We start from the raw sequence: 144,179 nt of genomic DNA, 5'->3' as shown, positions 1-144,179 counted from the left end.
CTAATGCACAAGGTCAAGCTCATCTCCAAAATCGATCCCCTCAAATGTCTTCTCAGCAAAACAACATTAACAAGCAGATTGACCAAATGGGTGATGATCCTAAGTGAGTTTGACATTGAGTGTGTTGATAGGAAAGCAATCAAAGGATAGGCCATTGTTGATCAATTGGTAGATGCACCTATAAAGAGTTCAAATCCTATCCTAGTTGATTTCCCATATATGCACATTCTTCAGACAGAGCCAGTAACGTGGAAATTCTACTTTGATGGTTCCTATACACACCACAGATCAAGCATCAATATTTTATTCATTACGCCACTAGGTGTTACCATCCCTAAGTCTTACAAACTACTTTTCCCCTACACCAACAACATGGTAGAATATGAAGCTTTGGTCTTGGGTCTAAAACTAGCTTTAGAAAGGAAACTAGCAACACTAGAGGTTTATGGAGACTCTTAGTTGATCATCAATCAAGTCACTGACATTTATCAAACCAAAGATGAAAATTTATTGCCTTACAAACATATGGTTGACACACTCAAGACATGTTTTGTTCATATTTACTTTTGAACAAATTCTTAGAGACAAGAACAAAGTAGCATATGCTATGGCCACCTTGCCCTCCTTGCTTTAGTTACTAGAGCAACATGAGCGGTATGAGTTCTTAGTAGAAGAGGTGGTTCAACCCATATTTACTTAACCTGATTCCATTATCATTTTCTACTTAGACACTCTTGATTCCCTCTGGTATAACCCGTCATCACTTACCTCTGTGATAACACCATTACTTCTGACCTCTCACGCAACCAAAAATGTAATTTGATTCGAAAAACCTAACGCTACACTTTGGTGGTTGATACACTATATAGGAAGGGTCTCGATGGTACTTTGTTTAGATGTCTTGAAAAGGACGAGTCTAGAGTCACTCTGCAAGAAGTCCATGCAAGTATTTGTGGGTCACACTCTAGTGGTTTTACACTAGCAAAGAAGATTCTTAGAATGGGTTATTTTTGGCCAACCATGGAAAATGATTCTATTGACTATGTTAAAACTTGCAAAAAATGCCAAATCCATGGTAACCTTGTTCATGCACCAGCCCAAGAGCTCAACCCTTTGGCCACACCATGGCCTTTTTATCAGTAGAGCTTCGATTTAATTGGAGCCATCCATCCACCTTCCTCTAGTGGACATAAATAGATTATCACTGCCACAGAATACTTCACCAAGTGGGTCAAAGCGGTGCCACTTGTCAATTCTATGGGAAAACAAATCTCTTCCTTCATTCCAAACCATATCATTTTTCAGTTTAGCATACCCCATGCCATTCTCACGGACAATGCTCTATACTTTAAAAATCAAATAATTGATGAATTATGTGAAATTTTTTACATTATACATCGCTCCTCGTCAATTTATAATCCCCAAGGCAATGGCCAAGTAGAGGCCACAAACAAAACCATTATCGACATCCTCAAAAGAATTGTCAATGATGTTGTTAGAGATTGACATTTACAATTGATCCCCACCCTCTAGGCCTACACGATGAGTGTTAGGACACCTACAAGCATGACACCCTTTTCCTTGGTTTATGGCTGTGAAGCTATTCTTCCTTTGGAGGTTGAGGTCCCATCCTTGAGAGTTACTATTTAGGATTTCCTATTAGATGAGGATTACAAAGTGACCTATCTAGAGCAGCTAGAGTTGTTAGAAGAACATCAACATTTAGCACATGAACACCTCAAAGTGTATCAGAATAGGTTATCGAGACATTACAACAAAAAGGTCAAACCCTATGTCTTTCAAATTGGTAACTTAGTGCTCTGAGAAAACCCTAAGAACCAAGTGGCTAGGGAAAAGAAAGGGAAGTGGGAGGCTAATTAGATTGGTCCTTAGATTATCACAGAGTACGTTGGGACTGGCACTTACAGGCTTTCAGATTGTGATGGTTCAAACCTAGCAGAACCCATCAATAGCATCCATCTTAAACAGTTTTATGTCTAGAGCTTTGAGAAACACATCAAAAATACCAAAAATAAAAATAAAATTGGTACAATGCCACCTTTGATTTGAAAAGGAGTGAGAGACAACACCTTTGGACTTCCCTAAACAACACAAGTCCTTCAATGCTAAAAAATAGTTAAGACAGCACTCAAGTAGCTTCCTTTGTGATAAATTTTGCTTGTTTGAGGCCTATCTAGCATAGTCAAGTTAATTTCACACATACCCAATTGAGAGACACTTGTGGCTTATATTTTTTTGGTTCTTTCGCATCAGATGTAGTTCACAACAACAGAGATAGTTAATATGACAGTAATAAAGGGAAGAACAACAAATTGGGAGAAACAGGGAGTCAGATTATGTATTAAGATACCACAGACATGAATTACAGGAAAATAAATGCACATCTCAGCTATCCACCTTGACCAACGATCATGGATGTTTATTTTAACCCTCATTCGATCCATTTGATGTCCCAAACTCCTTTCATTACCCTTGGAGACCCATATATAGCTATCCATGCCCACTTTTTGCCTTCTTGCCCGCTCTTGGTCTCCTTGCTTCTTTAGGTGCCTCACATGGTCCTGGTTACCCTTGTATTCCAACAAATCTCAATCACATCCTCATTCCACTCCCCAAAAAAATCAAAAAATCCAAAAAATTATCAAAAAAAAATTCAAAAATATCTAAAATTATCAAAAAAAAAAAAGAAAAAAAAGCCAACAATCATTAAAACAATTCCAAAATTGTCAAAAAATTGCCAAAAACATTCAAAAGGGGGTAATAATTACCCAACATAGCTGCAAAAGCTCAAAAAATTAACAACACCTCAAAATTCCTATCAAACATGGCTCACTTTGGCTCAAATAGGCCATATAATAGGTCATCAAGTATTTGAATACGAAGTGCCTCAATGGTATTAAGAAGCAGCATAGTTATGTCGTGAAACATCTCACTGGGCTTTGAAAAATCTAGCACAATGCGAATAGCGCAAGAGGCATTGACAGAGTCCCGTCCTTTCTCCTCATGTCAAGAACAATAATTCATGATGGATCATTAGTCTTATTTATGTACAATGGCCACAATTGGTCTGGCCCCCTTCAACAAATATATCAATGTTATCCTGAAAGCCTAGATATCCGTCGGACTCTTTCGTCCTCACCTAATCGGGGGCATAGAACAAGTAAGCATAAGTGTGAGAGCTTGGCCCCTCCTATAATGCCTTTTCAGGCCCAAACACCTTTTTTAGGTCCCTCAAGCACCTTTTTAGGCCCAAACACCATTTTGAAGACCCAGTTCTGCCTTTTTCAAGGCCCAGTCCCTTTTGGGCCCCCAAAATGCCTTTTTGGGTCAAAGCGCCTTTTCAAGGCCCATTTCACCTTTTTCAAGGCCCAAGTGTCCTTTTTTGGGCCCCCAAATGCTTTTTTCGGCCAAAGCACCTTTTTCAAGGCCCAAGTGTCCCTTTTGGGCCCCCAAACGCCTTTTCATAAGCCTCAAGAGTATTCGTCTCGACACACACCTAGTGAAACATCCCAACATTGGCCTTATAATTATCTGTAAAGGCTATTAATATACATAGAATTATGCCTTACACATTACGGCTCCCCATATATTACATAAATCCGTACTCATCTTTCACTAAGAGCCCACACAGACATGCTCACATACCAATAAAGGTAACCTTTACTCTATGGATCATATTGTTCCCACTTTTATAGAGATTAAAATCTTTCCAACATTTGTGACAAAAAACAAAAACATTCAAATATCTATCAATAATCCCAAACACATTCACATATTCCTCAAAATGCTAAAAACATCCAAATATATTCCACAAAATACCAAAAACAAACATGACAATGCATTACAATCAACATCAGGTGTCCCTTTGATTGCCACACAACATAAACTTTTATTCTATTATGAGGGCAATGACAACATTACATTTGAATGATGTCTGGCTGATTATTGATTTTAGCCTTCCTGGGAGAGGTGGCAGGACAGAGTGTCCAACCAATGGTGTTTCCTCTGACCCAGCTCTAGAAGAGGAAGCCCCTAGTGTCATTCCTTTATGTACCCACACCGCATCCATGCAAATTAGAAACCTCCCACCACATAATTGCACATTCAAAAATGATGCAAATTCCCTATCCATAAACTACATCTCTCGTTGGTCCTCATTCGAGAATGCCTGATAATAATGTCCCATTTAATAAGCAACTTCTTAGTGTACCTTTGCTATCTGATGCATTTCCACAAACACATTTTCCACTAACTTGTTTACTCCTAGTGCAGTGATCGCTCGTTGGGCCACATCCCACTCTTATTGCATTTGATCAATCGCCATTCGCTAGCGCTCCATGTCGACTTTTGCCTCACCCAAATTTTGTTGCAATTGTCTCACCTTCCCCTCACTTAACACTAATTGCTCTTGCAACTTCAATGACAAGGAGTTTGCTATTGCAATCACATCCCTAAATGACTCAAATTGTGACTGCAATAACACCAACTTGTGCCATCTTTAGAGATTCCTACAACCTCTTAGTCTACAACTGCTCCGCCTGCATTCCTGCGTCATTTCCCTCTGCCCATGATTGCTCCACGCGTAGTTCCACTTCTAGTGATTACACCTGTGCCCTCTCTGTATCCACCACTACTTGTAGTCATCTTGCCTCCATTTGCGCTCCATCTTCTTGTGCCTTTTCCATTAATCCCAACAAAAATGTGACTTTTTGTTCTACATTCTTTGCTCGAACTCTCTCTATAGCAAACATTCTCCATAATTCCTCCATGTCCCTTGATGATTGATCTCTGCCTCCTGCCTCTAGCCATGGCTCCTCCACATTTACACTGCTCACTCCCCCTTTTGTTGACCCCTGTCCCAATATCCCAAGGCTAATCAAATGATGTGTTCCAATCATTACCTCACCCCCACTAATGCCTCCCACATTCTTTAGAGCTTCTCCCATGGACTTTTCAGGATATTTTATCTCCCTCGTCTCCTCCACTCTTGGCGTACTCTTTGTCATCGCAGATGGACTATTCTCCACCTGCATCATTAGCTCATCATCCAATATCACCTACAATGATTATTGTGCCATAGTCCCTAACAATATCATTAACGTTGACAAGGGTGTTTCTTTTGCCTTGATACCCACCTCTTTAGGTTGTGCTAACCCTTGTCTTGCATGACTTGCTTCACCTGGCTTCAGAATTAACACTTGTAGTTCTGACTGATCCACTAGCTCCTCAAAGGTTCACTAAATGCGCTTCGCTCTTCGCCCTTGCCTCATCCACCTTCCCTGGCTAGCATCACCCTCCAGCTATGATTAATCTGGTGAGCCTGACATACTTTCACTTGCATGCTTCCTGCAAATTCTCAATTATATCCAATAGCCATGTTCTACTCTTCACCTTGTGTTGTTTCATTCCCATGCTATCTACTTAATTATAGCCATCACTCACTTGAGATTTTTTCTTTACTAGTCTTACCACATATCCGCTCTCTACATCTCGTTGCACTGGTACTTGGTACACTTGACCCTTGGCTCTAACACTTAGACATCCTAGTTCCCATCGATGCACATCGCCTGACTGAATCTACTGTTAAATCACCACTGACACATCCCATGCTTTCTTATCCACCTAGTACAATAGTTGCTTCCTGGTAGAATTGAACAAACTTGACGCTATTACACACAACTGGCAGCATGTCTGGTCTGCAAATAATGGTTTTCTTCACTATTATGTACTTCTAGTGCCTCGATGATGTGCTTGACTAGAGGTATCAGGATGAAGTCATGATATTTTATTGGTTTTTCACTGTTTAACTCTAGTGATCCTTTGATTTCACGCATTATTGGTGTCCACTTGTAATTGCCTACTCTTGTTTGGAAAGCCATGTGTACTTTGACCAATTTTCTACGCTATCTTAGGTGAGGTCTTTTATCTGTCATGCGATTGTTTGCGTGCCTATTTTTATTCTTCTATAGTTATATCTTCTATTTTCCAATAGTTGTCATATTATCATGTACATTGTTCATCTTTGTTGGTACTTTTCAGTGTGACATAGTATATTCATATTACTATAGTTGAGGTAGTGGTGGTTGTACTTAGTCACTTTCTATCACACACTCTATGATGAAAATTAATTTGCATCTCTTTACAAAGCAACAGTCAGTTGCATTCATTTGGTTTGCATTTTCATCTTAGGTTCTATGAAAACAAATGATTGGCACATAAATTAGGATTACACTAGATGACCTTCACAACATCGTTCAGCAAATTCACAACTGGTTATCAAATAACAGACATCGACATCAACATCAACATCAAGGTGAGCTTATAGCACTCAATTATCATGGATTTTATCTCCTCACAACCTTGCCACCATGCATCACACTTCATTTTTTTCATATTTTCATTCCACTCATTGCATTATGTATCTTTCAAATCTCAGACAATTCTAGTCACTATCAACTTTTGTCACCTCATCTACTGCACTTTGTGGCTTTCAGATCTCAAAATCTCATTTCATCACATTTTCATTTCATCCCTTTTTCTTTCTTTCATCCTAATTCACTACGTTACCTTTTATCACACCTAATCTCACTTCATTCCACCACATCATCTACTACATCACATGGCTTTCGAATCTAAGACAATTTCATCTCCTCTCCATTTTCATTTCCTCACGAACTCATTTTCTCACTTTTCATTGCCTCTCATTTCATTTCCTCACATATCCCAGTTTGTTTCATTTTATTATATTCTACTTTCCCTATTTCACTCCATTCGTGAATTGCATTCCATCTTTCTTCATCACATTAATTTGTTTCATGCATGTCATATATTCATTTTGTGGCTTTCGAATCTCAAAAGTTGACATCCCATTGCATAGCTTTCGAATCTTAGACAATTTCATTTCCTTCCATTTTTCACTTTCATTCACATTTCATTTGTCACATTACATTTTATCATATTTTCATTTATCATTTCATATCATTACATCCCATCTTCACATTTTTATTTTTATTCTCATTTTATCATGTTCCATTCCATGACACTTTGTCACACATTCATTCATTTACATTTACACATTCATTTCATTTCACATCACATCACTTACATATCACACTTCATTACATTACATTACGTTGCATTACATTAAATTTCATTCCATTACATTCAATTATATTTCATCATACCACATCACATTATATTATTTCCTATCACATTTTCTTTCCATTTCATCACATTTCATTTCTTTCCAAATTTTATCAAATTTCCATTACATTACATTACATTAACACAAAATTTATTCCATTATGATTCATTTATCACAATCCATTTTTCACAAGTGGTTTCATCACATTACATTAAAATTCATTTTACTAAATCACATTGCATCTCATGACATCATGTTACATTATCTATATGTAATCTCTCTCTCTCTCTCTCTCTCTCTCTCTCTCTCTCTCTCTCTCTCTCTCTCTCTCTCTCTCTCTCTCTCTCTCTCTCTCTCTCTCTCTCCCCTAAGATATCCATCAAATCCATCACATGCATACATTAGTCCATGATATAACAAGTGCACATGTTTAAACATCAATAAGCTCAAATATCTCATAAAGATAAAGATCAAACCATACATCCAAAGGCTAAAATCCACATGAACATAAGATAGATTACATCAATGAGAACATCCAAATGAACAAATAACATGAACGTCAATAAATCACAACATCTATCCGCATAAACATCCAAAGATCACCAAGTACATCAACATGAATATCACATGAACATCAAAAGAATAATCATACATAATGATGAGTAAGGCCATAAAACATAATGTATACTCATCCATGCATAGGCGCCTAACTTGAAGGTCCCTACTCGCTAGGGGCACTCGTATCATCTCCGGGCGCTTACTCTATCGCATCTATCATCGATGCAACATACCCAACCATGATTGTTTGACTAGTCAATGCCCCATCTATCCTCAGTGGTGGTGGTGGCCTTGGTATCATCACAACTATAAATGCCTATAATGTACTCATCAACTCACCCACCCGAGCCTCCACAACACTCATTCGAGCCTCCAAATCAGTAGATCCCCTTGGCCTCTCTGGTGGTGGCTATGCATATGGTGGCACCTACTGTTATACCTGTGGGTGTACATCTGGTGGCCCCTACTATTGTCCTTGTGGCTGTGCATCTGGCTAATCTCTAATTAAAGCTTGTACCCATGGCCTTGGTTGCTAGACAAACTGAACATCCTCAGGCAACTTGGCCCTCACTTACTTTGCCCTACCCTGCTCCACACTTTTGTCCCTTTGACCAACTCCCACACCACCAACCATCCCTACTCTCACCCTCATTCCACCATGACCTTAGATCCCTCCAACCCTCCTTGCACCTACTGGTATCTGCACTAAACCTCGAGCCACACCCCTCTGCGATAATACCACGACTACTCAAATTAGCCTCTCTCGTGCTCTAACTACACCTCTTGCCCTAAATCTGGCCTATCATCTCCCTCTACCTATCCCCGAACCACCCTCATCATCCTCATCCTCCCCCCCACTCGATGGCTCATCGATCCCATGAATAGGCTTTGTCAGATCCGTATATCTCAGAAAGGGATGCTCCTAAAATCATCGTGCATAGTTCACCTCCATCCCTGCATCTGCCACTCCATCCCACAATGACCATGCTTTTAGTGTATCTATCATTTGCAAAAAGGCCTTTATGCAAGCCTCATACTCCAAAGTCAGCCCCTACATTGCTCTCTTTGACTGTAGCCAAGCATAATGTGCTGACCCTTGTGGCATGCCCTGCCACCAACCAAACTATCTCACCATCTGCCTAAAACAAAACCTCTCTATCACTATAAGTACCTGACAAATAAAATACCTCAAATCAAAGAAATATTCCATCTCATCATCATCCTCAGCCTATGGTTTTGTAAACCTATAAGATCTCTACACAACCTCATCAATGTCGTCCAATATACATTGCCAGTACTTTGTCTTGCCCAAATGGGGTTGCATGATCACCCCAAAATAAGTATGCATATAAGGCATACCATGCAGCCGCTGTCATGCTCACATTGAATGAGTAATGGTCAAATGCTCCCATTTCCATAGCTGTAACAAAATCACCCCTGTTGATGGTGACATGGCTCCATAATATACAACCTGATGTAAGTCATGATATAAGTGGGCCAAAATTCAATTGCCCCATGCAGATCTCATGACCGATCAATCATATCCTGTATCAATCGGCCCCATCCAACTGGACATCCTTGCCCTCGTTAGTCTAACAATAAAAATCCTCCTATCAATCCAACCAAAACTGCTAGCACTACCTCATATTGCAACATCTAAAACCATAATACGTTGTCATCCCCCCAAAAAACTTGGAAAGTAGTGTCATCAGTGGTCTGATCATAGTACACCAAATCCCTTATTATCAGGATCTGAAATATTTGATATATATCATCGGGAGTCACTATCATCTCCCCCATCGGTAAATGAAAGGTGTTGTGGTCCGAGTGCCATCGCTCGGCCACAGTTGTCAATAGCCCCTTGTTCACTCAAAATTGGGGTATTTGTAGCAAATAAGGAAACCCACATTTGTCAATCACCTATTGCTCCTCAACCTAAAATTTGCCTACTACCTCTGGGGGCCATGGATATAACCCTTGTACCATGAGCTTTTTCCCGCGTACCTATTTTTCATTAAACAAACAAACAACAATGTCAACCTTCGTCACAAATGATCATCACACATCAGTCTACTATTTATATCTTGCTACTCAGCTACTGGTTCTATCTTGGACTTGTTACTCAACCTTCTCTATCCTAAGTTAGACCTATTTGTTTTCCCTACTTTGTATCTTAAGTCGAGACATCATTCTTTACCTACCTATCATCAGACTAATCCTAGAACATCACTTCATGATTGCTTGACTACTATTGTCTACTCATTATGATGGATCCTTGACCAACAAACCTAGAATCTAGCCTGTTGCATTATCTTTTGCTCAATTCAGGCTTTATAATCTATTTTCACCCTTCAAAGTTCATTTGCGCTATTTCCTAGGACACATGTGCTATAAAAACATTCAAATGTGCTAAAACAAACCTATGCGCTATGATAACATTCAAACATGTTGTTCCATACCTCGAATGCACAATAACATGGCTAAGCGGTATTAAAATGCTCATATGCGCTATTTAGCATTGCAAAAGTGCTTTTAAAAAATAGAAGCATTAAAACACTATACATGTACGCTGTAAAAACAATTGTATGCGCTAAAGTGTGCACATACACTACTAAAGCAACTATATGTGCTACATTTTCACTATATGCACTAATTTGCCTAAAACCTAGGTTTTTGTTTGTGTTGTTTCGTCCTACGTATGTGCTAAAAGAAAAGCTAAATGTGCTAAAACACCTAAAAAGCCAATTTACCACAAAAATTCATGTGAAATTCACCAAAGTCCAGGTACAAATGCAAAAATCTTAAAATGGAGGATCTCAATGACTTACCGGGGCACCATAGTCTGCTGGACGCTTGTACCAGTGACCCCTTTCGAATTTGTACTCTCGTAAAGGGACCACCATCCTTGCTACCTCAGAGCTCCAAAATGCCAAATGTCAAATGAGAGAGTGAAAATAACAAGGGTAAAAGGCCTTTTGACCTATTTAACCCTCCTTAGGGGCATTTATATCACTTTTCACCCTATTTACCCAACATTGGAATCTTTTGCTCACTTTTGCAAATTGGGTGTTGCACTAAATCAACTTGACCATCTTTATCTGTCAATTATCCAACATTTCAAAAATAAAATTGGAACCTTTTTAATTTTCAAACATTCATTTTTTTCCAATTTCATTTTTGAGGGGGCAGTATATCCATATCAAACTAGGGCATCAAAATTTGCATCCAAAACTAGGGCATCAAATTTCGTGAAAATCAAAAACATTCTACCCCAGCCAAAATTTCAAACATCAAATCAACCAAAACTAGGGTATCCAACTAAAAACATCGCAACATCAATTACCAAAATCAACGACAATCAAGACATAAAATCATCAATGATCAGACATCAAGCCATCAACAACTAGACATGACGACAACTGCAAAATGTCAAGGCATCATTCAATCATTAGAATTCGACCTAAAATTAGAAAGTCAAGATAGTCTTTGAACTAATATGCTTTGCATATTAGCTCAAACAGGGTCATTTGTAGACACCCAAAAATTGGCAAAGACCTGAATTACATAATTTTGATCAATCAATGCAAATTAGGGAGGAAATCAGAAGAACATAATAGACTTTCAAATCAAAAATCACATCAGGTCATTAATCATCTGTCAAATCTGCAAGACCCAAATCAACTTTAAAAGAGGAGAAAAACAATTCAAATTCATAAAATGAAATTCAAAAAGGGAGGAAGAAAAAGATAAAGTGTTGAAAATAAATAAGACATTTATTAAATCAATAAAGTCATTTATCCTCACAAAAGTGAAAATCTCCCTTTTTCATTTAAAAGAATTAAAAATATCCTCATTTATCCTCAAAACCAAGTATGTTGGATTCTTCCACCTAGTCTCTTATGAGATATTTTTCAGTTTCACTTTCATCCACCAGTCAAAAGTGAAAATCCTAATTCTTACCCTAACCCCTTCCAAAATCCTATAAATAGGAGGTAAATCCAAGAGCCAAAGAACCCAAGTTTTAGGCATCTGCACTATAGGCACATTTTGAGTCATCATTTTAGCATTATATTTCTACAAGTTCATATCATTTTAGCATTGTTTTTATGTTATTTAGCATCATTTATTACTTATTTAGCTCATTGCATGTCCATTTTGATAGCAAACTAAGAGTTGTTTTCTACATATAATCTGCATTTTAGTCATAGATCTTGCATACATTCTTGTAGATCTGCATTTTAAACATATTCCCATTCTGTAACTGTCACTGAGATGTTGGTTTAAGAGATTTCTTAGTAGTTTTAATTAGGGAAACATGAGATTCTAGTAGAGTTTACATTTTGACAATGATATCTTGGGTTTAGTTTAGTTCGTTGCCAGTCTATCTACATTCTACATTAAAGTTTCATGAATACGTGATTATAGATCAACATCAACATCAATGTGAGCTTTTAGCACTCAACTATCATGGACTTTGTCTCTTCACAACATCACCACCAACATCACACTTCATTGTTTCATATTTTCATTCCACTTATTGCATTATGTGGCTTTTGAATCTCAAACAATTCTAGTCATTGTCAAATTTCACCACATCATCTGTTGCATTGTGTGGCTTTCAAATCTCAAACGATCTCATTTCATCACATTTTCATTTCATCCCTTTTTCTTTCTTCCATCCTAATTCACCACATCACCTTTTATCACACCCGCATCATTTCATTCCACCACATCATCTACTGTATCACATGGCTTTCGAATCTCAAACAATTTCATCTCCTCCATTTTCATTTTTCACGAACTCATTTCCTCACTTTTCATTACCTCCCATTTCATTTCCTCACATATCCTATTTCGTTTCATTTTATTATATTCTACCTTCCCTGTTTCACTCCATTTGTGACTTGCATTCCATCTTTCTTCATCACATTAATTTCTTTCATGCATGTCATCTATTCATTTTGTGGCTTTTGAATCTCAAAAATTGACATCCCATTGCATAGCTTTCAAATCTCAAACAATTTCATTTCCTTCCATTTTTCAATTTCTTTCATATTTCATTTGTCACATTACATTTTATCACATTTTCATTTATCATTTCATATCATTTCATCTCATCTTCACATTTTAATTTTTATTCTTGTTTTATCAGGTTCCATTCCATGATACTTTGTCACACATTCATTCATTTACATTTTTATTTTTATTTACACATCCATTTCATTTTCACATCACATCACTTATCACACTTCATTGCATTACATTATGTTGCATTACATTAAATTTCATTCAATTACATTCAATTCTATCTCATCATACCACATCACATTATATTATTTCCTATCACATTTTCTTTCCATTTCATCACATTTCTAATTCACTTACAAATTTCATTTCATTTCATTACATGACATCTTATAACATCACAAAATTTCATTTCATTACCTCACATATCATTTCATCACATTTTATTCTTTCCATGACATTTTATCTATTTTCATTCCATTCTATAACGTTATTACAAAGTTCATGCCATTATGATTCATTTATTACAATCCATCTTTCACGGTTCATTACATTATAATTTATTTTACTACATCATATTGCATCTCATCTCATTACATCATGTTACATTCTATTTCATTATAGTTATTACAATCCATCACATTTACTCTCATTACATAAAATTTCATTTTACCATATTTCATTACATTTATATTATCACATCACCTTTTCATTACATCATTATTGCCATGTCATTTATTTTAATCATTATCCATATGTCATGCTACATTAATCACACACACACACACACACACACACAACAATATCTACTCCTACCATATCCATCAAATCAAACCATCACATCCATACATGAGTCCATGATATAACCACGCGTTTGAACATCAATAAGCTTAGATGTCTCAAAGCAAAAAATCAGACAATACATCCAAAGGCCAAAATTCACATGAATATAAGATAGACTGCAATGATAAGAACATCCAATAGATCAAATAACATGAACATTAATAAATCAAAATGTCTATTCACATGAACATCTAAAGATCTACCAAGTACATCGACATGAATATCAAATGAACATCAAAAGAATAATCATACATAATGAGGAGTAAGGCCACAACACATAATGTACACTCATCCATGCGTAGGTGCCTGACCCAAAGGTCCTTGCTCACTGGGGGCACTCGTATCCTCTTGAGGCACCTGCTTTGTCACATCTATCATCAATGCAACATGTCCAACCACAACTGTCTGGCTAGTCGACACCCCATCTGTCCTCGGCGATGGTGGTAGTGGTGATGGCCCTGGTGTCATCACAACTATAAATGCCTATAGGTTACTCGTCAACTCACCCACCCGAGCCTCCACAACACTCATATGGGCCTCCAAATCAGTATTCCCCTTGGCCTCTTTAGTGGTGGCTATGCATCTGGTGGCCCCTACTACTATCCCTATGACTATGCATCTAGTAGATCTTTGATCGGAGCCTCTACCCATGGCCTCTATCGCTGGACAAACTGAACATCCTCAAGCAACCTGGCCCTCACCTACTCTACCCTAACTTGCTCAACACCTCTGTCCAACTGCCTAACTCCCACACCACCAACCATCCCTCCTCTCACCCTCACACCACCACGACCTCAGATCCCTCCAACCCTCCCTACAACTATTGGTCTCTGCACTAGACCTCATGCCACACCCCTCTGCGGTAGTACCATAGCTACTTGGCCTTGCCTCCCCCATGCTCTAACCACACCTCTTGCCCCAACTCTAGCCTATCGCCTCCCTCTACCTCTCCCCAGACCACCCTCATCATCCTTATCCTCTCCCTCGCTTGATGGCTCATCGATCCCAAGAATCGGCTCTGTCAGATCCATATATCTTGGAAAAGGGATGCTTCTGAAACCATCGTGTATAGTCCCCCTCCATCGCTGCATTTGCCACTCCATCTCGCAATGCCCATGGCTATGGTGTGTCTATTATCTACAAAAAGGCCTCTAGGCAAACCTCATACTCCAAAGTTGGCCCCCGCACTGCTCTCTCTGATTACACCCAAGCATAATGTGCTAACCCCTGTGGCATGCCCTAAGGCCGACCAAACTGTCTCACCACCCACCTGAAACAAAACCTCTCTATCATTGCAGGTACCCGACCAAGAAAATACCTCAAACCAAAGAAATATACCATCTCATCATCGTCCTCAGTCCATGGCTCTATAAACCTATAAGGTCTTCACACAACCTCATCAATGTCATCCAATATATGCCACCAATACTTTGTCTTGCCCTAATGGGGGCTGCATGATCACACCAAAATAAGTATACATGTAAGGCATACCTTGCGGCCACTATCACACACACATTATATGAGTAATGGGAAAATGCTCCCATGTCCATAGCTGTAACAAAATCACCCTTATTGATAGTGACAAGGCTAAAAAATATACAACTTGATGTAAGTCATGATATAAATGGGCCAAAATGCAACTGTCCCATGCAAATCTCTGTGGTTGATCAATCAAATCCTGCATCAATCGGCCCCATCCAACCAGACATCTATGCCCTCGTTGGTCTGGCAATAAAAATCCTATCAAATTAGCCAAAATTGTCGGCAATGCCTCATATTGAAGCATCTAAAACCATGATACACTGTCATCCCCAGTGCTGTCATCGCCAAACAAATCTCAAAAAGTAGTACCATTGACAGTCTAATCATAGTATACCAAATCCTCTACTATCAAGATTCGAAATATCTGATATACATCCTCGGGCATCACTATCATCTCCCCCATTGGTAAATGAAAGGTGTTGTGGTCCGAGTGCCACTGCTCAGCCACAACTATCAATAATGCCTTGTTCACTCAGAACTAGGGCATCTATAGAAAATAAGTAAACCCGCATCTATCAATCACCTACCACTCCTCAACAGGCAATCTGCTTGCTGCCTCTAGGGGCCATGGATCTAACCCTTGTACCATTAGCTTTCGCCCATGTACCTATTTTTCATAAAATAAACAACAACTCCAACTTTCATCCCAAGTGATCATCATACTTCAGTCTATGATCTATATCTAACTACTCAGCTACTGGTTCTATCTTAGACCTGTTACTTGTCCTTCTTTATCTTGAGTTAGACTTGTTTGTTTTCCCTACTTTATATCCTGAGCTAGGGCATCATTCTTTACGTACTTATCATCAGACTGATCCTAGACCATCACTTCATGATTTCCTGACTACTATTGTTTATTCATTATGATGAATCCCTGACCCATAGACCTAGAATCTAGCCTCTTGCATTATCTTACGCTCAATTCAGGCTTTATAATCAGTTTTCTCCCTTTAAAGTTCATTTGTGCTATTCCCTAGGACATGTGCTATAAGATCAATTAAATGCGCTAAAACATATCTATGCGCTATTATAAATTTCAAAAGTGCTATTTCATACCTCGAATGCACTATAACATGGCTAAGTGCTATCAAAATGATCATCGTGCTATTTAGCATTGCAAAAGCGCTATTAAAAATAGAAGCGTTAAAACACTATACATATGTGCTATAAAAATAATTGTATGCGCTAAAGTGTGCAAATGCGCTGCTAAAGCAACTATATGCACTACATTTTCACTATATGTGCTAATTTGCCTAAAACTTAGGTTTTTGTATGCGTTGTTTCGTCCTATATATGTGCTAAAAGATTACGTGTATGCGCTAAAAGAAATCAAAAGTGCTAAAAGAAAAGCTAAATGCGTTAAAACATCTAAAAAGCCAATTTACCACAAAAAATCGTGCGAAATTCCCCAAAATCCAGGTACAAATGCAAAAATCTTAAAATGGAGGATCTTGATGACTTACCGGGGCACTGTAGTAAACTGGACGCTCGTACCTATGACCCCTCTCAAATCTATGCTCTCATAAAGGGACCACCATCCTTGCTAGCTCAAAGCTCCAAAATGCTAAATGTCAAATGAGAGAGTGAAAATGATAAGGGTAAAAGGCCTTTTGACCTATTTAACCCTCCTTAGGGGCATTTATAACACTTTTTCACCCTATTTACCCAACATTGGAATCTTTTGCTCACTTTTGTGAATTAGGTATTGTATTAAATCAACTTGACCATCTTTATCCGTCAATTATCCAACATTTTAGAAATAAAGTTGGAACCTCCTTAATTTTCGCACATTCATTTTTTCCAATTTCATTTTTGAGGGGGCAATATATCCATATCAAACGAGGGCATCCAAATTGGGGTATCAAATTTTTTTGAAAAATAAAAAACGTTCTACCCTAGCCAAAATTTCAAACATCAAATTAACCAAAACCAAGGTATCAAAGTAAAAATATCGCAACATCAATTAGTAAAATTAATGACAATCAAGACATAAAATCATTAAAGATCAGACATCAAGCCATCAACAACCATACATGATGACAACTGCAAAATGTCAAGGCATCATTCAATCATCATAATTCGAGCTAAAATCAAAAAATTAAGATAGTCTTTGAACTAATATGCTTCACATATTAGCTCAAAGAGGGGCATTTGTAGACACCCAAAACTTAGCAAAGACCTGAATTACGCAATTTTGATCAATCAATGCAAATTAGGGAGGAAATCAGAAGAACACAATAGAGTTTCAAATAAAAAATAACATCAGGTCATTTATTATTTGTCAAATCAACAAGACCTAAATCAATTTTAAAAGAGGAGAAAAACAATTCAAATTCATAAAATGAGATTCAAAAAGGGAGGAAGAAAAAGACAAAGTGTTGAAAATAAATATGACATTTATTAAATCAATAAAGTCATTTATCCTCACAAAAGTGAAAATCTCCCTTTTTCATTTAAAAGAATTAGAAATATCCTCGTTTATCCTCAACCAAGTCTGTTGGACTCTTCCTCCTAGTCTCTTATGAGATATTTTAGTTTCACTTCATCCACCAGTCAAAGGTGAAAATCCTTATTCTTACCCCAACCCCTTTCAAAATCCTATGAATAGGAGGAAAATCCAAGAGCCAAAGGACCTAAGTTTTAGGCATTTGCACTATAGGCACATTCTGAGTCATCATTTTAGCATTATCATTCTAGAAAGTTCATAGCATTTTAGCATTGTTTTTATGTTATCTAGCATCATTTATTACTTGTTTAGCTCATTGCATGTACATTTTGATAGCATTCTAAGAGTTGTTTTCTATATATAATCTACATTTTGGTCATGTTGATATCTGATTGATAAGATCATTTGATTAGAAAGGTTGTTGAAGAAGATTGTGTGTTTCAACCATTGTTTTGTCAACGATGTCAAACCTGCTATATGTTGGTAAGACAATTGCTTATATGTTTCAAGTACTATCTCTTAGTTGATTGATGAGGAGGATTTGATCAACAAGATGTAAAAAAAGTACCTAGAGAAAAGGTTGAGTTATGATTATGTAATAGAGTACAAGAATCAATTAAGATAGTGATAACATAATGTATTGATGATCTACTTGAGGTTACAAAATGACTGGCTACACTTAGAAAGTTTAGAACAATAAAGTTAAACAAAGTTCATTTGCCAAGCTTGACCAAGTGTCACATTTAATAGCGTGTATTGTAACCTTTAATAGGGTTGGCCTTTAACAAGGAATCACTTCAGAAGAGTGAAAAAGGAGTAGCATGTTACTAGTGGTTTTTCCCAAATTGGGTTTCCACATTAAATCATTGTGTCAAATGTGCTGATGGATGTGTTGTTTTTCATGCTTTACATTTCTGCAAGTTGATTCGATAGTAACATATAAGCTTTAATTGATACACAATGAATGCATGCATAGGTATGAATGTTTCATAGGTTCACTGAATTGTGAACAATTTTATTTGTACATCTGGACCTTGAATAACTGATTGACCCGCTCCCCCCTCTCAGTTATTCTAAAAGAATTCCAATAAGTCATAGATCTTGCATGCATTCTTGTAGATATGCATTTGAAGCATACTCCCATTCTAGAACTATCACTGAGATGCTGGTTTGAGAGCTTTCATAGCATTTTTAGTTAGGGAAACATGAGACGCTTATAAAGATTACATTTTGACAATGATATCTTGGGTTTAGTCTAGTTCATTATCGATCTATTTGTATTCTACATCAAAGTTTATGAATATGCGATTACATCGTGTACAAGCTATATGTTTCTCATTCTTGGCTCTTTTATCTTCGCATGATCATTCATTGATTATACATGCTAATTTCTTGATTCCTTGGATGATGTGACTTCCCTCTGTTTTTATAACCTACAGTTTATTTGGGAATCCATCCATCAAATTATTGAAATATTTGATTCAATAAGACTCACAAAATTCCAAAGATGTGTTACCCTCTATGGGTTACCTAATTTCTTTGGTTATACTAATGATTTTGTGACCTTGTAGCATGAAGTTAAGTTGGGGGGGAATCCCTCTAATTTTGTTGTTCTTGGATGATTTCCAATCAAGCTTGAATGATTATTTTGTTGGTCTTTTTAGTAAACCTCGACATGTGACACCTTAATGATTCAAGGTATGTATTCTTATATTGATTGACATTGGTATAATTCATTATAATCACATTCTTTCATTTTTATCAAGTATTTATAATATTATTAACTGTACCTATCATTTGTAAAATGATGTTACTCACTTAATGATAGGGTTATTAATAGGATAAAATTGCTTTAATATACTTGATATGCTTGGTTTTGAGAATATGGTTACAGGTCTCTTGTTGTGGTGAGATGATCTTAGAAATAATACCAGTTGATGATTCTTCTCTACACAAGCATTACATAACACACTATGTTGACATTGTGTGGGCTTGCTAGCTATCTGCTGCATATTTGATTCACTTGTGCTTCACTATTCAAGATCACATGTAGATTTTGGCATAGGTGTTCATTACCTTGAAACAAGATTTCCTTTCTTTGGTGATTTATCACATGGAGGAAAATATGCAACTTGGTCTATGAGATTCATGATCATTTTGAGCTACACACCAAGAAAAACTTTGAAGACAGTGCAAATCATCACACTCCTTCCTTGAGTTATGTCTCCTCCTCTTTGAAGTTCTATGAACACATTGGAGACTATCATTGGTATTTCACTGTATGACCTTGTCCTTGATAATAAAGATGTGTTTATGGATCGATCTCATTCTTTACAAGGATTGGACATGAAGCACAACTTCATGCCAGGTGATCCAATTTTATCATTATCAGAGCACTATGTCATATAAGTACCATCATCCTTGTGAGTACTTCTTTCATCCAAGTGTGCTAGTGTGTTCTAAAAGTTCTCCAAGAATCTTTTCAAATTCAGCGGAATGAGATACACAGATCAAGGTTAATTTGTGCAATGTTTTAATATTCCAAAATTTGTGGAGATTATTCGTAGGCATCATTCTACAGTCATTTTGCAATCAAGTTTTAATTGTGCCTTCTATGAGGTCATGGACAAAACTCAAGTTTTGGATGGCATTATTTTTCATCATCCATGTTAGGATTTCATTTCTTTGGTCATTATATGTAGTTATTGAAAAATTTATAATTAAAAAAAAGGAAAGAAAGCAATAAAAAATCTAACAATGAAAACCTTCGGGCGTTGTTGGCCAGTTAATGTTTGAAAACTGGTTTCCAACAGATGTTAACTGCAAAATAAATTCTTAGCGGTGAAAACTGTTTTTACAATGCCATTAAGTGGTGAGTGATTGAAAACTGGCTTGCCAATGATTACTTGTCATTATCAAAATTTAATTAAAAAAAGCTGAAAAAAAAGAAAAAAGAAAAGAAAAGAAAAAAGAAAAAAATACAATAATTAGTGTTCTTGGTTTTTGTGCTAATCATTCTATTTAGGAACACCTAATCAATTACACGATTATTTTATTCTTGGAACTTCCTGTCACTCACTTTTGCAGTTCTGCTCCTCTTCAATGTGAGTTATTTGCAACTTTGATCACCCATAGTGTGTGTTGCCTGTTTAGTTGAGGTGTTTTCATTGAAGGGTGCTACCTACTATATGCTCTAGAATGATTCAATTTCTTATGGTGGTCCCTCAACTTGCCCTCTTTGTCCCTGTTTTGTGGTTCCTTCCAGTGGTCTTCTCTTCGATGCTTTTAGTCAGATGGTGGTATTTTGTGGGGTTGCAGTTCTAGATGCCCCTCTTCGTTCCTTTTTGTCGATTCATCCATTTTGGCGGCGATAGTTGCTGCGTATCTTTATGTTCCACCATTGGTCTTCCTACACATGCATGTTGGTAAAACAATCAATTTTTTCCTTATTTTATCTATTAACTTTATTTATATTGTTTATTATGTTGATCACTATGCAATACTCCTCCCTATCCTCTCCTTGTTTCCTGTGGATAGTCAACCTTTAAGTTTGGGGGGGGGGGGGGGGGGGGAATGTCACCCTATTATCTTCCAGCCATTGCCTTTAATAATTCCATCATACTATCCATTATATCCATCATACAATAACCTTTGTTTTGTCTCATCTCTCCTATTTTGCCCATTTAAACTCCTCTTATGTAATTGAGATAAATTTCTCCTATATGCAACCTTTTGAACCATGATACTATAAAAAATGAAAAGCAAAGAAAAAAATAAAAAATAAAAGAGAACCAACTCATGAAAAGTTGAAAGAGATATACCTACTGAAGAAAAAATAATAAAGCTTGTCATGTGAAGCAAAGGAAGGGATTTGTGTTTCTATATGAGTTATCATGGTTTGAGGAGATGACAAAATCTAAAGCCATAAATCCAAGTGCTTTTAATTCAAACCAAAGACCCCATGATCATAATAATTGCACGAGGATGTGGAATAAGCTAAGTTGGGTGGTTTGAGGAAATATATGCCAATTAGGGGATTCACTTTTCTTTTAGGATCACTTTCTCTTTCTGGTATTTTACCTTTATGGAAATTTTCATATAAATAAGAATGTGTATGACAATAAAAGAATTCAATTATATTCAATGAATGTTGTCAAGTTAGTAATAATGATAGTCATGTCTTCAATCCCATTTCATGATAGGACCATTAGGTCCTCTCTCTATGTGTAGGTTGTAATTTCCAATACAATAAAGAGGATGCTGTTGATTGATTCTTTAGACATAGGAAATTAGTTATTAAGTTAAGAGGGGACTAGCTTTTTTGAATTGGCAACAAGTACAAATATTAGTAACAACTCCCAATAGAGGCTAGTACGATTCAATTCAACATTTTGTTCATTTAGGCTTGATTGTGTCATAAATAGAGCCAACTAAATGTGATTTGATATTAAAACATTATTATAATAATATAAATAAAAAAATGTTTACTTAAATCTCACTTATGTCAAAACATGTGTTAAAAAAGGTGGAAATATGAGATTGAAAACAATGAAAACTCTTTTTGGTTTGTTGGTCATGTAGTTGTCTTCTATGGCTGTGAAGTTTGAGGAATAACACATCAAATTGTAATTAGAGATATACAAAAAAAATTCAAAAGCATCTAATCATAAGTAATCTCAAATCAAAACCATATTCTCTTATGAAATTCTTTTGATTAAAGCAATAACATTTTGTTGGAGGCATCAACAATAGCTTGACTTGTAAGTTATGCAAAAGTGTTTAAAAACATGGATAACTATTGATGGTCCCAAAAAAGATAGAGAGGACGAGGTCATATAATAAAAAATCAGCTGATGAAGCTTGAAAATAGCTGGTTGAGTAAGTGAGATATCAATTTCCATGAATGTCCTAAAATCAATGAATAAATAAGGCAAACATGTGGTTGAAAAATTTAAGACAATCATGTTAACAAAGTAAATTGGAGGAAAAAAATAGAAGCCTAGATTTCAAATCTGAACTCAACTTAGAATCGTAGTGAAAGGATATATTTAAAGATAGTTTTTGAAAGAAAATAAAGTTGCTAGTTGTACAATTGATAACTAAATTACACAATATTTAGAATTTCTATAATTTCATAAGAAAAGAAAGTAAAGATAAAATAATTTTTTATAATAATAAGATAGTGATGAAAATAAAATATAATTTCATATAGAATGTGTCTTAATTTAAAAATAATTCAAAGTTTACAATGTACACTATGTATTCAAAGAAACTATAGTTAAACAAATTGTTTGTTTAAGAGTTTGAAGATACTTGAAGACCATAAATTTTTGTTGACCTAACACGAGCCTTACATCATGTTCCTATGCTTATTGTTTATTAGTGTTTTTGCTTAAAATTAAGTAGTTACATGTTCTCATGTGACATTAAAATTGTTCAAAAAAGAATAACAAAGAATCTTCTCTTAGTTTTTTTTTAGCGAATGAAATAAGCTAGAGTAAAATTGACGCGTGTCTCCATAAAATTATTGCCCTCACTTTTAAACCATCAAAATTATTAGATTAAAATTTTATATTTTAAAAAATCAATAAAAATTCCTAAGCACTAAAATGAACATTGAATGAGACCACCATTAGCCAAAATAAGCTAAAATAAGCTTAATAGTGGCATGAGAACATGCGCTTATAAAGCACATTTAAAAGCGGGAGAACCTCGCAAGGATTTTAAAACACATATATTTTCTCCACCGTAAAATCAACAACAATTTGATGAAATGATATAATTTCCCAATTGTGTTTCGTCCGGCTATAAGTCTGTTACTGTTCTCTATGTTTTCACGAAAAGGGCAACCCATCTTCTCGGTTCTGTAACATACTACTCGAGCGCTGCGCAGCATTTTTCTGTTGGAAGCACATAACACTTCAATTTTCTCCAAAATGGCAAAGGCGCTCAAGCTAGTTGATCACTTTTGCAAGCTTGCAGTTGATTCTTCATCATCGTCCAGGTAAACATTCCCAATTGATGAACTCCATAACCTATTTGCATGTAATGGTATATGTATTACCCAGGTATATTAATGGGTTTCCATTGTCAGCGTTTCAGAGCATATTTTACCCTCTTGTAATAGGTGCGTGGACTAAATTAAATTTAAAAAAAAGAAAAAGAAGGTAACATGCTTTTCCACTTTTGCAAAATTTAGACCTAATGATGCTAACGTCAAAAAAAATATTACTATGGTAGTAGTTCGTTTGTTTGGCCTATAAATAATATATGTTTTGCTCATTAGTAGTTGATCAAAATTGCTCTCTTCCTTCTACAAATTTATTATGTCCGAACTGTACGCTGGGCGAAATTCTCAATAACTTCGTTCTAACATGTTGAATCAGTACATTGAGGACATTTAGCGAGATCTCCAACAAATTTGCTCTAAAACATTGCATTAGCTTTGTTGGGGCACATGGGATCATTTAAAAGACGGTTGCGCTTGAAACAAAAACGACTTGAATAATAATGAGCACACACGAAGAGGAGAAGACCAAACACGATGCCAACTCGACCCAACATGGCTCACGATGGTGTACAGATAAATACGAATGAAAGGCTGCCAACAAGGATTATGAATTGTGACATGGCTTGAGTCAGCAACAATTTAGATGCCAAAGAAGAAACAAGTTTGAAGAAGAATGGTCACACGACAATAAAGGTGGAGAAGGTACTTCAACAACAAAAAACGACGATATACAAACATAGGAGAGCAGATGCAACTTGAGCAATTATCAGAAACTAATAGCTGAAAACAACTGAACTAGGTATAACCAAAAAATAAAATGTCTCTCTCTCCACAGAAACAGAGCAAGAATCACAGATGATACAATGATTGAAAAGACCTTCTTCTTAAGGGAAATGTTAGCTAAAAGAGATGAATCAGTTGACACAACTCAAGAAATTTTCAGTCCCTTCACTACTATCACCGTCAAGCTATACTCAGCTTCATTTTTGTGCACAGAAATGGGTCTGGATTAAATATCATTGCACACCACATTTCAAGATCTTCCGAAAACTAGATACTTACCAGACTCATCAATTCAGATATAGCCATCAAAGATTATAATTCTTCAAACAATGCAAATGCGAATGCTACAACTCAAAAGATATCGACAGCTCTATTGACAAGCACAGAAGGTCTTTGGAACATCTACGAGAGTCATATTCGTGCACAGAAATAGGTATGGATTAAATATCATTGCACACCACATTTCAAGATCTTCCGAAAACTAGATACTTACCAGACTCATCAATTCAGACTTAGCCATCAAAGTTTATAACTCTTCAAACAATGCAAATGCTGAATGCTACAACTCAAAAGATATCGACAGCTCTATTGACAAGCACAGAAAGGCTTTGGAACATCTACGAGAGTCAACCCCAAACTACAATGCATGCACACTTTGTATGGCTTTCCCTAAATGATTCTGAAATACGTTTTCCTCAAGAATTGATTCTCATTCACACATAGAAATATCAGCGAGTCGGCAGGTACAAATCCAGATTCATCAATTCTAACCAGCAACTTCTTTACCTTTTTTTCGTGAAACATGACAGCTCTGCCTCAATTTCTGACACTACGTCGTTATTGGGTATCATCACCAATGACAGTCATCATTCATACTTTTGCAAACCTTTAGAAAACATATAAGTTAAAACCAATGATCATACTGCAACACCACGACAACATAGAATAATATCTCTGCTCAACTTCACGGCAACACATGATGTCATACTCGGCATTTGAAAATAGGAACCAGCAATATTCTATCACATTGTCTCAGACATAGAAAGATAAGTACAAAATATCTGTTGAAGCTATTATCTCACATTGTAGAGACAACAAGAACCACTTGTCTTCACTCGAAAGACTCTTCATTGTTCCACACAAAAGCTTCCACTTCTTTCAAACAGAAGACTCTTTAGATTCCAAGTTCGTGTCTCTTCAGCTCTCCAACCTAGAGTTACTTCATATATCAACCAAAATCTTTTCTTATTTAGGAGGGAAAGAAATTCCCAACACTAATACATCAACAAACAGGAGAGCAATCATCTACAAGCTCAAAACAGTACCATAAGAGGAAAGGAAATTTAAAGGAGGTATGCAAAATTCTACATGAAGCATTTGATAAACATGCAAATTTGGTTCTTGAGGACAAAGGGAAACTTTGAGGAGTGACTTACATGAGGCTTCATCGTCGCAGCGAGAAGATTCACTAGAGCATTTTAAAAGGGAAATAAATATGACTTCTCTTGATGTAAAGCATGAGATTGATATAGATTCTTTGGGATATCACATCGTCTGGTGTGTTTGTTGACTTCATAATGACACAATTTGTGCACACAAAAAAATGCGAGAGATGGCATTCAAGGATACTAGGAAAACCAAGAACAATTTTTTTTTGGTACAGTAAGATTAGTAAGATCATTTGGTGGTGATTGATGATTCCATAAAAGCAAAGATGTCAAAATTCTGATTTGGGACGACAATAATTTACTTTCTCACTCTCATGAGTTTGCAGTGCTTAGAAATGAAATAACTAATGTAGAGGAGTCTGCAAGTGTTAAGTTTTCAATTAGAAAGTGCTTGTAAAAGTTGAAGACATGACATCAATGCATGATGACAGTGCTGATTGTTATAACAGCAGTGATATATCTCTTCATCCTTAAGATAATGTAGCACATAATTATATAAAAGACAATGCTATGAGGTTACCTAATGTTGGCATTTGAGTTTCGGAAGATGGCCATGAGCCCATGTGTCATGGTGCAACTATTAAGGGAAGATTTTGTGCATCATAGAATAGAAGATGTAACGAGGATTTAAGCATTTGTGATGAGTTGCTTCACAACTTTGGGTATATTGTTGTTGTTATCAGAGTAGCGCAATGGACTGGTGGATCAGTGTTCCTAAAGTTGATATGGGACCCAGACATTTGGTTTCAACATGCAGATGCGGATTGCCTTAGGGCAAACAATCTCTGGGAATGGAGGACTCTAATGGCCCCTTTTTGCCCTGTATGTTAATAGATAAATAAGAATTAATGCTAGCCTATTATTTATTATCCCCATAGGCTAAAGCAAGTTAATCTAGTAGGTTAAGTGTATAATCAAATAAAAGGAGGAACATGCTATAGTTATTGCTAATATGAATTTAATTTTTTATAGTAAAAATTATAAAAAAAGGGCCAGCTTAGATTATGTCTAAAGTCTTTTCGAGGGCATGGGGATGAATTATTAAATGTGAAGCAAATATTAATTTTTTGCCTAAGTTGCTATATAAAAGAATTAGAAGGAAATCAATAGCTTTTTGGCCGAGGATTTGTATAAAAGGTTTGATTGGGGTTTGGAGTCTCATTCTTTTATGATATATTGATTTGATTCTTGATAGTTTCTTCATTGTTGCTGGTTTGACAATAGTAGCCATATGCGAGGATGAAAACCCTTGGATATTCATAGGTTGGACAAAAGTCCAACACTACTTGAGAGGTAAGCTCGATCAAGGTTTATCATAGAGCATACTTGCATAATTTTAAACAGGTTTTAGAAGGGAATTTATGCATGTTTTAGCATTGTAACAATAGTATATATTTGATGTAAGCCATGTATATTTTATATCAGAATCATTAGAAGTAGTTTTTGTTTGTAATTGCTTATTTCCTTTGAAATATATATAGTTTCCTTTACATGTTATTTTGCAATGAAATGTAACAAAAAATGGCAAAAATTGAAAACCCAGATTAGGTTTGAAACAATATCCTAGTTTGGAATATTTCAGGTAAGATAACACAATGACCCCTAACCTTCCACCAAGTAGGGGCTGACCCGCACAACATGAAACCCTTGGCATAGAAAGTCCCAATATGCAGGCATAATTTCTTTTTGGATTTTCTCGTTGTTTTATTGGAGAACAAGGAATATGATGCCTTCCTTTGAAGGGGCTTGCTGATCATCGCCAAGGTAAACCATAACTGGAGGAAAAATATACTCTCCATCGAGAGTGATGGAAGGAAATAAGTCATAGACCTACAAAACCAAGTTGTCAGCCAAGAGTTGGCATTTGACTTGGAGTCAGAGGGTGGTGACTTTGGGATGTAGGAAGGAAAAGTAATGAAACCCAACTATGAAGGGCTGTTAGAATTCGAAGGTTGCTCAAAGGATGAGACAAGTTCTTTGAATAGGTTGTTCAATTAGTAGATAGAGGACCAAAAGTTCCTCCACCTTGAGTTCAATATGTTACAAATTGGGGAAATTGAAGATATTGGTTTGGAAAGTGCAACCTTCCCTTGGGAATATGAAGAGTATGAGGGAGTGACAAGGGTAGACAGTACACTTACCAATGTTCGTAAGGGACAAAATGATAAAAGTATGAGGAACCAAATAGAAAGAAGGTCAACTTGGGGAAGAAGACAACTGGGAGGTGATATTGCCTAGGCAAGACTTGAACTTGTACTCAAGGCAGTAGCATTCAAAATTCTTATGGTGTAAAGGAAACCTTTGCTTGGATGTACAAGGATCTAAAAGGTATACCTCCTGGGCTGTGCATACACAAGATCTCTCTCGTACTAGGCGCACAACCCGCACATAAGAGACCGTACTGAATGCACAAGAACTAGTTGCCAAGGTGTACGAGGAGATTGAGAAAATGGTGGAAATAAACCTCATTTTCAAAGTAGAAATGAGTGACTGTGTCTCATCAATTGTTATATCCCTGAAAAAGTAATCAAATCATATTTGGGTCTTTGTCGATTTTAGATGTCTTAACAGAGTCACAATCAAAGATCCCTTTTCAATTCCTTTTATTGATAATATATTGGATGAAGTGGTAGGTTTCAAGATGTACTCATTCATGGGTGACTTTTAGGATATAACAAGATCAAAATTGTAGAGGAAGATAAACTCAAGACCATGTTTGTAGTGGAGGATGGGGTGTATAGAACAAAATGCCATTAGGTTTGTGTTATGTCCTAACTACTTTCCAACAAATGATATTGAACACATTGGACAAGATGTCCATAGGGAATCTCAAGGCTTTTTTGGCTAATTGGTACATTTATAGTGGACCAGAAACCCACCTCATTGTATAAAAGGAATGTGTAGAGGCATTGTATGGAACGATTGGCTCTAAATTCTAAGAATTGTTAGTTTATGGTGATGTAGGCTGAAATGCCGGGAAACATTGTGTGCGAGGAAGGATTGAAGACAAACGATGACAAGGTAAAGTTCATTATTTAAATGGAGGCTTCAGAGAATGTCAGAGGGGTAAAGTCATTTCTTACACACATAGGTTATTACCAATTATTTGTCAACAACTTCCTTACAAATTTCATACCCATCAGGAAAATTGACTTGGAAGGGTGAATTGTTAGTATGGGAAAAAGAACAAGAGGCATTCAAGGAACTCAAGTTCAGATTGGTGAGTGTACCTATCCTCATATATTTGGATTGGGACGAGGAATTCCGCATACACGCAAATGCTTCCAACAATGCATTTGGGGCGTGCAAGGATTGGACCATCCTATTTCCTTTGCAAGCCGCCTATCCTCCAAGGTTGAATAGAACTATAGTACGATAGAAAGTTAGGCATTGGGCATGCCATACTTGACACAAAAGTTCAAGTACAATCTACTTGCAATACCCTTCACCTTTCATGTGGACCACCAAGTGCTGATGTATCTAGTAAAGAAGTTGTTTATCGAAGGGAGGGTGAGTAGGTGGTTACTCTTGCTACATGAGTTCATCTTCATCGTCATTGTACAACTTGGGAAGGGCCACCTCATCGCAGTTCGACTCTCAAGGATAAAGTCCAAAGAGCCTCTGAAGGGGGTGATTTAAGATTTCCCAGAGGACCACCTCTTCTAGATTGTTGCATTTCCACCTTGGTATGAGAACATTGAAGAGTATTTGTGCACCAGTACATTTTTGAGGGATATATGCCAAGTGAATGGAGGAAGCTAGCCCCAAAGAGAAAAATGTTTCAACTTATCATGATGGGGTCAGACTAGGTCCTATAAAGATGTGTAATGCTAAGAGAAATCCTTAGGGTATTGAAGGAATCGCACAAAGGGTTAGCTAACAGCACATGGGACCAAATTCCACCCCACAAAAATTACTATTGGTAGTGTTTTCGTGGATGACTACATATAGATGCTTGAGAGTTGGCGCTGGGATGTGATATGCGCCAGAGGGTAGGTAAGCCGTTGGAGGGGATTTCATGCCCCTGTTCCCTTCGTAGCCACATGAGTCATTTGAAGATTGAAGATGAACAAAATGCATTGGTGTCATCAAGTCATAGTAGCAACATAATTCCTTACAAAATGGACCGAGGCGAGAGCATTTTTGGATAACTCCATGAGTACAACTATGAGCAAATTGTGATATATCTCGACATCACCATCTAGATCACAAAAAAATGTTTTGGTTTCAATCATATATAAGTCTTGTGGAGTGGAACAAGAGGACTGGGAAGAGAGACACTTGATAATGTTACGGGCATATTGCACTGTATACAAAGTAACCATAGGACAAACCTCTTTCTAACTCGTGTATGGATAGGAAACAATGGTGCTAGTAGACTATCCCTACATAGCCTATGTATTGCTATGGAGAACTATTTGGGGGACAAGGATAACCCAAGTGAATGTCTTCTAAACCTCACAAAGCTTGGCGAGTGATGTATGACGGCACAATGGGCGACAAAGGTAGCTCAATTTTGGCAAAAGTTCTTGTAGAACAAACACCTCTGGCAGATGAACTTCCAACGTAGATAGTAAGCATTAAAGTATAATGGCCGTAACAAACTCCGACCCAAGAAGTTTTGAGTTCATTGGTTAGGGTCATATAAAGTTAGGGAATTTGGCTAGAATGGTTCAACCAAATCATCAACTCTCGATGATACTTGTATTCAAGATGTAGTAAACAATTTGAAGCTTAAATTTAGAAAGAGAGAGACTTAGTTTGGTAATAAATATGTTGGGTATGCTACCCTTGACGATGGGACGATTGGGTGAAATAGAGCTTGAAGAAGACCCCCTAATAACTCAAGAATTATATAGGCAAGTCCTTGACTAGGTTAAACCAATGATGACACCAAGGGAGAGACTAGCAAGGAAAAAGGTGCAAGGCATTGCAGTTTCGAGTATCTACAATCAACTCACCAACACATTGTTTGGCAAATTCTTACTGTGAGTTCAGGACTTCAACTATTAGAAATGAAAGGCCCCATATGAGGGGAGGCGTGAAGGGTATGTTGTATATAACATAGATGAAGAAGTAGAAAGGAAGCGTAACTTTTGTGTCAAGTTTAGTTCCGTAGGTGTCCATATAATTTTAGGGCCCTGAGGAAGTTCAAAATGCAATAAAGAGTTTTGAAGAGTTGTGACACCTTCAAAATGATATATATATATAAAGAGAGATGAGTTCATCTGAGAAGAGATACATATGAAGAAATAATAGAGAGAAGAATTAAGGAGACATTAATGGAAGAAGAAAGGAATGGGAAGAAAGAGAAGGAAGGGGTGTGATGTCTGATTTTTGAAATAGGATCTAATAATAAATAATAAAAAAAATAAAATATAATAAAATAATAAAAAATATAATGCTCGTTTCTGGATTCAATTGTGTGAGTTTTTTTTTACTTCAAATTAAAGTATAAACTAATAAATTAAAATATAACATAATTAAATTTAGTGAACTTAATCAAGGGTCAAAAGGCATGAAATATAAAGTTGTGTCTCCCTCAAACATGAGATGTAAAAAGGGAGAAAAAGAATTTCATTTGAAAGAGGGTAAAGAGGAGGGAATCAACAAATCAAAGTGGAATCAAGGAAGAAATACTTGAAAAGAAAAAAGGAATAAAAATAAAATAAGGAAATGACCCCCTCAAATGGAAAATGTTATGGAGGGTTGCAACTCTTCTAAACGGTGGTAATTATGGAAGGTTTTGACTATTTCAAAGGGCATAATTATGAAGTGTAGTGACTATTCCAAAAGGTGGTAACTATGAAGAGCTGCGACTCATTAAAGAGTGACAATTAGAAAGGGATACAACTCTCTCAAAGGTTAGAAATGATGAAGGGTTGCAACTATCCAAAGGGTGGTAATGGTGAAAGGTAGTGAGTCGTAACTATTATGAAGTGCAAGCATGATGAAATTGTGTGAATTGCCACCATGGAAGATATAAAGGAAATATCAACTCATTTGAAAGGCACAAGGAATATCTATGCATTCATTAGCAGAATTATAAGCAGATGTAAAAGATGACAGCAGACCTATATGATGAATAAGAGCAGACATAACAGAGATAAACCAAAATCAGAAACAACAATCAAGGTAAGAAGCAATGATCATCATACTATAAGAGAAAGTAATCTCCATCAATAACTATGGCCATTTTGGAGTCGAACTTAGGGCATAGTTAAGGTGGACATGTATAAGCAGATATAAGCTAGTTTGTGCATCAAAGTAGTCAACATTTACACATAGTTAGATCCAACCATCAAGAAAGCCTTGAACCATTAGGAGAAGTAATTGAAAACATTAATGCTCATAAGAGCACACCCATACATTAGAGTGATCAGAGTCAGAGATTAAAATTTATTGTAGACTATAGCATTCTTATCAATTGGTGGGTAATACCTAGTATTCCAAATGAAACACCAAATCTCCAACTTTTTCTTGAATAAGGATGCTCATATGCTAAACAATGTATAAGGATTGTGTGATCAAATGAGACAACCTCAAGGTTTTTTCTTATCATGGACTAACTCAGTTGAAATGAATTGATTTTGATATGACAAAGGGACTTGCATTGTCAATGATATGAACTACTTACACTATTTCCGACCCAACAAACTGCAAAGGAGAAGGGTTGAGAAAGCTATTTTACTCCTAGAATGCACTTTTGACTCAACTACTTAGGCAGCCATTGACATCAACCAAGCTAGTGCGATCTCCTAAGGTAATCTAGGATGTTCAAAATATTACCGTTCTATTAGCTCCATCTATTGATGCATGTCAATATGCAAGCAATAGTTGAAGAAAAGTTCATAAATATGCCATTCAACTACACGAGGCGAACTTACAAGCAACAAGCAGGTAGTAGTTTGATCTAAGCGAGTTTACTAAAGACGCTTCCAATATATCTTCCATCCAACTAAACATTATTTCTCGTCAAAATGAAATAAAATTCTAATCCAAGTGAAGAAATGTAGAAACCATGTGATGCTCCAAAGAAACACAATAAGTCCACTGTGAAGACCAACAATGAAGTAGCAATTACCGTGATAACATTATGGCAATAATTTCTCCAAGTCTCTCTCCATTTACAAATGATCTGAGCAGTCCTTTTATAGAGGCTCCAAGTACAATGTGTGGCTCTAATAGATTTGAAATCAAGGGCCAAGATTAATCCAACAATGCCCTAATCATCTAACAACTTCAAACATTAAATAGTAAACCAATCACACAAAGACATCACCTTGTGGGCCAATGAAAAAACACATTACTTTAAAGAGTCAATAAAAAAATTGGTTATATAGAAGCTTATAAAAATAGGTACCAAGTAGTGGGCCAATAATAAAATGCCACATGGGCTTGCAGCCAATATTCCTTTAGAAGATTATTTTCTTTGATATTTCCCTTTGGCAATTTCAATGAATCTGAACTTAATGTTGTTGAACTCTTCCACTGGGACACTTGGTGTAAGGTGGTTAAATCAATATTGTAATTAAAAATGATTAAGTTGTGGGTTTTGATTGGGACACTTGGTGCAAGGTGGTTAAATCACTAATGTAATTAAAAACAGTTAGGTTGTGGGTTTTGGGTTGTTAGGTAGTGAGGGGATGTGTCGGTTGGTCTCCCTAACCAACCAACCACTATTTAAGAACAATTGAACTTGAATGATGTACTTGTTGTTTTTGGTAATTAATAAAAGAATACTGTTATCCCTTGCAATTATTTGGTATGCTTATCATAGGTGATGGTCTCTTATGTTGATAATGGTAACGTTGAATTCATATTGCGTGTTTTGTAACCTTTCTACATTTTTGGCGTTGTTACCTAAATTGAGTGGAGGTCATATGACAAACGTGATGGATTAATGAGCAAACCATTCCCACCACAAGTCACAAAGAGTGACGAGGAAGAAATAACAAGGGAAGATGAAGTGACACAAGACCTGGTAGTAGCCTAGGAAGTTTCTGTGGACTAGTACGTGTAAAGAGAAGCCCGAGAGCGGTTCTAGAGAGCACGGTACGGGACAAACTTTCGGTGACACCAGTAGCATACAAACTCATTGGCCAAATTACATCCCAAATTAGACCTAATTTTAAATTTGTTCATAGCTGTTAGAATGAACGGATTTTTCTTTCATTATCATGTGAAGTAGGTAGTTATTTATATCCGTTGTATTTAACTGTTAATGAAGATGGTTGTTATCCATTATTTGTCATGTGATGTTTAGCAGTGGCTTGATTTTGGAGTTATGATTAATAATTAAATTCTTATAATGTTTATATGAAAATTATTATGGAACTTATTATTATCGTGAAAGTATTGCACGGGTGATTGCAGGAGAAGATGAAGAGGGGAAGCATTGCTAAACGGGATCAACGGAATGGGATACTAGCTTAGTCCAGGCATTCAGGTTGATAGGTATGACCTTAAATTGCCTTGGTAAGGACCTAGCGACTTGAACTTCATGATACAACTGAAGGACTTGCATGAGCTATTAAATAAACAATTTAAAACATAAAATAATTTAATTAAAATATAATACGTACCTCAAAGGATTTTGATTGATCTTTCACCATATTTTTATAATATATACCTATGTATGTACATAGATATGAAATAAGTGACACCATAATATTATTTTTTTAATAATAAAATGATGCCACCTCACAAATATATCTACGTGCATGTAGATAGATATAAATCATAATATTTTTGATTTATAACCTTCAAATCTTCTTCCATCCTTTTTTTTTTCTCTTGCTTAAAACCGATCGAACACTTGGCACGTTTTCTTGGCGTCCAAGAGCCAAGACATTTCTTTTATGTTAAGGCTTCTTGGAAGCCAAAGAGTCCTTTAACCTTTAATATATATCATGAGATTGGGAGAGATGGAGGACATACAATATCACATTTTCTGACTTCCTTTCTTATTCCTGTTTTCCTTGCTCATTTCTGGCTTCTATCTACCACCCAAGACTTTGCAAATACCATTCGAATCTTTGCAAATTCCATTTAAAACCTTTGCATTTTATAGCAGTGCCATTCTTGTTACAATTTGCTATATGTTATTCCTTCCTTGCTAAAGTTGAGGTTGTATTTACACACTGTGGTTACGCTTGGAAAGCGAATCGAAGAAGAGCTGATACATAAGCGTCTAGCAAGACTCCGGACATTTTCGGATTATATTAGGTCATGTGGTTAATCATTTCCAAATATTGCTATAATTCCATTAACAATTGTTATTGCATTTCGATTTCCATGGTAGTAAGCTGTAGATTATACTCATTCACACTTAAATAACTTTAGGGAGTTGTTTAACATAAATCATAGTAAAGTATCCATGACATGGAATCATGAATTATTTTCACCACTGGAAATCAGAATCAAATGATATTTATTTCTGCAAGTCTTAAAGAATATAATCTCTCAAATCACAGACTGTGAAAAGTTGGAAGTATAAAATTTTCATGAATCAACAGACAGAGCCAAATGCTCTGAGATTCCGAGCACCTAGGACTCACTGATTGTATAGCCATGGAAAAGGTGAAGAGGTGAGATGGAATTTGCAATGACATGGAAGTGAAATAAGATATGATACATTAAATCTAAATAATTTTACTTAATAGCTCAGGCATGTCCATATTGTTGTTCCCCTGTTGTCAAGTCGAGCGGTGGTGATCAGGTCATTGAACCCATCAGAAAAACCTTGGCCAAGGTCATTTAAAGGCATGTTTGTCATCTAAGATCACTTGATGTTAGTGGTGCCAGTTATTCTGACATGACTGTCCATAACTGTGCAGACATTCTAAACACTAGAATGCTCAGGTGGTTGGACTAAAGGTATCCCAAGCCCAATCCCGGGGTAGGTAGGGCCTTTCTAATTCAATAGATTGTGTGGGGATAAGTATGGTCCAAGGTTGTTATTTCTGATGATCAATGGTACAGTTATTTCAGTTAATTGTTATTATAGTTATTTCTGATGATCAGTGTTACAGTTATTTTAGTTATCGTTATCTCTGATGATCAATGTTACAATTATTTCAGTTAATCGTTATTATGGTTATTTCAGTTAATTGTTATTTAAATTATTTAAATTAATCATTATTATGGTTATTTCTATTAATTGTTATTTAAATTATTTTAATTAATCGTTGAAAGCAGTTAATGTCCCATGAAAAGGAATTCGGTTAATTGTTGGGGAAAACTCTTTATCGATTGTCCTATTTTGTTATGAAAAATTGTTTGTTACACCAAATACCTTGGTTGTGGACGAGAAACTTGTTATGAGTAGAGGAAGAGAGATCCAAAGTTCAAAGAGTGTAGAAGACAATTAGTACTCCAACAGTTTGCTGAAGAAGTACTTGTGAAATTCCAAGAACGGGTAAATCCTCGGAGAACAACAAGCCAGTAAAACAATTCATGTCCTTAATCCCAAATAAGGATCCGAGGCAAGTACATGAAGAAGAAACTGCTCCATGACAGATTCTACGTACTAGCGAGTAGGAAGAAAGGTGTTTCCATCTCATAGGGGCTATCAATCAAACTTAGGTGCCAAACCAATGTGAAGAAAACTTGATTGAAAATACAATAAGGGGTATAGCCAATTTGGCAATTTTAGAGGAGCCGACAAAGAAGTAGGGGTGGAAGGAGCCTGAAACCCCGACATAAAGAGTGCATTGACCTACACAACAATAGAGCACTGGGCAAACAAAGGGAGACTTACAAGGAGAAGGAGAAGTAACTGGGCCAAGCAACGTCCCTATAGGAGGGAGTACCATCTTGACAAGAGGAAGGGGGAGAACAAGGATGGTCACAGATAAGCAAAAATTGCCTAGATTTACAGGGAAAGGTTCAGAAGACACAACATGACATTGTAAAACATGGATAATGATATGGCAGGCTAATGGAAAAAACTACACTGACAATTGGCTAAAGGCATTTCCAACCACCTAAGGGGTATGGCTATTGACTTGTACACAAACTTGGAGGCTCCAAAGAAAGCCACATGGAAGGACCTATGTACAACCTTTAAGGAGGAATTCCGACTCTTATGCAAAGATGACGAATTAGTAACTAAATATACAACACAAGACAAGGAAAGAATGAATCCGAAACAACATATAGTAGGAGGATAAAGGAATTGGTTGGGAAACTAGACAATAAACCAGCATATAAGCTAAAGAAAAGATGGTTTGTTGAGGGATTAACTTCGTCCCTATGTAGAAAATTGAAAATAGTACCACCATTGTCCTTTGGAGACACCTATACTTGAGCCATGGATATAGAGAGCAAAAACAAAACCTCTAAAGGAAGAAGGCATGGTAGTGGAAGTGAGAGTTCTAAAGAAAGTGGAGATGAATCTAAATGATCCAAGCCTTAAGAAAAGATATGATGAGGTTGATGAAAGAAATGACAGGGAACAAGGAGGAGAAAAGAGAGGGAAAAGGATTATGGTGTACTGAATGTGAGAAGGAAGGACACAAAATATGTGTGCCCTAGAAGACATTTTGTGACATATGTATTGGGGCATTCCATTAAGGATTGTCCCTATAATCTGAAGGCTCGAAATGGTCAGGTATTTTTTACACATGGGGAACAATCCACACCACCTTTTACACCCCTGTGAAACATGAACATGGAAGCATCACCTGGAGGGTACTAGAATAATAGGAGGGGAAGCAATAACAGTAGTAATAATAACACACCCAAAAGCCCCATCCAGTATAACTTCTGTGATGCCCCATGATACAATGCAAAAGATGCAATGAATGGGGACATTTTATCCGGGACTATGACAATGGGGGATAGAATGGAGATATGCTCTGCAAATGTTGCGGACCAAGTAACCATGAGGATGCCAATTGCCCTAAACAAACAGGTGTGAACATGCTTGAGATTGTAGAACTAGGGAGAGAAGTACTAGCTATCACAAGGATGCAATCCAGGAAACTTACATATCTTGATGCAAGCTAGAAAACTTAAATATCTTGATGCAAGCTAGAAAACTTAAATATCTTGATGCAGGAACATAAAAAGAGAGATTGGAGGAAGCCAAGAAGGAGATCCAAGATACTGTGGCAAGGGAAGGAAAAGTAAGTACCTCTAAACCTTCCTCAGGCAAGTATATACCAAAAACTATCATCATAAAGCAAGTACTCGAGACCACTATACTAGTAAAGATTGGGGATCTATTGAAAACAATACCTCAGTTAAGGGTGGCAATAACACAAGGGACTAGTACGAAGAAAGAACAATCCAAGGAAGAGGAAAAGTAGGAAGCAAAAGTAGGGATGGACAACAACAACCTATTTACCATAAGGATGAGAAGGACGACTGTGGTGGAAATGGAGATAATGGGGTGCAAATTGACAAACACTATTGTGAATGGAGGCTCCAGAGCTAATGTTCTCCCTGAGGAAACTTGGAAAGCATTGGGGAAACCAACTCTTTGTCACCCACATTTCAGCTAGTGGGGGGAGATCAACATGAGATCTAGCCCATAGGGACTGTAATGGGACAAAAAGTAATGATTGGGACAATTTTTTTTTTCTTGGATTTCGTGGTGATTACCATGGAAAAGAAGCGATATGATGCATTATTAGGGAGAGGATGGTTACTCACAACAAAGGCAAACCATAACTGGAAGAAAAATACCCTTTCCATTGAAGTAGATGATTGGAAGTGCACAATTGACTCAAGGAGCTAGTCTGGAAGTTAGGAACTTGCCTCTGATTCACAAGTGGAGGGAGAAGATGGCAATGTAATTGAGCCAGATGAAAAATGCATTCTACGACTGGGGGAATGTTTGGAAGATGAAACAAGTACCCTCAACAGCTTGTTCCATTGGCGAATGGGGGACTATGAAGTATTTCAACCTGAATGTAATATGTTGCAGGTCCAAGAGATGGAATTTGAGGAAGAATATCCAGGGTTTTATAAGGAGTACAAAGAGGGTACAACCACAATTGATGTTACCCAAGCATACACATTTGACAAGGACAAAGGAATAGAATATGAGGAGGCTAAGTTTGAGAAGACGAATCTAGGGGTGGAGGACCATCCTAAGGAGATTCTCATAGGAGATGAATGGGATCTAGTAGAGTAAACAACAACATTCAGAATTTTCCTTGAATATAAGGATGTGTTCGCATGGATGTACAAGGACTTAAAGGGGGTACCACCAGAACTATATGTCCGTCGAATACGTCTGATACCTAGAGCAAGAGCAATATGGAAGAGGCCTTATTGATTAAACAAGAACTATGCGGCCAACGTCTAGGAGGAGATCACTAAGATGCTTGATGCAAGCATAATATTCAAAGTGCAAACCAGCGAGTGGGTGTCGCCCATAGTTATATCCTTTAAAAAGGATGGAAATCAAATCCAGATCTGCTTGAACTTCATATGCCTAAATGCGGTAACAATAAAAGACCCCTTTTCAATTCCATTTACTGATAGTATTTTAGAAGAAGTGGCTGGCCATGAGATGTACTCTTCCATTGACGGGTTTTCAGGATATAACCAAATCAGCATTGCTGAAGAGGACAAACTCAAAACCACATTTATAGTTGAAGACAGGATGTTTGCATACAATAGGATGTCATTTGGGTTATGGAATACACCCACAACCTTCTAAAGAACATACCACACATCTTTGATGTAATGTCAATAGGGAATTTCAAACCTTTCTTGGACGACTGGTCAATCTATAGTGGGAAGGATCACCACTTGAAAATCATTGGAGAATGCATGGAAAGATGCCGAAGGGAAAGGCTGGCGTTAAATCCAGATAAATGCAGATTTATGGTCACTCAAGGCAGGCTTCTGGGTCACATAGTATGCAAAGAAGGGTTGAAAACTGATCTTGACAAGATCAGTATCATTGTTAACATGGAGGCTCCCTTATGTGTTGCTAGTGTCAAATCATTCTTAGGGCATGTGGGGTACTATAGGAGGTTCATAAAGGGATTTGCAGAAGAGTCCCTATCTTTGGAAAAATTAACTAGGAAAGGAGAGCAATTCGCATGGGGAAAGGAGCAGGAGGAGGTCTTTCAAGATTTAAAGAGGAAATTGGCGGGAGCTCTAATTCTCATATACCTAGACAAAAACAAAGAGTTCCATGTCCATGTGGACACTTCCAACTATGCAATAAGCATTACATTGGCACAAATTGGACAAGAGGACTGGACCATCTGGTGTTTTTCACAAGTAGGTCACTTTCCAAAGCTGAACGAAACTACAATACCACAGAGAGAGAAGCACTAGGTATGGCCTATGCAGTTCAAAAATTTAGACAACACTTATTAGCCACTCCTTTTACATTTTCTTTTGATCATCAAGTTCTCGTGTACTTGGTTAACAAGCCTATCATCCAAGGAAGGGTAAGTAGGTGGCTAATCCTCCTTCAAGAATTTACTTTCAAAATAGTAGTCCAAGGTAGAGCCATGATTGTAATCAGCTATTCAGGATAAAGTTAGGAGAATCTGCTGGAAATGGAGTGAACGAGGATTTCTTAGATGCACATCTATTTCAAATTGCCATATTACCGCAGCGGTATGAAGGTATTGGCTAGTACCTATCAACCTCTACTTTTCCCCTAGAGATGCTAGTGGTAGAAAGGAGAAAGATCTCACTAAAAAGAAAGACATTCCAATTGATCAATAGGCTGCTATATAAAATGGGACGGGATGATGTACTATGACGATGTGTGATGGAGGGGGAGATCCTGGGAGTGTTGAGAGAGCCTCATAAAGGTCTGACAAGAGGTCATATGAGACCAGTTGCAACAAGAAAGAAGGTATTACTAGTAGGACTTTGGTGGCCTACACTTTATGTAGATGCTCGAGAGTGGGTTCTAAGTTGTGATACATGTCAAAAGGTAGGTAAGCCCCTCAATAGAGATTTCATGTCACTTTTTCTCTCACAACCATATGAGCTATTTGAACGCTGGGGGTTGGATTCTGTGTGACCTCTACCCACTAGCAATACTCATAGATGCAAATATATAGTGGTGGCAATCGAGTACCTCACAAAATGGGTGGAGTCAAGGACACTCGTTCACAACATGGCAATAAGTATTGCTACGTTTCTCTATGAACAAATTGTGAAACGGTTTGGAATATGTGTTCAGATAACAAATGACCTAAGAGTGCACTTTGTGAACTAGGTAATCAGGACAGTGATAAGTGAGTTTAAGATGTTCCATACTTCCCTAGGAAAAATGAACTAGCATATGCCACAAATAAATTATTGGTGTCCATCTTGTATAAAACATGTGGGGTAGAAAAAGAAGATCAGGAATAAAGGCTTCCTGCAGTCTTATGGGTGTTCGGACTACTTACAAGGTCACTATTGGCCACACACCTTTTCACTTAATGTATGAGCAAGAGACCGTAATGCCAATATAATATGTAGTACCAAGCTTAAGGGTGGCAATAGAACACAGATTGGGGGATGTGCAAAGTTTAGAGGAAGGATACAATGCCTAGTAAAATTAGATGAAAGAAGGATGATGGCTCAATGGGTTACAATGATAGCATAGAGAAGAAGGAAATTATGGAATGACAAGCATCTGAAAAGAATGAATCTTAGAAAAGGACAATTAGTGCTTAAGTAGAATGGGAAGAATGAAATAAAGCTAGGGAAGTTCAAGGTACCCTGGTTAGGACCATACAAAATAATACAAGTTGGGACAAACATAGCAATAAAGTTCTCAACTTTGGACAACATTCCCTTAAAAGACCGGGTTAATAGATCCAAATTGAAACCTTATAGAGAAAGAAACGAGTTTTTTTCATATTTTTTGCCTCAAAATAAAGGAAGGGGAAAAGCACTTAAGGATAAAGAAAACACAAAGTTAAGCTATAAAGCGAGACCGTACAAAATGACTAAGTAAGACATGGTATGAAAAGCAGAGGTGCGGCGTATGAACGCAAAGAAGGGGGAAAACATCGTACAACGTATAGACCCAATAGAAGGAATAAACCCTGTACAAAATACAAACTTGTAGGAAGGCATTGTACGTCGTACAATGTTTTCACCCTTTGTGTTTGTATGCCGCACTTTTGCCTCTTATACCGTGTCTTCCTTAGTCCTTTTGTATGACCTCACTTTAGAAGGAATAGACCCCGTATAAAACACAAACTTGCAGGAAGGGATTGTATGATGTATAGATAGGAGTTGGAACGTGTATGGAATACGGGTGTTGGTAAGGGCAAAGATCACATGTGTACGAACTTCAAGAGAGACACACTCAATGTCTGGTGTACCATGAAGAAGGAAGCAAAAATTGCGTGCGATGGACGAACAGGTGGTATAGAGCCAAGATTAGAATTTGGAGTATGATTACATTAGTGTATGACGTACAACAAGGAGATAGGAAGCGACACATTAGTGTACAGGAGGAGTGCCCTTATAAAGGAGAGGTCTGCACACACACAAGCATACACGTGGAAGGAAACAATTGGGTGTTAGGGGGTATAAAAGTGGCTGAGGTAATAAATAAATCACAAGATGGTGAAGACGAGCATTGGTAATCCAAGTAGAGGAAAAATTATTGATTCAAGAAAAGACAGTCTTGTAGGTGAGGAAAATGGTGTCTACTACTAAGAAGGACAAAGGGAAGAGCACAAAAAAGATTACCGCTGACAATGTCACATTCAAAAGTGTGGTAGGGAGCAAATGTAGGGCATGGTGGGAGAACACAAATGAACATCATGTACTGAAGGAGGCTTTATGTAAGGATGAGGTAGATAAAGATAATTTTTATGCCTATTATTTATTTAAAAGAATTTGACCCGGTGTTGAGAACTATGGTTGCTGGATATGATTAAAAGGGACATAGATCTGTGATTCAATATTTTCAACAAACTCTTACTATTCCATACTTTCCAAAAGAGATAAACAAAGTACTGGAAGACCCTAGCAAAGGGCACGATGCAACAAAAACCCCAACCAAAATGACAATGGAAGGAAAGAAAAAATGGCTAGGGCTGATGTGCAAGAGTGATCTCACACAATAGGAATGGGATAGTATTTTGAGCAAGAATAATAGTCGAGGGCTGAAGAAAGTATTCATAGCAAATAAGTAATGGAGGTGCATTGTGGACTTAGTAAAGATAAAACTCTCTGGAGGGAGCCGCACCTCAGACATTTCCATTTGGATGATGCCCATAGTGAATGGGTTGAATGTAGGAAGGGTTTACAACTGGGCTCAACTCCTGTCAGAAAGGTTAAGAGAATTTTTGTAGTGGAAGCATAAGTTATTTTATATACCCCATCATGCCATAACTTTGTTTTTAGAAGCTGTTTGAACACATAAGGACATTTGTACCAATAGACAAGGTGGAACCATACAGGCCAGTCATGGCATATTGGTGCCATATGGATGCATTTGGAATAAGCATTGGAGGGGGAGAACCAAGGAGGAAGAAACTAAGGCACATGATTACACAAGAGGCTTCTATCTAGACACAGAGCTTAGGTGAGGAGGATAGAGGCTCAAAAGTGACAAGTATAGAAGCATCGTCATCTTGACACTCAAACTAGGAAGAATTCCGATTAAATCACATCATAGGTACACCATGGGACATCACATTTCTCCCATTAGAAGATGGCATTCACAAGGATGCAGAAGTGACTGAAGTTGACTGTATTGGGAAAGGAGGAGGTCATATGCATGCCATCTAAACGGAGGAGGGAGGAGGCTGTACATATACCTCCGTATGGAGAAAGTATGTACGCAGGGCACATAAGAGTATACGAAGGAGGCAATTGACTGTACACGTACGGAAGGCCGTACAGAGATGTCAACCTAGGAGTGTATGTAGAAGCGACAGGTTGTACGGAGGTAGGAGCCCGTACTCAGCTAGTAGTAAGCGAAGTGATACTTCCTTTGGGGGAGCGAAGCGAATGTCCATTCTAGCATTTGCAAATTTATCTCCCTAGATTCGCGGGCTCATATTAAGGTGATAGACCTTTACTGCCACAAGAAGGTTGTCCACACTGTGAAAATAAATACGCTAGATGGCATAGAAGTGGCTCAGTCGATTGCACTGGTAGTGCAATCTACAAGGAAGAAAGGAATCCCAAGTACCAATGAGAAGTGCATGGAAGAAGTTGGAATGGGGAAAGAGGCGCCATAGGGGGAAGACATAGTATTGGAGGAGGCAGATAGACTACTTGGGAGGTTTGAGATGAGTGCAAAAGAGGTGCCTCCACCTTCACCAACCTTATGGAAAATGGAAGCCAAAGACAAACTAGAAGCTCAGAAAAAGTAATTGGTGGTGATAGGGACAAAACTAGAGACAATCTCATTAGAGGGAAAAGCTGAAAAACTTCTGAGAGACCTGCAAGGAATGGAGCAAATGGCCAAGAAGATCATTAAATAGGCTAAGGGGCAAGATCCAGAGGCCATAATCAGGGCTGTAGAAACCCTTGCCAATTTTATGAAGAAGGATTGTCACATAGACTAGAGCATACTTATGCAAAATGGGACAAAACCTAGTGAGCCAGCGGAAATATGGAAGGTTGGAAGCATCATATCGCCTATAGAACAGTCCAGCTGTATGATGTCGCTTGCTCAAATGTAGGAAGCCTTTAGGGAACATTCCTGGAACTCCAACAAGAAAAAGAGTCTTCTGGAAGGATGAGGAAAGAATGCGAACAGGAGAAAGTAGTGTTGGAGGAGAAGTTGGTAGCAGCGGAAAAGGACAAGACAGAGGCATTGCGATTACTGCAAGGGATCTACACCAAACAAATGGTAGTAGAACGAGACCACTCCTGCGGCAACCCACTTCCACTTCAGGGACTTTCCCATACCCTACATCTTGAAGTTTTTTTTTTAGTTCATGATCCAGTAATCGACAAGAAGATGACCTCTCTTTTTGGAGGGGAATAGTGTAGGGTGGTTAAACCAATAATGTAGATAAAAATAATTAAGTTGTGGGTTTTGGGTAGTCAGGTAGTGAGGGGATGTGTTCGTTGGTCTCCCTAACCAACTGACCACTATTTAAGAACAATTGAACTTGAATGATTTACTTGTTGTTTTCGGTAATCAATAAAAGAGTACTGTTTTTCCTCGCAATTATCTGGTATGCTTATCATCAATAATGTTTTCTTATGTTGATTGGTAACATTGAATTCATATTGCATGATATGTAACCATTCTACACTTGGCATGATCTGACCATTTGAAAATGAACAAGTGCCACCTCAACATGCTTATCCTATAGACTTGATAAATATCTCTTGACGATGAGAAAAATATCTCTTGATACTCAACATTATCAAGCTTTCAATTGTAATGGCTCGTATTTCGTTGCTTTATTCCTCATGCATTTTTTCCTATCCTTTGGAATACTTCATCTTGGAATTTCCTCATTGACATAACTTATAATTTGCTTGTTTTTGATGGTGTTTTGACCTTGATGGTGTAGTTGTACCATTCAATTGAACTTGGATTTCCAAAGGAAATTCAAGTTTGTATGTGTTTTTCTATTTGCTTGTAGACTTAATCATGATGTTGTGCTGGCTCATTGAACTCCACATTGACATCTTGAACTTGGTATCGCACTTTGATTTCAACTGGGAAGTACCTTGCTTGTACTTGAACCATCCAGATCCTGGTCACCTTTAATCCTTGACTCTGAACTTTTGCCTTCAGTAGCTCCTGCCATCCTCTAACCTGCCACACAATGTCATTTATTGGATTTACATATTTAAAATCATGACAGTGAGCAAAGACAAGCTCATTCCATGATGACACCTCCCTATTGAACTAACTTCACTACACTTGAATCAAAAATCAACATGCGTCTAATGCTTACATTCTAAATCTGATATGTTATCAAATTCCCCATGTATTTTTTAATTGTGTGCAACAAAGGGTTTGAATTTAAATCATGTGATTTTTTCTTTTTCATTTCAAATTATCATCTCCCAAGAACCCAAACCATATTATTTTATCATACAACATCATGTGTACTGAGTTCCATGCCTTGCTGAAGCTGAAAAATGGAAATCTAAGTGTCCAAGTCTGAGATATTTGCTCTTAAATGTATGCGATTTTCACCAGAATCCGAGTCAGAATGCTTCAAGATTTGGTGTTTTCTCTTGGTCTACTTTGATTCAAACCAGAAATTGCACTTTTTTGGTATGCCTTGTGTTGACTTCACAACTGATGGACTTCAGCATGTTTATGAGAATATTCCTCATGTATGCTCTGTACCCTTGTGTATTGGTTCATGTCTTATATGTATGATTTGTATTTATGTATTGCATCATACCTTACATGTTTGACATGCATTTATGTATTGCTTCATGCTGTACTTGTATGACGTGTATTTGTGTATTGCTTCACGCCTTGCATGTCTGTTGTGTATTTATGTACTGCTTCATGCCTTATATGACTGAAGTGTATTTAACTGTATTGCTTCATGCTTAAGTGTCTGACATATATTTATTGCTTCGTGCCTGACATGTATACTTAATACCTGACGTTTATACTTCATGCCTCATGTACATTTATATGACTTCATGCCTTATGTGTATTCATATGTACTCATATGTATGATTCATGCCTTGTGTGTCCATGTGCATGATTCATGCCTCAAATGTATTTATATGTACACGTGTATTATTCATGCCTCAAGTGTATTCTTGTGTATGATTCACTGATTGTGTGTATTCACGTGTGCAATTCATCCCTTAGGTGTATTCATATGCATGATTCGTGCCTTAAATGTATTTCCCTGTATGATTCATACATGGATACATGTGTTTACGTCATGCTTTGTGCATATGTGTATTCACATATATGCTTCATGACTTAAGTGAATTCATGTGCATACTTCATGTGTGATGTGTATGCAATATGACTTAAAGTGCATTCATGTGTTTTCTTCATGCTTTGTGCACTATGTGTACACATGTATGGTTTATGACTCAAGTGATTTAATGCTTATGCCCTACGTGTATTTACATTATGATTCATGCCTTGTGAGTCTTCATGTGCTTTACACATTTTGTATTTGGGTGCATACTTCATACTCTCAGTGTATTTGTGTGAATGAGTCTTGTCTTAATGCATATTCAGGTGAATATTCTGCACTTTATGGGCTTGACTCAGGTCGAATGAGTTTTCAGCAGACACTTCATGTTGATTGTATGAATACTTATGAATATATCAAGAGCTATATATTCTTGCATTCAAATTAAAATGATGTGCATTCTTTATACAAACATGAATCTCACGATCCCCTATTGAACATTGGTCAGACTCTTAGAAAAACAACCCAGGGATCATTGGACCATCAATACCATTAGGATATACACAAGGAGGGGAAGGATTCTACACATACCCTAACACCATGAAACAACAGTGAAAGAAAATGTATTTGGAGTAATAACCACTCACAGTATATTCATGACAAACAATAACAAGGCGCTAAGCTATAAGACAATAGTCTATGTTAATTTTGCTGATTGATCAAATGACCATAAAATGGTACAGGCATTTGTACGCTTTGGTTTCTCAGTTTTGCCTTACATATAATGATCCCACAGCCTATAAAGCATGATATACCCGTCAGTCATTGTAGATAATGAGGAAGTAATACATCATCTAGAGTTGAACTCAATACTTATCACAAACTGGTCCACCTGCTAAAACCATATTCAAGGTTCAGCAATTGATTAAACACATCTATCACTATTCTCATACAGTCAAACTCATAACTTTTACAATTGTGTTAGGGTACAACTACAATACAAACTGTGGGATTTAGTGAACTGAATTCTTAACATTCTTAAGCCTCCGTCTTATGAACTTTAGTTAACATTACCATTTCACTCTCTTATCTGCTATACATAACATGGCTATTTTTCGATGTGGTCAGTCATCAATAAAGGAACTGAAATACGTTTGGGACAAAGGATCACTTAGTTCTCAAACAAAGTTAATGATCCATCTACAAAGAGATCCTATTGTAGAGTAATAAACTATTTCCCCTTAGAGAAAGAGGGAATCAGTCTTTTTTATGTGGATGGTATCATTTACTATGCATCATCATAATGTTTGCATCTACTATGCATCTTTGCTTCTAGGGAAATAAAACTCACCAATTAAGGTCATATCTGTGTGACAAGCTTCTAATCCTCATCTTAATATAAACTCGTATTCACGTTGTTGAGAATTATTTGGACACCCCAATTGGGAGTTAAGACAAAAACATTTCTCGGTTGAGTTAATATCAGAGTTATGTAGCAGAAGCTAAGATCCTTAATATTGGCAAATAATTCAGTTAACAAGATTAAAGCCGACAATCCTTGAGGACAAGCAATCTTGAGCAGGTGGACTGTAATGACCCCTTTGTGAGACAAGATAAGAAAAGATAAAATTATTAATGTCCAACAAAAGACCCCAAAAGATCTATGGGACTGAGAGTTTACAACCAGATAGCTGATAATAGCAGGAGCACCAAACGGTGTCCGAGAAAAGCAAACACATGAAACAACAAGAAAAGAAGAGGAGAGAGAACAAGAAAAAGACTAGGAGTCCTTTCTTGGCAAAAAGAAATCAGTCACAAAAGGATAAGACTGTGAATTGATAGGAGCCTTGAACTGTCTCTGTGAACTCATGGAGGAGTGTCACTGACGCAAGAAACCACTGCAAGATCTAACAGATCTAGAATGACCATTGGTAGAACTAGTTGGCCTTTTCACACCTCACAAAGGAGATAAAGGTGCAAAAAAAGCAGTAATAGGTTGATCAAAGCTACGCCGCTGAGGAAGTAGTGACTATAAAGTATCATCACGAAGTAGAGTGGCCTCCTGAAGATAGAGCGCTAGACATCGCTGGTTATAGTAACAAAAGAAGGCTGCAAGAGAAAAACAGTCTCGGAAAAAACAATAAAATCTCTCTCTGATCTCATAAAAGATAGGGCATCTGAAAATAAAGTGGGTTTCTATCTCAACCTTTGCTAAAGTACACAGCTTACAGATCCGTTCTTCTCTGTTAATATGATGATCAGTCTGAACACGAAGAGAGTGAGAACCAACTCTGGAAGACCCCAGGGAAACACAAAGAGCATGACTCCACAGGATTTAATGATAAATAATAAAATTAAAATTAAAATATTAAAATAATAATAAATAAATATGAAAATTGAATATAATATTATTAAAAGCTAATTGAGCTTAATGAAAGACCAAGAGGAATGCAATGAAGAGTTGTGACTCCTTCAAACATGAGATATAAAAAGGGATGGGAGCATATTTGTTAGGAGATATTCCAAAGGAAGAAAGAATAGACAAAAGGAATTAAGGAAGCTAATCGAAGAAGAATGTCATGGGAAGAAGAGAAGGAAGTGATTCTTTTGAAGTGGCAGCAATGATGAAGGGTTGTAACCCTTTCAAAGGGTTGTAATAGTGAATGGTTGTGACCATTATGAATAGGTGTTACTCTCCCTTACATTGGCGGATATAAGGGCAGAAGATTTAACTTGAGGACATCCAAGGGAGATCAATTTGGGGAATAAATATACTATTCTCGAAGGCAACAATTGAAAGTGGAGACTCAACCCTTATGAAAGGTGATGATCTTTCCATTATTAAAGTATAGAGGATTCATTCCAAGTGTTGAAGGGGATATATTGAGCTGTGAATCAAGGCAATAAATAATCACTACTCATTAAAGGGCAGATCAGAGTATAGGACATGAACAGATCAGTCAAGCAATTACACATGCTCAGTAGTCCATTACATCTGCAAACACAATCACAAGGAAATATAGAAGCAAGTTAGCACCAACACCCAAAAGGACTAAGGTGACTTATAAGATTATTCAGCAGCTATAGACAAGAACTCCTTTGGAAATCGGCAGACTGATATGTAAAGTTTAGATATATTTGTCATTGTTGAATTTGATTACACTTTAAATATACAACTGGAATTGCCGAACTTCCAAGGAGAGAATATTAATTGATTTCTATATCTCTCTTGACCATTTGATATTGGTATAAGTATTGTCTCTAAGAGACATGTCATGAAAGGACATGTCTCCACAATGTGGAGCCATGTCTGTTCATGTCATGGCTCTTGATTTAAACAAACTTAGTCATAACCCAGATTGGATTAGATAGTACTTAACTAATTTTATTATTGCAAATCGTCGATCTGCATAGAAAGTGAATGGATCAATTGCTTGATCCAAATTGTGTTCCAATATTAGTATGCTTGATCATTGCTTGATCAATTCTACACATGTATATCAGATCATTACTCGATCTGTACCAAGAGAATAATATAATTGGCAAATTCAGATTTCAGTATATTTACTGTGATATATAGAGTTTTGATTAAATACAACAATGATTTCTTCGTCTCCAAGATATATGAAATGATAATTCTTGTTGAGCACAAGAACTGTGTATAATGAACTGACATACATGCACATGCACATATATAATCAATACAAGCAATCATCCTTATATCTGACTGAAGCTACTATGTATCAACATTATATTATACCAGATGAGACATTTCAGCATCCTTCCTATATACAAGTGATTGAGATCTATCTAGATACATGCATTCATTAGTAATGGATATTGGTAAGATGAATGTTATCATAGAATATAAGTCTCAATTGTCTGCAACCCACCTTGTAGGGTGGGATTGAGGTGTAAGAGGAGGGTAGATATTACGACAATAGATAATTTTTACTATTATTTAATGGTTATGTAATGTAATCTATTGTAAATATTAGACTTTTTCTAATATTTAGTTAGTGTTTAGTTAACTATTTCTTATTTGTTAGCTAGAATAGAATGTTTCTATCCTTGACGATCGTTTTCTAAGGAAGCATTGTTTATTCATTTGTATATATTGATTTATTGATCTTTGTTAATAATAAGCAAGTATGGTATCAGAGCAAATATTTCAATTTTTTTCAAATAAAAATTAATAATTTTGTTTAAAATTATAGTGCCGTTTTTGTTTGAAAATGATTTTCAGCCTGGATTTGTTGGTCGTTTTTGGAAAAATCATTTTTTATTGAACCCGAATAGGTTTTCTCAGTGACATTTTCTCTCGAAATCTTGACCATTCCTGGTTCTTTTTAGATTGCAATTTGTTCTGAATGCTGTGCGAACTCCTCTTGCTTGATTTTTGGCTTTGTTCATGGTTTTTTGTAGCCGCAAATATTTTTGGTCATGTTTTTGTTGCTTGCATGACCAACACTCTACAAAAAGTGATTGCATTTTTTGGTCATTTTTTCGTACAAATTGTGGACGTTTTTCACTCTTTGGCTATGGCATCTTGAACAAATATTCTACTCAAGGGAAATTAGAAATTCAATGGTCGGAATTATGGCACATGGAAGCAGTGGATGCTAACGATCTTTGAATATCAACATAGTGATCAGATTACAATCCTTGAATATCGAAATAGTGATTAGATTGTTCTAGGTGTTACACAACGTCCGACTCCAAGTGTTATTGATTAGGATAACCTTTGATCAGAATAATTAGGAGGCAATGATGCTTCTCAAATTATCCATAGCTGATGATCAACTCCCTTAGATTCCATTCTGCAAGACAACTGCCGAGACATGGGAGCATCTCAAGCAACTTCACGATACTTCAGACAAAAGTAGGGCCTTATTTCTCAAGAATCCTTTGTTTTCTGTTGTCATGGATGAGCGGAAATTGCTTAAGGAACACCTGGATAAGATTCAAGAAATTTGTGATCAGTTGCTTACCATTGGACACAAGATGGAGGAAGAGGACAATGTGGTAATAATCCTGAAAAGTTTACCCAAGTTGTACGAGCGTTTTCTCGAGACTGTCACCATCACTTCTATTGGTCTTGATCTGAAGCTCACAGATCTTTGTACACTTGTGCTACAACAAGATCAGTGGAAATAGCAGTTCAGTAGTAGTTCTAGCTCTACATCCATAGAGCAACCCTTTGCTACTAAATACTTTCAGAAGGATAAGGGCAAGTCCCGTTCACAACAGTCTTCTCAGCAGGAGTCCTCTGCTCCAGCATCAAAAGGCTTCAAGAAAAAGAACATTCAATGCAACTACTGCCACAAGTATGGTCACATGAAGGTTGAATGTCGTAAACACTTCGCCACCCAATCTAAGCAATCTGGTTCAACCAAAAGTGAATAGTGCAGAGCACATTGAGTAGACAAAATCTGCCTTTTACACTAAGTCGTCTTCCTAGTACATTGATTTATGTGCCTCTCGTCATTTCACCCACTGCAAAGACTAGTTCACTGACTACCAGGCTTTTTCAGATTTAGTTATTTTTGGTGGAGGGGAAGAGTATACTGTTGTGGCAAAGGCAACATTTAGAGTCAGTCAGCTGGGAGGAATCTCATTTTTCTTAATGTGTACTACGTCCCAATGATGGAACTAAATCTACTCTCAGTCAGTTAGTTGCCGCGGCACTCTCCACGGTTGGATGTCAGCTTCAGTTCACATCAATGCACCATCACTGAGAGGGAGACCCAATTTGTTGTTGCAATTGGTCTTGAGGTTCATGGTCTTTTTAGACTTGCTGATTCTGGTGATTCTCGGAACTTTAAGTATATTTGCTTGGTGGTTGCCTATTAGCTCACTTTGGCATGAACAAAATTTGCACTTAAATGTGCATTATCTCTCTCAACTTGCTCGTGAACAATTTGTCCTCGGATTACCAAAGTTTTAGAATCAGTAGCTTGGAGTTTGTGATGCATGCTAGGCTGGGAAGCAACATCGCACACCTTTCAAAACTGGTGATTCATGGGGGGCTTCTTAGGTACTTCAACTTGTTTGTGCTGATATCTGCAACCCGATGGCTACTCTTCTTGTTCATGTGTCCAGGTATTTTTTGTTGTTGATGATTTCAGTAGAAAAATGTAGGTCTATTTTCTTAAAATGAAATCAGAATTGTTTATTGTATTTCAGAAGTTTAAACCTCTAGCTGAAAAATAGTTTGGGAGAGTGGGGGGGGGGGGGGGGAATTTTGTTCTAATGAATTCTCTAGCTTCTATGATATTCATGGCATCAAGCACCAGTCAAGCACACCCCATACACCACAACAAAACAATGTAGTTGAACATCAGAACAAAACAATCATTGAGATGGCTCGATCCATGCTCGACCACGAACATGTTCTGAAGAAGTTTTGAGCTGAAGCAGTTAACATTGTAGTTTATGTTTTGAACTTGTCGCCCATTGTGATAGTCCTAGGTAAGACTTTGGAAGAGGCTAGGTCAAGTTGCAAGCCTAAAATCAGTCACCTGAAGGTTTTCGTCTCTCTTATGTTTGGATCCCTGATGTATCACACCCCAAGTTGGATGCCAAGAGTCAAAAACTCATGCTCGCTAGATACAATAATCTTCACAAAGCCTACCACTTGATCAACATTGAGACATATTGTCTCCTATATAGTCACGATGTAGTCTTTAATGAGCAATGAGTACTATTCACGCCTTTTTCTCCTGTTCTAGATCCGACAGATCAGCCTATGAATGCTCATGATTTGGGAGTTCGGCTTCCGTTAGGTCCACTTGATGGGAGGCTCCAACAGCTCCAACAACTCTAGTTATACCATTGATTCCTGTACAAACATCTTTGACTTCTCTTGCAGGATCACCTAGATATGCAGGTGCTTCACCTGATTTTGATCCAGATTCTTCTAATGAGGAACCTAATTACAGAGCATCTCCTGATGCTAATGTGTTACATCCCAATTTTCGACCTAGCTTGAAATATAGCCGTTGAGGTTCGCATGAAGTTAGTTGGCAGTTTAATTTAATATAATCTGGCAAAATGGTAAGATAGTTGGTCGTTATGATTTCAGGTGAAGATGACATGTTAGTTGATCATTAATCGTGAATTCATGGAATTAAGATGAAAGGTTAATTGTTATGATTATTTATGATTAAATAATATATAAATTAATTACGAAGAATTTCCTTGCAGGAAGCATGTCGAAGGGGTGAAACATTGTCAGGTGCTTAACCACCCAACCTCGGACCACAACATATCCCCACACGATCTCTAACGAAAAAGGCCCTTCGTACCTGGAATTGACAGGGAACATCTTACCATTCATTGGGCTTCATGATATATAACACGCCATACGACTTGGTAGCAGGAGATCACCATAACAGGAATTTGCATGCGCTATTAATTAATTCGTATTAAAGAGATAAACATTGAATTGTCATAATTGATTACTGAATTGAATTCGTGTTACTTCAGATTCCTCTTTTCACCTCGTCACCCTTTTTCTTGGCTATACAGCCAGGTGAGTTCTAGGAGTTAGGAATTTTTAGTACAACCAGTTCTATCAATTTATTCAAGAAGACTACATACATCCAACATCTCACAGTCTATGATTAAAAGATTTCAAATTGAATGTTTAATTTAATTAATATTAATCATAACTGATTTCTCTTTAAATCCACCTTTTCACCATTTCATGGCATATTCACCGGTGAATACATGTGGTATCAGAGCGCTGGGTTCAACACTGAAACCTTGGGTCCAACACTGTTTTTAAGAAACTGGAAAAGTAAAAGTTGAAAAAGATTTATTTTTGCATATCCGGATATTGCAATCAAAACTGAAAAAAAAAAAAAAAAACAATGGAAAATCATTCAAAATAGCTAGGAAGGCTGAAATGATATAAAGTGGACAAATGTATAAACTATATCATAAAGACAAAACCTAATTAAAAAGATAAAAGGATTGGCAAACTGAGTGGTGGAGATCAGGTTTGATGACCCAATTTTTGAAATCCTTGGCCAGGGTGGATTGTCTAGATGCTTCAGTTATTTTGTCGAATAACTGTTGTGACTTTAATTAGGCAGATTTGTCGGAACAATTGATCTTGTTGATTGTCCAGACGCTTTAGTTATTTCGTCAAATAACTGTTGGGACTTCAACCCACCTGATTACCTAGATGGCAGGACCAGAATTTTACATATGCCTTATCCCTGGTGGGAGGGCCATTCTTTGTCAAGAATGAGAAGATTAAAAAGAGTCCTGATGCCGAGACTTGCGCAATCCAAACACAGTTTATAATCTTGATAAAATGTTATCTAAATCCATCATGATCGGGTTTGTCGACCCAAATTAATGAAAGAAATAAATTGTTACCTATTTGAACTTGACCTGAATGAAAACAAAAACTGTGAACCATGATCCTTTCTGATGCTGGTTAAACGACAAGATCATTATGTGCTCTAGTAAGGAGTAAACACACTTGCATAATTAGAACTATCAAAGTTTGTTTACAGATGTAAACTTTTGGTGAAATGGGCAGGGAAGCCTGAATCATAGAAATGGGAAAGATGAATTTCCAAATATTTATAGATGAATGATGAGAATCTTATGAACTGTTTCAGATGCTTATTGTCTTGATTTGATGATCTTGCATAGTATATCATGTTTTTACCCTTTGACACATTGTTATACATGTATAATACACATGCGATGTTGATTTTACTTATTGAGCTGTTGTATATTGTTTTGGAGATATCCTACCATGAAATGATTATTCTAATGAAATATTGGGCTTGAAGGCCAAGGTTACAATGGAAAAACATGTATTCACTAACCTATTATAGGTAATCTGTAAGTTTGCAAGGAAGATCTATCAATTAATGAGGGCCATATGCCAGATGGTACATATGAGTGATCTAAATTATGATCACGTTATGATCTAGAACTTGCTAGTTGAAGAATTTCAATTTTTGAATACTTATCTTACTTCTAGTAATTGAACCTTGAAAAATCCTCTTAAATGAACATATCAATATGGAATCAAACTAATGATATGATGAGTGCCTACATGATTATGACAGGAACATGAAATAGAATCAACTCAAATGATGCTAAGAAAACCCCAAGTAAGGTAAAGATAACTCAGGTGAGTACGTGTTTAAATTCTATGTTACCATGCAAGTATTTTTTTGGAAACTATAAAGTAAAAAAAAAATAGAGCTTGAGTTTTGATTATGATTTTGATTCTGACCCAATTGAGAAAAGAAATGATATCACAATGTTATATATATCTTGTTTGTGGAATATCCTTTTACTGTCTCAAATGTAGAGGTCATCAAGGACAATGAACCACAAGGGGAATGGTATGTTACATTCCAATTTTAAAATACCTCTTTATAATGTTCGTTGCAATTTCAAGTTCATCGAGGACGATGAACCACAAGGGGAATGGTATGTTACATCCCAATTTTTGACCTAGCTTGAAATATAGCCGTTGAGGTTCACATGAAGTTAGTTGGCAGTTTAATTTAATATAATTTGGCGAAATGGTAAGATGGTTGTTATGATTTCAGGTGAAGATGACATGTTAGTTGATCATTAATCACGAATTCATAGAATTAAGATGAAAGGTTAACTATTATGATTAAATAATATATAAATTAATTATGAAGGATTTCCTTGTAGGAAGCATGTCGAAGGGGTGAAATCATTATCAGAAAAGAATTAGGCAAGGTATCACCATCACTGGGCAGACAGGTAGAGGACCTAGCGATTTGAATCAGGATACATCTGAGGAACTGCATGAGTTATTTAAATAAATAATTTAATTAAAAAAAAATTGAGTTAAAATATAAAACGAATCTTAATGGGGTTTTAATTTATCTTTTGTCATATTATTTTAATAATAATTTAAATACATGCATATAATGCAAAATGATTTGGCACCATTATCATTTAATAAATAGAGTGATGTTTTGTTGTGCGTTATAATAATGTTCGAATTATACTAATGGAATTATTATAAATTTCAAATTCTTTTCTCTCTTCTTGGTCAATTTAATATTTGAATTTGAATGGTCATCTTGGAATTTGAGTGAATTCTTGCTTTGAAATTGATGGGAAGCACCCGACTTTCATTTTGGAATCAGTTTTCTTTAACCATCCTCGACCCTCTTCTTTTTCTAGGGTGGCGTGTGAGCGGATTATGATAACTTAGATGGTTTGTTGCATTATTAACGTGTGGAAGTCAAGAAGTCTCGGTTTCAACTTTTAAGAGCCATGGTCGGGTTTGTATATAACGTGCCTCTCGAATCCCATGAGGGGGGATACTGGGTGTACACCTTCCTTACTGCTGAGTATCTTCCTGTTATGCAATCGGATTTTTGCAAGCATCTTTAACCATCTGCTGTGAATCCCGACATATATCTTCTGTTATGAGAGAAAGGATGGGACTCAACCAATGCGTTGTGGGTCAACAGGTTATTTCCAAGTTGCAGGTCACTCTCTTGTTTGGCGTTGTACTGGGCGATCTGAGACTATCCTTATCCTTATTATGAGTTTTCGCAGGTATAAAATTCATGAGAATTATATTTGAATATATGCAATCTACCTATACCGTAAGTTATTTAGTGTTGAAGTTTTTTAGAATATAGATTTTATACTTGAACTGGGTTACATTTTGCGGCTCTTTTTAACCCCAATAAAGCTCTAACAGTTTTACAAATCACCTTTTTCAACTTTGGAAGTTGGCATCTTCATATTATCTTTGTGATGTAATTCTGAATTGATTATTGTTACAGTGTGATATAATAGTCGGGCAGGGCCAATTAGTGGGGGCACTTAAGGAAGTCGGGATTGTACAAATTTGTTTAATAGATTGAAATGTTTAGGTGAAACAACTATACTCGTTTGAAGGTTTGATTTTGTTATACCGAATGGTACAATTTCCGAAATAAGTTAGATAATGTATTTAAAATTTGTGGTTCAAAACTTTCCATTTCCTAATTACTCAGCTATTATAGACAGGTAATTCTTAACAGATTATCATTATTGATTAGTGCCCTCATTGATTTTATTTTTACTTGCCAAAGCAAATCACTTACTATAATTACTGAAATAACATACACAATCTATCTGGTAAAGATTCCATATGGCCTTGAAGATGAATTTTTCCATAGTGGCACCATCATATAGAATATATTTATCTGTTCAGGCACTATTAATATGAACAAATTATATATTGATAGAGTTGAAAATAAATCATATAAGTTTTTCAATCCTTTCCTCTTTCAATAAGTATCATTGTGATTTATATCATTTTGAAATTCAAAAGGTAACTGTAGAAAACTTAAATTAATTGTGTGAATAAACATTAATGCTATGCTATCATAAACAAGATTAGAATACTATAGATTTTCTAATACCTAGGATTCACCGGTGAATATGCCATGAAATGGTGAAAAGGTGGAGTTAAAGAGAAATCAGTTATGATTAATATTAATTAAATTAAACATTCAATTTGAAATCTTTTAATCATAGACTGTGAGATGTTGGATGCATGTAGTCTTCTTGAATAAATTGATAGAACTGGTTGTACTAAAAATTCCTAACTCCTAGAACTCACCTGGGTGTGTAGCCAAGAAAAAGGGTGACGAGGTGAAAAGAGGAATCTGAAGTAACACGAATTCAATTCAGTAATCAATTATGACAATTCAATGTTTATCTCTTTAATATGAATTAATTAATAGTGCATGCAAATTCCTGTTATGGTGATCTCCTGCTGCTAAGTTGTATGGCGTGTAATATATCATGAAGCCCAATGAATGGTAAGATGTTCCCTGTCAATTTCGGGCAGGGAGGGCCTTTTTCGTTAGAGATCATGTGGGGATATGTTGTGGTCCGAGGTTGGGTGGTTAAGCCCCTGACAATGTTTCACCTCTCTCAAGATATTGGACATGCGTCAAACAGAGATAAGCCATGCATTCAAATGTTTACCGGAAACAGGTATTATCTTTTTATTTATGAGGAGGTAAGATTTAATTGAATTATTTCATTGTTATTGTCATTTTACTTTCATAATATGAATAACGAATATAAGTATATTTTCTAATCTTGAGATTTTGTCACAGTTAAGTAATCAGAGGAAAAAGAATCTGAAGCCCTAATTGATTTGAGAGATGATTGGAACCCTAAATGATACAGTGGTATCGAAACCCTAGTTGAATCTGTGGTATTGGAAGTCCTATTTGAATCAGTGGTAGGTGATGCCCTAATTGATATAGTGGTATGTGATGCCCTAATTTAAAATTTAGTGGTATTTATTTAAAATTATCATTTGATTTTAATGTAGTAGTTGTAGATGATAGTCATCATATGAAATTGTTATAGTGTATTTGTGGACTAACCCGGGTGGTTGTAGAAGCATCCCAAGTTTTGATTTGAACTCAATTTTTCGAGGTATGTGGTTTTTAATTTCTGTAGTAATTTAATTTGATGGTACTTCAAGTATTTAGTTAAGAAAATTTGTTTGACTGATTTTAATGGTTAATCTTATTCACATGAACACGAATGATATAACTGTCTTCCTATGAAACGAAATAGTAATTGTATTCCTTGAGTATGTTGAATGATAAATTAGACCTGGGAAATCGGGATGTTACATAATGTTGGTCCTTCTCCTCTCCGGCCTAAGTTGTGGGCTAAGACACTTGCTGATCTTCGAGATGATGAGCTCATTGATGGGAGAACTGCTCGAGAAAAAAGCGCAAACCTATAGAGAGTTAATTTTGCTCTCATGGCCAACATTTACAATGTGTTTGAATCTCAGACATAATCCGAGGCTAAAGGAATTCTAGAGTGGGAATGGGTCATGAAGTCTGAACACCAAAGCTTGTTGAAGAATAATGCCCAGGTTCTTTATGATCTTTGATCAAGGAAGAAACCCATTGGCTACAAATGTGTCTACAAAATAGAATACAAGTTAAAGGTACTTTGGATATGTAGAAAGCTCATTTAGTTGCGAAGGGCTTTTCTCAATGTCTAGGCATTGATTATGAGGAGACCTTTTCTCCCACTACAAAGATGAGCAGTATCAAATTAGTCTTAGCCATGATAACACAGTTTGACCGAAAGGTCCATCAGATGGACGTCAAGAGTGCTTTCTTGAATGGTGATCTTCAAGAAGAGGTCTGCATGACGCAACCTTGTGGTTTCAAGGTTGCTTGTAAAGAATACTGGGTTCTTCTACTGGTGAAAGCTCTTTATGGTTTGAAGTTGGCTAGGTCATGTTAGATGAAAATTGATAAGTACCTCAATGACCAAGGTTTCCAGAGGAGTTCTTGAGACTCAAATTTGTAAATCAAAACTCCTAATAGTGACATCATCCTTCTACTCATTTATGTGGATGATTTGATCATCATTGACAGCTCAACATCTTTGATTTAGGGAATCAAACAAAGTTTATGCCAATCTTTTGATATGACTGACCTTAGGCTCATGCATTATTGTCTAGGGGTTGAGGTTTGGTAGCAATCTTCTGGTATATTCCTTTCATAATTTAAATATGCTAGGGTTCTATTATACAAGTTTCATATGCATGATTGCAAGCTTGCATCTACACCCATGGAGAAAGTTCTGAAGTTATCTGTCAAGTCTAATTCTCCTCTAGGTTATGATACTACATATAGGCAACTAGTAGGCAACCTAATCTACTTCTTTGCTACTAGACCTAATATCAACTTTGCAATTAGGTACATCTCATGCTTTATGATAGCTCCCAAGGTTGATCATTGGATGACAACAAAGCGCGTGTTTCGTTATTTGAAGGTCATTGCAGATTATGGACTTCTTTACTCTTGAAGTTCTAATCCTAAACTCAGTGGGTTCACATATTTAGATTGGGTAGGTTATGTCGATAAAAAGTCAGCTTTTGGATGTGTTTAGCTTGGGATCCACTGTGGTCACATGGACCAGTGAGAAGCAACAAACACTCTTGTCTACAAAGGCTGAATACAAAGGGACAATTAAGGCAGGTTGTGAAGTTGGTTTCGTCATATGCTTGGGGATATGTTGTTGTTACCAACAGGCTCAACAACTTTGTTGATAAAGAAGGTGTTATCAAGTTAGCATGGAATCCAGTCTTCAATGAAAGAACCAAGCATGTGGATTGTTACTGTCATTACATACGATAGTTGGTTGAAGACGAGACAAAACTTTTAGTATGTTCCTATAGAGGACCAGATTGTAGACTTTCTCACCTATCCTCTTGGTCCAAATAAGTTTGTCAAATTCAAAGAACAACTTGGTCTAGTCAATAGATTAATCAATAAGGGAGGGTATTACGACAATAGATAATTTCTATTACTATTTAATGGTTATCTATTCTAAATATTAGACTCTTTCTAGTATTTAGTTAGATTTTAGTTAACTTTTAGTTCTCTGTTAGCTAGAATAGAATGTTTCTATTCTTTATGATCGTTTCCTAAGGAAATACCATTTATTCATTTGTATATATTGATCTATTGATCTCTATTAATAATAAGCAAATATTTTACCAATTACTTCCCATAATAGTAAAGAGGGTCATATAAGGAGGGTAAGAGATCAATTGCATCATGTAAGGATGCCAAGAGATCACTTTTATCATGCAAAGAGGTCAAGAGAGCACTTGTATCATGTTAGTAGGCCAAGAGGGCATTTACATGAGAACCTCATGGCTTATTGTGCTAGGTTTTATGGAAGATGAGACTTGGATAGGGAAAGAGAAAGCAATGAGCAGGGTTCTGGCAAACATGCACTCTTGGGAATGTGTAGAAATTGTTTATCTTCGTACGGTAACAAGAACTTAATGCATAGATACAGAAGCAAGATATTCAATACAGGAAATATATAGAACTAAGAAGTAATTCATATATTCATTGATCACCAAACACAAGGTTACATTACATTCACAATATGCAATTTGCCTTTGACAACGAAGAAGGTTCATGCATATAGTGTCTAAGGGGGTGCGAGGCAAATCGTCGCCCCCGTGTTACTCCCTTGGTTATGCCAACTACTTAACTACACAAGTTTCCCTACAACATCATCCTCACCCCCTCCCCCCCCCCCCCCCAACAAAAAAAAAAAAAAGTCTCTGGACGACATCCAAAATGGCAGGATGGAAACACAAATGGGAATAATAACAATTACAGGACATGAGACTAAGAAGAAGGGGGCATATGAATCGTCCCTAGAGGGTTCACTAGCTGCTAGAGCTGGTGCCCTTGCTGTGTACGAATATGCAAATCTGCATGTGCCTGTGAGTTTACTTCGACTGCTTTCTTTAGCATAAGCGCAACGTCCTTCACCTCAGCCTCCTTCCTCTCACATGTTGCTCTTGCCTCGACTAATTGTGTCTTGGCCATATTTTTGGTCCCTGTGTGGCTGCCTCTAGTTGAGCCATAAGTGCTGCATGTTCCTACCTGCTGAGTGACTATTTGAGAAGCTTTATTTTCTCTATTTTCCTTTGTACATTGCTAAGAAAAGTGTCTTTGTATGCCTCTAGTATCTTATAGGTGAGCTTTGCAATGCGACTGCTATCTGACAATGACACCTCTTTAGTAGTCCACTCGGCCATCATATCGGGCGTCTCTATCACTGGCCACCCCCTTTCCTCTAAACTATTTTGGAAGGCTGAAGGACACCCCTCTTGCATATAGTACAAAACATGGGTCAACTCCTTTGATTTAGACTTTGCCGCATGTGTAAGCACTCGACTCTCTCAACCACATCAGTAAGACCAATAAGATATGCTTGTACTCTCATCATCTGAATCATACACTACTTTTGCCATCGGTGACATGGTCTCTAACTCCACTCTCGGAGAACACTTCCCCTCTGCTACACCTCCTTCCATATTAGGTGTCGTGTGGTCTTCGTCTCCTGTGGCCTCTAACTCTAGTTCGACTACATGTCCTTGGGTTGCCATATCCAATGCTTTCATTGAAGGATGTACTTTCCTCACGGGGGACTGAATGGAGTGCCTTGGTGTTTGCAATCTGAAACCTCTTCATGAGGTAGGCACTTGCATTGTCCATCACTGCCTTAGCTGAGGCATCTCCCACTAGATCAACCAATAGTGTTGTATCAATCTTCACCATAGCATTTGATCCAATCACCTCAAGTCAGACTTGTGACGTAATACCTTCTACATCTGGGACCTCCATCCCAACCTCTTGAGTTACTTCTCTTGACAGTGAGGGCTGTAACTCTGTAACCTTTCCTCCCACCAGAATTGTCTCAACCACTTGAGGCATCTCACTCTGCATCTCAGGAACTACAATGAGGGCTTCTTTTGCTGCTGGCTTTGGCTTGTGTACCAGTATGGGCACTCTTGCTGTCGTTACAATTGGAGTCGTAACAATAGGGGTCCGATTTCAGCCAAATGTCGGGGCGGAAATAACACTTGTAGTGGGCATCAAGTGTGATGTGGAAGACAATATAGGACCCACAAATAGTGACTAAGGCTCTGACATTGTCTTCGTCTCATCCTCCTCGTTTGTATGTGTTACAACTAGATAACATGGTTCACAATATGTCCACCTTTGTCATCGGTCAGTTGGATCGGGATTCCATACCTCGTTATGATTTGTTCACAAATAAACTTTGCTATGCTTAATGTAGAGTTATTTGGTAGTGCTCGTGCTTCCACCCATTTTGTTCAGTATTCGGTGGTCACTACTATGTATTGGCATCTTTGGGCACGACTAACCTAGAGGGCTCCAAGGAAGTCTAACCTCCATCTTTCAAACAACTTCTATGCGTGTGAAGGGTTGAGTGACATAAAGTTGCATTTAAGAGGCCTGCTTGCTCTTTGACAAGTATCGCATCCAAACAACCCATTCTCTCACATCATTATGTAGTTTCGGGCATCACAAGCCAGCTAGGAGCACCTTTCTTGTGGTGTCGGGACCCATGTGTCTGCTTGTTGATCCTTCGTGGGCTTCTCGAAGTACGCCTGGTACTTCTTCCATCACACATTGTATATGTACTTGGTTTGCCTCCATTTTGTATAGTAATTCATTGATGAATGGAAAAATCTGGCTCTGTAAAACCAACTTTCTCCATTCTCCTAGAGGCATGTCCTGTGGGAACTGGGTTGTGGATAGATACTCCCTTATACTGGTATACCACGAAGGGAGTATGACAATTTGAAAAAAATGTGCATCGAGAAAGTCATCATTGACTTCGAATGGTGGCTCACGAGACTTGATATGTGACAGTTGGTTGACAGTCACGTGGCTATGCCCTGGCCATACCACAATTTTGAATGTGAACTCTTGAAGTAGTAGAAGCCACCCATTGACTCTCCCCTGAACAATGAGCTTATTGACCAAGTACATGAGGATTTCGTGGTCCACATAGAAAGTAAATGGGTTAGGCAATGGGCAATACTGAAACTTTTGAACAAAGTAAACCATTCTGAGGGCTTCTCTTTTGTGGTGCTATAATTCTTCTCTGGTTTGGACAACAATTGGCTTGGAAAGTATATCGGGTGATCCAGTCCATTTGTCCCTTCTTGAGCCAAGGTGGCCTCGATGACATAATTCAATGCATCCATGAGTACCTAAAATGCCTTATCCCAATTAGGGAATGCGAGAATGGGAGCACCCAACAACCTTGTTTTTAACTCTTTGAAGGCCTCTCCTTGTGCTTCCTTCCAAACGTTGGCTCCCCCTTCCTCGTGAACTTATCCAACGGGTACGATATTTGTGCAAAATTCTTGATAAATCTGCGATAATATCCAATAAGATCAAGGAAGGATTTGACTCCGGTCATATCCGTAGGGGCTTCCATTTCCACTATCACTCGTGCTTTGTCTAGGTTGGTTTTCAGTCCAACTTTATAGACTGTGCCCAAGCCACTTTCCTTGTAGCACCATAAAGTGACACTTCTTGGAGTTGAGGGCAAGACGAGCTCACCAACACCACTCCATGCACTCCCCCAAAGCTGCAATGTGCTTGTTGTGCCCATTGAATATTGACCAATTGTCCAGGAATGCGGTAAAGTTCCCTATTGACATCTTGTCAAAGATGTGCAAGATGATCCACTGAAATTTAGTTGGCACATTGCAGAGGCTGAAAGACATACGATTGTATGCGTATACATCATCCTCTACTACAAAGGTTGTTTAAAATTTTTCTTCCTCTAGAATGGATATCTGGTTATACCCAAAAAACCCATCCATAAATGAATAAATTTCATGGCCTGCTACTTATTTTAAAATGTTGTTAGTGAACAGAATAGGGAATGAGTCTTCGATGGTGACTGCGTTGAGGCATTGAAAATCCACACAAATGCAGATCTTTTTTGCTTCCTTCTTCAAGGACATGATGATGAGAGAGACCTAGTCGCTTGTTTCAACTCGAAAAATGATGCCTGCCTCCAACATCCGTTCAATCTCCGTGTTTACACTTGCAACATAATTCCTATTCATTATGTATGGTGTCTTGTGCATAGGTTGGGCTCAAAGAATTAGGGGAATTAAGTGTACGCATAGCTTTGAAGGTACACCCTTTAAATCTTTGTACGTTGATGTGAACACATCCTTGTACTCCATAAATATTTTTAATGCGATAGTCTTTAGTACGAGAACCTAGTCATCCCCTATCAAGATGGTTTTTGGGTTTTGCTAATCTCCCAAATTTATTTCTTGTAATTTGGCTTTTTGGTATTTGATAGGCTCATCCTTAGGGAAGTGGTGAGCAAGGCTGTCTTTAGCTTTTTGCGTCCTCTTGTATTCTATGTATTCTAGAGGGAATTCATATTGCTCCTTGATTTCAGCACATTGCAATATGGCATGAATAGTTCATAGTCACCCATCTGCCAATGAAATAGGTTGTCCATTGAGTTTGCATCGTTTCAGTACTCCCTCAGTTGGAATGCCCCTTCGTCCTTGAGTTCCACTCCGCTTTTTCCTTTGTCCACTCCATCGTCAGGTTCAGAGTCTAAGGATGATCCCATCTCTTCGGCTATTTGCGTTATCAAGACAATCACGAATTTTCTCATGCCCTTCTCGAATGAGAGTGTTCTAGTTCTGGTTCACTTTGGCTATCACCAATCATCCTCTCTCTAAGATGACATCATATCCCTTTCGTTGGAGAGGGATTACTACTAAGTCTAGGGTAAATGGTTGTGTGCTAATCATGACTTTCTATGCCATCAAGGTCTCGAGGGGATTGATACAATGTTGGTTGGCCCCCAAGAGGTTGAAGGTTGGTAGCTGCAATGTCGGCTTCCCAAGGCTCTTCCATGTCTCCTTTGACAGAACATTCACTATAGACCCACTATCGACAATTATATCAATGAGAATGGTGCCTATAATACCCATCTCCACCACTACAGGGTGTCGTCCATTGTTCATCGTTAGTATCATCGAGTCTGCTACCGAACTACCAGGAGCCTCGATTTGTTTTGGGCTACTTGTTGTGGTTGTTGGGGGTGTTTAGGAGGTCTGTATGGAGGTGAAGCATTCTCTCAAGTAGGTCCTTGACCTTTACTGGAAAATCTAGTTGCATCACCTACCTTGAATTTTTTTTTTCTGTCGTCGCCCAAGCAGAGGTACTTGTTGAATCCCTTGACTCTTTATGGGCATGCAATTCTTTCTAAATTTCAACCTTTGCCTTTAATGCCCTTTGTTTTTTTGTATGAGGGTTAGGATATACGGCCTTCTTTGCTTGTACAGTTGTGATTGCTAGAACTCCTCCCTCCTTGCTTCTCCCTTTGACGTCAAGGAGGTTGACGCTAGGCTTCGAGTAGTTGGTGTCCTTGTGGTCACCATTTACACAACTTCTATGGCATCTCTTCCTTGCAGCAATCTGGGGCAAAGTGTTCCCATTGATTGCAGTTTCCGCATTGTATCATCAGTCTTCCTTTTGCATCATCCTAGATGTGAGTACTATTATTGTTGTTGTTGCCTTGACCTCCGTGCTGATTATTTTTGTAGATGCTAGAAGTTGCATCATTGTTATTTTGTTGGGCCTCCGTGCCGATTATTTTTGTAGACGCCAGAAGTCACATTATTGTTATTTTGTTGGGCACCTATCCCAGACATGGAGGGTTGCTCTTGTGTGAACAATACTTGTTGGTTTTTGACCCTGATATTGTAGGGATATTTTTAGTGGAATGTCCCATAATTTGGTAGATGTCACAAAAAGACTTCTTAAGACAAGAACCCTTTGTGTGTTTGGCTTCTTTGTAGTTAGTACACCATACGTCACCCTCCTTGTTTTTACTCGAGCCTCCTTTCGTTGCCTTCAGTTATTTGATCATTTGCTGAAGGTCGTTCTGCAAAGCATGTACTTTTTCACTTGAGTCCCCATAATTGCTACCTTCGGAGGACTCATCATTTGATGATGACTTGCTGGCTTTCTTGGAGGTCTTGTACTCACTTTCCCCCATGGTACAGTTGTATGCATTCTTGTACAAAGTAGGAGGTACTATTTTCATCTTCTTCTGGAGGGATGTTGTGTGTCCCTTGATGAACCATTGCTTCTTGAGTTCGTTCGCTAGTGCACACTTCATCTTACCAAGTAATTCCTTTAGCCGTTGCTTGTAAGCTCTAACAGACTCACTCTTCCCTTGTTTGGTACCATAGATTTTGGCTTGTATGGCATTGGCGTCTTGTAGTAATTTGAACTCCCGAAATTCTTTTTTCAATTTCGCCCATGTTATCAAATTGGTCTTATCTACACGGAATAAAAAACAAACAAAACACTTTTTATTTATTTATATCTCCGTACAAGACAAGTGTGTCGACTGTGCGACCTTGTCATTATAAATTTAGAAGTGTTCTTTGACACCCATCAGGCTTAAAGCTCATGGGTTGGTCCTTCGTTGGGATGCATCGCAGTCCTTTCCCTCTTGATGATTGCTTTCAACAAAGTTCCAAAGGATCTGTTGGTTCTCAAAATCGTAGATTGGAATCCTATGAGTCTTGCCAACTCGATGCTAGGATATCCAACCGGTTATGGCCAACTTGACAGGATTGATCAATGCGATCTAAATCCCCTGTGCTTCTGACTTTGCAAAACCAAGGCGGGTGTACTTGATTCTGGACAACAACCTTAAATCCAAGATGCTTAAAGCAGATTGGTTAGAACACAAATACAATGAAAGTTTTCCAAATGGCAAGAATTATAGAAAACCATAAACTTGCAATTTATGAATTAATAATAAAAAATGAAAATATGAATGTTTTTAAATAAGTATAGATTAATGCAACAAATGAATATATTAATTCTTTAGAGGGAAAGATATGAAATAATTGCCAGCATATGGATTATGAATCAAGAGTAAAATAAAGACCAGTTCTTAATTAAATGGGCAAACAGAGTTAAATATTATAAATTGAAATGTACAACTTTATAAAGTTCAATGTACTTAAACTATAGACAATTTTAACAATTTAGACGCGACGGATCAATTATATAAACACAATCTTAAACTAGTCTAGGGTGTACTTGATCCTTGACAACAACCTTAAATCCAAGATGCTTAAAGTAGATTGTTTGGAACATGAATACAATGAAAGTTTTCCAAATGGCAAGAATTATAGAAAATGTCAAACTTGCAATTTTTGAATTAATAATAATAAATGAAAACATGAATGTTTTTAAATACATACAGATTAATGCAACAAATGAATATATTAGTTCTTCAAAGGGAAAGATATGAAATAATTGTTAGCATATGGATTATGAATCAAGGGTAAAATAAAGACTAGTGCTTAATTAAATGGGCAAACAGAGTCAATATTATGAGTTGAAATGTACAAATTTATAAAGTTCAATGTACTTGAACTATAAACAATTTTAACAATTTAGACACGAGGGATCAATTATATGAACGCAATCTTAAACTAGTCTAAGATGCACTTTAACTCCTGCGATATGGAGATAAACTAGACAAATACGAAAACAATTAAATATTTCACAATATTTATGTTTATCAAGTTTAAAATGCAATAATGACCCAGTCCACTTGTCCGAACATTAAAACATTTATAGAATTTAAAAAATAATTATAAAGGACAACTTAATAATATATCAATTCAAAAATTCAAAATAAATAATTATGCCGAAAATAAAATCGCAATAAAGACACTCCTTATAGATGATCTCTCTACTGCGAATTTATCGAGACCACATATAATTCACCCTATAATTCAAATCCATGAGCTTTGTTCAATTACTCATTCTTTTACCAATGAAAAAATATAATATATCAAATTGTGCATAGGATATGTAAAATTTTAAATATGAATATGAATTGTATCGTTTGATATTACATCTTGAATTTATAATAGATGGAGAGGTATCCGTTTCCTTTCCAGGCATCACCTCCTTTCATAACTAATAAACAATCAAATTCTAAATATAACTTATGACTAAGTGGCTTTAAATTTTTTATGATTTATAGTCTTGAACTTGGATTAGACTCCCTGTGCTTTGGATCGGCAGATTCTTCCTCTCTTTAAATTTCTCAACTGAGCCATAGGATGGATGTGGCGAATCATTTTTTAATATATAAAGAACTCCCCCATAACATCCATATCGAGCATATCTGGTTCACACAATAGGAATTCCAACATTCTGTTTCTTGCGTGCATTCATTTCCTTCATGCTCTGACTTGAACGCTTAAAACTTCATGAATCTGTAACAGATATCAGGCCTTTTAGGCAAAATCTTTCTCCCGCATTCATCTCACACACCTGCAGCAAACATAGAATGCAATTAGGTATTATTTAGCCGTATAAGATTTAAATTAGATGATTTTTACTGGATGTCAGAAATCTTCTTTGTCCTTTTCCGTGTATCTTCTTTAATTCTTTGTATGCATGTTTGGAACTTATTGCCATCGAACTCTTTATACACGACATCTATTCTTGTATTGGGCTTGGTGGTTTGAAATGGATCCATGTCTTTAGAGAGTCATGGTAACTTTGTGTGTCAAAACTGACCTGGGACTCCAGCCAACATCTACAGTCCTATTGTAAAAAAATAATCTACTTATGTGCCATAGATTCTTTATACAATATTTTAATACTGGTTGTGTAGATGCTCATACGCATGCAATTCTGGAGATGGAGAATGTGGGAAATTGTTCTATCTGGAAGAAGATTATATTGCACCACGAGTATGGTGTCTGTAGGGAATCCACATCTATCTTAGATAATCATTTTTTGTTAGCCGTTTCTATGAATGCTGATCATGATTTCCTTACCGTAGAATCTCTTGATCGTTGCTGGATATAAAAGTAGAAGTGATTGCTGTGCATATCTTGTATACAATTATTTCATGTATTGTTTTTAAAATATGCCATAGAATCGTTCCTTGCCCATGTAGTACAATGATTATTGTAGAACCTTTCTATTGTTAGTCTCAAATAAATTTAAAGCTACATTGAAAGATTTTCTGGTTATTGTAACCAACACCTTCATATTTAAAATCCTTCTTTCTTTGGATTCATATTTTCTCATTCTTCAAGATCAAAAATGGAGACTAGAATTTTGGTCTCCATCAGGATCTATTGTCATTGTTGTTTGTTCTTGACTATTTTACTTCGATTTCACTATGCGAGGAATACTTGTGCCAATAGACGAGGCAGTTAGTGCAAAAGCCTATCCGTCATCGGATTGACATTTAGTGCATCCCACACAGAGTCCTCCGTAACTTCCTCTTGCTCGGCTTCCCATTGCATGAATGTCTCAATGGCAGCCCGTACGAAAATATGGAAGTTGTCAAAGCGTGCTCCCCATCAAAAAGTTCTCTGATTTCTTCTTCATTAGTTGCCCTGTTGTCGTTCATAGTTAGTCCCATCTATTCCATTACCGTGCTTCCCAAATTCAATTCGGCAACGACGCCAAATGTTTACCCTCGTGGAGTAATAAGAACTTAATGGATAGATATAGAAGAAAGGTATTCAATACATGAAAGATATAGAACTCAAAAGTAATTCATATATTCATTAATCACCGAACACAAGGTTATATTTGCAATATGCAACATGCCTTTGCTAATGAAGAAGGTTCATACATATAGTGTCCAAGGGGGTGCGAGGCAAACTATCGCACCCATGTAACTCCCTCAATATGCCAACTACCTAACTACTCAAGTTTCCTGACAACATAAATGGCTTTGGGTATACCTATCATGTTTCTACCTCCAATCTTTAATATGCTTACATAATGTTGTGATGATAATATAATCTAATTCTAATAATTGAATAAATCATCAAAATATATTTTTGTATGTTGTGAATGTTATGAATGTAGTATTTACATCCAGGATCACAATATTTAAAGATATCTACATAGTAAGATGTAGCTGTTGACATTTTTTTGTCACCCTTTAGCCCATTACAACTAATCATTTAGAGAGACCTTTCATGGGCTAAGCTTTGTTTGTTGTCGACACATGAAGTGTGCTCTGTTTTCTTCTTAGGCGGTTGAAAACATTGTTTGTTTTCGTCATTGGATAAAATGGCTTATCCAAGGAAGATTTTTGGCCCATATCGACGAAGAATGTTACTCGATAACTCCTATCGAGTAATATTTTATTCCTTCTTCGACATATGCTCTTGACGGAAAAATTGTGTGTTTTCACCAAAGTGGGTCCTAGTCACTTTCAAAGGTTTGAAGTGCTGGTCATCTTTTTTGAGATCGATGGCTCAGATTTTATCGCATGTTTGCAACTAAATCTGAGGGAAGAAATTTTTGGATGTGAACATGTGCAAGCCAAAAATATTGTGTTTTCGTGCCCATGTTAATTATTACTGGTGATTGCACATGATTTGAGAGCAGAATATTTATTGCTGCGCTGCATTTATTGGGTTCTACACGTGACACAAACACTTTTTCTTCCTATGTTGCCACTTGCAGAGGGTATGGCATGATTTTCTTGATTGCAGGGGCATTTATTGGTCCATTTCCTATCATTTCATGGATCAGATATGCATAGAAATCAGATTCATTCTGATTTATTCTACTTGGGCTGTCTCTTCCTTTTGTAGAGTACCTTCATTTCTGGTTGTTTGCTGTCACTTCATGATCAGATGTATACACAATTAGATTTTATTTGATATTTTATTGACTTGCATTCTGTAATCAAAACTCCAGTGTGGCTGGAGTTGAACTCAACTATTGTAATGTGAGTTATGTCTGATCTCTTTAAAAGATAGTTTTGTACATATTTGCTAGGTTCTTCTCTGGTTCATTGCAGTAGCATTATGCTTCGCCATTGTAATTTCCTTATGCCTTGCAGTAATAGAATTCTCAGTTTTTTTACCTCTTCTCACCATTTTAGTATCTTCTGCATATTATTTGCCTTATAGTAAATGTTTCTTTCTTATTTTCTTAAGTTTGTATGTTGCAATCTATTGCTTATGAATGCTATATAAGTGAATTCATCTTCCTTGAAGCATCTCATTAGTTCTGATCTGCATATAAGTCTTTAGGAAATAAAATAGAGTTGAGAGTTATGTATGTAATGAGGGTTTTATTAATGCATAGTGCAGTCCTAGGTAGAGAGAGCAACTGTATTTCAATCTGGTGCACCATCCCCCTTTCCCTATCAGTATTTTCAATTTTATGGATTCCTCCCTTTATTTTCAAAGTTGTAGTTAGGTGCACCCTGATAGTAAGGAAAGTGGCCTTATTTGGAGATTCAGTTTCAAGGCACAAGTCCCACTCTTGGAGGTTGTTTCAATGTTACACAAGGTTGCTTGAGTGTCATACCTCAAGCATGGGTGCACACTTTTGTGTCAACAGTAACCCTTACGCTAATTTGTTGCAATTGTGATTCTAGGGAAAATTAGGAAGGGGATATCACATAATTGCATAAACTATCTTTTGCTCTGCAGGCTGGCAGGAACAAAGCTTTGATACCAATCATAACCTCCCTTTCTTGAGATGTTCTGTAAAATAACAGAATTCTGTCAAGATGTACTAGTTTTATCAAAGATTGCACTCTGAATAAGTATAACCAAGTCAATATATCATTGCACAATACCTAAGTTGATTGATTTATGGATCCCCCATAAATGCCTTGCAAATCTATTTAGCTAAAATTCTCTTATCCCTTATTGAAATGTCCAACATTAGACAACTTAAGTGAGTAATTAATTAGTGACTCAATATAACCCAAGTTGCAGAAAGTTCTTAAATGATATGATTATGTGATTCTGGTCATATCAAATGATATTGAAGGCTTGGTACGAGATCCACATCACCAATTAAGCTCATTTATGTTGAAAACCCTACAGAATTGAACTTATATTGTTCAAGAACTTTGGAGATTTCTGAGCACACCAGCAGCCTTCTAAGTACTAAAAAACTGGGCTAATTGTTCACAAATAAACATTACTGAAATGGGGACAATACAGACAAAATCTGAGACTCTAAGTCTAAAGTACTTGAAAATGTAACATACCAACTATACTATCCTAAATAATTGGGAAAATAAAAATTTCTGTAGCGAGGAAAGGATATATGCAGTAACAACATAACTGAAGTAACTGCTTTCCACTTCAAATGAACACGAATAAGAAATTCCATTAACTCACTAAAAATAAATTACCAACTAATTTTCAGATGAATCTGATTTCAGCAAATTTATTCTATCACTTAAACAAAGTAAGGAGGTGAGTAAGAAATGCAACATTAACTGTCATATGAGAGAAATTAATGCTACATTACTATGTAATGTGACAATAGAATTGACTACCAAGGAGTAATTAATGAAACCTGAACTTGTTGGTTCCATCTTTGCTGAGCTTCTTTTAGCTTCTGACCTCCATGGGGCAAAAGAGTATCATCAGGGTCTTTTGCCACTCAGTCTTTGATATTACAATCGTGACCTGATCGTCAATCGCACCACTTCCACATGGAAGTTGCCTGACCTTCCCCAAAGGCATGTGAACACGGCTTCAGTTTTCTTGCCATCTGAGACTCGCTGTAGAAGCCACAACTGTTGCAGCCAGCCAAGCTATAAACATCTCCACCTCTTGGGGTGACCTTTCTAGCTAGACATTGACCTACTGGTTCTAGTGACTAACAATTACTACCCATAGTATAGTAACACCTTGGCCAAGGCTTTAAAGTACAAGCAGAAAGCCCTGTGTAGTCAATGTGACAATTAGACTATGTGAGAGTTATAAAGACCCTTTAATCAGATATCCACATCCTTATGGCATCATTGTTCATATGAGATCATGTTTTCTTAAAATCTTGGCCAATACACATTATTTCACCCATAGGGTTGACCAATTTTGTTTTAATGATTCAAGTGGACAAGTAATCAGTTGGTAGTTTGCTGTCCCTCTAACATAGATTCTCCTATTGCTTAAGGCAGGAAGATAGATTTGCTTATTCAATTCAGTCAAATAGCAGATAATAGAATTTGGAGATGCATCACATGGCAGACCCGATTTCCAAATTCTCTCTCTTTTGTGCGCAAAAGGAATATCATGCAACAACCATGAAGAGTATTGGTTTGACTTGATGGAATTATAAACCCTTATTTTGCTTATAATTGAATGGTCTATCACAGACAGAGAAATATGATAGCATATGTTCAAAGGATTCCATCTCTGTTATATTAAACAAATAATCAAAGAGTTCTTTCCTTACATAAACAGTAAAACTAAATGCAGTCATTTGATTGTTTTTTTTTTACCTATACAGCAGATATGAATGCCTAGGATCAAACAATCCAATCTTAATATGAAAAGTAAAGATAAATGCATAGGATTGAATGATCCATTCTAAACATGATCAGTAATGAGATCTGTTGTACTTCTTTCCCAATATTGTACATACAAATATTAAATCATCATATTTATATTTTAAGTTTAAATAAATTGATAAATCCCATAACAGTCTAATTTCTCACTTAACATGAAATAGGTATTACAGTGTTTAAAGGCTCACAAGGAAGGGATGCAACAGAAAATGTCATATGTTGATCCTATAATTTCTTGAAGAGGTTTTTGGAAGAATATTTAAACATTGGAGCAATAAACTGTTGTATCAGGACATTTACTATTATGTTCACCTGTGAAAATATCATATGTTTAATTGACACTGCAAATGAACTTTGATCTGATTGGAGCTTTGAAATGCTTGTACTAAAATTGCTTTGCAGTACAGGGGAATGAAATAATATCCTAGTAAACCAGCATCTACAGATTGCAAGCTGTTCATTTATTAATTTTTTAGAATGGAAGAAAAAATGGTTACAGATGAGCATTGTGCTGTATAAAAGTATATGCATTACAAGCCGCTCAAGTAACTGGTATCATTTATAAGATAAAACTTGCAGTTCTGGAGTATCCTTTGTCAGGTGACCATTGTCCAGATTACATAATTAAGAGATTCCGTGTGCTATAGATATTTGTGACAATTTATTCTGTTCTTACACACATTCAATCATCCTCTTATGTTTTCATGTTTTCGATTATGTTTTCAGCAGTTTGTTGGTCAACATGCCAATGTTGGTTAAAGCTAGTTTCTCAAAACCACGTGGTATTTCAACAGTTCCAAGCATCTCCAATGGCCAGCTTCTCCCGTTTCCAGGCAGTTGCTCTTTCTTTAGCATTATTAGTTCTATCTTATCTTTAAATTTTATGACATGGTCTAGATGTTGATGATTGTGAATTAAATTTTTTTATCTCATTTATCAGGACAACCTAGCCGGATTTTTGCTGATCACATATTTTACAAGGGCAAAGGTGCACTTTGTTTGAAGCCAATAGCACCAGAATTCTGCCCATTGAATACAGAAGGATATGTGGGTTGTTTCATACAGATTTCAGCATGTTTTTATAATTTAATATTTACAACAGCTATCATCTTGCTTTAAATTTTTTTATTTACACTTGATAGAGTTATTTACAATGCTTCTGGTTTGGATTGTGTCTGATTTTTGAATCAATGTTTTCGTTCGCACTCTGTGATCCATATCAGAACAATACACAGCACAATCAGACACAATCTAAATGAGAAACAATATAAATAATTATTATGGATTGTGGAGAACAAATATTCTTAATTGATAGAATTGTTCGTTGTGTTTGTTATTGATGCACTTTAAAGCCTGGGGCTATTAAAATCTCAAGAGCAGGCACTATTCTTCTTCAATTTGCTCATTCTGTTGGAGAACGAAAATATGATTGGAAGAATAAGCAGGTACGGTTCCATATGCTTTTTATAGTCTGATTAATTTTTCTATTCTTATTTAGAGTACCCTAATTTTTCTCACTTCTTCCCTTCAGTTGTATATTCTGGAGCAAAATACTTGTCCTTTGTTATTATCTATACCTATAGCTAATTTAATTGGTTTTAGAATTTTTTTGTTAGAGTTAAAGAATGCTTGGACCCTCTGATTTAGTATTTTTGTGGTTGGTCCCAATTTTATTGTTATCTGTTGCAAGCTACTCTTGAAACATTTACTGGTACAGGGTAAAGACTTTTTCTTTAGTTATTGACGTAAGGCAATCTTTGCACATATGATCATGCCATCTTGCAGATATTTGCTTTATCAGTGACTGAGCTTGGATGCTTAATAAGTTTGACTCTAAACGAGTCATGCGAATTTTTTCATGACCCTTTGAAGGGTAAAAGGTAAAGGAATTCCAATAAGATCTGTGGACTATGTCTTGACGTTTGGATTCAAAAGATTCTATTACACATGATCTCTTTCTGCAGAAATAAATATTAATCATATCTGTCTTGACATTTGGAATTGAAAGATTCTATACCAGTTGAACTGCTATAAGAGAAATAATTACCGGCTTCCAAATCGTTCTCTCTTAATTTGCTTCCTTTAACTCATTAGTTTGTCATATTGGATAGCAGTTTCACATCAATAGATTAATCTAGTTGAATTCTCATATAACCATGATTGCTCATCTCCAATGTCATAATTGTCATCAGTATTTGTATTTCACAGTGGTTCAGGTAAAATACACAAAGTCCTGCAGCTGACTCCATTTCCAAATGCCTCAGAAGCTCCAGGATATTTTTTTAGATTAAGTAAGTTTTTTAAAATTTTCAACTCTAATGTCTGAAGTAGCATGTGCTTTTGGTTTTGAACTGAGGGAAAATAGGAAAATGGACTCATTGGTTTAATTCTTAATTGAAAGGATGTTCATATGCTTGATTGGTCTTACCACTGTTCAGGTTTCAAATTAAGTTTGGCATGTGTTAGGTACTGCCCATACCTAGTGATATGTACCTTTTAGTGTAAAATGAAAAATTCAATGTATTTAACCTGCGTATAGTTAAAAATTGAGCACTTTTGGATATTCACTTTGAAAACTCATTTCTTTTATCTATGATACCAAATCCACTTGCAGTCTGGTTGGATCTGAGTGTGGTTTAAACTGGATTCAGGATTTGTTTCATTTGACCCATGAATATGGATAGGATGTAGAAGAATGGGGTAGGGTTCATTTGGGAAGAACATGGGCAAGCTCAGGAAGGATTTAGGGGAACCCCGTTGATCCCAAGGTGAATCCATCAGTTCCTTATGGTTTTTAATTTTTTAAATAATTTTTTCTCACTTTTACGTTGACCTGGTCACCCTAAAATATATTTCAAGTACCAAAACAAATTCATTGTAGCTCATTTCTATTGCAAAAATCGAACACCATTTCAAAAATCTTTTACTCGGTGAAGCTTATTAGGGAGCTGAAGATTGATTTTTGGAGGTTTTTATTTTATAATGGGTGCATTACTATTCCTATGTATTTGCAAGTGTCATTGGCTGCCAAGAAGATCATAATTTCTTTTGGCAAAGAGGTAAGTTTTCCATTTTGTATTTGCCTCCGTTTTTGCAATCTTTTTTGTTTGTTTATTCTTTCATTTTTATACAAATACATATCTATGTTTAAATGTTTGAAAGAGCTAAGTTTATATATATTCATATCTATTTTATCTTTTGACAGTTTATTTGTTCTGTTTTTAACTTCTCAGCATAGAAATTGCAGCGGTCAATAGTTCTAGCTCCATAGGTGGGCCTAAAAATAAATCCGTGTTCTCCATAGAAGTATGCTGATATGATACAATTGGTTTTGAGTGGTGGGGGTTATAGCTGCATTTGCTATGGGTGTGATGTTAGATATTGAAGTTTGTCAAATCAGATGAAAGTTCATTTGTGTGGAATACTTTGACACAACATTAAAGCTCACCTTGGGAAGAATGATGTACCTATTCCATTGAGTAAGTGATAGCATATATTATGGAACACGAACAAGCAGATAAATTGGCTAGCCATAGAGAAAATTATCCTTTAGCAAAAAGAGGATCAAAGGGAATGAAGTTACTTATGACCATTCTTGTATAGTCTTGAAAGTGAAGAGCCCACTACAAACACAAGAGAAAAGGGTCCTTGGGAAGCTGCATTTTAAAATGAAACTCGAGACATTAGCAATGCATAAGAAGATGTATTTATGCAAATGGGTTTGCTTTCAATGTTGTTCAATAACTATATGGGTAGGAAATCTGGTGAGAAAAAATAAAGAGGCTCCAAATGGGTATAAGGACTTGGGTAGTGAGAAAGTGCTTGGCACCTAAACTGTCTTTAATCTGAAACGCCTCAATTTAATGATGATTTAGCACCCATTTAAGGCAAGTTCATCATTCATTAGCATCTTTCTTTGTTTCTTCCCTTTTCCGTCTTTCCTCCTAGGTGGAATTGGGGTAAAACCTAATAGATCCTCTTTAAGAGCTCCTTTTTTTATGGTGTAAAGCTCGAGGTTGGATCTATCCACCTAGGTCCTCTCTTCCCTTCATTTAATCACTCAAAATCTACTCTCTTCATCAAAACGGTATTTTCTCGAGCTTTGTCCTTGATTTCTGGGATCCGAGACCTTGAGGACCTCCAAAAGGTTCTTGGTCCTAGTTGTTAGGGATGTAGTGCGTCCTTGGCTAACCAGGGATGCAGTTCTTCCTTGAAGGGCCAACCAAGGACTCAGTGCGTCCTTGATTGTGCCCTCGTTTGGGTCCTCTACTCGGATCCTAGGCCCGGTTAATCTTGGGTGGTTAATTTCTAGACAAGCTGGCCTGTGGGAGATAGTTAATTCCGAGCCCTTTATAAACCCCTCCATTAGCTTGATTTCTCATCCGTCAAGTTCATATCAGGCATGCACAAGATCAAGCAAGCATCCAAGTTCTCAAGCAATCTCTCCACTGAAGATCAAGGATTCATGCATTCAAGCTATTGAAGGAGTTCATGCTAGATCTTCTATTGTACTTTTAACATTCAATATCTCCCTTCATATATTTAAGATCCTTTGTTGTATCTTCTACATTCATCCTCTCAAGATCTACATTCATTCATAAGGTGGTTTTCAAGCACATTCATTAATGAAGGTTATGGTTTCACTTTGACTTCCTTTCTAGGGTTTTTGAGGTTGAGTCAAGGCTATTGCATCTACATACTTGATTGCATTCTAAATTCAAGAGGATATCATAGATTTGCATTGCTTTATGTTAGATCTATCGCTACTACTTGCTAGCCTTCTATTTTTATTTCAATTCAAGGTTAATTTTAAACCAAGGTTTGGCTGAGGCAACCCCAAAAAAACCCTTTATTTTGTAGGTTTTAGCACTCGGATTGGCGAACAGGTTGCAGATTTAATTACCCTTTTTGGCTTACCTTGGAATTGTGAAAATAGAACCAACGTCGCACTCATTCTTGCAAAGATTGACTAGGTCACCCTTAGTCATCTAGTTTGGCCCTCGTAGATTGCCGAACAGTTTCTGGGTTTTGTTTGTCTCGCAGTTTTCAACCTAGAACACGGGATTCAGCCCTTTCTGAGGTCATTGAACAACCTGTTTTTCAGGTTTGTATTTCACTAGGTATATCATTTTCATCTTTTCTATTTTAATATACTCTATCATCTCATCATATCTTTATATCTCAACATTGTATTGTCTATCTTCTTGCTAAAACCCTTTCAAGGTGGAGGTGAGAGGGAAATAAATTTAAGTTATTCACTCCTTTTGCATTAGGTTACACATTGATACTTCCTCTTGTGTCAATCAAACCTAATCAAAGGGGTGGATCTGAAAGATTTTGCCCATTGTGCTCTTTTAGATCTACCTTCAAGCAGTTAGGCTTTATAGAAGGAACTAGGCTCTGATACCAAATGAAGAGCACATGATTATACTAGGAAGGGGAGGGAGGGGGGGTGAATCAATATAATAACAAAATTTCCAATTTAAACTTTTATACAAACAATTAACTTCAAATGCTTAAATGAACAATTATGCACATAAACATTATAACGCAAGATTTACGTGGAAACCCAATGCAGGAGAAAACCATGGCTAATAATTGCTTTCTTATATAAACTGTTCTTTTACAATTGTTTCGTAGGCTACATCCTAGAGGCTACGACCTCTATGTTTATGAGCAATGACTCACTTGAAGCTTCAACTCCCACACTTCGCAGGCTCCGACCTACTGGAAGCTCCAATCCCACACTTAGCAAGCTCCGAGACTTACTCAAGAAAATTAGAGGAAACCTTTTCATTTTGAGAGTATGCTATTAACTTATTCAAATAAAGGATTGATAGCCCTCACTATTAGAAGTTTTGTCCAATAGAGGGTCTAATTCCTCAAAACATGTTACAACAATTCTTAACAAAGTTTATCTATCCTGATGCTTCATGATAAAGTCAAGAATGATAACACAAGTTTTCTAATACAATCTGGACCTCTTCTCCCCATGACATCTTAGTTTGCAAGTCAGATGGTAATCCAGATACGTTCTAGATATTAACACAGAGTCCAAGGGTCCCAATATAGCTAAACAATATAGAAGCTAGATACGCTCCCATATCATGAGCGTCAAACAATACAATATCTTGAAAATATACCAACATAGAGAATCCCATGGAGTCTTTGCAATAATTTGATCAATACTTGCAATCATCCATTTTGCTAAGGTATGTGTTGTGACCTTTTCACACCACCGTCCCGTTGCAAATGGAGGCCTTTTCTTTTTGCTTGTTAGCTCCAAGGTTTTGGCAGTGAGGTGTTAGTTCTGAGCTCTAGAGATTGAAAAATGGACAAGTTTACTAGTCACCAAGGCTGCAAGGATAAACAAGTCTTAAGAGTTTAAAAGCCATTAGGGATAAACTATAGAAAAATAATAAAAATACATTTTTTTGCAAAATTCAATGAGAAGATGCAACTAATGAGATATTTGTTGCCATGATTTCAGTCCCCTATATTTTTCGAACTTCTAGGATTAGGATTGAGTCAATGTGATGTGATGTCTTTGTCTAGATTGCCTTTAAAGGACTTCTCTTCTCATCTATTCCTTTGTGTACACCTAAGTGGGCATTCAAAAGCAATCTAATGCATTTGTTCATATTAGGTGATTAAGTTAGGGAGGGTAAGTTTATGCATTTCCCAGATGAGAAGAAAGTTGTTCAGAAACCCTAACTCTATGATCAAGTATTTCATTGAAGGCATGATACATCTGAAAGAAGATCACATTACATTCAGAATAGATGGCGACTAAAAACATTTGGATCAAAGCTCATGTCCAAGATGTAGATTACAGGAACATCATGAAAATCAGAGAAGTCGAATCGACTGCAGGAGAAGCAAATGAATCCTCAGAAATGATGAAAGAACTCGGTCAAAGGTGGTGTGACTTCCTTCGAAGTCCAATCGATGCCTTATATTTAATTTGCGTGTCTACATTGCAAAGTTGACAAGTCAAATGTCTCAAAGTTTAAATCCAGATCGTCAGATGAAGATTAGATCGACTGATGGCGTTTTAAGATGGAATTATAATGGTCCTTAGAGATGTATCTTCCGGTTGTCATATCATAAAGATCAACAATCGTCGTGTGTTCATCGGTGATTTAAGGTAACCCAAAGTTGACATGGTGAAGCAACGAAAACCATTGTTCGTAGGGTTGCAGGGGGTTAAAGATGATTTGAGGTTAGTTTCACGATAGAGAGAAAAGCTTGTGTTCGCAGAGTAGTAGGTAGTTTAAGTCAACCTTGGGTTAATGTGGTGAACAAATGAAAACCAATGATTGCATGGTCGTGAGTGGTTAGAAGAAACCCATAGTTAAGGCAGCGACAGAGTGAAAGCAGAATGATCGCATTGTCGCAGAGAGTTAGTCTTAACCCAGAGTCAAGGTAGCGATAGAGCGAGAACAAAATAATCGCATGGTCACAAGGGTGGTTAAAGATGATCTAAGGTTAGTATTACGACCTGGCGAAAGTAGTAATAGTTAAGCCAAACAGTTATCGCACGGTTGCAGGTGGTTAGAAGTAATCCTAAGTTAAGGCAGCGACAAAGTGAAAGCGTGTATCTGTACCGTTGTAGGGTTAAATGCAGAGTTAAGATTTCAAGTCGCAACCCGACAAATGCTGTAAGAGTCAACCTCAAACGGTCATCGCAAGGTTGCAGGTTAGAAATGACAGTTAATTTTAATGTTGTGAAAGCACGATCACGGTTGATGTGCGGTTGTCGCTAAGTTGCTGCGGTTAGTAGAATAGAGACATGTTAAGCTGCAAATTGGCAAAAATGGCAATTCTAAGCGGTCATCGCTACTTCATAGGTAGTTAAAGGTAGTTTGAAATTAGGGTTGCGAAGTTGTGAAAGCTAGTAATCACGTTTTTGCAGGTAATCACACAGTTGAAGGTTTTTAAATTGTGAAACTGCGAAGGGTACATAACAGTTAGAATCTCAAGTTGTCACATGGTTGTGAGGAGTTAAAGTTAATTTTGAGTGTAAGTGGCGAAGCTGTGAACAGTAAACTAGGATAGTGATCGCAACCTCGCAATGGGTTAATCATAACCTGGTGTGAAGGCTGCAAAGGAGCGACAATAGGTGTGCACATATTCACAAGGGGTTAAATGAAACCTTAACAAAACGAAACAGAGAAAATCAATCGATTGCATTGTCGCATCGAATAAAGATATCAAAGGAATGACGGTTGCGTAGAGGCGATAAAGAAAAGGTAAAAAGGGTTTTCATGCGTTAATCATGATCGTTGATAGGAGATCGATGGTAGAGATCTAAACTTACTGTGGTTGTGGAGATTCAAATTATATGAATTTGGCGCCAACAGATCAGAGAAAGAATATGAATCATTTTGAGAGTTTCTAATCATTTTTGCTTTCTTTCTCTGATGTATTGAATTCCAATCTACGACTGTTGAATTTCTCAGAGATTCAAGTGCTCTGTTTGTAACTAGCCAAGAACCCTAAGAGGGGGCCTATATATGTAATTTCTAATTTTCTAAGTTAATAGAAATGATCGACAAGTTTCATGCATTTTCTCCCCTTGTAGTAGAGACTATTGAGTGAGAATCGAGAGGTGTATGGAATGAAGGATTAGACTGATGTTTGTAACTAGGTAATGTAATGTTATTATTCCACTTAGAACTAGCATGCCTAGGTTTCTTTCATTGTCTCCTTCGGCTGAGCTAACATGCATGTAGATTAGTCTTTTTGGAATTATAGGACAAGTATTTATGAAGCTGTTAGTATTTGGGCTAATCAGAGAGTATTAGTACAGTGTTAAGAGTATGGGTAGTCAGAGTGCTATCTTTCATAGGTATTTCTGCTCTTTTCCAGAGCTGCATAACATCCTGCATTTGTGATGTGAAGTTAGGATTGAAGTGTGCTGGGAGCTTGCTACTGGGTAACCTTGACTGGTCAGAGAGCCACTTAGGGCCATAGATGTCCTTCTTGCATTACATCTCCTTGCATCCCATAGTCTTAGATGCATTTAAGAGTAGAGTTAGTGTTAGACCTAAAGCCTTGCCTAGGTTGCTTATGTCTATGAGTAATTTGGTTAGCCTCTTCTGCTCTTAGGTTAAGAGCATACCCATAGTTACCCTTTTGATCACATAAAAACATCATTCCAGGTATATCTTGCATCTAAGGGAGTTGTACCTTATAATTCAAAGGTGAGTGATATAATGCATACACTGACCCATTTGTTGGTGACATCCTTTTGTTTCCTCACATTCTGGGTGTCTAGAGTCAAGATAAAGCCAAGTTAGAAAGAGGGACAAACTATTAACCAATAGTTTTTGGCGACTCCGCTAGGGAGACCTGAACGAATTTTTGGTTATCAAATGATTGTGCTGAGGAGCAATCCTAATAGGATCTTTGGTATCTCAAAGATCAGTATTCTCCTGTGTTTTAAATTATCTTGTATGTTCAGGATTGGCGACTCTGATTAAAAGGACCATGCCTTTTAAAATTGTGAAAGGGAAGAGGCCGGATCCTTCCTTTAGAGAACTTCATCAAACTCGCGATCCAGTATTGCGTGATTTGTTTGATGCTTTTAGAGAAAGCATCATTCGAGGAAGAAAAATGAATTTAAGCATTGAAGAAGACCATGTACCAGTTTTGTTATGGAGAAGTATTTGTGCTAGGTATCACAAGATGAAAGAGTTGGGAATGAAAATGAAGTTTTGCAGCATTTTGGAAAAAGGGTGTTGCATTTTAGTGAAGAATTGAAGGTGAATGATGATGAAGTTTCAGAAGTTTCACATGACCTTGTTTCTTATAATTTTTCAGTTTTGAGTGAACAAGAAGCTCAGCCAAGGAAACCCACATTTGAAGAAATAAATGCTGAGAGTGATCCCAACTTACAATTCCTTTTGACGACATCTAAACAAGGTATTTCTGAAGATGAAGGAAAGGGATTAAGCTCTTCCGAAGATCATCAATCTGCTCTGTTGTTAAGGTGTGTGCACCAAATATATTTTAATGTCCAAGACCAGAGAAGAAAGAAACTTGTTTTAGAAAATATGCCTAAAGAAAAATCAGTAAGTGAAGAGCCCTATCTGTACAAAGAAGGAACAACTCCTGTACCTCCTGCAAAAGGAGAAAAAGATGTGACTTCACTGGTGCTCAGCCTTTTAAAGATCAAGAGAAATGATGATGAAGGGATCCAGGATTTCATGGACCAGTTTGATCAAATATTTGCCAAGATCCCTGAAGACAGCATGCCCAACTTATACAACCAAGCTGTATTCTTCATCCTAGCCATGCCTTTGGAGATAAGACATCAACTGAAAGAGATTGAGGTTTGTGATCTTGAAACTACCAAACAAGAAGTTATTAGGATTGGAACGAGCATAAATTTATCAGGACTGATAAAGGAATAGAAGATGCTAAGGTTCCTGATAATGGGGATGTCCTAATTGTTGAGTCTCAGTCTGAAATGTGTCAAAGCCTATCCCATCCTGCTGAGATTATAGATTCATTTGCTGATTACCCTCAAGAAAATATCATGAATGCCAATCCTCAAGTTGCTGAACTGTCTTACACGGCCTGTAGAAATAGCGTAGGAAGCTCAATGATTGAAGAAAAAGACCTTGGTTACCATATGTCTCAATCAGTCCCTATCCTTTACAGAAGACTAGTCAGCAATGACAAGGAAGAGCCTTTTCATGAGACCATTTTCCGTCCTGATACAACTTCTGGTTTTGGCAATTTCATCTTTGACTATAATACCCTTACCTCTGATGACGATGAAAAAAAAGTCCTAAATGACAAAGGGAATGTAGAAGACATAGAAAGAGAAGTTGCTCCCTTTTGGTCGTCTCCTAGTGAGAAATACTCACCTAATGAAGGACTTGTTGAGGAGGGCGTGTAAGGGTGAATGTACTATTTGAGAGCTTGTTGAATGTTCATAACTCTGAAAAAGCAGTGAAATGGACATCAGAAATCTCTCACAACAACTCAGGTATGACAGATTTAACTATTGAAGATGAGTTGTTTGTTGTTCTTCCTTCTCATCCTTATGAACTGGACATTGTCAATCCAAAGTGTGAACCTATTATTGAGGAAAATATTGACACACTAGAGGAGGTAAGGAAAGAAGAATCTTGCATGACCCATTTGTTGGTGACATCCTTTTCTTTCCTCACATTTTGGGCGTCTAGAGTCAAGGTAAAGCCAAGTTAGAAAGAAGGACGAACTGTTAACCAACAATATTTAAAGAGAACACAAAAGCAATAAGTAGAGTTTAGATATATATAAATGCATAGTGGGTACAAAACAGTGTTACGTCAGTACTGGGTACACTGGGACGTGGGTAAAATGGGCCTCATTTTTGGAATGGTTGGGGGATGGCGGCAAGGGGAGTACGGGGCAGGGATGTTTACCGTACTGGGGTAAAGAAATTAATGCACACAGACAATAGGTAAGAACAACAGTAAGAATAGCAGAACTCCTTATTTTATTTGCATATGCTAGATATTACATTATGCTTATGATATGATGATTACAATGATCCCGAAGGGGGTATACATACATCTCAAGGAACCTTCCCGAAGGTGTCTGTCGGCTACATACAACATGTCGGCTACATAATAAGAACCTTCCCGATACGGACGACATACATCTCGATACACACCCTGTCGGCCAATACCGATGACATACATCTTGATACCGATGACATACAATCTAATACTGACGGCATACATCCTGATACCATATTTACTGATGATATTATCCCCCCCAAAAAGAAAAGTCGTCTTCGGATGACAACAATTAACAAAACTCAACAACTAACTACATTTATTCATAAAACATAGGACATCATGAACCAGAAGGCTGTGTCTTAGACTGTGAAGACCAGTTGCGTCGAAGCTGATACACTTGATCTGTTCGGACCTGCAAATCAGCTCTGATTTGAGAGTTCTCCACTTCCTTCAGCATCAATGCAACCTCTTGGCACTCCGCTTCCTTCTGATCATGAGCCTTCTCCGTTGAGTCCTTCTCCTGAAGTGCTGCTACCAACCGCCGCCGCTAGCTGTTGTTCTGCCTGCTGCTTCCCTTGTGCACTTTCCTCGAGTTGCGCTAACAAGGTTGTCTGCTCTGCTTCCCAAGCAATCTGTTGGGTGGCAAGTCGGTTGGCCATCTCCTCTCGAGCCTTCTTCGTTGTCTTTTGAGCTTCCTACCCAGCCTTTGCCTTTCTTCGCTCTGTAAGCACCAACTCTGCCAGGGACTTGCTTTGCTTTGCGATGACAGCCAGGTGAGAACGAACATCTTTATCCTTCTCCGCTACTGGTAGAGGTTCTGACACCTGCGCTCCTCCATCCACTTTCTCTGCTGTTGCACTCTGATCCTCTACCCTTGGTGATGCCGGTACCTCGACTACCTCGTTGTTCGACCAAATGGTCTCCAACTGTAGGTCCAGGTCTCATCAACTAGTCAAACTTCCCACGACTGATAACTGCAATGACTGGGGGTCTAGGGAGCATTGCCCCTCGTCGCCAAGACCAAACTAGCGCTCAAAAACCCACACAAAAATGCATGGAACATACTATTTTTGTGATTTCTTTTGATCCAACACTCTTTTTGGCAACTGCCGATGTTTTCCCTTCCCCTTGGCATCATCTGTTATGCATTCCGAGAATTTTTGATTTGTCAACGTTTTTTTTTCTTTTTAAGAAAACCTCTTGTTACCCTTCTTCTGTGCTGCCAATCCGTATAGCCTCTCGATTCCTTTCTTGCTCACGGTGGAATGAACCCCTGTGTACGGTGAAATGCTCTGGGCTGCTGTACTTGATACTTTCATTATGCTCCATACTTGTAATATGGGATTGTACAGTGGTATTAGCAAGCCAGAAAACTTGCCGTATGGTTAGCAGGATGATGCCTCTAGGAGCGATTTGTTGCTGTACGGGCTCAATGCTTGCTCACTTAAAACTTTGCAAAGATATGCCAGAATTTCCGTATGGTGTCATATGGTGCTTTAACTGGGAAAGCCGTACGGTGATACACTGCTCCCGCCGTACGGTGATCACCAAGTAAATGTGCCTCAAAAATATAGTGCGTCCAAAACTACTTATGCGTCTGTACGGTGCTGAAGCTCGTAATACCTTACCTTGCTAACAGGCCTTACAGATGATGTGTTTTTAAACCTCCTTAATGCCGTACAATATAAAGCCGTACAGTGGAAATTAAGTTTTCCCACAAATCGTATGGTGATCACTTTCAAGCCGTTCAGTGCAGACTAATGCATGACCCCTGTACGGTACTTTCTTATCATTTTTTTCCTATCCTTATGTACAATATTTACATATATATATATATATATATATACAGTATTTATAGTTATTTTTTTCTCAGTTCATTGTCCACGGAGGTGCGTTATTTCTTTCATGGTAGACATTCAACTTCAACCGATTCACTGCATCGGCCACTTCCTTTCTGTCTAGCGTCCATAGTTTTATTGCTCCATTATCACCCACTTCCCGAATTTGGTACGGCCCGACCCATTTCACCTGAAATTTGCTTGGTTTGATCTCGTTCCATCCGTCATACTTCAACACCAACTGTCCCGGATGGAACTTGTTCAATTTTAGGTGTCTATCATGCCATGCTTTGCGCTTGTTCTGTGTCACCTCTGTGGTCCCTTGTGCTTGCAATTGTCGCTCATTGAGTTTATTTAAAGTACACGATCTCTCCATCCGGTTTCCCATATCGCCCAATTTGTTCTCGAAGATCGGTACCATGACTTTGTCAGCCGCCCCTTCTTGCCGTCAATAACACCACTCCGTATTGCTGCAACTTTTATTAAACCCTTCCTCTTTGTTTCCTGTGCAGACCGTATGATGTGTTTTCCTTGTTGTCGGCACGTTTCTACTATATCTGTGGTTCAATGTAACATTTCCTTTATGTACGGTTGTTCGGTGGAATCTTTCCTTCTGGTTTCATACTGTGTGTTCTTCCCTTCAGCTTTAGCCGTAACTGCCTTTCCTTCTTCTGCTTCTTTGTATTCCTTCGGACATTCATTTCCTTCTTCTTTCTTACCTTCGTCGACCCTTAACATATTACAGCTCAAAAAGAGCTCATAATCCTCCATTTGCCAGTGAAAAAGGCCGTTCAACGAGTCTAGATCGTCCTCACTCGACCCTCCTTTCAGTCTCAATCTCCCTCTTTATCAGGTTCCATTGTTTTCTTCCCCTTGTCATCATTCTCGCTTTCACCTTCTGAGTCTGAAGATGCTATCTCCTCACCTACCATTTGTGTGTGTAGGTCAATTATGAATCTTTTCCCTCTGCATACCATTGATAGAGTATTCTTCTTCCATTTGCGCTTAACCCTTGCTTGCACTAGCCATCCATGGCCCAGAATAGTGTCGTACCCTCTCCTCTTCAGCGGAATGACGATGAAGTCGAGCAAGAATGGTTGTGTTCCAATCGTCACTGGTTGTGCTATGAGGACTCCCAATGGTTTGATCTCGTTTTGATCCGCTGTTAATAATTGGAACATAGGTGGCCACAGCGTCGGTTGTCCCAACCTTTTCCAAGTGTTGTCTGGTAACACATTGACACCGGACCCTCTGTCCACAATTGTGTTTGTCAGAACAGTCCCTAGAATTTCCATTTTAACGACTGCCGGATGACGTTCGGATGAGAGGGCTAACAGCATCGAATCTTCTGCACTTGCGCCACCTTCTTTCTCCCTTCCTTGCTCTGCTGGTAACTTAACAGTTGGAGCTATGTTTGTGAGTGCCGTACGGAGTTGAGACATAGTGAGCAACAGATCATTTATTTTGACAGGTACCTTGGTTTGTAATATTTGCTGTACTATGTTATGTTTTGTGTAGTTTCGTGCAGAGGCACTTGTAGTGTCCTTCAGGTGTCCTTTCTCTGCTTGCGTTGCTTTCTGGATCTTTGCCTGCGCTTCCTCCAGTCGCTTCTTTTCTTCCGTCGGGTCGGGGTATACTTTCGCTTGCTTTCGTGTGATGGCCAGAACCTCCTCTTCGTCTATCTTGACGGTGATCAAATTAACTCCCAACTTTGGGCACTTAGCATCTTTGTGATCGCCGTTGTGATCGCCAGGTCCGCACCATCTACATAACAATTTTGGTGTGTTTGCCGTTGTGTAGTCACGGGTGAAGTGGTTCCACAAATTGCATGCACGGCATTGAACTATTGGCCGACCGTTCGCATCGTATTGAATTCGACTCCTGCTACCATTATTGTTGTTGCCATTGTTGTTTTGACCGCGCCGATTATTTTTGTATCCTCCCGTTGTGGCACCCTCTGTACTAGTGTTCACGCTCCCTCCTAACGCGGATGCCTCCTGTGTCAGGAACACTTGCTGTGGTGCTCTTGTTTTTAGGTTGAAAAGGCATTCCTTTGTCGAATGTCCCATGATCTGGTAAATCTCGCAAAATTGATCTTTCAGGTAGGATCCCTTCGTATGGCCTTCTTTCTTGCATTCGATGCACCATAGCTCATTTCCCTTGGTCTCCTTCTGCATGTTCTTGAACTCTTTCATCATCTGAATCATGTCCTTTTGGAGGGCGCGAACCTTCTTGCTGTCCTTTTCGTCATCATTGCTTTCCTCTGTTGAAGATGTGTCATCTGAATTTGACGAGCTACTCTTCTTTTTCGTCTTCTGCTCACTTTCCAGGTTTATTGCCCGATTGTACGCTTTAGTGTATGATGATGGCGGCATGATCTTCATCTTCGTTCACAGCTTCGGGTGGAGGTCTTCAATGAACCATCTTTTCTGTAACCCATCAGCTGGCTTATTCTCCATTTTATTGATCAAGTCCTTCAACTTCTTGGCGTAGACTCAGACTGTTTCATTCTTCCCCTGTTTGGTGTTGTATATCTCCACTACAATTTCGTTGTCGTTGCGGTGCAGTTGAAATTTGGCAGTAAACTCTTTAAGGTTGTCCCAAGTGGTTAATTTCTGGGGATCTACATCGGCGAACCAATCAATTGCAACACCCCATAGGGTGGCCGAAAATTGCCAGACCCATTCGTCTGTATCTGTTATGCCATTCGGCCACAAAATCGTTTTGCATGTTTTACAATGTCGGATCGGATCGGCTGCTCCATCACCATCAAATTTAGGCAACTTCTCCTTAAGTCCTACCATTTCGGCACCAACGCTTTGTATCCCGACATCGATGCTTGGTATCCTGATACCAACAATTTGCACTCCTACACCAACGCTTTGTATCTCGGCAACTGTGCTTTTTGGTGAAGAAGGGTCTTCGTTAAGCGAATTTGTCCGTTTTGGAAGTGTATCGCAGACGAAGAGTTCATTCCACTCTCTTGCTCCCTCGACACTCCAAGCCGTGCGAGTCGATTCTCTTCCGTCTGGATTCTCTTCCCTCGGCAAATACAAGTTCAAAAACTCCTCCCTTGCTTCTTCCAACTCCACCTGCTGTCGAGTCTCCAACAATTCCTCCGTGCTTCTGTGTCCGTTGGCAATCTTTTGGAACCTCCTACGTTCGGCTTGCTGTGCGTATTTCGTCCTTTCCCTTTACCTTATTTCGATCCTTGTTAAGTTGATTTGGCATTAAACTTCATTCCTCCCTCCTTTCAGGTTCATTGGGCAACGACGCCAAATGTTTACCGTACTAGGGTAAAGAAATTAATGCACATAGACGATAGATAAGAACAGTAGTAAGAATAGCAGAACTCCTTATTTTATTCGCATACGCTAGATATTACATTATGCTTATGATATGATGATTACAATGATCTCGAATGGGGTATATATACATCTCAAGGAACCTTCCCGAAGGTGTTCGTCGGCTACATACATATTGGCTACATAATAAGAATCTTCCCGATACCGACGTAGAACCTTCCTGATACCGACGACATACATCCTGATACCATATTTACTGACAACAAGGGAGGGTTGTACAGTTTACACAGAATTTGAAATGCTAGTTATGAAATGATGTTTCAGTAGAACATCGCAAATTAAAATAATGAACATAGCAAAATTGCAACATGAGTTATAACTATTAACATTTGACATAGTAAGATATTACATACCCAATAGTAGCATTCAAAAATCAAAATTCGAATAGAAATTCAAGTACCCATCCTAGGAATAGCATGGTTGTGGAATGACGGAGGTGGGGGTATTTGGGTACTCAAGCACCTAATGCGGGGACGTCTCGGGGACGAGTACTTAGAGGTTTGGGAGGGGGTGTGAGTACCCATGTTACACTAGTACAAAATCACATTCTCATGTGTAGTGCTGATGGTGGGAAGCAAAATAGTGAATAGTTTGTGTCAAACTAGAAGTAAATAGTAAATACATCATTACAATCACATCTTCCTCTTCCCAGCTCTACTAGCGTACTGTAATTCTCTATTATATATATATACTTTTTGCCTTTTGTTTTTAACAAAAAAAAAAAAAAACCATATATATAATTTAAAAAAAAAAGAGAGTTACTTGCAAAAACTCGGCGATTAATCACCAAAAAATCGGCAATTTTTTAGGCAGCTGAGTCACTATTGTTTCTGACAAAAACTGGCCACTTGCAAAAACTCAGCGATTAGTAGGAACTTGCCGATTACTCGGTGATTATGCCAACTATATCTATTTAGGATTTTCAGAGTTTCCTTGAATTCTAATGAATGGCCTGAGCATATATCAACCTATAGCATCTACTGAGAAATAAAACTAGTATTGTTGTGGACTGGCTGATAAATTTTGTCAAGGGCCTGGAAATGTTTTTGGAAAAGTGCCAAATTTAAGTCGATTAACTAGAGAGTTCAATCGACAGAAAGAAGCACAATTGTGTGATGTTTTTGAATATCGTAGCTACAGGTATCCTACACATCCAAATGTCTTTGTTTGGGACTTCCATCACCTATGATAACTTCCTTGAGGACGGAAAGGTAGACAGCCTTTCACAGGGTTTCTGATACTGGTCATGCCAACAATGAACAATCTTATAGGCTCTGCTGGATTTTGAGGAGATGGAGCTAACACAACGCATAATGAAAGCATATATATTAATTTGATCACAGGATTGTTGATAGTTTTCATATTTAATACTCACATCAGCAGTACACTGTTTCCATTGCCATACTGTAAGCCTCTGGGACAAATTTCCTGGCAGCTTTGGATGCCATTGCACTTTATGAGATTTGTGGCAGTGACTATATTCTGGATGGAGAGATCCATTAAATAATTTATTCCAAAGAATAGCAAATATAAAGGGGACATAAATGAAAGTAAAAATGCACGAGGATAAAACTAACAGGACTTTGTGGCAAAAAGGGCCCTTAATAATGCCAATAGCAAGCAGAAACCAATCAGAGATCCCATATTGTGCCATAAAGTTATAACTACCATAAGTATAAAAAGCACATTAAACCATATATTCTGTTAGTATGACCATCTGTTGATAACAATTTAAAATTTGAACGATCTTCTCACTTCAAACTGCCAATGGCCTAAGCTCTAGAGTCATCTGCATAATTTCCTAAAGACATGAGATATGGGGTGCAAGTATGAAGATGGGAGAACTATTTTCTAATGAGTTTCAAGAGTACGTGATAAAGGGTACGAGTACATCATATTCAAATATTAAATACACTGTTATGGGTATTAGAAGAGGGTCCTTGTTAATGAGAGTTCCCTGGTAACAATTCTTATTGGTCATGCTACACGGCTCTTCCTAAGATTTGATTGTGAGTATAATCTTTTTCCTATTTGTCCATGTTACTTCTAACAGATCTGAATTCACTCCATTGATATAAAGCAATTAGCTGAACATTCTGATTGGTACTTTTTCATATGATACAGTAACTGGATTCTCATTCCAATTAATTGGATATTCCAGAGAATGACTTGATCAGTGTATTTAATTGGTTATATATTAAGTTAGTTATATTTTTATAGAAGACTGAGCTCTTTTAAGTTTTATCAATCTAGGCAACTTCTTATATCTGTTATCATGAAATGTGAACCGGGTGCTATTATTCAGTTCTATTTTTTTCTGTGGAGGGTAATGTACTTGTTGATGGTAATTTTTTTTGATGCAAAATCTGAATATTGATATTTATTTTGCAGAGGTTTCAGATAAGATTAAGCAAATTGAAGAGCAGTTCAATATACCCATTACAAAAGCTGAATTTACAGTGATGCGGTCCTCTTTCAATGTATGTTTGTGTTGCTTCTTGAAATACTTGGTCTCTTTTCTTTGGACCATGGTAAAAATTATGACAAGGGTTAATGCCAATCTCAATTCTGCAAATAAGATTGTAGTTCATAATCAGCCACTTTCCTTTGTACCATGGTAAAATTATGATTAGGTTTAATGACAATCTCAATTCTGCAAATTTAGATTGTAGTTCTAATTATGGTGCTTTGTATTTGCAGTATCTATTACCATATATCGTGGGCTGGCATGCATTTTCAAACTCTGTTAATATTGGGGAACATCAGCAAGTTCCATCATAAATTACATATCCTTGATCAATCCACATTGATTGCTTTTGCTAAGCCTATGATGGAAGTGAGTTCTGATTAAGGAGCAGTCCATAGATTTTGGAGTTGTGGAGCATTGCCCACAGTGCAACATGCTAGCTCAAATTCAATTATTCAAATAATGTTAGTGCATATGTTCTGAAAGCTTTTGAAATTGTTCAAATTTCAAATTCTTAGAATCTCAAGGCAATGTTTTATAAGAAAAGCATAAATTGCCTGGGATTGATTTATGAGCTAATTTCAAGAGTTACAGGTATCAAATCTAGCTTGAGGGTGATGTTACCATACTGGATGCTCTGATTTAATTTAGTTTGTGTCTTGAAAGTGAATACATTTTTAACTTTTTGCATATATTTAAGTTTGAATACCCTTTTATTATTTGGAGGTACTAGGTTGCCATACCCTTATAACCAAGAAATGGCTGAACCATAGGAAGACCAAGTGCCTTGCCTTAATTTTTAGGGTGATATCCATATAATCACCATTTTAACAATACAATGTTATAAGAAAATTGAATCACTCTCATATCAGAAAGACAGCTAACAAATGGAGGATGTACACTTATGTCCAAGAAGTGGTGGAATCATATGAATATCAAGTATCCCGCCCTAATGTTTACAATCTTGAGTTCGTAAATAAATTTATTGAGAGAACTGGTGGAATCATACAACACCATAGCTTTTTTACACTAGGCAACAATTGAATACCACCTACAAGTTCACAAATTAATTTATCAAGAGATTTGACAAGAAATAAACGAAGTTGCATCTTAGACAACTTGCTTAGTTGAAGCAATATGGTTCTCTTGACACTTATTTCTAAGAGTTTTAGAGGCTTTCTTTTGTGGTCATAGTTATCATAGAGGGGAGTTTTGTCATTTATTTCAGATGAGGACCAATGAAACCCATTAGAGGATGTGTTAATGCATTTGATTCAAGATCATTATAGAAAAAGCTCTAGGAGTATGGAGCTTTATGTCGCAAGAGTAACTTATAATAAAATATCTTCCAAAGCAAGAAATATAAGAAGCATTATCATAAAGATTCAAGTCATACCTAGAAGACTTGAACAAAGGTGGGTGAAGACCTTTTAAATGTCTTGAAAAGAAATTATGTTTCACATGCAAAGAATCTTGGGTTTGTCGAGCTACAACTCATTTGGACCATCTAGAACTCGAGCTCAAACCTAGGACATTTTATTGTTGTGGCATATTCCAACATCCCACACCTTAAAAGAGTGAACAAGAGAGGCCAAGAAGGAAGCTGGTTGTCACACTAGATGATGAGAAGGATGAAGGAGAGAAAACTAAATTTTACGATATGAGCAAGTTTCAAATTGTACCTAGATGACCTCTTATAACAATTGATCAGGTATGTGCAAAAATTAGAAACTCAGTTGGCATAGCACACTTTAAACCAATTCAATATGATTCTTTGAATAAGGAATATAAGGAAAAAGCTGAAAAGGCCATGCTAGATATGATGAAAAAATTCAAATATGCACCTATAGAATTAGGCTAAGGTATTCTTGAATATTTATACAATAAATTAGATGCAAAGTGGAAATGGGCATTATTCACAAGCACATTGGCCCAAATAACGCTGACTTATAATCAAGAAGATTATGATGCACTAGATAATTTGGTAGAGGCAATAAGTATAAAGGAAGGAGAGAATGAAAAACAAGATGTTGTCACTATAGATGAAGTTCTTGATTCATCACCACAAAATTATAGTATATTAATTTGAAGAAGATTTGAAGAATGCAAATACAAACACCTTAGGCACCCCTCTCCCATGCACTAATCTGGTTATGCTACAAATACATGATAATCCATAGATTGATAGTGGATCAACTTATGGTTCTCAAGTCGCATCAATCACAGTTATTCCAAACATGAGTGTTGAGGAGCAAGGTAAAGCTATTATTGTACTACCCAAGTTCACTCAGTAATTGAGGGGCAAGAAGAAGAGAAAGGTGAAGCAAACCATTCTGCATAAGATGCCCAAGGACCTCATGTTGAGGGAGTTGAGGAGGCCAAACCATCAAAGCCAATAGAGACTGAGAATCTTAAGGAGCAAGAGGCCATCCAAGCCCTCATTCAACTGTCGAGTGCTGTTGATACTAATGCATTAAATGTTAAACCTATTCAATAGGTCACATCTACTCAACAAGAGAGTACTTCTAGTGAACAAAAACCACATGGATCAAGTGCCAAGGGGATATTACAAGCTAGAGTTGCCGTTGCACCAAAAGATTGACCTATTAATGCTTGATACAACCACTAGACTTATAGAACACAGGATGTGGTTAAACCTTGTCACGAATCCCAAAGGGGAAGGCTGGTAGTTAGTCCAACAATTCCCCCCTCAACGTTACCCGAGGAGATTTGAACCTGTGACCAAGCTGTGATACTACTAGTTACAAGCTAGAGTTGCCGTTGCACCAAAAGATCAACTTGTTAATGCCCAATACAACCAGTAGGCTTATAGAACACAGGAGGTGGTTAAATCATGTCATGAATCCCAAAGGGGAAGGTTGGCGGTTAGTTCAACAGGGGAAGTGCCAAGGGGAAACAATTGCAAATATCATTGTTGAGTGTTAGCACCCCATGGTCACAGTTAATGGAATATAAGTTTAAGTCACTAGAGACTCCAAATAGTCTAGATGAGGTCATCACATTGCCCAAGTATGACCTTGATACTATGACATTGGAACATATGCAAAATCTACAAGCTTTGCTGAGTCGTAAGGCAAAGCAAAAGAGGGAGTTCAAGTGGAAGGAAGTAGTTCATGACATTGAAGAATTTTTGTAGATGTAGTTGATATTCATGATGTAAATGAGCAAAAACCAATTTTGGAACAATTAGTTCATATGGCTGAGAAGGTAAATAATGAGGATATAGAGAGCAATGAGAAAATGATGAGATGGACTAAGAAAAAGTTTGAGCACAAAGTTCTTGGAGAAAGTCTCAACAAAAATTACAATAACATATGTTGAGCTTTCTAACCTTGTAACTAGTTTGGAAGGAAGTTTGTAGATTATTCATTCATTATATATAAAACTTTGTGATGTTGATTTCTTTACCACGAAGAATCAACACTCAATTGATCATTTACAAGTAGATTTGAAGGCTAGTGCTAATTCTTTGAGAAAGAATGCAAGTTCAAGCTCTCATTTCATTTAATAAATTGACATTTGGCAAAGGAAGATTAGTCGAGTTGATGGCTAAAAACAACAACATTAGAACTAAATTGATTTCAATTCAAACCATGTTGCTACCTCATATGGAGGTAATTGTGAGGCCTTGTCGTGATCCATCATAACACATCTGATACATTATGACTTGATATGTCGAACATTGTTTGATGGATTATACATTATTATATTATTTTATGTCGTGTGATTCTTTACTTTAAATGTTTAATCATGTTATTTGATATTTTATAAGTATGCATAATGATGGTGTAGTATAGTAAATGAATTCAAGATTAGGAATATGATTAATACTATAATTATGCAATCTTTAATGGTTAAATATGTGAGCATAAATGAGATAAAAGGTTATTTAAATAGAAGTTTGATGTTTTGATTTATGTGATTATCCAAATGAGTTTTAAATATATGCATGTGATTTTTCTCGAGCTACTAATATGTGAATTGAGTGTGCAAGATTATTACTTATGGAATCTAATGAAGAATTGATAATCGACCCTATGTTCAATCTGTGAAACTAAGGTTGAGTTTAATGAAGAGATGTAGACCTCATTTTGTATAATTATTTATATCATAATTCAAATGTGTATCATTTTGTAATTATAAGGTGTGTAATGTTCTGTAACAGTGAATCTTATGGTGTCATTTGACACTTGTAATTCGTATGTGTATCATCATGATAATTAGGGTTAGCTGAGTAACCTGGTAATCTGAGATTGATTAAGTTAGTAACTTAAGACTAATTAGTTGGTAATCTAGATTAATTACCCTAATTAAGGTTTAGTGGTAAGTTGCAATCTTAGCGTTTTGAGAAAGTTCAAATATCTCAAGCCAATTAATAGGTCCTAAAATGATCCTAGAGGTCAAAATTAATTCAAACCAAGTGTCTCGGGGGTATGTGTATGGGTTGGAGACATTTTCCACCCTTCTAGATCATTCTGTTGACTTTTATGACCTAAATATCTCATTTTTTCTTTAGTACGAAAATTGAACTTCTCTATGAGTTTGCCAAGTTTACACTCCACCTAAAAGGTTGTCTTAATGGTAGGATCAAGTTGGAAGACCCTAGACGGCTTTAGTCAAATTTGAAGTTATTGCAATTTTAGGTGGGCTGAGTTTAGAAGCCTATTTAGTTGCCAATTTGAGGGTTGAAGAGTGTTCACCCATTCTCTATCTTTAGAGAGAGTCAAGCTAGGATTGAAGGAGAAAGAAGGATTAACTCTTCTCAAAAATTCCATTTACCATAACCATTTGTGAATGTAGGAATCTTTCATGACCTTGTTTTTCATGTTGTGTTTTTATTTGCTTAAGTAGACCTTTTGCATTGTGTGTAAGTCATATGTGTGATGAAACATGCGAGGAATGTTTTATTGTGGGTTTTTTAATTGTTTTCTTTTCATGTTTTACATTTTGTTTTGTGGGGAAAACTGTAAGGGTTGTGTTGGCATCACTCACCCTCGGATAGGGCAGAAGTGACCATGTACGTTAGGAGGGCTTTAGTTGGACTTCGAGTTAGTGCAGAGTCTCTCATGATGAAGAGAGGGAAAAAGTACAGAGTTATGGGCCCCTACTTGTCAATACAAACCGTTTTGTATTTGGGGAGATAAGGAGTGAAAGAACAAACATTCTTGTGATTATTAACCTCGGAAGAGGCATCTATTTTGGTGTTGTGATTGACATCTCTTACCCTAGAAAAATTCACCACCTCCCTAGTTTGGTTCGATAAGGAACTTGTTGTGCAAATTTGGGATGGGATTAGATGTTTGAATGTGTCTATGTGTTGAATCTAATTGTCACCCAGTCAGTTTCGGTCCTCCATGGTTACCTTGTTGCAAATTTGTAGATTGCATAGTTGATACCTTGATATGGAGCCAATCTAGATTTAGAGTTTTGGTGTTCTTAATTCAAATGTTATGGAGACTTCTCCTCGGGATAATGATCCCAATGTAAAATTCATTGTTAATCTTATTTTTGAAATGACTACGATATTAGGTTTTCTTCCCTGATTCTTTCCTGATTGAGTCCTTGAGTTAGGTTTTGAATAAAAAATATGAAGTGGCTAGTCGACGTTTGTTAAAAAAAGGGAGCAATTCCTTTCTTATGACATTATTTATGATTCATTTCATATGCATATGATCAATTGTGATTAAATACAATAACGTTACACAAAATTTGCAATTTGAATATAATTAGGTGTTAGAGGAAAATTGATTTATATGGATGTTACTTCATTTTGCATTTTAGTAACTATTGGAAAAAAATACTCCTACTCAAATGCATAAATATAACATCAAAAATCTATGCTATAATTCATCCTAGTATATGAAAAAAAATTATTAGTAATATATGCCATATTGAAATTGTATGAGAAAACACTTTGAGAGAAATGATCCTTAACAAATTTTATCTTTTTTAGAGCAAAATGCTCTTTGCCTTTTGTATGAAGAATTTTAATTCTCTTAATAACAGAGAATATGTTTGGAAAAGGTTCTTTTTCAAAATTTTAAATACCATCTTATAAAGAATTATGTAATTACAAAATGAATAAAAATAAAAATAAAAACAAGTGAAAAACTCCTAACATATTACCTTTACCCTATCTCTCATCTCAACTATAAAACTTCAAAGCATTAATGCCTACACTTAAGTTTAGACCAATTAAAAAGAAATAGACCACCTTCTGCCATGCACACAAAGCGATGATATCACCTATCCTTAACTCCTGCCCCCCCACCACCCCCCCACTCATGTGGCTAGGGCTGGGTACAAGTTTGGAGAAGGCAAGCAAGTCAGAAAAAGTAACCAAGCAATTAATGACATGATCTTTTGTTTCCATCATTGCACTTTTGAACATACCTTGATTGGCTCCCAACCTCCCACACAGATCTCCATTTTCCCATGTTGGGAACAACACACCCACTCCCCCATGTGAAACATGATGTCACATCGACCTAGGAGTTGGGGAAGAAAAAAAAAGTGTTGTAGTTAAGTTATTTTTATAGGTGTTAATTAAAATTAGTGTTTGGACATAAAGCAATGCCCCCCCACCAAAACCACGTGTACCACATTTGGAGGGAACAAGATTGACCTTGGGCTACGGTTTTGCAGACTTCGATCACGTATAGGGGTGTTGGGGACTGTCAAAAGCAAGTGGGAAGGATTTTAGTGAGTTGGGAGGTAGTTAGGGGGTGGGGTTAGTTAGTAGTAAGGGATAAGTGGTTGGTTGGTTAGAAGGTAATGTTAGTTAGGAGATATGGAACTAATTTAGAATTAGATTGTCAGATTTGTATTATTTTTAATTTATTTGTTTTATTAGTAGCTTTATGTCATGTAAGTATTAAATAGGTAGGGTGGAAAAAGATTAGTAGGGGTTTGCTAGGAAGTAATTAGTAGTTAGTTTAGTTAGTTGAATATAGCATAATTTAAGATTAGTGTATGTAATATTTTAAGTTTTTTAATTAATATTATTTTAGTTAATTTAATTTAATTAAAATATATTTTATATCATGTAAGAATTAAATGGGGTAGAATTATGATGTGATTAGAAAAGAAATATTATTTTGATTTGTTTAAATTATATTAATTTTAGATATGTTAATATTAGATTACGGTTGTAGATTTAATTGTTATTGTTTTGTTTTAGTTATTTAAATTTATTTAACTAAGTGGTATAGGGTTTAAAGTAATAAAAATAGATGTTGAAATCGATTAAATAACGAATATTTAAAAGTAATGATTTAATCCTACATGATTAGTTATAAACTGGGACGAAGTATCAAGGTATTGCTAGGGAACCCTTTTTTTGCTTTTCAACACACCTTTGGTTCTGACTTGTAAAATGAATATATTGAATCACAACTGGAATTTATTTTTAATCTCCTTATAACCATTTTAGATGACATGTATTAACTTAGAGGTTTAATTAACATTAAACAAAAATTTCGCTTGTTTTTGCCCCGATATTTTGGGCATGATAGTAATGCAGAAGGAACTATTAGTTGCAATAGACATAGTCAAGAGAGATGCACATCTATTTATTGCAGATAGTTTAGTTGATCTAGTTGCCTAGCTAGAAATTCGGATCCAGGTACTGGAATCAACAAAATCGAGATGGAATCATATATTATTTTTAGATAAGTACCAATTGACCCCTACAAACCCCAAGCCATAAGTGTCAAAAACAAAGGGGAAATCATAATGACACTAAAAAGTGAAATACCACTCTTGACACATCCAAACAGGGGACATCAAAAGAATCACTATCAGATATCACAGATCATAGATATGAAGAGAAATGCACATATATTGTGTATAATAAAGTCAACTTTTTGGAGCCCAAATCACAGTCTAAGAGGGAGTGCTATTTTTGTTATTTTGAAATTTTGAATGCATTGCTAAGTCATGACAAAGTGTTTTTGCAACTAATGTCAAAGGGGGAGATTGTTGATCTCTAAGCCTTGTTGCCTATTAGTGTCCAACACTAAGTCATTTTCTAGGCAGCGTCAGTCGATCATCATTGTGACCAAGCCACCTAATGAAGACCAACTTACATGGACTTGTTTATATTTTTATTACATGTCGAGCAAGTTGAAGGTTGCCGAGCACCCTAGTGTAGACCGAGTCTCAATATATGTCAAGTAACAGATAAGGATGCCAAGCAAAGAAAAGATAATTTATGCCAAGTGAGTTAGTATCTGTCGAGCCTATAGAAGCTAAGGCATAACATGAATGTTAGTTATGACCAAGTGTTAGGACATTCAATTGCCAAATAAACCAGTTTTGGCATGTGTTTGTAATGGGACAAACACTTATGTAAATCATTTTGGTCAACTTCTATACGATATTTATGGATTGTAGAGACAACTAAGAAGCTAATTACATACTTTTTTAGAGGACATCAATCCCTAAGAAGGAAGAGTAACCAATTAGAAAATTAGAAGGACTAAGTGGCAAAAGGGTGAATTATGGATCATTGATTATGATCTAGAGCCTTCCACAATTGTCTATTTAAGAAGGGACCAAGCCCTAAATCAATGTATGTGTGAAGGATGATCGTGTATGCACGTGCATGTTAAGAAAAAGCGAAGGAAGGATACATTTGATGACAAGAGACAAATATAAGATATAGTAACCTAGCAGTGAAGGGAAGAATAGAGAAAATCAATCAAGTTATAAGCATGCCTTGATGTAATCTATGTATGTATTCAAGAGAAAATATGTATACTCTTAAAAAAGGAATTCTATCAAGGAGTTTGCAATAGGAAATAGATGACACCCAAGTCACTAGAGCCTATTGTAATGAAAAATATTGTCTTTATAATTTACTGGAGGCCTCTTGCTCTCCCACTATTTCTTCTATTCTCTTTCTATAAATTCTTAAAATTCTCAATTTCTCTTTAGAATGGTATTATATTCTACAGTCATTTATACAAATCCATCTTATAAGATTAGAGTTCACAAGATGCATACATCAATTGCACATCTATTTTCCTACAAATGCATAAAGGTCTTATGAAACATTAAAATATTAGATGCATACATATAATTGGTTAGTGAGATTGTGTAAGCTTGAACCAACAGAGGCAAAGAAGACACTAGTTAGCAACTCTTGGGCTTTGAGCCGAGGATTCAAATATGGGGGCAAAAATCCCTTTGATTCCAAGATTCCTAAGCCCTTCTGTTGTAATGAAACAACAAAATTATAAATATCGTGAAATTAATCTAAAAATAATTCGACAAAAAAGTCAATATGATTTTTTGAAGGATATTTAAATTTATGCAAGCATTTTAAATATTCATTGTTGATGATGTAAGCAACATTTTCCTAGGTTTACCATTTGTAATGAAGTTCTAGTTAACTTATTTTTCTATTGCAAGATTTTTGGATGACTTTAAGAACCTTGGATTATTATATCTAAGGTGTTTGTAGATTATAGAATTCTTATAAATCTATACCATTCATGTTGGATGGTTTGCACAGGGAGGGATGCGATAACTAGGGCCAAAGGCACACCCAACTATCCAAACCGCCTTCAGGAGTAAACACAATAGAAAATAACAAAATAGTAGAAGACATAGGAGATAGAAGAATAATTGCTTTATAGATTCATCAAAATAATAGATACATGCCCAATTGTATGACCTTTTGGCTTACGACCAACGTTACAATTTAGATCCAATCCACAATGATCAAACATCACAATTTAGTTTGCTTCTGCCCAAAGACTACCCAAAACCTTATTGATTACATACATGACCACAAGTTGTCTTGTTGCAAATACAACAAAATAAAACTTTATATTAAATGTTAAAAAAAGCCACAAGTCGGCTCTCAACAAATACCTATCACAAAATTAAATGCAAAGGTCAACTCCAACAAGAACCGCACATAGACACTCGACAAATGAAGGACCAAGCAAAATGCTACAACTCGGCGAACTCAACAACACTCGACAACCAAAGGAACTTGGCAACACTTGGCAACCAAAGGAACTTGACAACGCTTGAAAACCAAACAAATTCGACAACACTCAACAACCAAAGGAACTCAAAAAATCTCAACAACCAAAGGAACTCGACAACCACTCTTAACTCGGAAACCAAAGGACGACTCAACAACAACCGCGAACTCAACAAACATAGCGAACTCGACTATGCAAGACATTGCAACTTGACAAAAACTAAGAAACTTGACAAACATGTAGGATAGCAATGCAACTCAGGATGCTCCTACATTAGACAACTGTGGATGAAAGAAATGATTCTCTTGAACCATTGAGACATCATAACCTGAGTTGAATCCAACTTAGATTGGAAAATCCATGTAGCATCTTCAACTGGTTTGTTTTTGCACTTTAACAAATACTCATAGTAATCTTTTCCTCTTGTGCTCTTACCAACTTTCTAATCCAATATCTGTTCAACTCTTCAATTTGTTTCTTAGGATAATCATTTGATACAACAACTTCATCATCTGACTTATGATACTTAGAAATCATCAACATTGAATATAGGAGATATATCCATGTCATTAGGCAACTCAACTTTGTCAAACTTCTTAGATCTTACAAGGTTCAAATTTCTTCATCTTCAACTTACTATATGTTCCAACAGGAAATCTACCTTTCTTCAAATGAACCATCACCTCATCACCAACTTCAAAAAAATTATGTCTTCTAGACTTATCAGCATTCTCCTTATACTTCAGATTGCTTTGTTCCAATCTCAACTTTACTTCCTTATGCAAAGACTTCATAAAATCAACTCTTCTCCTACATCACTTCTATTCTCCTCACCAACAATATCCCTTAAATTCGACATCCCTTTAGGTTGTATTCCAATAACAATCTCAAAAAGTGTTTTCCCTGTACTCTTATTCACATAACCGTTATATGAAAATGTAGTTTGTGCTAATACCATCTCCCAATTATGTGGTTTGTCTCTAACTAACATCCCAACAAATACCCAAGCTTCTATTCACAACTTGTGTCTATCCATTTGTCTATGGATGAAATGTAGAACTAAACTTCAACTTAGTACCCATCTTCTTCCACAGTCTTCCAAAAATAACCAACAAACTTACTGCCTACTTCAAAAATAATACTTCTAGGTAGTCCATGAAATCTAACAATCTTTTTGAAGAAAATCTTAGCAACATGCTTGACATTTGATGTTTTCTTACATGGTATGAAATGAGCCATCTTAGAAAATCTATCCACAACAACAAATATAGAATCATACCCCTTCACTGTCTTAGGCAATCCAAGAACAAAATCCATACTGATGTCATTCCAAGGTTTCTCAGGAATTGAAATAGGTGTATATAATCCAATATTTTGAATTATTCCTTTTGCAACTTGACAAACTCCACAACTCTTTACAAACTTCTGAACATCCCTATACATTTGAGGCCAATAATACTTATCTTTCAATAAACTCAATGTTTTATCAATTCCAAAATTCCCAACCAATCCACCACTATGCTTTTCCTTAATCAAATTCAACCTCATAGAACTTATAAGAATACACAACTGAATACCCTTAAAAAACATACCTTCTTGAATAAAATATTCATCAAACTTATTTGGTTGTTTTGTCAAGCTAGGTGCTCTGCACTCTCTTCACATCTCAAAAAAAGTAGGATCAATATCATATAACTCCTTCATTTCATTAAAACTAAGAACTTCAACCTTCATCTCAGTCAGCAAAGAACGTCTTCTACTCAATGCATCAACAACTTGGTTAGTGACTCCACTCTTATGTTTACTCACAAATGTGAAACTCTACAAGTACTCAAACCACTTCATATGTCTTTGATTCAAGTTATGTTGACTTCCCAAGTACTGCAAGGCTTTATGATCAGTATACAACAAAAACTCATAAATCAAATACTATTTCATTTTCTTCAAGGCTTGAACAATAGCATAAAACTCTTGATCATACACAAAATACTTCCTTTTAGAATCATTCAATTTCTCACTAAAGAAAGCAAAACAAATTTACCTTCTTGACTTAATAGAGCTCCTATTGCACTAACACTTGCATCACACTCAACTTGAAATAGCCTATTGAAATCAGGCAAAGCCAATCCAGGTAACTCAACAACCTTTTGTTTCAAAGTCTCAAAACTATTATCAACTCCATGTGTCCACTTGAATTCCTTTTTATCTCGTCTCATTGTCTTAGTTATAGCATTACAAATAGAATTGAAATTCCTTATAAACTTCCTATAAAAACTAGCCAAACCATAAAATGATCTTACCTCATCCACATTCTCATGTGTAGGCCATTCCAAAATTTCTTTAGCCTTCTCAGGGTCCATCTTCAAACGATTAGCTAAAATAAAAAATGCCAAATAGACAATCTCCTCTTGCATAAAAGAACACTTCTTTAGATTAATCATTAATTTCTCCTCTTTCAATCTCTGCAATACTTGTCTAACAAGCTTAAGATGTTCATCCATAGTCTTACTGAATATCCAAAAATCATCCAAATAAATAATCACAAACTTATCCAAGAATCTTTTGACAACCTCATTCATCAATCTCATAAAAGTACTAGGTGCATTAGTCAAACCAAAAGGCATTACCAAACATTCATAAAAACCATCTTTTGTCTTGAAAGCAGTCTTGCATTCATCACCTACTCTGATTCTGATATGATGATAGCCACTCTTCAAATTAATCTTTATAAAATATTTTGCTCCACTCAAACAATCCATTATGTCATTCATCCTTGGCATAGGAAACTTATATTTCATTGTGATCTTGTTAATAGCTCTATAATTAGTACACATTCTCCATTCTCCATTCTTCTTAGGTGCTAATACAATAGGTACAACACATGGACTCAAACTTTGTCTGATTAAACCTTTCAACAACAACTCATGCACTTGCCTGTTAAGCTCTTCATTTTTAGTAGGTGTTAATCTATATGGTTCTTTATTCGAAAAACTAGCTCTAAGAATCAGATCCATGCAATGACTTATACTTCTCATTAGAGGTAAACCATTAGGTATATCCTCTACAATAATATCTTTATACTCATTCAACAATTTTGTAATTTCCATTGGCACTCAGTCAATCCTACCAATTTTTGCTGTCAGTTAGTTACCATTACCTTCTGTCATTTGGTGATTATTGACTGACACTCGATTAATACTAGTTTATGAAACTCGGCTACTACTAGCACAATTTAGTCTCCTAGGAATTATGGAAAAATAGATTTGATTTTTCTTCATTTCCTTTTCAAATTGCTTTCCATTAACCATACAAATTTTCACAATAGTACAATTAACCTCATCTAGACTTTCAATCGAAGGCAACAATATTTCCATTTTCCCATTCACCCAAAGACTATATTGATTCAATCTTTCATCATGTATAACATATCTATCATATTGCCAAGGTCTACCCAATAAAATATGACAACAATCCATAGGCATAATATCACATAGAACTTCATCAAAATAATGTCCAATCTTGAACTTCACAATACATTGTTTACTTACCAATATCTTATGCTCATCTTTGATCCATGAAACATGATAAGGTTTAGGATGGTCAAACCTCTACAACTGAAACTTTGTAACCAATTCTTTTGATGCCAAATTTGTAGAACTTCCACTGTTAATGATCACCTTGCAACATATTCCAGCCATCTTACATCTGGTCTTGAAAAGACTTCTCCTTAGGATAGGTTCCCAATTACTTCCTTTATTACATAAGGTCCTTCTCACCATAAAATTTTCTCTAGCTTCAGGTCCACTTGGTGAACTCAGTGTCTCCTTGAACCACAATATTTTTGTTACCTTGCCCACTTTCAGTAGATCTACACTCAAAAGATCTATGCTGTTCTTTACTACATCTAATACAATTACCATGAAGACCACCTCTAGAATAAAAATTACCTCTTTCATGGTAAGAATCAACATCTCCTCGGTAAGAATCACCACCTTTCCACTCGATCTTGCCTTTATCATCATTCTTCCATTCAAATTTGCCCTTATCTTGCACATAACTATTAGATCTAGCACCTTCTCCATAAGATCTACCTCCGCCTCTCTGAAATCTACCACCTCTACATCTTTGTCTTTGTTTATTCTTCTTTGTCAAGATCTCCTCAAGTTTCGAGGCATATTGATATGCTTCTTCCACACTTTCCAATTTCACAAAACTTATCTCATCTTGAATTTCATATCTCAATCCATTTAGATATCTTGCAATTTTCTCAACATCATTATCCACATGTTCAGATTTGATGTCCAATCTATAGAATTCCTCAGTATACTCCTTCATAGTCATGTCTCTTTGTCTTGAATTTTGCATCTTTCTCAACAAGCTAACTTGGTAATCAACAAGAAGGAATCTATTCTTTATTTTGTTCATCATCTTCGGCCAAGCTTTGATCTTATCCTTTCCTCTCCTTTTTCTATTAGTTTGTAAATTCTCTCACCATAGTGAGGCATGTCCTTTCAACCTAGTGACCAGAATCTTCACCATCCTTTAATCAGGAGTGTTTTCATACTCAAAAAACTTCCTCATTTCATAGATCCAATCTAATCCAACACTGGTATCCAATTTTTCATCATAAGGAATAACTTCTATAATAGGCTTTGAATTTCCCTAGATAATACTCTCAACAACCTCACCTCATCTTGATCTTCTTTAGGTTTTGGATTAGGGTTTGGTGCTATTGCTTCATCATCACTCACATCATCAAGATGTGCTCCTCTCCACTGGGATGTCTCTACAACATCTAATCTAGTTGCAATCTGTCTCAATGTATCTAATACGAGATTGTCATCATTTCCTCTACCTCAAACCATTTTTACAATCAGGTTCCTGCAAGATCGTAACCCTCTGCAAGTTATGGGTCAAATCTGTAGATTTGTAACTTTACAATCAAATTCACTTAGGGTTTTACATGATCCAATCTCCATAAGGACGAACATGTCTCTGATACCACCTGACGTAGGGAGGGATGAGATAACCAGGGCCAAAGGCACACCCAGCTATCCAAACCACTTGTAGGAGTAAATACAATGAAAAATAATAAAATAACAACAAACACAAGATATAGAGGAACAAATTCTTTATAGATTCATCAAAATAATAGATACATGCCCAGTTGTATGGCCTTCTGGGTTACGACCAACATTACAATTCAGATTCGATCCACAATGATCAAACCTCACAATTCAGCTTGCTTATGCTCTTCCTTCGCTACTTCCATCTAGCTTTGATTCCCAAATACTCTACCCAAAACCTTATTAAATACATGCATGACCAAAAGATGGCCTATTGCAAATACAACAAAATAAAATCTTATATTAAATGCTAAAATAAGCCACAAGTTGGCTTGTAGAAAATACCTATCACAAAATTAAATGCAAAGGTCGACTCCAACAAGAATCACACACAGACATTGGAAAAATGAAGGATCGAGAAATTTTTTATAGCTCGACGAACTTAGCAACACTCAACAACCAAAGGATCTTGGCAACACTCGACAACCAAAGGAACTCGACAATGCTTAGAAACCAAAGGAACTCAACAATGCTCGACAACCAATGGAACTCGACAACACTTTACAACCAAAGGAACTCAATAACACTTGACAACCAAAGGAACTCAATAAGCACTCTAACTCAGAAATCAAAGGATAACTCAGAAACAATTATGAACTTGAAAAACATAGAGAACTCAGCAATGCAAGACATTTCAACTTGACAACAACTAAGAAACTTAGGAAACATGCATGATAACAATGCAACCCAAGATGATCCTACATCAATAGTTAAAGTCTACATATTCACCCCATATATGATTGTTAAACTTTGGTACAAATTTGTGATGAGTGGAAATATGAAAAAACTATTCTTTGACAGAGAGACATAATTTATGATCATTTTGGAAATATTTAGATTACATGTGACAAATGCACCATGGGTAAATTTTTCCTCATTAGCCACCAAATGATGGATACAATGTTAGCTTCTAGCCATGTTTAGATTAAAAGAGTTTTTTTTAATAGTTTCTTTTAGTCTTCCACTAATATGAACACTCAAAAATTGTAAACATCGTAGAGTTTTGCTACTAATATGGGTATGCTTTGTTATTTTTGGAGATAACACAAATTATTGTCTCCTCAAACTTGAGCTAGGCATAGCAGAATAGTTTTAGCTTCACATTATTCTCACAATCTAAATATCTAAATGGATTGACATATGGAATTCAAGATGAGATAAGTTTTGTGAAATTGGAAAGTGTGAAATTGCAAGATATCTAAATGGATTGAGATCTGGAATTCAAGATGAGATAAGTTTTGTGAAATTGGAAAGTGTGGAAGAAGCATATCAATATGCCTTGAAATTTAAGGAGATATTGACAAAGAAGAATGACCAAAGACAAAGATGTAGAGGTGCTAGATTCCAAAGAGGCAGAAGTAGATCTTATGGAGAAGGTGGTAGATCTGATAGTTTTGTGCAAGATAAGGGCAAGGATGAGATACAATTTTAGAGTACAAAAATATTGTTTATGATGGATTTGGGGTATCAACGGTGAGTTCATAATATCTAGTGTTGACTTTTTAGTATTTCTTTTGAAACTTTGTTGATCACTTCATAAATCATATGTACAATCTTCATCCAATCCAAAAATAAGGAAAGTGGTTGTTTCTATACTAGTTTGAATGTTACCATAATAATAAGCTTGCACACCTTTACTAAGAGGATCACATATACCAAGTTCTTCTTAAAAAACATTGTTTATAAATTTGTGACATAAACGTGCAAGGTGCACCACATGTTGTGCAAGACATCTATTTTAACTAGTAGAATCTTGAATAAATTATCACATCATTGTAAGGGACTGCCTGCAAATACTATCAACATCATCCTCTATTCATCATGTATGATGACATTTATCTTAAACTCTCATCTTTATTCAATTTGATCTCTATTAACAATGGATCTAATTGAACCATTAAATTCTCCACATTAAATTCAATTTGTCGTTTATTCTCACAAAATGATCAACTAGTATTTAGGTGTTCTTTGTAATGTCAACTTCAATATTGTAGTAATTTTATACTTAACATTTTTCATACTCTCACCAAGTTCATTATTTTGTCCATTTTTGTTACACAATACTCCACATTCTTCTGATTCTATGTTCTCTGGAATCAATTTGGAGAAGCATATGAAAGACCTGTCCAAATAATCAAATTCTTTGCACCATCATCTAGTTCCACCCTTTGAAATAGGTTATCAAACATTTAGATGCATTAAATATTTTATTGCACTTTGTGTGCAAGAAAACCAGTGACAATTGCCTTTTTTGTTGGTGATGTTGAGATGAACTTTTATATTTGCAAATGAAATGTTTGATTCTTTACTGAAATATCACATTCTAATATTCGTCACAAAAATATTGATAATATTGATTAGGTGTATATAAAGGAACATTGAGACCTAAACAATCTCGATTGGAATAATTGGTCTTCAAGCTTTTAGCAATGTTCCAATACACATTGTCAAGGGGAATGCATAGAAAACTAACTTTAAACCATTATTTTCCTCATTCAGATTGCAATATTCATGGGGATGCAATCTTATGATCAAAAGAAAGTGGGCATTACACAATTTCTCCCTATATAGGTTTCTCTGGATTAGAGCTCTGTTTGCAATTTATTCTTTGTGTGCCCTTACTTTTATTCAAGTGGTATATTTTTCCATACATGAAATTATAATTCTACATGCCAATTGATTCCCTTAATATGAATCACACACAAATAATTTCAATTAGTAGAGATTCTATAGGTGCATAATACACTTGATCCAAGGCATGAACCCACTTCCCTTATTCTAGACAAAGGAACTACAATGGAAGTATGATAGTATAATTGACCGTTCAATTTGGTAGCCAAGTACAAATAGTATAGTTTCTTTTAATTTATTTCACTTCAACATACATATATTATTCAAAGAAAAATCTAAAAATCTAGAAATATTAAATAAATAAAAATTTAAAAGAGCTAAGCCTTTGCCTTGCTATCTACAATGCTCTTCACTGTTGTCAATTGAAAGGCAATCTGCACTACTATTTTATTCCCTAAGATTTCAAAGGGGACTCTATCTTGAGTTACCGAATGCTTGAATATTCTCTCTACAACATACATCACCTAAGAAAGTGAATCTAAAACTTGAATTTTGCACAAATATCAATAATACAATAACCTTGCTGTAATATTGAGTTCATCCATTTAATTTGAAGAAGGTAAAGATTGAAAACTACATGTGCTGGTTGAGGACACTTTGGCATTAGATTATTAACTTCCTATGCCCTTTCCTTTTAATTATCTTATGCTCTTAAGAAAACTTGTGTATTTCCTTGTAGCCCTATCTAATGCACCATAAACAATCTCACTTTGAACACACCATGCAGTAGATGCATTAAATTTCCTTGTACTCATGTTGTTTGTAGATTGCTTAGAGACCCTACCATAATAGCTAATACATGTTTGATCACATCTAGAATTTGGTGCAAGTTTGTTGAGTGACTAATTTAACATTTGGCTTTATGATCTTCTACACCTCACAACCAAATAATTTTTTTTTCTTTAATTTCTTTTAGTTAAATATATAATTTGGCTTGTCATTCAATGTAAAACATCTTCACTATTACTTTATGCACAACTTAAACATCACACTCTAAAGCTTGATTCCTAGTCTTAAAGTAATAAATAGTCACTTCACTTACTTTTTCCAAAATATTTTTTTCCTTAGTATATCAAGTTTAAGGGTGGCTATTACTTTCTCTTGTTCATTTGATATTTCCAAATGTACTTTGTTGCAATTTCTTTACAAGAGTGTTCTTTTGGCTAGTGTATGATGTTTCAATTTCCTTGGCTTTTTCATTAATCAAACATAGAATGTGATTGGAAAGTTATGCATGCTTTCTAATTATAGTTAAATATATTTTTACTACTTTTTGAAGTTATAAATCTTATATGCAATATTTATAAATGCTTTCATCTTGTTTAACTTATTTGACATTTTTATCATTATATTTTTGAATAATTTTAGAACTATGTTTATGTTAATTGGTCTAAAATATCTTTGAATTTTGATATTCATCTTAAATTTCAGTATTTATTTTGTATCTGTTGCAATACACTTCCATATGTTTTAAATTATTATTTTTACTAGTGATCGAAGTAATTTTTGAGAGACTTTAAAAAAAATCAGATATGAGTTCATTTATTTTATTTTGTAGTTGTAGTGAAATAGGTTTTTATTATATTTTGAAATTATAAATTGTATAGTTCATATTTACCTTCATCTTGATGTTTATATATGGTTAAAAAATATAAAATGTATTTGAATAAATTACGCGTGAAACTAACTAACTGTATGTGAAATGTGTTTTTATAATTAGAGAGATATGTGTAAATTTGAATTTTATATTTTTAATATTTTTTGATGTTATGGTGAAATGTGATAACTTATTTGACATTTTTAATTAATATATATTTGAATAATTTTAAAAGTGTATTTGAATAAATTATGTGTGAAGCAAACTAACTATATGTGAAATGTGCTTTTATAACATTTTAAAAATGTGTGTAGATTTAAATTTTTATGTTATGTATTATTTTAAAATGCACCAATCTTATGTTTGCATTTTGACTCTCAAATTATTCAAAAATGATCTAAATATTTTTCTTTTTCTAATGGTTCAGGGATTTTTAAGCTTATTTTGTCATATTCATTTACTTGTTTATGTACTTTTACTTGAATATATTTGACCCTTCACATCCACTTTGTGTGAAGAGTGTAAAAAAATTGACAATAACTTATACTGTATTTTGAACTTTAGTGCACTTTATGTATTTAAATAACAATTCAAATTAAATAAATGTGAAATAAATTAATAAGTGCAAAATAAATTAATTATATGTGCAATGCACTTTTATAAATCATTTGTGAGATGTGTATAACTTTGAATTTGAGATGGGATAACTTATTTGACATTTGAATTTTGACATTAATTTTTTTAATATATTTCAAAATTATTTAAATATTTTACATTATATAATAGTTCAACTATTTTTTAACAAAATTGTTTCAAATTTTTTATTGTTATTTTAGTGTAAATTTAGCTTTGACAATCAATTAGCGTATTTTTCTATAAACATTTTTTTAAAGCCTTGATAATCATTTTAGTCTATTTTGATATAAGCATATACAAAACTATTTTAAAAGTAGAAGTACATTTTTTATCTTTGAGAATTATTTTATAGTATTTTCCTTTGAATATATGCAAAATTGTTTAATTGTTTAAAATTAGATGTATATTTTTAAATTTTGACAATTGCTTTAGTTTATTTTGCTATGAATATTTACAAAATTATTTAAAATTAGACATGCATATTTTAGCTTTGACAATCATCTTAGTGTGTTTTTTATGGTTACAATAAACTAACATCACATAAAACATTTTTAGCTCTAGCAATTATTTTAGTGTATTTTACAATGCATATGTGCAAAATTGTTTAAAATTAAATGTGCACTTGTTAGCTTTGACAATTATTTTTGTATTTTGTTATGAACATGTACAAAATTGTTTAAAATTAGATGTGCATTTTTTAGCTTTGATAATCATTTTAGTATATTTTGCTATGAACATGTACAAAATTATTTAAAGTTAAACGTGTATTTTTTAGCTTTGACCATCATTTTAGTGTATTTTTCTATGAGCATGTGTAAAATTATTTAAAATTAGATGTACATTTTTCGGTGTTAATAATCATTTTAGAGTATTTTGCTATGAACTTGTACAAAATTGTTTAAAATTAGACGTCCATTTTTTACTTTTGACAATCATTTTAATACATTTTGATATGAGCATGTGCAAAATTATTTAAAAGTGGACATGCATTTAAAAAAAAATCTTTGATAATCATTTTAATTTGTATCTTACTATAAGCATGTACAAAATTGTTTAAAATTAGATGTGCATTTTTTAACTTTGAAAATCATTTTAGTGTATTTTGTTATGAACATGTGCAAAATAAGTTAAAATTATATGTGCATTTCTTCGCTTTGACAATCGTTTTAGTGTATTTGTTATGAGTATGTGCAAAATCTATAAAAATTATATGTGCATTTTTTAGATTTGTGAATCATTTTAATGTATTTTACTTTGAATGTGTGCAAAATTATTTCAAATTAGAAGTTCAAATTTAAGTTTTGACAATCATTTTAGTGTATTTTTCTATGAACATGTGCAAAATTGTTTAAAATTTAACTTGTATTTTCTTAAAAAACTTTGACAATCATAATAGTGTATTTTGCTACAAATATGTATATTTTTTTTATAAAATGAGAGGTGGGTCAAATCACAAATCTGTGTCACCCTTTTGTAAAGGAAAAGGCTAACAAAAGGCTAACTATTCACCTTCAATGATATAAAACTAGTATTATTATTTAGAATTTGAAAATGAAGTAAACTAATGAAATGTGTAGAAATTAATCAAGTTTAGGATTTAACAATTATTTAGAATAAGAATTGATATATTTTCATTATTTTTATAGATAATTTTTTGGTTGCTGAAAAATGCTGAAAATTAGAGGTCTAGTTCCCACCGCAAAACTATATGCAAATAAACTTATATCCCTTTGATCTTAGACTATGTTATAGATAGCATATATATCTAGAACATTTAAAAATACAATTTGGCTTTAGACTTATATTTTTTTATTTTATAATCATTCAAAGTTCAACTCACCTAAAATCGATATTTTTCATCTCCCACCACATTTTTCAAAACAAATCTATTCTAACTAGAATAAAAATTATACATTCTAGAAGAGGACTCTCTCGTCTAGAACGTCATATAAGTTTTAATTTTTTTAATATATAATTTAATATTTTTTCTTTCTCAAAATTGCCATCTTTTTTAGTTTTAAAATATGTGCTTGTAGAATTTTTAAATTATAATATACTATATCTAATTAAAACACTATAAACTCTATATGAGAATAGCCTTGACTTTGAACTCTATAAAATGTTGTTTATAAGTTATTAAAAATATATCATAAAAAATAGTAAGAGTTATTAAAATGTCAATTTTATGAAATAATTATATTTATTTAGTAATTAGATACAAAATAGTATAAAACATGCATTTAAAAGACAATTCCAATTGGAAAAGTGTGATACCATATATAACTTAGTTAGAATGAATTTATCTAGAACATATATTTGAACAAAATTGAATTTTAGATAGAAATATTCAAATTCAATCATTTTGATAAGTCGGCTTGAAAGGTGACATAGCTTTGTACTTTTACCCAGGTACATTTTAAAACTTTGACAATCATTTTAGTGTATTTTGCTATAAATATGTGTATAATTGTTTAAAATTAGAGGTGCATTTTGTAGCTTTGACAATCATTTTAGTATATTTTTCTATGAACATGAGAAAAATTATTTAAAATTAGATGTGTAGTTTTAGCTTTGACAATCATTTTAGTGTATTTTGGTATGAAAAACTATGAGATGCTTTGCTCTACAGAAATGAAAAACAATGAAAAGGAAGGCCATAATAAAAACCAAAACATATATGAAATAAAGAAAATATTTTTCTAGAATTAATATGGGAAAAATCTAAACATGAAAGAACAAACAAGGTCTTCTACACCTTTTTTCAATATAAATAGCTTTGATGCCCTAAATAATCTCATAGAATGGAACATTTCAGTACTTTCACAAGATGAAGAAAATTAGAATAAATACGATCCACTCAAATCAGTATATCACCAACCTCCATGGTGAAATCAAGATAGTAAAATGGACAGAGAAAATAAAGAAGATAAGGGATGGATCAAAATTGAAAGTATTACAAGACAAATAAGGTAAACCATCATGAAAGGGCATTAAAGATATTCACCTAGAGCCAAAATAACATAAAAAATCACTTGGAAGCAAAAAAATTAAAGGAAAAAGACTTGAACGAAATGAAATAGGCCAAAAAAAATTTGAAACCCATTTTGAATGTCATCAAAATCCTAGATGAACTTAGAAGTAGCTAAATAAAAAATCAAGGAAAATTTACAGGTGTCACTCCAGCCTCCAAAGTACCATAATCACTAGAAAGTAGTGAATGAAAACTTGGGAAAACAACAAAACTTCTACTCCAAAACCAACTATGCTCAAAATACAAAAATAGGATAATTCGTTATCAACATATCAATACAATGATCAAAAGTAGCAAAATCATCAAACTAAGTATGACAAGGTAAAGGTAAGTAACTTAAACTAAAACTCATCTTTTTGCAAAAATAAAATAAATGTCTAGATAAACCAGGGAAATTTGAGGAAGGAAATAAATGTTTAAAAACCAACAATGCCCTAAAGAATTCTAACAGTAATCCCAAACATGATGTAATAATCAATAGAATTACTCTAGACCAAAGTCATAATCTAAAGATAAATATTAATAATCTTAGATCATTCTTATGTAAGCATTCATAATCATGCATCTAATTCACTTATTCCCATTATCAATAATAGAAAAAATCCTCACAACTAGTATCAAAACCTTTGTATCATAGAAAAATAGAAATATGGAAAAATAGAACATTTAAACATAATATCCCATATATTATAACACTCTTAAGAGGTAATGGATTCATAAATTGAAGGATTTAAGGACCCATAAATAATTTCAAACCGAAAATTATTTCCAAAATAGAATCAACCTTAAAGCTCTAGGATATTCTAGGATAAATTTTGACTTCCAATATCCACTTACAAAAATGTTAAATTTCCAATCAAATCCAGATATAAATCTATTTACTTATCATCATACTAACAATTAATTTACAGTAAAATCACAAAAAATAGATATTAATATAAGAAAGTAGTTTGCAAATAACTCTTATAATGAGCACAAAAATAAGAACACTTTAATTATCAGTAATGAACATAGTGAAAAGTATTAGTACAAGTGTGAAAGATATGTAATATTTACTTTTGGAATGGACCTAATATAATAGAATCAAATTTGGAAAAATGGTTACAAGATTCTTGCAATGATGAAATATCTCTACCCTTTATAACCAATTAATTTATCTTCAATGTAGGAATAACAATATTAGAGACATATTTCTATTTGGGTCTCATTGCTTTTATAAAGGGTATAGCGTGAATTTATTTAGATGGAGTCCTTACCTAGATGAGAATTCAATAAAATAACTATGTATTCCAACATGGATAATATTTAAATCCTTACTCATAAAACTAGTTCATTGCCACATTAGAATCTACAGGTTCCTCGATAGAAGAATTTGTAGGTTTTGAAGATATTTTGAAAGGAACAAACAATATTAAAATCTTAGTTAAAACCAAACTAACAACTTTGTATATTAAACCCATATATATTATAACAAATAGATCTTGTCTATTATTGTTAAACACTTAGTCATACATAAGGCTGAGTTAGTCGATCATCACTATGGTTGAGCTACTTTACATAGGTTGAGTCATGTAAAGACTTACAAATAATTATGTATACATTGAGCTCTATAGGATTCGAGAAAGTATTTGATTTTTGAGTACTTTCATATAAGTTGAGCCAAGTGAAGGCCGAGAAAATAGAGCATATTGATGCCAAGTTATAGAGAAGGAGCCAAGTACAATTAAGGCTAAGAAACAACAAGAAGAATAGTTGTAGTTGAGCATTAGAGATAATGTGTGCCGAGTAACATAGCAATAACATAAAAGTCTGGAATGATACAAAATTTTAGGTAAACCATTTTGAGCCAACATGACTATGATATTTAATGATCCTAGAGTTTGTTATAGAGGTTGTTACACTTTTTGATGTGGATCATCAATCCATATGAGGATGAACAACCAATTCGATGAATAGGGAAAAATAGAAGCATCTAGAAGACTCTATAAATGTCTTTAAATAGGCCTATCCAAACCTATTTTTAAGATACATAGCAAGAGAGATTGTAGAAGATAGTGCAAATTGTGCGAAGGAGTTAAGCTTTGGATGCTACATGTGAAACTTGTGAAGAAAAAAGTTTATTGACCTAATGAAGTAGTAAAAGATTGAATAAATATATATAATATTGGAGATTAGATCAAAGATTGAAGGAGGAGATCTATAATCAACAATTATAATTACAAACCAAAGGATCATGTACTGAGTCAGTTTTAACAGATTGAATCAGGGCAATTCTCTTAACAAATTGATTTTAATAGACCTTTGTAAGTCTTCTAAAAGAGTCCTCACGTCATTGTAAGTTTAAAATCCTTTAATCAAGGTAAGACCTAACACTCTTAAGAGATTTTAGCAGAGAATACCTCTCATAGGGTAGATCATCAGAAGCGATCAAAATTGTAACCCTAACAAGTTAACTTTGTTACTGTAATAGTGAAGATTTGTCAGTGTCATCCCCACCCCAATTTTACCTTCACCTTGGAGTTTTTATGGGTTACCAAATATTTTGTGTTATGTGTTTACATTTCATGCATGTGATGCATAGTTAGTTGAATTTATTACAACATTTGATTTTCAAGTTATGTTAGGAATAAAAGATGTAGTACCAAGTGTTAAAGTTGTAGCATCAATCAGATTGATTCAATCTAATATATATTATTGTTATTGGTAAATCATCATTTCCTAGATATACTTATCCATGTTAAATAATACATATTATTGTATATAATATATATTTATTATTATATATAATAGTATATAATATATATTTATTATTATATATAATAGTATATAATATATATAATATATATTGTTATACATATTATATAACTATATATATTATATATTATATATTTGTATTATATATATTGTTATACATTATATATATATATATATATATATATATATATATATATATATATATATATATATATATATATATATATATATGATTATTTATATTACTAATATATTAATATGTTAACTAGTGATGATTAACTCTAGAGACATCTCTCTTCATTAGACATGTCTCCTTCTCTCTTATTTATAAACCTTCATTTGCATTTGGAAGACAATCAATATAATACCAATTGCTAGTATATTTGCAGTGATATTATAAATCAACATGGTATCAGAGCCAACTACAAATGTATAAACAAAGATAATATAGAATGCATCAACTTATTTGTGGAGAAATCAATAAGGTACATTATGAACTATGATAAAACATCACACTAGCAATATAAAAATTTAAATACTAAGATGAATATAAATAGAATGCTAAAGCGATATCTTTACCAATAATTTGTTCTAGAAATCCTCCCTAGCTAAGAGGGAGTATTAAATTTGTAGGTTTAGTTAGATTGATTTGATCTAATATACATTATTGTTATTGGTAAATCATCATGTCCTAGATATACTTATCCATGTTAAATAATATATATTATTGTATATAATAAATATATAAATTATTGCATATAATATATATTATATTATACTTATATTATATATATATATATATATATATATATATATATATATATATATATATATATATATATATATATATATATATATATATATATATATATATATATATATATATATATATATATATTATTGCTAATATATTAATATGTTAACTAGTGATGATTAACCCTAGAGACATGTCTCTTCATAAGACATGTCTCCTCCTCTCTTATTTATAAACCTTCATTTGCATTTGGAACACAATCAATATAATGCCAATTGTTGGTACATTTGCAACAATCTTAGAAATCAACACCAAGTATTTGCTCACAACATTACATTTGATAGAAAGAAAACATAAAGGAAAAAATACAAATGCAATGCATAAATCTCAAAACTCAAATAGTTTCCATTCGCCATCCTCATTTCTACATCATTCTACAACATCTTAAATAATGAGAAACACTCTCAATTCAAAAAAAATAGAAAATTACCTTTTTTTGACAATTTTTAAAAATCTTGAAATTTTCCATTTTTGGTAACCTTCGAAATTAACTCCTAGAAAGCTGAAAATAAAAGTAGACTCTCCTTAAACTATGAAAACTAGACCTGCCAAAAAATCTTCAAATTTGGAAATGCTCATTCGAAGTTATTACAAAACACAAATTCTAAAATAGGCACAAAGATTATGAAAACAAAGTTTTGGGGGTCTAAACGAATTTTTTGGGACCTGAAAATAATTTCTATTGGACACAATGGAGCAAAGCTAAATTTTCAAACCACCAAAATCTTCCCAATGAAACCACTATGAAAATTTGAGAGAAAACCTAGGTACGAGTCAAAAGTTATGACTCCCGGAAGTTGATGCACCATTCTCCCCTTCATGAAAGAAACACAACTCCTGCAAGTGACTGGCTGTGAATTGTTATAAATTTGTCAGATCTCACTACTTCATTGCCTGCTCAAATAACCACATACTTGCTATTTTAGGTAACCCATCCCACTAAATCAAGTATCTATTATGCTGGTCATACCTTACAGAGGTAGTATGCTTGTCAAGAATTTTGGCAATCTTTTCCTTCTTATTGGGAAGATGGTGTTGCCAATCCATGTCCTATTCATCCTCTATCATTGAAACATCTCCATGGAATGCATATAAATCAGAAACATTAAATACATGAGAGATGTCAGGTTTTTTGGTAAGCTAACCTCATAAGCATTATCGTTGATCTTTTTAGTGATTTTGCAAGGCCTGATCATTTTATACTTCAATTTATAGTATGTACCTATAGGGAACATTCACACTTTAAGCAAATCATCACCAAATCACCTTTAGAAAATATTTGTTGTCTTCAGGTAGCATCTGCAACAATCTTGTAGCTCGCATTATCGTCTTGTAATTTTTGTCTCGCATCTTGTTGGAGTTGGTGAAGGTGTTCAACAAAAGCTACTACATCATCACTAATTCTTTCACCCAATGGAAGTGATACAATATCTAGAACACCTTCAAGTTTCTTGCCATAAACAATCTGAAAAGGATATTTTCCCGTTGATCTATTAACAGAACTATCATAAGAAAATTTTTCTTGGGGCAATGCCAAGTCCCACTATTTGGGCTTCTCACCAACACTGCAACATAACAAGTTTCCCAAGCTCCAATTGACGACCTTTGTTTGCCCATCTGTTTGAGGATGATAGGCACTACTTAATTGTAACTTGGTTCCCAATTTCCTCTATAGAGTCCTCCAAAAATGACTCAAGAAATTTATCTCTATCAGATGTAATGGTCTTTGGAAGACCATGTAAATGAACAACTTCTAAGAATAATAGTTATGCTATCCTAGTTGTATCATTGGTCTTTTTACATGAAATAAAATAAAGCATTTTTGAAAATCGATCAAAAAATAAAAAAATAGATTCATTAACTCGTTGAGTATGTGGAAGACCTAATACAAAATCCATACTTAAATTAGTCTTGGTAAGTACTAGGAAAGACATGTATAGTCCTGTATTTTGTGAATGTCCTTTAGCCACTTGATAGACACTGAACCTTGCAATATATTTAGTGATGTTCTTCTTTATCCTGGTCCAATAATACTTATCTTCAACTAAGTTTATTGTTTTGTACTTACCAAAGTGTCCAATTGGTCCACCATTGTGAAACTCCCTAATAATATTTTCTCGCATAAATCTACTCAGTATACATAGTTGTTTACGTTTAAAGAGGTAACCATCTTGCATAAAATAATCACCTCTCACATGTTCTAACTTACCAGCACTTGAAGCCTTTAATTATTCTACAATTTCCTAGAAATCATCATCAATATTGTATAAAGCCTTAATAGCATCAAAACCAATGATTTAAGTTTCCATGGTGGCTAATAGTGTAGCATGCCTACTCAAGGCATCATCAACCTAGTTTTGTTTTCTAGACTCATCTTTTAGAAAAAAGGTTGTGTCCTTGTAAAAAGGATTACCACTTGGCATGTCAGCTATTCAAATTCTTTTGAGTGTTAAGATATTTCAAAGCAATATGATCAATACACAAAATATTGTGGGACTAGATGGTGCCTCCAGTGCCTTAGTGTTTGAAAAATTGGATAAAAATACATATCATAGGTAGAAGAATTCTTTCTTACTTCATTCAAATTCTCACTAAAGAAAGCTACATGCTTACTTGCTTGGCTAAGAACAACACCTATTCCAACATCAGAAGCATTGCACTTTACTTCAAATACCTTGTCAAAATTTGGAAGTGCCAATATAGGAGCTTTAGTTACCTTTGTCTTCAAGAACATGAAAATTTCCTCAGCATCCGTTGTCCATGTGAATTCCATTCCTTTGGTACAATTAGTTATGGGTGATACAATACCTCTAAATTTTTGAATAATCTTGCAGTAGAAGGTTTCCAATCCATGAAAGCTTCTTACCCCTATTATGCTAGGACTAGGCCATTCTAGGATTTCCTTGATCTTTTTTGGATCCATCTAAACACCAGCTTCAAAAATGACAAAACCTAAAAAGGTCACACTAGTTTGCATGAATCTGCACTTCGTCAAATTTTCATGGAGTTTTTCTTTCCTTAGTACATTCAAGATGATTCTAATATTTTTTAAGTGTTCATCTTTTCCTTTTCTATATATCAAGCTATCAAAATAAACTACAAAAAACTTACCAATGTAAGGTCACAACATAGTATTCATCAACCACATAAATTTACTAGGCATATTAGAAAGTCCAAATGGCATAATCATCCATTCATACAAAAAATATCTTTTTCTTAAATGCTATCTTCCATTCATCTCCTTCTTGAATGTGGATTTGGTGGTAGCCACTTCGAAGATCAATCTTGGTAGAGTACTTAGTCCCCACTAATTCATCAATCATGTTCTCTGTCTGAGGAATAGGAAATTGATACTTAATGATAATCTTATTAATTTCTCTTCTATCAATGCACATCTTCCATGTGCTATCCTTCTTTGGAGTTAATAGTGAGGGTACTACCCATGGGCTCATGCTTTCTTTGACCAAGCCTTTTTGCACTAGTTTTGTTACTTCTTAACTCAAATTTTCATCTTGCTTTGGGTTCAATTGATAAGCTACTTTATTAGGTAGAGTTGCTCCAGGAATAAGATCAATATGATGTTGAATAACCCTTTTTGGTGGTAGACCATTAGATACTTCATCAAGCATGACATCAACGAATTCTTCCACTATATTCATTGCATCAGGTGACACAAAGTTCTTGTCCTTCCTCTCTTTCTACTATTAGTGCATAACAACATCCTGTTACTCTCATTTCTTTGATGACTTATTTTGCACACAACATAGTTTCCCTCTTTTTTTCATCCTTAAGAGGCAGAAGAATCACTTTAGAGCCATCCTTCCAAAATGTGTAACTATTTTTCTCTTCATCATGCATGATCTTCCTTTCATATTGTCATGGTCTTCCCAACAATATATTACAAGAATCCATAGGGATAACATCACACCATATCCCATATTTATAGAATTTACCTATGGAAAACTTGACTAAACATCTTTTATCTTCTGGAATGATTTTCTTATACATGGTGGCATTTTTTTGGTAAAAATAATATCATTCATATTAAGTTTTTTGATATTAGGGATAATTTATGATCAATTATCTCTTATGTCTATGCCCCAAATTCTAAAAATGTGAGGTTAGTTTTTTGGGAAAGGGTGGGGCACTCCTTTAGAACTTCTATGGGAATTTATACTCAAGCTCATCTAGATTTTTAGGATGGAGTTTATGAGGTTAAATAACTTGTATTTATTAATTGATGTGTGTTGGTACCAATAGGTACTAAGAGAGGGGGCGGGGTGAATCCGTGCCCTTTATGAAATTGGTTGTTCTTTTGACTCTTTCAAATGACCTTAAATAAGAGGATGAAAATAACAATGGGGATAATACACCCACTAACCATTATAATGCATGTAAAGGGGTACCCTTTTAAGAGCTAAAAGTTCTTCTTCTAGAAGTGCATTGTGTTAGGAATGCCTACAACATGTTAGGGTTGCAAAAGCTTTGTTAAAGCCACCTGGTTAGAGGATTTACAAATATATTTTGAGAGACACCTTGTTAGAGGATTTATAATAAGCTTTCAATTGAATATTTCCCTATTGGGAGCTTATAGATAGATGTAATGGTGAGAATGCATACTAAGTGTTTGATATAAATGTGGCACTATTTTTCCATGTAAGATCTCTACTCTATCTCCTCTTGAAGATGCACTGATCTTCCTTCTTACTTGGAAAGAGCTCTATTCTCACTTCTTCCTTGGTTGCCTACAACAATTCCTCACCATTCTCTTCTCTCTCTCTCTCTCTCTCTCTCTCTCTCTCTCTCTCTCTCTCTCTCTCTCCCTCTCTCCCTCCCTCCCTCCCTCTCCCTCTCTCTCTTAGTTTCACTTGCTTCAATTGGATTCTTCCCTCTCAACTTTATGAGTATACTCTTTTTGTCTTCTTCTTTAGTGGTTATAAATATTCTCGAAAACTCTCTAAACTTATTTTATTTCACATGTTCTTTTTGATACTTGTTGCATATATTCTTCTATTGATGCCATGGAAAAATTAGCCATGACCAAATTATCCCATTCATTCTTGAATTCAAAATTTGAATTCCAAGTTTGTTTCATTCATAGAGGACCCATGAACCCTACACCTAAGATGTAGAATGATAGCGCTACCAATCTCTTTTTGAACCTATGATGGCCTATCATCCTTGCCTACTTGTACCATTTATCTTTTATCTTTTATCACATCATTGGTGACTCATCACATTCATGACTTGTATCCATTGTAATTAATATCTAATCTCTTATTCCAACATGGGTGTTCCATAGTGTATGTTAATGTTCTTCTAAACTAGAAACATTTGATTTCTTTATCATAATAATTCCTCTAACCAATTGTTACACATATTTCCAAATAAATATTATTGGCCATCAATAACAACACTCAATACTTATATTAATCTTCCTACTAAAGATGCATGTGAGGTCAATAAAATTTACCTCCATGGGTGCTCCTATATGTGGTCTATATACCATAAAGGTAACTCATTCAAGTTAGAACTGCTAGAGCTCTTATTTCAGGTGATTGGTTTAATAGGTTCAATTGTTCCCTATCTTCCATCAATAAGATAGGGTCCAATCACTATCTAATTTCTCTATTGGTTGAGCATCTGGCTGTGAAACATAAATCTCCTTTAATGTTTGAAAGGATGTAGATGGAATAAAATAATTTTTATAGTCTTATTCAAGATTGGTGGAATGTGAAGGTTGAAGAGTCGACTATATTCAACATTGCTTAGAAACTTAGTCATGTTAAAAATAAAGTTAAAATTTGGAACAAGGAGACTTTTGGAGATATCATCTCTAGATATTTGATATAAAAAATGGTCATGATGAATTGATAAAGGTTATTCAAATGGATGGGGATTCCTAAGGGTTTATTGAAGAGGAAAAAGAGTTATTGGTTATGTTCATGATATCATGACTAAAAAGGAGCTTTACTGGAGACAAAGATCTAGATCCCTTTGGTCAAAGTCTAGAGATAGAAACTCTAGGTTTTTTTACTTGATTGCATCAAAACATAGAGCTTCCAAAAGAATTTCAAAATATTTCATCGGATAAAGGAGATGTTCAACTTGAGGGGGATATTTTGGAGGCTTTTGTTGACTTCTTCTTTAACCTTTTGAAAAAATATTCCAATCTTTGTCCTATTAGTGAGAAGTAGCTCTTGACTGTCATTCCTTTGATTTTGGATGAAAATATTAATAAAATATTAGTTTCCATTCCATCTATTGATGAAATTCATAAAGTTGTGTTTTCTTTTGAAGGTGAGAAGTCCCCAAATCCTATTAGTTTTTCTAATGTTTTTCTTTCAGAGGTTTGTGCAACAATTTTTTTTAAAATCTAGAAAACTGCTTAAAGAACTAATTTCAACATTCATAGTTTTATTCCTAAAAAAGAGGGTTCTAGGACAGTGAGAGCTTTTAGACCAATAAGTTTTTATAGTTCCATGTAGAAGGTATTTTCTAAAGTCCCAACTTCTAGATTATTGACTATTTTTCCTATAATCCTTTTTCCTTAAATGAGTTTGTATCATGTAGGAAAATTCTAGATTTAGTTATCAGAGTCCCTGGGTTGCTTCACTAAAATAACTTTTCAAATTCTCAAGGTTTTCTTCTAAAACTATCTAAGGATTATGATAGAATGGACTGTGACTTCATGTTCAAAATTTTGAAGAATTTAGGCTTTTGTTAGTACTTCATCTAGCTTGTTTCTTAGCTGGTTGGTACTCCTTATTTAATGGTTATATTTAATGGATCATCTTCAAAAAATTTCAAGCCTTTTAGAGGACTAAAATAGGGAGATCCTATCTCTTCTACTCTTTTTGTGATTATGTTGGAGACCCTGGATAAATCTATTAGTGCTTGTGTGTTCGAAGGGCTGATTGATGGTCTCAAACCTTCTTCCAATGTCATGATATGCTCTCACAATCAATTTTTTGATGGTACAATTATGATGGGAGAATATTTGATTAAGGATGCACATTGTTGGAAACTTAAAATTGGAATAATTGCTGTTGTGTCATTGATGTCAAATATATGGATGAGACATATTGCTACCTAATCTAAATGTCATATCTATTTGATTGATGAAGAGGATTTGAGAGTTACTCATAACTATAGCACCTAGAGGAAAGGTTGAAGTTATGAAAAAGAGTTAAAATGGACATTTTATTAGATATATTTTGATAACACAAAGTGATTTTTTATGTCAAGGAAGCTAAGACTAGCTGAGAAAAAGAGTAAAATACTAAGGAGTACCAAGTAATGCTAGTATCAACTGAGCCACAACTAGTGTTGAGAAAATCTACTATTGATTGAGCATTAGCATTGACCAAGAAAGTTAGTTGATGTCGAGCCAAAAAGCTTAAACAATGGCTGAATATTTTAGTATTCACTGAGTGTCAAAATTCAGTGATTGCTGAGTGAAAATAAAAGATAGAATTCAAAGAAATCGTAAGATCAAGCCAGCTTAGTTGATTTATTAGGAGATGTAAAATGTGTTGAAGATAATATTGATGATTTGGATCATTAAATTCAAGGTGATGATTAGGTAAAGACCTAACTTAAGGATTCTAGAGAAATTTCTAGAGCATGATCAAGAATATGTACAAATACATTAAATCGAGTTGAATCTGGTTGTAAACCCTAAGATCTATGGTGGATGTAGAAAATGGTAAAACATAGATTGTCTATTTAAGGTGATACAAAATTGAACATTTGGTGCCTGATCCAACCCCAACTAGTGTGTGCGTGAGTTTTTATATGAAGGAAGTCATATAGAGAAAGGTTGATCAGAAACACACAAGTGAGTGGATGCAAAGCTAAAAGAAAAAAGATTATAGATGTGATGCTGTTGTTGATCAGTGAATTTGAGAAAAAGGCTTAAGTGTTGATGAGAAGAGTGGACCGATTACTAAAAGGGTGTCCAAGCAGATCAAGATCAGAGGTGACAATGAAAGGCTAATCAGTGAACCAACATAAGAACTAAAAAAATATCTAAACCAACAAAAGTGAGTTGTAATCACACAGATCAAAACCTCTTTCTTATCATTGTGAATAGTTTGTATTGAAATCCTTTTAATAGAGGTTGACCTAACAGTCATTTGAAGACTTAACAATCTATTTCAATCCTTTAACTAGGTTATATTTGAAATGGAATGACCAAATTCCTCTTACAAGACCACTCCTAATAGGGTGATTAGATCCTATAATCAGGTCACATTTAACAATATCTATTATAACCTTTAACAAGGTTGGCTTGTAATGCCCCATATGGACATCCTTGGAAAAAGGATACATATAAGCCAAGATATTTTTTTTAAAACAAGTATGGATGCACACAATATATGACATACAAGGATCACAAACATCACAATGGAAGACTAAACACACACCCAAACACCAACATATCTCCAAATGCCACTATTGACCAAAATGACTAACCATGGAAGGACACAAATGATTTCGATTTTGAAACATTTCAAAATCAAAATGTAATTCCAAGGTATTAAAGAGCATCGTAGAGGGTATCCAAAACACCTCTTGAAAACTTTTGGTCAAACCAAAAAGTTCCCGTTGTCTGCTTGGACAAGTTTTCCCAAGACTTAGACAATATTTTATTTTAGCACTGTGTGATACTTTCCAATATCATATGACCTTTATAAGGAAAGTGTGTGATATTTTCAAGGTTTGGGTGACACTTCTCTTGAGGTTGTGTGATACTTCATAAGTATTGTACAACCTTTCTTCAATGGGCATGCGATACTTTAAAGTATCACATGATAGTTTTCCTATGGGCATGTGATACTTTCCACTATTGCATAGTTCTTCTTCTTTGGGCGTGTGATACTTTAAAGTATCACCCAATGCTGACACATGGCCACCGAGGAAAAGAAAGAAATTCTCTAAGTACAAACAAAGGGATAAAACAAGAAGTCAAAACCTCCACATTAGGGAATATTGGATCTATAGTTGAGACATAGACACTCAAAGAATAAGCAGATGGATGGAAGTAGAAATACAACTAACCATCTAAATCATGGAAGTGAAGGGAAAGAACTGAAAGCAACATCATAATGTACTAAAATAACAAGCTAAGTGTGTGGTTCCTCCCAACCATAATATCATCATGAAACCTCAAAATTCCTAGCCATCCCCTGTGTGTAACATCCCAAACTGCCAACTAGATAGTCAAAGTTATCTTATAAGGACATTACTACTAAAGCATAATAACATCATAAGAACAAGAAATCTAACATGTAAAACCAAGAGCACTAGATACTCCAACTAAGAAGATAACATCATGAAATTATATGCTAAACATCATAATAAGGAAATGTGTTAATACTAACATCATCTAAACATGATATACAAGCATTCCAATGGAAGCATAAATCACAAGAAAGCATACTCCAAAAGCCAAAGTACCAAGTAAAAACATCCAACAACGATCACACTAGGATAATAGACTATCTCTATACATTGGTCCCCAGTAGTGGCATAGGTAGCTATGCTTCCCAACCATATGAAACCCCTAGGCCCACTCACATCATGCTAATGGATATAATGACCCAACCACAAAAACAAATAAAGAAAATGTCCATGGCTACACTCACACCAGACAATAATGATGACTGAAACCAAGATCATGAGACAATGTAAGTACAGGAAATCCTGGTTAGGCACTCAATGGGTTACTATGTAGGGGCTGACAGCATGGAGGGTCTCTTGACATTGAAAATCCCAAGCTAGTATTGGTAGCTACTCCCCCCAATAGAAGGTACACAATCCAAGCAACAACTCTTCCCAAAAAAATGTGCACAATCCACTTTTTAATTATCTTAAATTTATTACCACCCAATATTTAATTTAGTTATCACTTATTTAAAACTTCCTTTACCAACCCATGGGAAATAGTCATTAGGATGCAAGATAGAAGCCCCTCCATGTGCTACCCTACCCTACCCATGCCCATCCAACAATGAGTTCGTCTAGTGATATAGTGCAAGGCAGTAGTATGCCCCAAAAGAGATGTCCTAGCCACCAATTATCTAACCACACAACAACAAGAAAAAATAATGCAAGATCTGATACCAACTCACAATAATTTATTCATAAATATAACTAATTACATGCAATATGCCCGACTATAAGGCCTTTCAGGTTGGGGCCAAATAAAAATAGCAAATACAAAATAAGTTCTACAAGATACAACAAGATCCAACTTACAACCAATCTTAGCTAGTCCAGATACATAATTGGATAAGAACATCAAGAAGAATCCACACTTATACCCTCAGGTCCACCAAGATATCTTTTGGCTCCTAAGCCGCAACTCTAGCTCTTCAAATTTATCTCTCCTTCATTCCATCCCAACTCAATGAATAAACAAATCCACAAGACCCCTAATTATACCAATCTAAGCCACAAGTCAGCCTAGGACACAATTAAATACAAATACATAAATTAAATTCTACAAGTTGGCCTGCAACAACAATTAAATGCCCAAAAATTGATACTCGAGTAAAATTGTGATATTTGCTAGCTTCAATTGAATTAGAACTTGTGCTTTGAATTTTAGGTAGTACTTTAGGTTATCTACAAACCCTTAAATGAATAAAGGCTGATTCCCCAAGGAAAAGTGTGCATCCTGTTGGAAATATTCAAGACTATGCTAGGTTACTAAGAGGGGAGGGGTGAATCAGTAACCTTAAAAACTTTACCAAATTTAGATCTTAATTGCAACAATCCAATTACCATTTAATTCATTAAATTAGATCTAACTACATGCATGAGAAACTAAAAGCTTAAAACATTCATAACACTTGAACACAATAATTTGGTGACCCAAAAACCTTCCAAATAGAAAGTAAAACTGGGGTGGAGATGATACACACAAAACTTCAATACTGTAGCATAAAGTTATCCTATTAAGGCTTAGAATGATCAATTCTGATGATCTGCCCTATTAGGAGCAATTAGTACTGCTAGGTCCACCTTGTTAGAGGTTTTACAAAGACACAATAAAGTATGCACTTAGTAAAGAGATTTGAGAAAAGACTATTAAGTCTACCTTGTTAAAGGATTTGGATTGGTTCACCTATTAGGATGAAACAATAGATCTTTAACTTACAACTAGATTGCTAATAGATATTCTTTGAAGTGCTGACCACCTTTATGTGATAGATATGACTCTGCTGCTCCTTTGCTGATATGGCCTTACAATACACTTTGTCTGCTGTTGATTCACATTCACATGCTTCTATTTCACATTATTTTCACACATTCATACTTACTTGGATATGATACAATACATTACATATATATCAATCCAATTTACATAATTACAAAGTTGGCCAATATACAAGTTAGCACCAATATTACAAAGTCGACCCATATGTAGATACTTGAGTTCTGAAGATTGACTTGGTGAATATTTGATACACGATGTCCATTTTCATTACTCAACATTGTCATGTACTCGATAGAAGTAGAAGCTCAGTCCATACTAATCACTTCAATGTAGTCTTGAACTCGGTCTGCACTGGTGACTTGATAGATACAATATAACTTGGTAGAAATTGAATTACTCATTTACTATGATTTCACTTGATAAGCACTAATCATCACATAGCTCGGTTAACACTAACTTCGCTTCACATGAATTGCTAGCTCAGTAGAAACTGAAAAGCTTGGTAACCATTGAAATGCTCGGGTTGAACTGTTGGATTTCACATTGCCTAATTTTTCTCAGTTTGAATTGTTGCACTTCACACTAACTGAATTCCCTTAGTAACCACTAAAATGCTCGGTAGGAACTATAAAGCTTGGTGGGTATTGAATTACATGGAAAACACTGTAGACTGTTTAATGAGATTGGTAGCCATATAGAATCTGAATAAGTGTTGTCACTAATAACAAACTTGACTACATGTCAACAATATCCCCCTTTGAAATTAGTGATAAAAACACTTATCAGCCAAAACTTATATACATCACAGTGTGGTACTAGCTCAATATGGTGTACTATTTTTTTTGAGATTTTTCAAAATTTGTCTTTGTAAGTATATACAATATACTAGTAATATCTGCAAATTCTCTACTATATACACTTTCTCCTTTTGCATGATTCTCCCCCATACAATATACATAGCATAACTAGTGTCTCTCCCTATAGATCATATTAAGTGTCTCTCCCCCTTATATAACATACTAAGTGTCTCCCCCCCTTTTTGATAATAATGCCAAAGATTTATTTAAAACTTATTTAAATGGAGACACTAATATAAGAAAGAAAATTAGAATGTACCTTAAGTATGAGTGCTAGAGTCTTATCCAAGTTCTCTTGCAAAAATTTGCACGTATGTGGAGCAACTTGCACTTATACAGAGAGTTCTATCATGTGATCTACAATGGAGAAGTTGTTTTCATGGATCAATGTTTTTGAATAAGCAATATGCTTTTGTCTTGTATCCATGATGGGAAGGATCATATTATGAATATCTATCAGTGTAGACTGGATCCTTGCTTTTTCTCTCAACAACTCTTCCTGCATATTTGACAAGAATCTAATTTTCATATGATGTGGAGAGCTTGAACTAGGGTCAAGTTGCAACTGTTGTGCACTAGCCTTCAGATCTTCATCAATCTTTGTCAGTTTTCTCTTTTTTTCCTTTGTGAACTTGGTAACATTACATAACTTTCCAAAAAGTGATGTTACATTTGTGCAAGAGGTTTGAAGATTGGCCAAAATTGAGGAAAGCTCCACTTGCTGAATGGCAATTTTTTGAGCAATGTGCTCAAGAACTTTATTATCAAATTTCTTTTCTACTTTCTCAATCAAATTTTCTTGACCACTAGAGTCCTCATTAAACCTTTGGACTGCCTCTTCTAATTGAAACAAAATGTGTTGAGAAGTATCAACTTCAACACCTATTGCCTGAGTCAAAATATTCTTGGCATCATCAATGATTTTATATTCTCTATCTCTCTCCTCTCTTAATTTCTTCTATTTTGCCATCTTTTGGAGGAGTTGGTCAACTATATGCATTTGATTTGCACTGATATTATCAAAATCCCCTTTAGGAATCTCAATCTCCTCATCTAGGTCTATATCCTCCTCTATCTCCTTTCCTCTACTCAAAATACTTGTACTTAGTTGAGCCTTAGGTTCAACTACCCTTGTACTTAATGCCTTTGAATCCAGAATGGAAACAATTGTAGAGATAGTAGGACTAGCAGTGAAAATTGATATAGTGCCAATAGATGGAATACTAACTGTTATATTTACTAAATCCAAAATTGAAGTATTTATAGAAGTATCCAAAACTATAGTAGAAAAAATTGAAGTACTTACTACTAAAGAGCTCAAAATTGTGGAAGCCACTGTACTCATTGTTGATGATGCTAACTCGGTAGTTGAAGAAGAGGGAGGTTGTAGCTCACTAGATGAAGTGGTAGACACTTTTATTAGTGATTTACTGAGCTATGAGGGAGTGAATAATAATTGGACATTTGATGTATTTGCTGTGGTCACAATCAAACTTGTTGAAGTTGTCTCCAAACTTGATGATGGTGCAAGTTTAGCTAAAGAGTGAGGAAGTGAGACAATGACTGTGGCTTCTATCTTCATAGGATTAGTCTCCTTGTCATCTTCTTTGTCTTCCTTAGTAGCTTCTTCCTCTTTATCTTCTTCAACTTCTTCATTGTTAAAATGTGTTGGCTTAGTGTATGTTTTATCTTCCTCATCATCACTGTCATCATCCCTGAATTCTAATGGGAAGTCACTTTGTTTATGCAAGTGATAAACATTCTTCCACATAATTGTGGCATTCTTGACCACATGCTCTATATCCTTTATCAAAATTAAACAAGTATTAAATCTAAGAGTCATCTTGTCTTCATTTTTCTTTATGGACTCTTTTACCTCAACATCTGTGATGCTCAGTAGCAACTACCTTAGGGTTTGTGCATAGATATCTTTAGCTGTTTGCATAGCAAAGTTCCATCTTGGCCTTATTTTCTCTAATAATTCATTAGAGATCTAGGAGGTATCTGATCAGGGGAATACTTCTATTTTCCCATCTTGGTTAGCACCAATTCTTCAACTTGCTTTTTCTTAGCCTATCCTGCTTTCATACTTCAATGATTTGAAGTTGGTTATGCCAGCACCTTCTTCCAATTGTTTCAATCTTTCTTGGAAGGTGGGAGGAGGTTTGCTAAAGACAACTTCACTTCCTTTCTTCCTTGATCTTCTTGTGAATACTGTAGTGGATGGCTTGGTGATGATCAACTTTCCTTTCTTCTTCACTAGTTCTTCTTCCTTTTTTGACTCCTCTTCATCCTCTATTTGTTCAACATTTTCTCCCTTACCCTTAGTCAACATAAGAGGTGTTCTTGTTTTGAGTTTTTCTATTCTCCTCTTTCCTTTGTTAACTGCCTGTGGAAGCTTGATTTCAAGCTCTATTCTTGCCTTGGCCTCATCATACATTCCAAAGTGTGGTGCCTTTAGATCAACACGTTCATTTATCAAGGCTTCAATTATTTCCTTTGCTTCATCTATATTCACCTCTTAGGGAAGAGTTTTTACCCATACAACTCTAGGGTTCACTTCTTGAATGTAGACTTTGTCACAGTGTACCATGAAACAAAAATCATCTTTGTAATCTTCAACCAATTTTTGAGGTATCCTGAATCTATTATTCATTTTCTCCTTGAAGACATCAAAATAATTATCCATTATAATAACAAAATTTTCTCCCATTTCTACAATATACTCATTAATCTGATATAGCATTGGCACATCCTTTTTCTATATTACTATTCCTTTTGAAGGGAAAAACTTTTGAACATAGAAAAATAAACAAGTCAACAAAGAACTAAATTTGTAAGTGTCATTTTTGGAAGTCCTTATACTTTCCAATTTTTTGTTAAATTGCTTCAACAAAAAATTTGCAAGATCATCTGATAGATTATTCTTCACAAATTTGTATGCCAAGTATACTACTTCACATGACATGCTATTTAGATGGCTAGAACTATAGATCTTGTGAGCTATCACATGTATGCCAAATTTCAGTTTTGCATCAATTACACTACCAATCTTCATACCTCTACCATCCCACTCGGCTAGGGTTTTCTTTTCTACCTCTACCCAACCTAAGGTTTTAGTGGTTTTGGCCTTGGAGAGCATGGGGATGCTGATGATTCGATAAATGATTTTCTTAGTGATCAAAACTAGTTACTCAAGCCATAACCAATCATTGTTGTTAGAAGTTGTAATCTTTCCTTGGTGTATTTATAAACCAAGGTTAGAACTCATTTCTTTATTGTTGTAATATATTAGGATATAAGCCAAGGTATCCTAATATATTTTTTTTTGTCCTTTTTCCACTACATCTTATTTTGTCATCTAGTGGAATATGTGAGGACAAATATTTATTGTAATTTCTAATTTTAGATTATTCCTCCTTAAGAGGAATCTCACACTTGGCCTCACACACTTATGAATGGTGGAATTCATAGACATGGGAGTTACATTCTAACTCCTCTCTCTCATCTCTATTTAAGAGATGACCCTCTTCTCTCAGTTAACAATGAGGTTTCTTCCTCTTCTCAAATATTGTATGAGCCATTGCTCTCTTGCTCTCTCTCTTTTTCTTCTTAGGCTTTTCATGCCTCATTCATAATGTCACAAGGGGTTTTCTTTGCTTTCCCCTTTCCAAATATCTTGTCTCATGGTGTTGAAGCTTGAAGCTTTCTCTCTCCTATTTTATGGTAATATTTTTTCATGCATTTACTCACTTAGATTCTTTCCTGGTATTGCTTATTTACAGATTTCTTTTTCCATTTCTAACAATTGTGAACTCGACTTAGGATGTATTTGATCCATTTGATTTGAAAACTTCGGGGCAGGTGGGGAATGTGGGTTAAACCTTTGTCTTCCAAATGTTTATGTTTTGGTTTGAGAACATTATTCACACATAGTTCACCTAGGGCATCATCCATCTCTAGGGTTTCAATTTCTTGAATTGCACACTTAAAATGAGTTTAGATATCATTAATGAGTAGTACCTTAGGAGGGATCTATGATTGTGCTTCATTCAGATTGAGGGTTTCAGCAACCGCTGGCACCAGTTTGAAATCAAGTGCTTTCCATTCAACTCCTCAGAACAACATTTCTGACCCTTTCCTTGCTTTGCTACTACTACTTGATGCTGCCATGGCTACTTGATAAACTATGAAAAAGTTTGAAGGATTTATCTGCAAATTTTGCTCGAAGTTGCTTGATCGCTCTGTAATTTGCTTGATCACAATAATACATGAATTCTTGGTGAAAATGAATTCAATTTCCTACTTTTTGTTAAAATTTGGCATTAATGCTCAATATGAAGGTAGATATGATGACATCATTATGTGCAACAAGCTGTCATCCACTATCTATTTGGATTGCTTGATAAGGGCTTCATAACTTGATAACCATGTGTGACTTGTTACTCTTGACCTTGCTTGGTAGAGTCTATGACCTAACCTTTCTTAGTAGAGAAGATAACTTAGTGATAAATAATACTGATCTCACTTGATGATCCTTTTGTATCACAACTACTGATTTGGATCTTTGTCACCTTTCAATTGGAACTATTTGGATGTGATCATGATAATGCAGTTCCAATTCTTCCTTAAGAATTTAGTTGGAAATGGTGGAGTCACCCACTTCTTGAGTGACATGACCATCATTTCTTGAACTAACTTCCTTAGTAGATTTAGGAATCCATCATTGCCTCATCTATTTTCAGATGTTACCTACTTTTGCTTTCTTTTCATCTTCAATTCTACCTATATTCATGCAATTCTTGGCTAAATGACCAAGTTTAGTACAAGTGAAACATCTTATGGTGGTATCTCTCTTCCTTGTGTGATGTTTGACACAGTTCATGCCAATGTATCCATATTATCCATAGTAATGACATCTACACCAAATGTTATAGTCCCAATTGAATATTACTTTCACAATTTTCTCTACTGGATAGAATGACTTGGTTTTGTAGTCTGAAGCCTTGTGAACTTGTTTCTTGCATTTGTGACACTTGCCTTCAAATTTTGGTTTCTCTTTGCATTCATTAGCCTTGTGACCATGCTGATTACAATTGTAGCATTTACCATTGAATTTTTATTTACCATTACTCCAACATCTATTTGATGTATGGCCTATCTTACTACAATGATTGCAAGTAAATCTTTGATTCCTTTGAGCACCTTGTTTGGAGGAATCACCTTCTTCTTTGTATCCAATTCCTACTTTTACTTTTTTTCTATAGAGATTATGCTCATTTAGTTGATTCAATTGATTCATGTCTGCTTGGGATTTCATCATCCTTTCATTGATTTTCTTTTTAGTGTTTAGGTCATTTTTCAAATTTTCATTGATTTTCTTTTTAGATCTTAGCTCACTTCTTATTCTTTCATTGATTTTTTTTTCCAAATTTAGATCATTTCTTAATATTTCATTGATCTATCGTTGGCTCATAATTTCCTCATTTGCATTGAAGATTTGATCCATAAGATTTGTATGTTGAAGGGATTGGTTCTAAATTTCATTGATTCTTCCATCCATTTCTTCTTTCATCTTGTTCCTTTGTTCCAAGATTTCACATAGCCTTACTGACTGAATTTATTGTTCTCTTTTGAGCTTTCTTACTTCTTCTTATAGGGAACCATTCTTCTCTAAGAGTTATTTGATTGCATCATTTGCTTCATCTGAGCTGGTTGAATGGAAAAAGTCTTCAATTCTTTCTTCAATGTACTAATGATCATTCATTTGATTTGCAAGTTCCTTCCTTCTTTTTAGGGATTGGGAAAGTTGCTCCTTAGCTTTATTGAGTTGTGCAATGGCCATCTCTATATCTAGCTTTTCATTGTCCATTGCCTTATCAAGTTTGAATATCTCCATTGTCCTTGATCTTTGCTCAAGCTATCAAAATTTATACTGAGAACCACAAAGCTCTGATATCAATTGTTGGAAATATTCAAGACTATGCTAGGTTACTAAAAGGGGAGGGGTGAATCAGTAGCCTTAATTTTTTTACCAAATTTAGATCTTAATTGTAATAATCCAATTACCATTTAATTCATTAAATCAGATCTAACTGCATGCATGAGAAACTAAAAGCATGAAACATTCATAACACTTGAACACAATAATTTGGTGACTTAGAAATCTTCCAAATGGAAAGTAAAACTAGAGTGGGGATGATATCCACAAAACTTTAATACCATAGCATAAAGTTGGCCTGTTAAGGCTTACAATGATCACTTCTACTGATTTGCCTTGTTAGGAGCAATTAGGACTACTAGGTCCACCTTGTTAGAGGTTTTACAAACACACAATGAAGTATGCACCCGATAAAGAGATTTGACAAAAGATTATTAAGTCTACCTTGTTAAAAGATTTGGAACGGTTCACCTATTAGGATAAAACAATAGATCTCTAACTTAAAACTGGATTTCTGATTCTTTGAAGTGCTGATCACCTTTATGTGATAGATATGACTTTGTTGCTCCTTTGCTAATATGACCTTACAATACACTTTTTTTGCTACCGATTCACATTTGCATGCTTCTATTTCACATTATTTTCGTAGATTCATACATACTTGGATATGATACAATACATTACATATATATATCAATCTAATTTACATAATTACACAGTCGATCAATATACAAGTTAACACCAATGTTACATAGTTGGCCCATATGTAGATACTTGGGTTCTAAAGACTGACTTGGTGAAGTTCTGATACATAGTGCCCACTATCATTACTCAGCATCATCATGCACTCGATAGAAGTAGAAGCTCAGTCCATACTAATCACTTCAATGTAGTCTTGAACTTGGACTACACTGGTGACTCGGTAGATATAGTGTAACTTGGTAGAAACTGAATTACTTGTTTACCATGACTGTACTTGGTAAACACTAATCATCACCTAGCTTGGTTAACACTAACTTTGTTTCACATGAACTACTATCTTGGTAGAAACTATGAAGCTTGGTAACCACTAAAATGCTTGGGTTGAATTTCTAGACTTCACATTGCCTGATTTTGCTTGGTTTGAACTATTGCAGTTCACACTAACTGAATTCCCTTGGTAACCATTGAAATGCTTGGTAGGAATTGTAGAGCTTGATGGCTACTAAATTACATAGAAAAAACTATAGATTTTTAAATGAGCTTGGTAGCCATACAAAATCTAAATAAGTGTTGTTACTAATAACAAACTTGACTAAATGTCAACACATCCATCCTGAAAGTCATACACAGAAAACTATCATGCAAACTATTAGAAATCGATACTGTAGGAGAAATGCCATATCTCACAAATCATAATGAATTAAAACTTGTACCTTGGAAAAAAGGAAGTACTCTAGGTGCTCTTCAATTATTAAAGTGTGCAGCCTCTAACTAATTTTTGAAAATTAGTTATATAGTTTGCAACAGGCACCCAGAAACTAGAAAAATGCAATTGCAATAGCCAGGTAAAAATAGATCAAACTTCAACTCAATCCATGCAATCTCTATGAAATCATGAGGAAAGGTTCTCCAATGTGTCTCCAACACATCCCTAACCACAAAAAAATAACTCCACCAAAATCCAAGCTCGATGCTCCTCAAAACTTAACTAAAATCCCTCCAAACATGCAGGATTATAGGCAAGCCTAGGATGCTCCTGCATCATGTAGGCATGCATATTCCTAACCCAACCCCAAATGATCAAAAATCCACTGAAGTACCAATGGGAGATAAAGACTCATAAGTCACTCAATGATGTATGTGCACATACTCGTGTGTGGAGTACCACCATCATGAAGATCATAACATAAGGTCTGGATGAGAACACAAGAAAAATATCACTCAACTAAAAATAAGATTGTGAGGACAGATTCTACATGAATCCCAAGAATAATAAAACCATACATCATGAACTCACTCAACTAGCCTCAATCTAGGAGGATGGATTCTACACAAATACTAATGATGCAACAAGACCAAAAATCATGAACTCACTCAACTAGCCTTGATCTAGAGTATGGATTCTACATGAATCATTAGTGTCCACAAAATAATAACAAGGGCCCAAGGAAATAATAACACTAGGTATACAATCACTCAAGTGAACACCAAGTCAAGAGTATAGATGTGAAACACATCCCAATGCAACAATTATCTAACTAGCATTCTAATGAATGATCTAGGTTAATGAACAACATCATGCCAAGAAAACCTAAGAAAATAGGGTGACACACAAAATGAGGTAAAAACCCAAAAACTTAGAAACTTCAAAAATAAAACCCATTTGGTCTAAGGACACAAAGGCCATAAAAATCCAATAAAATATGGGTTTAGAGTCTATATGTAAAAATAGCCAGCATAATGGTGCAAAACCCCAAACCCTCATCCCAAAAAATAGGGAAATGCTCATACCCACCCAATAGGGTAGAGCTAGCATACACAAATAGAAGAGAACACAAGTTCTCAACCTCCTAACAAATGGCTACCAAAAAAGAAGTAGAAATAGAGCCAAAACAATAAAATGGGAGAGCCCTACCTCACAGCCAAAAGGGAAAAATAAGAATCTAGACCATAAAATAAAAATCTTGTAGAAGTAGCTAAAAATCATGACATTCCAAGGTCTCCCCTAGCTGGATCCAACAAGACCAATCTCATGATTATCCAACACCTGTAGCTCCCACAATGAACAGAAAAATAATTCCTCACGAAGAGGATTTTTGGTTTTACTCTCAAACTTTCTAATTCAAATGTGAGAAGTGAGGAATTAAATTCCTTTTCGGATACTTATTCACTTTTCAAGTGAATAATGGATTAGGGAAAATAACCAAGAGAACTAGTTAAATCTCAAATCAACTCAAACAAAAATAGGCTATTCAAAGTAATTGGAATTCATCTATGGAAAACCTGCCATAAATTAAAAATCAATTAAATAAAGCTCAAAAACCCTAAAACCAAAATCACAGAAGACCTTAACAACTTCACAACAATGCAAAACTCTAAATGCACAAACATGCTCATTGGTCTAATCACATAATGCAAATGAGTCCCGATTCAACAAATCATCAAAAGGTTTAATTAAACATTTAAATAAGATACATTGACCGTATAGGGACAACATTAATAAAATATGAATAGCTGAATCACTAACTCCACATGCCACTACTAGGGATATAAATCCTACACAGTAAAATACATAATCAAGTGCAATTGCATATAATAAAATAGACAAATAAATTAATGCATTAAATCAGCTAATTTATCCATTTATTCAATTATATTAAAATAATCCATTTACATCACTCACATTTGCATAAAACATAATGAAGTTAGAATGAAGTAAATAACCTTAACATCAAATCCAAAATATAACCAAATCAGAGATATGTCCAAATATCAGATAACTAGATATCATCATAAAACATACTATCATCTCAAAATGGCATCAACATGCAAATATGATCAACTGCAAAACATAGTAGTATAGCATCTATGATACTAAAATCAAAGTATAACATCTGACCTTTAGGTTATCTTAGTTGCGAAAATAACAACATGAGTACAAGTATCTCTTGGATCAAAATATAACAAGGTAAATATCCGTAGCACATTACCAAAGAATCCAACATGGAAAATTCATTTCTAATTATTTAAGAATTTAGTAATGGTTGTTTGAATAACATAAAAAGGAACTTAAAACACATAAGCGAACACATTCAAAAATATGACTAACCACTGCTACAAGAACCTAGTCTAGTGTAGTAGGTTAATAGTACATAGTGCAATCTTTGCACACATCTCAGGGTAATCACATAACAACATCATGATACCACATCGATCTTGGTAACCACTGGCACAAACCTTAGTGAACCATCCACCACATCATAATCTCATAAATAAGCTATAAGCATAAACAAAGCAACTGATACAATAACATAAATCCAATCACCTCAAGGTTGTAGATCACTCATGGTCCCAATCATGATTTCTTCACAATGAAGATCAAAAAGGTTTCATCTATTGGGATGACTTAAAAAAATAAAATGGCAGAGGCACTGCATGGCTCTTAAAAAATCTCACTTTGGAAGAGTGAAAAAAAATGACATGTTGCTGGTGGTTTTTCCCAAATTGGGTTTCCACATAAAATACTAGTTTCAAATTGTGATGAATGTCTTATGAATGTTTTACATGTCATGATATTTTCATTATGCAATCCAAGTTAAGTTTATGAAAATTCTATAGTAGTGATCAAGCAACAACATGATATGCATGATAAGAAGAATAGTTATGTATTTAATGTTTAATTATTCAAGTGGTACATATAGAACTTGAATAATTTATTCACCCCATCTCTCCATTATGTTAAAAATTTCTAACAATTGGTAGAGCTTAGTGCTTATAGAGAAATTTTTGAAGGTACTTAAAGATAAAGATCATGACAAACAAAAGAGATGTACCCAAGATAAATAAGAACTTTCTTGTATGACAAACCTTGATGAAGCTACACATATCTAGTATCAGTGATGCAACTATCAATTTTCTGAGCAATGAATATGTAGAGGTAACAATTACTCCTCTAACTACTGAAGAATTGAGACATAAGTTAAATCACAACCAATAAATGTTGGAGATTTCCTTAGCCCTAAGCTATGCCAATTTTTATGTCCTAAAAGATTGCAATATTACAAAGAAGATGTAGGATAGATTGAAGACCATATATGGAGGTGATGAAAATGTACTAAGAGCCAAAGTAGAAAGCTTTAGATGTAAATTTGATGATATGATAGTTATGAAAGGTGAAAACATAGTACAATAAGACACAAGAGTTAAATATTTTATTAATGCTTTTTGAGGAGAAAATGGAACAATTGAAGATAAAAAAATGATAAGAAAGGTATTAAGGAATCTACTTCCTCTCTATGCCATTAGAGTCTCTACAATTTAGGAATTGAGATGCACATCACGTAAAAATTTGAGCTTAGAAGGTGTAGTTGGTAGACTTATTACTTTTGAGATGTCTAATTTTGATAACTACACACTTGCTACCATTGAATCTTCTTTCAAGTCACAACTGATTCTTAGTAAGAAGAAAGGAAAACATGTGAAGAGTGAAAGTGGTAGTTTTGATGATGAGATTGAAAAAATTGGAGTCCTCATTGCAAAAAGGTTTGGAAGAGGATGAGGTAAAAAAAAAGGTAAATTACCTATCATCTATTTTTTATGCAACAAAGTTGGTCATATTGTTGCTAGATGTCCTGACAGAGAAGATAAGGATGAAAAGAAGGAAAGCAAGTACAAAGGAAAAAGAGTTGACACATACTATAGAAGAAGAAAGGATGAAAAATGTAAGTAATATTTTATAGTACTAAACAAAATATTGATAATGATCTTGAGAGTACTGATGATGAAGTTGTCTATGCTTCTATGAAAGAAGAGTCTGATGAAGATGAGAAAATTGCATTAATTTCTTATGTGAACAAAAGTGATGGATAGATAATTGATAGTGGATGTTCTAATCATATGACAAGTGATAAAGAAAAATTTGAAGATATTGGTCCATACAATGGTGGATGTGTTAAATTTGATAATGACATCCCATGTGTTATAAAAGGTAAAAGCACTATTCAACTGACTGATAAGATAACATGTGAAAATGTTTATTGGGTTGAAGGACTTAACTACAATTTTTTGAGTGTTTCATAGCTGAAAAAATCAAGTTGCAAAGTTGAATTTCACAATAGAAAGGAAAAGATACATGATAATAATGGTAAGCCAATTGGAACTAGTGAGAAGACAAGAGATAACTTATTCTATCTAGACTTATCAGGAGAAAAATGTATGTGTGCACAACAAGAAG

At 35.5% G+C, this 144,179-nt stretch overlaps 1 protein-coding gene across 4 annotated transcripts; it reads left to right on the top strand.

The window, feature by feature from the left end:
• Nucleotides 1-23,415: 23,415 nt before the first annotated feature.
• Nucleotides 23,416-94,281, top strand: LOC149558487 (single-stranded DNA-binding protein WHY1, chloroplastic-like). Of its 4 annotated transcripts, none has more exons than XM_089832697.1 (9): nt 23,416-23,583; nt 55,723-55,787; nt 75,149-75,255; nt 75,363-75,469; nt 75,775-75,867; nt 76,208-76,302; nt 76,631-76,713; nt 93,536-93,624; nt 93,845-94,281. In XM_089832697.1, exons 3-9 carry the CDS (start codon nt 75,165-75,167, stop codon nt 93,923-93,925), a joined length of 639 nt encoding a protein of 212 aa, XP_089688823.1. In that variant the 5' UTR covers nt 23,416-23,583; nt 55,723-55,787; nt 75,149-75,164; the 3' UTR covers nt 93,926-94,281. The 4 variants fall into 4 exon arrangements, with proteins under 4 accessions (XP_089688823.1, XP_089688822.1, XP_089688821.1 ...); XM_089832696.1 differs by lacking the exon at nt 55,723-55,787 and adding an exon at nt 34,197-34,277; XM_089832695.1 differs by lacking the exon at nt 55,723-55,787 and having other exon boundaries at nt 75,152-75,255.
• The last annotated feature ends 49,898 nt before the right edge of the window (nt 94,282-144,179 follow it).

This window comes from Cupressus sempervirens, chromosome 5 (assembly GCF_028749045.1).
Source record: "Cupressus sempervirens isolate cs-2001-9-10 chromosome 5, ASM2874904v1, whole genome shotgun sequence".
Taxonomy (NCBI): Eukaryota; Viridiplantae; Streptophyta; class Pinopsida; order Cupressales; family Cupressaceae; genus Cupressus; species Cupressus sempervirens.
Note: the sequence above shows the minus strand (reverse complement) of the source record. Positions and strands in the feature narration are given on the sequence as shown.

Coding starts and splice junctions, on each gene's coding strand:
- LOC149558487 (XM_089832694.1), top strand. CDS start 23,516: ATGGCAAAGGCGCTCAAGCTAGTTGATCACTTTTGCAAGCTTGCAGTT. Junction 75,256..75,362: donor CCAGCTTCTCCCGTTTCCAG/GCAGTTGCTCTT, acceptor CTCATTTATCAG/GACAACCTAGCCGGATTTTT. Junction 75,868..76,207: donor ATGATTGGAAGAATAAGCAG/GTACGGTTCCAT, acceptor GCCATCTTGCAG/ATATTTGCTTTATCAGTGAC.